Genomic DNA, 144,179 nt, shown 5'->3' on the forward strand with positions numbered 1-144,179 from the left:
ATACTTTTGTGCCTGGAGCTATTTGTTGTCATATCCTCATCACAGACACGACTCCGAAACCACTACATCATCAACCTCTCATTAGCTCCCCGAGTTACCAGTTTATGGTCACCATATCTGTCCTCATTCTCTGAGCTCTACTCTACAGCTCAGTAACTAAACTGTTGTGACACTAAATGCACCTAGTATAACTCTGGTGAAATGTGTTCATAAAACCTCTTTTACAATTATACTCTAACACTACACTTATATTTCAACAAAACATTTAATTTGTTCTTAACTCCTCTTTCCAGTTTCCCTCCACATGAACACTACATCTGCATACAAAAGGTTTATCGAGCCATAATTACTACATATTAATATGAGATTGAACTCATCTTCTGTCAGTTCCATGAACTTACAAACTAAAAATTAAAAGATACAAAATGTAATAACACCAATTAAAAGATACAAAACGTAATAACACTAATTAAAAGATACAAAACGTAATAACACCTTGTTGTACAACTGTATCATACCTGTGATCAACTTCATACATTCCTCTGCTTTTAATAAATTATTTGATGGATAGTAAATTGTTCACCCGAGTGAAGCAAATGATCAACTGTTTCACACCAATTTCTCTCAGTTGGAGAAATATATACAGACAAATTTGATAACACATCTAGCTGTGCCGATAAATAATTTTTTAGGTACTGAAATACTTCCACCTGTTAATAATTGGTGTATGTAATTCATTTACAGTATTACAAACGAAACAACAATTCTTATTTAAAACACAGCACAGCAAGTCTTCATAGGTGAGATCTCTCGTTTATTAAAACATTTTGAGAAACTAATGTTTACTAGGAAAACTGTACATACATTAAAACATTACAATAGTTATTCATAATTAAAAAAATAATACTTATGGTAAATAAAATCACAGAACAACACTAGTTACCCAAGAATACATTCATTACAAAGGAATTCAAACATCAATGTTTAATATGTAAGACATGTTTCAGGAATTACAGTAATTCTTCCAGAAAAGTTATCAAACAAACTAATCACAGATTCTAAAAACAACTAAAAATGTTTAATTCTAAAACCACTATGAAGATTTAAAAAATTTGTTGCATACACATAGATCTGAATGCTTCTATATTATTCAATTTTACAAAATAAATCTATAACACTAAACAGCAAAACTTAGTAACGGAAAACAATAATTTAATATCCACTTATTAAACTATAAAAAAATGTTAAAAATCATATAAATTTTTTGGTTTAAAAATGATAATTAATATTTTAATAATTGCTACAAACTAAAATTATTTTTATTAAATACAGGGTTTGTCGTGTAGTTATTATTTCTAAATTTTTATACAAAACTGGTGAAATACTAAATAATTATCTTAAACCAGTCAAAATATTTCACACCTCATACATCCATAAGCAATCCTATTAACTAACAATAGGTTTTGTAATTCCTGAAATGAAACTGTCTGTGTAACATCTTAAAACTTAAACAACAAATGATTTCTATGAAATTCCACTCTACATTATTAGATATCCATTCATTAGACAGGAAACACATAAACACTTACATGAAGGAACAAATCCCTACTGAACTGAAAACAAATATTTCTAAACTTCTAGGAATTCCGAGAGCTTACAAGTGACTAGATTAATTCAGTAAACCGTGTACGATTCAAGACTCCAAGGAAAATGATTAAACTTTGATGTCGTCAAGTAAGGAATACTTGGGAGGGAGTGGGGGAGCTTGTTCAGGATCAAAGAGAACCGGTGGAGAAGGCATTGTGGATTTGTCGTCACAGCTAAGACCAAACCAGAGAACAAGCAGAGTGAACAATACAAGCAAACTAGCTGCCAGACACCGGGGTACGCCGACACGCCGCACTGAGCAATCTGACCACCACTCTCCGCCCTGCACAGAAAAATGTAAATTTAACTCAACTTTTAATATTTTATTACTTTTCATCTACTCTTTAGCTAATTATCCATGTTTCATGTTAGTTGTAATAAAATAATTATAAAAAAACATTCAATAACCTTTTAAGAATAGATATTAATCAAATTTATTAACACGTTCACGACAACGGCTAAATTTCAGATTATTAAATATGCTGTTGAATTCTTCAATAATAATAGAAAAACCGTAACTTTCATTTTTATGTTAAATGTCTAAGTATAAAGAGAAAAGTATGTAGGCTTTGCAATTTTGTGCAAAATTTTTTTCCAATGTTTTTCCATGTACCCAAAGGGTACCTAAAAAATTAATTTGCCTTAACAATCAAGCAATTGTAGGCCCGAAGGGATACAGGTTAGTCTGAGGTAATTATTTAAATGCGGAATCGAGACAGGCAAACAATCAAAACACAATTAGGAAATGCATAGCAATGTGTACCTCCATTCCCCATTGGGCGCACAACGTGCTTTACAAAAGACCCATGTGTACCTGATGGGGTACACGTTGTCGTAAACGTGTTAAAAACTAGACACTGTGTTGAGTATATCGCAATTTAGTGAGGACTTTATAGGAATTCAAGAACACATAAAGTAAAAAAAACTAATATTTATAATATAAAAATTGTGCAGATCAACAAACATTGATTACACTATACTAAAAACTCATTAAAATTGTATTTAATATGATATAATAGCATAACAAAACTATATATCAGAAAATAACGTTAAGCTCAAGCAAAGTAAAGAATAATTGTAGAGTAAATCAGTAAAAATCGATAATATGCTTCATCATTATTTCTGCTGCTCCCTCCCCTTACCAATTGAATTACAAAGAAAATCAATTTGGTAGAATCTTGAAAATCTCACACAGGGCAACATTCTGTGTTGATTGTCAAAGTCAAAAGTATGAAAAAGAAATTATAGTACTTGAGGTTATGTTTGTATTAGATAGTGTTGATCATGATTTGATAAATTAAGTGTATGCTCGTACTTCACATATTAGGTGAGTGAACAGATTTTCTACTTCAAAAGTACATTTTGAGTGTTATTCCGTGGGGGCCAAGGTAATTTAATTAAATGAAAAGTCAGTTAATATGGAAAAATACACAAAATCGTCAAAGAGCCATTCTTCCCAAATTTGGACAACCCTAATTTCCATACATTTCACAAACTAAAAAAAAATCAGTAAAAAATATCTTTTTACTAAAAGCAAAAACACTTTTCTCTTAAAATTATCCACAACATCAATTTAAAACATTTTTTATATCATGGCGTAGTCGGTGAAGACAATACACACCAAGAATTGACATGTAAGCATAATCGGTTTACAGAAGGTCAAAGAATATGAAACGTTACAGTTATAACTACATATAGTAGTAATTTTCAGTTTGACAAAAGCTTTCATTAAAATTATTAAACATCTGCAATGCTACTGTAGATGAGCCTGGACGAAGATTTCTTACAAATACGGGGAGGGAGGAGCAGTAGCTTAACCATGCCTACCACCACCCCCCTTTCAATGCTCGATCTATTTCCTTTACAAGACACAAGTGGGAACCGAGTGTTTTGTTTCCCTGTGTTGGTGTTTTGGAGCATCACGCTATGTTTTATTATTCTCGTTGTTATGGAATAACAATTATTATTATTAAATATTATTATTTATGTTAAGAATGGTCCATTGCTTCTATTCAATATGTTAGTATAATTAAGAAGTATTTTAACAAATTAATGTTTATTGTTAACAGCTGTTCTTACTATTACTGGCTTTGTAAAACAGCTGTTATGTAAAACATGCATTACGAGTGGCAAAGTGTTGAATCTATAGTGAATATGACAATTTTTTTACAGCAGTAAATAAAATCTCACGTTTTCGTCAGGATTCACTGGGAGAGTCTTGACTCGCATCTCCGGCAATCGTGTGTCCACCAGGTCCAGGACCATTTGCCTCCGAAGTGCAGGGTCTGTCATCACCGCGGGGTCTAACAGGATATCATCAGATTCCATCTTGTCAGCTACTAAACACATGTTATTAAACTTGATGTAACGGTGAATAGATGCTACTGTATTCCATATAATAACTTTATACATTAATACAGACACATTAAATTTTAGCTACTTTATGTACAGTATATCATTAACACATTGTTGGCCACTAGACTTTATGAATCAATTAAAAGCAGGTTCTTACTTTCTGTCAAATATCACTCCAACAAGTGATGCAGAGAAATTGTACAAGTTTCACACAATTATGCTATTATCAGAAATGCAGATAAAACATTACACCAATTAGCTGGTGGCATCATCAAATAATTAAAAACTACACAAATACAGTTCATAAGCATTCACACAAAGAATACACGTATTTTCAAACCGGCTGAAGTTAAGATTATTACGGTAACCCGACTAACTGACACCACGGAATGAGCTAGAGCTGGACTGGACTGACATACAGTCCTTGCACCAAGTCAACGTAATTATTTCAACTTCAGCCAGTATAAAAATAAGTGTAGTTTATAAATGATGACTTACTACAGAATATTTATCAAATAAACTTCTATAACAAAATACATATTATAACGTAGCAATAAAGACATGCTGGAATAGAGTAAAGTAAACACTCCCGATTAATCGCGGGAATAGGGTGGCTTGGCGGCCGCGGATTAACGTGGATTCCGCGGATATAATCCGACATTTAATGTAGGTCAAGTAGGACATTAACTGACTTATAAGTTTTTATTACATTTAAAAATGCTGCTGAATAAGTTCAAAGTTAACATTACGTCTACGTAACGGTATTAATACAGTATAGAGTATCAAACAACTTTAAAGTTAGTAGTACTGTACTGTACCATCCTAGCTAACTAAAAATATACATTTTTTAAAAACAAAAAACGGGAATGAAAATACAGTACTGATCTGTAAATACCCTACTCTAAATTAAATAAAAACTATTTTTATATTACATTAACTGCAAATTAATTTGCTTTAAAAAAATCAAGTATGTTTTTTCTGTTTTTGTTTTGTTATGGCCACTTAACCCTAATTTGTGATCTAAGTTTAGTAATGTAACGATCGTCTGGCAACTGTCCCGCAGTCTTCGCCCTCTAAATATTCAATAAGTCGTTCAACGTGGTTTGTAGAGCTGGATTCAGTGAAACACGCAATTGGAGGACGGCATCTCTTCTTCTTCAATTGTTTGTAAAATTTTCTTCCTCGACTCCCTGCTAAGCTTTGTTAATGATGGTTTCATCATACATGGAGTTAGAGTACCCGGGGATCGTCAGCATCCACAGTTTCATCATTCAATAATTGATGTTTTTTTTTGTCATTAAACTTGCTCACCCCCTTCGACGGTTCTTGCCAATTGTGCTAAAGCTAATGCACAATCTACATCAGATTGATCTTGAAGGGCTTCTTCCTTCTTACATAATATTGCTGTATTTTCTTCACTCGCCATAGTTTTTTCCATGATTTTTTGCAAGGTTGACGGGATTTTTTTTTTTTTCTTTTTACTGACTTCCAAGCTGCCTGCAATGTAGTAAATGCTGTGTCAAAGAATAGGAAAAAATCTTTCCAGAACATGATTTTCAGGGTCATAACCTTTCATTTATTCTTCTTTCTAGTAAATGGGATCCTATTAATTCTTTTTTGTTGGCTGCAAATAAAACTCCTTGATTCCATTGGTTGGAATCAAAGGAGTGTTACATTTGGCGGTAATATAACAAAAACTTCTAAAACATGTTCCCATCAACAGATTTCAATCACATTTTCAGCGGGATGGATGGTGAAGGGGCGTTTATTACTAATTAAAAACTGCTTTCAGTGGCAAGTTTTTGGACTTAAGATGGTTTTCATACTTGTGGGACAAAGTTGTGATTTTTCAAAACCATTCTTTGCAGTTTCTTTTGGGTCCATCCATCCTTTTTTTTGAGGAAAAGTACTGAACAGAGAGGATTCCAGCTCTAGAACCTATAAAGGACCGTTGGTTTTTTTTGGAACTTACCAATAAAAACTAAATCTAATTTATGCTCCCCTGAAAGCATTGCCACAACAAAGAAATTGGTGTATCTTTCCTTACATAGATTTCTGGCCCTGAAAACTTGACGTTTCTCTTTCAAAAGCAAGTCGTGACGGCAAACATTTCCAGAACAAAACCAGATTAGTCTGCATTATAAATCTGGTCTGGAGTACAGATTTTCAGCCAGCAACATACTACTCCTTCAAAACTTTGCTTTATATAGCTTACAGCCAGCTTCCAGTGGTTACACTGTGAGTTTGTCACCTTGCAGTGAAATTTCCACCTGATCGCACATGGCGCTTGCTTAAACCTAGTTTAAACCAACCAGAAGAAGCATTTAAACATACCTTCTACCGAGGCCAAGCAGTTTGTGAAAAATGGTTTCAGCTTATGCTGCTAGGATCGGCACCTGAGATTGGCGTTACCTTCACTCCTTAACTGAGCCAATCCACTCAAGTAGGTGCAGAGCGTCTAGGTGTGTTCATATGTATAAAGCTTCATTGCCTTTCTCTTTTTCATTGCTGACGACGAGTTTCAGCACTAGCAGCAAACTACCAATAACTTATCTTTTTGTTTAAAGATGTCTAAGTATGGTCGTTTTCTCCAATGCCCATATTCTGCACACAAGGGTGTTTTTTCAAAAACAATGTTTTGTAGGTTTTTTTATTATTTCAAGTTTTTGGTTGGATTGTTAAAAAACAACTCTATTTCGTTTTTTTTTCTGACATAAGCGAAATTTTAATATAGGCCTACAGTATTACTGATAAAAACAATAGATAAAGGCACAGAACTAGATAAACAGTCAATAACACACAAGGAAAAAGCCAGTCCAATAAGGACAATGGCAGAATAGTCATAAACACACGAAAGACACTTACAAAAAGAAACAGCAGAAACTAGTTGGACTCACAGGAAAAGGCCAGTCACTAAGAAAAGGTTGAACAGTCAATACACTAAACTAATCAACAAAAATTACAGATGTTTAGAATTAACGCAACAAATGTTAAGTAAACAGTGTTGTGTAGGGACAATAGGCAGTGGACAGACTGATGAGTCATGGCACGATGAGTGGACAGTAATGGCTGATGCGCGTGCAACAGTGCTGCCAGTGGACACCAGGGAGTGGAGGGTTGGCAGTGGTGGAAATGCTTGGGAAGGATGAGACGGGAGGGCAAATTAAGTAGAGGGCGAGCAGACTGAAGCTGGGTGCCTGCCCGCCTGCCTTGACGAAGAGTCACACCGCCACTCTTTACCCCAAAACTGGCTACACTATCACGCTGTCACCAACAACAACTTACGTCTTCAAATAAACTGCTCTACTACAGTACATTATTCGTTAGTTAATTATTCCACCATATTACTTATTATTAGTTATTAATTCATTTATCACTTAATATGCATACAGTAAGTACAGTACATAGTGCTATCGTTCGCGGATCGCGGATAATGCGCAAAGCGGATACACGTCCCGCGGGATAATCGGGAGTTGACTGTATTATACAGGCATAACAACAAAAAAAGTAAATCACCTCTTATTCGCCACAGGAATTTAGTAACTGATTTTGGAAATGGCTTTCAAACAACCCCTTTTATAGTATTGAGGAATCTTTTCAATAAAAGAGTGCCAACTTTTAACAAAAATATGTTGTAGACTGCATGCTTTATCTGTTTAAATTTACAATAAGTCCTCATTAACTAGAGCTTAACCTGTATTTTACAAAACCGGTTTGATATGTACAAGCAAAGGACAAACAAGAGCATCACTGATGAATATTGAAGTTTTAAACAGTCATCTCTTGGAGAAACACATACCAATTTTCAGCCTTGTTATATTATTGGATGGAATAAACAAACTGGATCAGCGTTAGACAAAGTGTACGAGAATAAGAATTGAAAACTTTAATGTTCATCATGAAAAAGTAAGTGCCTGTTATATTTTCATGGATTTACAAAATCATCCTAATACACATTACTAACTGTTACTATTTTCATAGTTCACTTTTGTTTGTGACTTTTGTTGTAATAATTTTTCTTTGTTATTATTTATTTTAAAGCCATACATTGTAGTATTCTTCTTCTTCTCATCATTTTAATTATATGCCCCTAGTATATTTATTTACTATGGTTTTATTGTTTTATGACTTGGCTAGGAAGCACTTTAATTTTGGCATGGTCTATACTGTAAAAGTGAAATGACAATAAAAGATTATTATTATTATAGATTTTGAAAATACCACCCTTTTAAACATATATTACGTCTATATTTACTTCAGCAAGTTGCAACATGCAATGCCTAAATATTCTGTGATATAATTTCCACATAGTAAATCATAATTAGTCATTTTTTATAAATAAATAAGGATCACATTATCAAAACTAAAAACATTAAGTACGTATGGTTTTGTTCATTTTAGGTTGCAGGCTAATTTACTGCAATTTTGTCTGCAAAAATAATGTTTAAAATAGTTTTAATTCATCTACATTGCTTTGTTCAATCCCAGGTTTTTTCCCTTGGATATGGTGAGATATATCATGGACATAATAGTGAAACTAAAATAAATCCTTAGGCTTGCTAAAATAATGCCACTTACTTTGGAGATGGGCATACTGTTGTCCAAAGATGAAAACCAAAGAATCTTGAAAAGCGGAGACGAATGCAAATTTCTGAAACAAATTGTAATGTTCAAAAATGTATAAATTACTGCAGAGTTATAAAAGTATTTATAATACTTTCACACTTGAAATACAAATATTAACTACGATGAACAAGCTACCTCTTGTTGATATCTAGCCATTGTGTCACAACCTATATTGCACGCTGCTTGGTCCGTCTTTTCATTGTAGCTTTCAGAACAACCTGTAACAAATATGTCAGATATATTGGAACATATGAATGGTACAGCCAGTATAGATATGGTTTACAGTGCTTTTGAATCTGCAAAATGTTTTACATTTGGCACACATGCAAAAGCACAATTTTTCTGAGATACATGCAAAGAAATTTAGATGGACACCAAACATTTCTCTACCCAGTATCAATGATCTGTGAACTTTTGATTCTTCAACGAAAATGATTTGTTATTACAATTCAAACTGTGTGAAGGTATAATCTTGCTACTTGTCTAGTGCCTCTTCTCTATTTTACTGGATGGTAGATAAAGTTGTTTTAAATTGGAATCTCTTTGTCTGTCAAAATTATTTCTTCCTTCCCCTCCATACATTAGTTTTTATTCAAAGTGAGCACAAGAGAGAATTATTATACTCAAAATAAGTGTAACAGAGAATATATATTATATGTAATTATATATATATATATATATATATATATATATATATATACATATATATTTATATATATATATATATATATATATATTGTATTTATATATATATATATATATAATTTATTCACTTAGAACAAAAAGCTGAGTAACCTCTCATTGCACTTTGGATCTTTGCGCTTGCTTCCGGAGTGAGTGACAGGATATTCAGCATTAGACTAGACCTTTCAATCCACATTTCCACTTCAATATCTTGACATTTGCGGTTAGTGATGTGCCACTCCTGGACATCCATAGGGTTGCCCAGATATAAATGACTTACCGGTATTTTTACTATACCCACTGTGGGTTTAACTGAAAGAAATTAATTTTTTTTCTGGGAGTTCTTGCATTTACTCACGCCTATCTTCCTTATTGTATGTTTTAACTATTCTCTGACTGTGTTACAAATTTCCCACAAGTTTCTACTCCCTGAAAGTACATTTTACTTTATATTCAACACATTTTTTTATTAATGTTGAGTTTGTTCGGAAAATCATTACCAACAAACTGTTGCTTATTTTGTTTTGTTATATTATTTCTTTGCTATACTTAATTCTCTGAAACTCAGCATAGTACAGGAATATTTTCAACACTGCAGTTACTGTGATAGTAGGTTAATTTGCAGTTTTTTGAGGATAAGAAATTAAACTTTTGCCAACCTAGAGAAAAACGATAGGTTGTAGAGACATTTACCACAAGCCGAGCATTCTCCAAATTACAGATGAACACTTGGTAAGTTTAATAGTTTGTGAACTCTCTTGTCATGATTGTTTGTGGCAAGTTCTACAGACTAATTGGGCTTTTTAAACACTTTATCAGTGATTTTCTTCTGTTCCTTAGAGCATTAGAACATTCTTTCTTTCTTTCTTCCTCTTGTTTGCTGAATTTCAAGCAGGTTCTGCTTACTTTGAGCATGGAACCTCGATAAACATTCTTGTATGTATGACCAGTTTACACTTTTTACACACAGTAAGTTCACTATTGCACTCAGTATCCACGAGGGTTGTATGCTTGGAGACAAGGTTGTTCTTGGTGTTCTCGGTGTTGTGGGTGTTTTCTGTTTTGTTTTCTATTTTTTTTTTATTTATTTGTTAGTTTTAGTCACAACCTATTAAGTCACAACCTTAAGTCTATTGTTAATGCTTCCTATTGTTTGTTGTGTTACTTTGAAAGAAGTTGGGGGACATCTATCCACTGAGGAACAATGTTCCACTTTGGAGAACCAGATGATTTTGGAATACTGTCTTGAGCTAAATAATAGTGAAATTATTAAAATCAATAACTGTGCTAAAAATATTAAATGGAGTGTTTCTTACTGGTATTGTTAACTTTTCTTTAAATGTATTCCACTTGGCTTGTTTGATATTCTATTTTGGCCTGATATTTCTCTGTGTTTATATGTCCGGAAGGCTGATCTGGATTGAATAATGAAGAATCTACAGCTTGGTGCATGTAGATCAAATATCAGCTGCCAGTCTATTTGATAGGCGATACCTAATCTACACACTGATAGGTTAATGGCAGACCAAGATCCAGCCCATGGACACAAATATGTAGAGCAGCAATTATTTAGGACAGCCAAATTTGGCCACATCATAGACATTGAGAACTAAGTTGCTCCTATGGGAACTGGTATTGGAACCCCATAATTGGTGGTAATCAGGACACATGAAGACGGTTCACTTGCACAAAAGCCTATTTTAGATGCAGTTGTTTTATTTACCATACTTGTATTTATTTCTAAAAAGAATCTATTTACTCATGTACAGTATGATGTACTTACAATCGTGGCAAGCACTTTTGCTCATGTTGAATTCCGTCTGTTTGTTTCCACCGATCAAAATTGCAAGTCCATAAAATCGACATCCTCGGCTGCATTCTGATCTTGCAAACTGAAATTCAACAATATAATTAATTTATTATAAATTCAAGTGAAAATTTTGATTTATAATTTCATATGTAAGTTTCTTTTTGTAGGAAATTGCCTAATCTAATTTGTAACAAGGGGCATATTGAACAAAATAAGAGTTTTAATTACATTTTAATTTTAAAAACATAAAAAATTAACAACAGTGAAATATTATTCTTATGCTATTTATTTTTATTCTCATTTTTCAGCTGCCAGGTATTTCTAGATAAACTAAGTGTAGTGTGATGATGAATTAAAAAAATTATTTTCCTCCATTAGGAATACTTTTTTCAATGTGTGAAGGGGTTTACATAAAGTGCTTAATTAAACAGTTTAGTTTAAAAGGATCCAAATCCATCATTTCAACATTAAGGAGAAGGAATTGTTGGGAAAGTTTTAATCTTTTCTTCTTTATGGTAGAAGCTGTTTGGTAAATGTGGAGTCACCCTCATGACATCCCATTGGAACTAACCTTTCCGCTTCCCGAGGCTCATGTTGTCCCTCCTTGAGTGGAATAATGTAACAGCCTGTTCACGTCCAAGGAATGGAATAATAACCCATCTACCTAAGCTATTGGGGAATCAGCATTATACTGTAGAAGGAGAGAATGTTGTATGTATATTACCCCAGAGTGTATACTAAAAATGTATGGTTTACTAGATATTGTCACTCACTTATACACCTCAGGTTAAATTTTGCTAGCAAACTGGCTCTAACAACCTTTTAAGTGAACAATTGAATTGGGAATCTTGAGATGTCTTTTTAACAACCAGTAAATGAATAGCTGTGCAGGATCCTACACCATACTAATAATACTGATTAAAATCTATACATCCTACTGTATAATATGAGCCAATTTTGCAATAGAGAACTCAAAATATTCTGGCCAAAGTATTTCCTAAATTTTGATAGGCCTCTAAGATTGGCTGGCACAACCAAAAACTTGTCTTACTTTAGTAATAATAAATTGATTAGGATTACCACTGAGCTAATGTGTAGTAAAACTGACAATGAAGCACTGTGAATAATAAGATCACCCTCTTCTTTTCTTAATTTAAAATACACAAAACAAAAATTTAAAGCATAGCTTAGTCACTGGGTTTTCTAACATATATTGGCAAGATTGTCTGCCTGTTGAGGTACCATTTGTTACAATGTACCGCTATTGAACATTTTCTAATATGGGGTTGCATATCAAGTGAATGTCCTGAGTGCTTCAGTTTGTTGATGGAACAATGAACAATGTTAAATATTGCCAATCTTTCAACCACTGATGTTATCATTGGCTACAAATTACGTACTTGCTAAAAATTTCATTTTTCAGCAAGACAATGCCCCACGCTATAAGTCAAACCACACACAAAAATGGCTTCACTACTCTGATGCTGAGGTTCTGAAGTGGCCACCATAAGTCTTAATCCTATAGGCTATAAATTTTTATGAAACACCATGACCAGTCGTCTAACAAAGAAACTTATAAATAAACTTAAAATAAAGTAAATGTTGGCACAGCTTTGGCGAAGCTTCACGAAGGAAGACTGCATGACTCTTATTGACTTGATGCCAAAAGAATGAAAGCATGCTAAAAAGCCATAGGGGGCCCAATATATTACTATATACTAGGCCTGTGTACATACAGTAGCAATGTATAATCCATTTATTTTGTACCATTAATTTTTATAACTTATGTTTAAAAAAATGTGTTTTGTAAGTCTGACCCTAAACTTTTCAGCTACACTGTACATTATATAAATGTAATGATCATTCAAGTTAAATGTATCAAAATTATGTATAAAATAAAAACTCAAGTTCACGATTAACTCCACTAATATATACCTTTTAAGATTATAAATGTTTAAATGTCATAGATGGTATAGTTTTACTCACCTTGTTAAATGTCTGTATGTAGTATTGCACACATTCTGATGTACATGCCTCTAAAGTTGAAGACGTCGAACTTACAGTACCGACAAATATGTTGGAATTAACGCTATGAAGATAAAATAAAAATAAAAAGGAAGGTAAAGTTATTTTTGTAATCATTGTAGTTGTTTCCTATATAAGGCCGCCACAATGCCACATCCACGACAGTTGAACAATGTATCTAAAAGAAAACAGAAAAGTAAGTAGGGAGCAACAAACAACCAGCTAAAGCGAAGCAAAGCGTCGTCTGCCTTGATTGAACTCAATCCTTCTGCTCTCCAGGCAATTTTATCCACGGCTTTTTAAATCTTATCAGACTCTAACACTCCACAGCATGAAGGGTGTATTATGAGTAAAGGTAAGTATAATCTTTAATTATGTATCCGTTATCTGAAATTCAAACTATTGCTCGCTAAATAATACATAGTAGAAATAATTTTGAACAATTGTTTATAATTTTTAAAAGTTGCTATCCATGGTTTTGATGACTTCACACCACAGAGTAAAGATCAAATATATAGAATAGGAAGTCCATGTTGAATGTATGTTCAAAAATTGTATTTTCATGCATTCTCGTTTTGTGATACCCTCCTTAGCTTAATGGAAAAGGGTCATCTACTATATTACCGCCAATTTCAAATTCCTAAATATATATTATTGTTATACTAAAAACTTGTGTAGTTTCTGCGGACTGATTTATAGAAATCCAACCCCAAACGGTCTTTGGTGTTTCCCATTACACTTTTACCCATTATTGTCATACAATATAAATGGGCCTAGTGCCTGAAAGATAAGAGGACTGCAGAAAATTTATGTAATATAAAACGCTCATTATAACGTTGGTTAATTCCTATAGCATGATTTTATTTGTAATATTATGATACAAATAATGTGCATTTGTAATTTTGTAATTGCAATTAGCATTACTAATCCAGGTACCAGTTTTCCGGATCTATCTGCATTTTTTGAAGTGAAAACTTCTTTAGGCGCGTTGAGCGTTTTGGTAGAGGGTAAAATCCTCGGTTCGCGTCACCGACATGCTAATGATACTAACCTGCATGAAAAAGTCAGTCTCGCTGTGTTTTTGATTAACCGTAGACTTGGCCGCGGACTACTAACCTGCATGAAAAAGTCAGTCTCGCTGTGTTAAAACTGTCCCGGCGGAGTATGAAAACAGACTGCGAAAATCAGTGACCTTTACGGCTTCCTCTCGCGATTTAAAAGTGAAGCCAATGTCGTACAATTCTGTAAGATGCGTCAAATTAAAGCTCTTAATATTGGCAATCTATTGGTTACATTTTTAAGTATTAAAAAAATTTCGAAATAATTTTGATTATTGTTTACATTTTACATAGCGTTTACAATGACAAGAAAAAAGTAGTAAGCGAGGATTTTTTTTATTTTTTGGTCAGACAAAATTTGTCAGCGAGAAAGTTGTGTGAAAATAGATGAATATTTTTTTTTGTAATTTATCATTTTTTTTATTGGAAGTTTAGTTTAGCCTGTAGTAGCGTATGAAGTGATGAGTGAACGTTTCTGCCGGAATTGTAGTTGGCGCATTGGCTCACTGATACCGTATTAACTCAATAAATTAGTTTATTGTGCAATAAAAATACCTTTACGAAAGAACCAAGTTAATTTAACTAATTTATTAGTTTTAAAAATATTGTGGGTTTAATTGTTATTGCAATTATATACTTTATCCGTAGCAATAACTGTATTATTTACAACGGTGTTCAACTCACTGTTGTTCACTCGGTGTTTACTCACTTGTATTCTATGTTTAACTAACTATTAATATTGAGCAATTACAACATTTGTTATACAGATAAATGAATAATGAAAACAACAAATACATTTTTAAACATTTTTAATATTTGTACGAATATTTGTATTAAAATTTAGCATTATTCATTTTAATTATGTTTTTAATATTTAACCTCTTCATCATGAAATGAGTATTATTACGGTATAAGATTTATCTTACTAGCGTGGTAAAATAGATTTCTAGTTATTTGATAATATTTTTTTCGTGGATTTTAAAATTGGAAAATTAAAAATGCGTCACATTTACAATTACAGATGTACTGCTACTATAACGTATTGTTAATTACTCTCAACTTAATAGTTCCGTTTTCACTTCTATCGGCAGTCCCACGACTGCTACTGTTTTTTATTACCTTTTAATAAACATACTATATCTTAATAAATGTATTATAATTCATGCCACCAAAGACTAGGTATTAAATTTCATATTAATAAACACTTTGAAAAATGTGTTGATTTAATAAAAATGAAAATATTACTAATTTGAAGCAAAAATGCTGCTTCGCGTAAAATTGGCAATAATTTGTAAATATCAACAGACTTGGATAGTTTAACTTTACAAAAGTTTTTACGGGAAGAATCAGTAAACTCCTTATACAAAATGGGTAGAATGTGTCATATAAATAAAGGAGTCATATAAATAATGCAATATCATATATCGCAAACAAACACGAAGAAAACTGTCCAGCATTATCAACTGATCGAAGCGATCAAAAATTAATTACTGGTTTATAGAACCAATAATATTAATGAAAGATTCGAAGAAACTTATGTATTTATATATATAGTATATACTCAAAAATCGTTCCATATAAATATTGTTTTCTCTGTATATTTGTTACATTAATTTGTTGATGGAGGGATAGGTAGTTGTTGTAACTATTCAAATAAGAAATTCCGCTAATTTTACACATCAATGGTAGAAAACTTTAGTCCTTAGGAAAGGACTTACCTCTTGTCAGTTCAGTTTATTAATAAATAAACCATAAACAGGTAAAACCTACATGTACTAGCAAGATAAGAAAATATATAATGAATAAATCATAATATTGTAATGATTTGCTATATGGTGACGAAAAACGTATAAGTGTATTATTATTATTGTTATATTTATAGGCAAGGACATTTCTTTTATAATATGTTTTGTGTATGTGTGTATCTATATATGGATAAATATCTATGTATATGTATATTATAACAACTGACAGGATGTTAAATCCTCACCAAACCCTACTCACCACAACTCACCTTGGTAAGCCTGAGTGGGAGCAGAAGAAAATATTGATAATGGTGCGATTTTATAATTATACTGCTAGCCTAGTTTGTTTGCGTAACGATTATGGCATGCCTGCCTGACTTGTTTCGCGTTTGTATTACACTGATAATTTGAAATTTCTGTTTGTCATCTCATGAATTGTGCTTATTTGTTAGTATAATTGAGGCAATTTAGATATACTTTCAATTAATTATTAAAAACCATTTCCTTTTGATTATTAGTTTTGTACATTTATACTTTTTTATTATTCTTGATAGGTAATGTAAACAATGGCCCCTAACTTCAGTAAATATATTACTCCTTCATCTGTGGCTGGTGTAGCAAGTGTTTCATTTCTGATATGGCTGATATCTCAGAAAAATAACAAGAGGCCAACAAAAAACAAGTAAGTGTTCATTAGCTCACCTTAATTTTTAAAAAAATATTTCAAGGTTATGTAGGCTAGGCTATCTAAAGTTCAGATGGAATTTTTTTATTAGAACAAAGTAATCTACAATTATTTATTAGATACAGCCATATAGTAAGCTTTCTATTTTATGATTTAATCTCAAAATGATGAGTATGCATTTTGGGGTAAGACTCCAATAAACGGCCTACAGTCATTTGATTGTTATTATAGAACGAATCGAAATATCACCCAACTTCAATATTATGTAATAATCATACGCAACACGAATTATAATACATTAAAAACAAGAATAACACATTACGATAACAAAATTAAATGTACATAGGGTTGTTGCAATATGAGGCTAGTTCCGATATTTGTTATCGATATCAATATCAAGCTTGGATATCGATATACCGATATTATCAAATCCAAATATCGATATCCTTAATATCGGCCGATATCGATAAATAAGGGAAGTGGAATGATTAAATTGGTGTATACAACCTTTGATTGTATGAGTGTGTGTAACTAGTATAATAAAAAGATACATCTTACGAGTTCATTTCAAAAATAATGTTTTAATACAAGTACAACTTAATACATTAAAAATTAAACCATTAATTAAAGATAAAAAAGAAATTCCTTCAATTATTTTATTCAACATGTTTTAACTAAGAACCATTTGAAGCATAATTATTAAAAAACAATTGTCAAAGTAAGAATAAAAATTACAATTTTACATTTCAATATAAGTCTATAAGAATCTAAATTGAGTTTTAAGAACAACAATTACATTTTAAAAAGGAACTATATTATATATATGCTTAACTGAACCAAGCATCCATCGTTTGGTTACTGTTTACTTAATCTGCAAAGCTAATCTCTTTGCTGGCATTGCATTTAACAACTGAACAAAGCAAGTTGTTTGAGTTTGCTTCTGTAAAACTAATAAAGCCAAAATAATAAATAATTACAACTTTTCATTCAATATGATATCAAAACCCCGATATTCGTATATTTCTTCCGATATCACGATAATATCGGATAATTTATATCGATATCAATATAGGAAATATCGAAACGATAATATCGATATATATTGATATCGATAATATCGCAACATCCCTAAATGTACAGTAGTTTTTAAAATAAAAAAAAAAACCAAATTTAACCTAGACCTACAATCAGAGGTGCAGCTTGCACTTGCAGATTGCACTTGCAGCTTATCCTACTTGGATAGAGTATGCAACAGCTTTTTTGAAATGGAGGAAATGATTCTCCAGACACAGGGCCTCTTTGCTGTGGTAGAAAAATCACAGAGTGTGCTGATATTTCACTCAACCTCTCTGACCACTTACCAAAAACTTTCAATCGTTTTCAAAAATATAGTTTCTTTTTGTTGTTTATTGTTTACATTAAACGTTAGTATAGTTTATTAATAAGTTGAAGTGATATCTAAAGTTAAATAAATTATAATATTTCATTATTCATTTGATAAAAACAAATGAAACAACGATAAATACAACCAAGTAACAGTTGTAAGCCACTTATTAAAGTCTACTCTGTGGTTTAGTTCTTGAGAGTAATAAATGCTTAGCTGACACAGTTCTAGCAATCAGCCATTGCCATGTCTGAATGCAAGTTCATAATTTATTATCAAGTTTTGCTTAATGTATATATTGTTTGAGAGCTGTGTTCAAAGAAATTGGCTGTGAGAATGGGCAGAGTACGATGAGCGGACTCGGTTTTTATATTGCTTAGTATTATATTATATTAGATTAACTCTTTTCCTGTACTGGCTTTGAAAATATTTAATATACTGCCTCTTCAAGTAAGGCATTTATGGCTGGCGGTCTTCAAGTCTAGGGTCAGCTGCTGAGGAAAGCATTCTACTCACTGGAAGAGTTTTTTTAGTAGCGAGTTTGACACTATCTTGCCACCACAGCCTGTGTAAATAATGTAAATAGTTTGTAAATAGCCTAAATTTTAACAAAATGTCTTGTACATGGCTACATTTTTGACACCATCGATCCAGCTACCTGATCAGGGATGCAGATAACAAGTATCAAGTATTATCACCGATACTTCATATATAGAATTATCAATCGATATAAACAAATCCAAGAACTAAATAAAAATCATAGATTTGAAATTAAAAGGATTCATTTAATATAAATGACAATAGCCTATATCAAATAATAAAGAAACCAACTATCAGTTAGGATATTTATTTTATACCTAACCATTATAAACATTTAGGATAGTTAATAGGAATAATCTTATTTAAATAATAAAAAGAATCATAGCAGCAAAACAAACATATTGGAACTAAGAAATACAGATTATGCTATGTATTTCAATGCTATTTTGGTTAGTTTTCGAAAGTTAACTAACACTTTTATTTAAATTAAGTCACTTATCAAATACCATGTGTACAATTCTGAAACGTGTGTACGTTGGTACGTATGACTTAGTTAACTATTTATTAGTTATTCAGTATCAGTTGATTAGGCTATATCGATTGGTGTAATTATGCAATATCGTTTATTAATATAAATTTAAAAACCTGGGTCCGCTTAGATAAATAGTGTGTAATTTGCACTAATGCTGTTTTGAAATTGTTTCAGAAAACCTCCAGTACCTGATATACAGTACCTGATAGGTGAGGTATGTACCAACTTATCAAATTAATCCCATAATGTAATGGAGTTTGACATGATAAAGTTTAAGTTTATTAAAAAAAAAATAATTAGCGTATTGAGTGTCTTTTTAAATTTAGTTTAATTTACTCATGGAGGACAAAACCAGATATTTAAGTTGTATGTTTGGTTTTGTAGCTCTCAATTCAAAAGTTGGTTGTAACTTTAGAAACCTATGTTCCAAAAAGGAATTTCTAAACTAATTGGTACCTAAAGTAGTTTATATCATAAAATCAATTGGGTTATCGAACTCTTGGTTAAAAAAAAATATTAATTATATCTGAAATATACGTAGTGTCTTTTATGGTAGTTCTTTCTCATCACTATAATGTTAAAGTCACAAATCATTACATCCTGTACAATCATTCGGCATGAGATCTTATAGTAAGTAAGAAGTAAGTTCGGGTGTCACGTCTAAATTGCTGAAGAGACCCACAACTAGGGCTTTCCAAGGCAGCATTGTAAAATTTGGTAAGTGGAATAAGTTAGGCCAGTAGAACCGTGGGAACTGGGTGGGTGGAATAATCGATAAGTGTTATGGGTTTTCTAAATCGTTCTTTCCTTTTTTTTTCATTGGTGTTGCTCTCCACTCTCCAGGGCTGGTCTTAGCTTGTGTGGAGTCAAGTGCAAAATCTTGCTGTGGAGCTCCTCAGTTTGGTACCCATCTTGCACCCTCTCTCTTAACCACTATTATAAAACAAATTAGGTTATTAATACATGAAAACAAACTTACTATTGGGGAATTCTTCAGTTTAATATTCTTTTGTGATCATATAATTGAAAATCATTCCTTATTCGTTATATTCATCAATTATTCTTTTACAATGTGAAAATCATAACAAAATAAATGGTAAAGATGGTTTACCATTCTCTATTTGAAATTCACTTGAGATGGTATCATTGTTTGGAGTGGTATTACCAAAGAAAACCTTCCACGTGTACTTATCCTTCAGAAACGTACTTTGAACATTTAGGGTCAATTAGGTCCATGAGATACATGCCGGAATGTCTTGTTAAACGTACTCACAGCAATATCCCTCTATGCCGCTGAGGTCATCATGCATGCAGTATGACAGAATCTTCTCAGGAACGGACAGTTACATGGACACAAGACACGAAATTCCAATGTCTTTGGCTTACAACTGTCTTCCTCAACCTCTTCCTTGGAAAGAGATGATTCAAGACTACTCAAAAGAAGACTTCAAGATTGGTTGAAACATTGTTTTATAGTATAGAAGAGATTATAACAAGAAATGTATTAATTAAGTCCAAACTTATTTTAACTTTTGATTTATTATAGTGCACTCTATTTTGTTTTAACTTTACATGATACAATTTCTGTTCATGAAGACTGTGAAATAAAAATTATTTTATTCTATTCATAATTGTAAATGAATAACAGTAATTCATAGTCATAAGTTATGTTTATCATAAGCATTTTTGTAGCTCTCTGAAGGTACCACCAATTGGTACTAGAATGTAACTCTGTAGTAGGGGGTGTGGGCCGGGTGCCGCTTATCAGCTGTAATTCTAGTAGCAGTGTCTGTGCTGTGATAAGCTGTTCCCCTAGCCTCTCCACGCCACACAACAGTTATGCACTCCAACCTACACCACTTCATTCATTAGAACAGTAAAGTATATTAGTTCATTGTCTGTATGTTGACATTGAGATGGACACACACACTAGACTGACTGCTTATAAAAACTATGATTATTTTATAAATCTAGTAAACTTGAATACTCTTTTGGTATGGGGCCTGTTGCAACCGTATTGTTTGCACCTGCCTAAGACCAGTCTTGTTGCTGGCACTGTAATTTTTAAAACTATGTCTTCTTAAGCGAATGTCTTCACTCCATTGGAAACTATTCGTTAATAGGTACCATTTGAGGTTAGCAGAGCGAGTAGTCATGACCTGAGAGTATTAAAAGCCATTTATGCTGAAAGTTTTTTGGTACAACACTTTCCTTATAACTTAATAATTAATCTTTTGTTGATAATTATTCCTACTGGGAGACATTATAATGTCTGAAATTAAAAAAAATATTTAAGGGACATAAAGAAATTCTTGATATTTTTAGGAAGAAGAGGTAATTCCATTTTAATTAACCATAAATGCTTTATGTTTCAGAAATCTCCAACTACAACAAAAAAAGCCCAAGTTGATGCGATATTCTTTGGTCAACTTAGAAAAATTCTTTCAATATGTATAAAAGGAGTATTTACACCGGAAACTGGGTTTCTTGGTTTGGTTGCGATGTCACTGATTGCGAGGTCTCTCTGCGATATCTGGATGATACAGAACCACACAGCAGCAGAAAAGTATGTAACTCATAAGAATTAGTTTAGAATAGAATGTATTTATTGTTAATCAATGTACATTGCAATAGATAACACCAATAAAACTAATATTACATAAGATAATGCACCATTTACCAAGTCATTACAAATACACACTTGTCATTATAAAACTTTAAGATGGGTTTATTTATTATTATTACTACATAATGATTTTATTTTCATACATCAGTAAGTTTAAAAATGTAACAATATAAATAAAAATATAACAGTATAAATTAAGAACTCAAAATAAAAACACAACAGTGTAAATAATAACAAAGAATCAAACTATAAAATGGTAAACACTGCTTAGATAATGGTATCAACAAGGTTACTCTCTACCACATTTAGCTTTTTTAAAGTGAGTTGTTTCAGTCTTACTGTTATTGGACTGTAAGGTGATTGATTAGCTTTAAACCAAGAGTTGGCAACTTCCATCTTTCTGTCACTGTCTGCTTTCACATCTTTGAATTTACCAGCAACTACAAAGGAAGTGTCATCTGCATATAGACCGATCTTACAGGGAATGTTGCTAAGCAAATCATTAATATACATTATGAATAGAAGTGGGCACAAAACTGATCCCTGTGGAACCCCAGCAAGGACCTCCTGAAATATCGATTCCTAGCCGCTCACAGAAACTTTATGTAATCTGCCACAAAGATATGTTTTAAAGAATTTAATTTCAATTTACTTAAACGAGTGACATGTGATATACTAAAGACCTTGCTGAGGTCCACAAGAGCCATATTAACATATTCACTGTTTTCAAAGCCATTCAAGATATTAGTTACCACTTCATTAAAAGCTTTTGTTGTGGACAAACCAGGACGAAAACCAAATTGACATTACTTAAAATATTATGTAGAAATTCTAAAAGTTGGTACTTGACACATGATTCTATTATTTTAGAAAACACAGATACAATGTATATTGTTCTGTAATTGTCAATACAAGATCTATAACCCTTTTAAAAAAGAGGAATACTCCTTGACATTTTTAACCATTTTGGTAAAGTATAAAAATGAAATGAAAGATAAATCAGAAATGTTAGAGGCTTGAAAATACTAGTAGCAACAATTTTTATAACTATGTTGCTAAAACCAAAAACATCCTCACTTTTAGATATCTTCAGAGACTTTATTACCTTAAGCACATCAAGCTTACTAATACTCTTTAGATGAAAATTTTCTGGAGGCTGTTCAACATTACTTAAAAAAGGAAATTGATTTAAACCATTCTTATTGATTGCCTTAACACTATCAACCACACTTTTTCCAATAACTACGTAATAGTATTTCAGTCTTCAGCAGCAATAAGTGGTATTGGGTTTTCCCTTTTGTAATAATTTCCAGCCTCAGACTTAATAATCTTTTTCATGGTAATGAAAAAGCAAATACCCTTGCCAAAAAAGGAACAGAATCCCTTATGGTAGGGTTAGAGCCAGGCTGTGGAGTAGTTTTCTTCCTACACCAAAGCTCTTGTACAAGATTGGGAAAAGAGGATTAGATCCAATAAATGGAGTAGAGTCTCAGGGTTTAGACACTCAAAAATTTTATCTCTCCTTATGCTAAAGGGTGGGCATCTCTCCTAGATCAAAGTAAGGAGGATATAAGAATGATAGTAGGTATGTTGACAAGACATGTGACATAAAGAAAACACCTTAGAAATATTATCTTTTTGCAGTACTTTATTGTCGTCTTCTAAGCGTTTAATTGAGGACAACATTTTGGTCACTTCCTCTTTGTTAATTTTACACAATTTGCAATTATTTTTAGAGTTCTACAAGTCTTTTTTGATTTACTCCTTTTCTTATTACAAAGAAGGATAAGCTCGGCTTTTTGAGCTTGCTCGATCTTTAATCTATCCTTTAAACTGTTTATTTCACCAATTAATTGTTTTTCCATGATATTATGTTTTTCCTTATATTCTTTTGGAATGTTAGAAATATACTTATCCAAATCAAACTGTTGCAAGTTAGAGATTGTTGTGCTCTGTCTCAGAGTGATTCAGAGATCCAATTTCTATGCACAACGGCAAATATAACAAAAGTAAAAGTAAAATGCAGCAAAATATGCAAATATATGTTGTGCTGCTGGTTATTAAAAATAAATACAATTTTATTTCTCCAATATGTAATTTCATTACAGCTATCATCAGACACAGAAGTGCGAGTGGTTGAGCTCTTATTTCTGTTATCTCTGTTTTGATATATAGTAGTGTGCTGTGTATTTTTATTGTCTTGTACATTTCTTGAATTTAGTAGTACTGCACAGCCCATTATTTTCATGCTTTCCGACTTTTAGTTTTGACACTAGAACTGGCCATGTATTTTTTCTATACTGCATCAGGTCTATTTTTGCTGATTAAAAAAAGGCATGTTGTTTTTGTCCAAAAATATATTTATATATTATTTTTCAGCATAAAATGATTTTGGTTATGTAAAATAAGATGAAATTACCTGACAAAGAAAAAACTAACCATGGACCAATTATCATTATAACGTTTTGTTGTGAAACATTTTTAGTATAGAAGGGATTTAAAAAAAATGGTAAATATATCTATCAATACATTGGGAATTGTGAAACATTCTTTGGTAAAGGTTTTTTTCATACTACATTACGTTTAGTGTTCTTCAGTAGTTAGTTTTGCCGCTGCAATAAAGCTATTGAACTATCTGTATCTGATCTAATATAATTGTATTTTTGATCTAATATTTTTTGTTTGTAAATCTATGTATTGAATATTGCTCAGCGAGTTTGACAATTCGTAAATTTGTAATAAATCTTGTAGTTAATGCATTTTAGTTAAGGACATTTTATGTGTGTTTTAAATGTAACTAGCTGTTTCCCGCGGCTTCGCACGCGTCTCTTAAGCTTTGCCCGTATATTTCTTTGCCTTCAAATAGTGTTTGGATATTTTAATATACGTAACTACTGTGTTGTAATTGCAGTTTATAATGTGCAGGCGCTTTGATAACTTTTATATCTTGCAGTACAGCCTGGTGGTTAGTTACATCAATGGGCATTGCGTATAAACCTTCTACATAGAAAAATACAAATTTTCATAGTGATCGGTCCAATAGTTTCTGAGTCTATAAAGGACAAACACACAAACATTCATTTTTATATATTATGATTGCAGAAACAGTTTAAACAAAATTTGTCGTTTCTCTTAAGCTTACTCTATGCTTTTAAAACTATAAGTGTAAAGAAATTTATATATAAATATATTTTTTGTCGCATTATATATGTTTACAAAGAACAGCTGATTAAAAATTTGAAAAGACTCTTTCACTTAATAACATATGTTTGCTGCAATGCATTTCTTACGGGTATTTCTGTAACCAGTGGGGCGGAATCCTGAATCGGGAAAGGGATAAAAAGTATCCTATAACCTTCTACAGATCAAGACGAACAAATTTAAAAAAAAATTAGGCGAATCCGTCCAGCCGTTTGTGAGTGATGCTGTTACACACGAACAGTTTCATTTTTATATATATAGATTATTATCAACATACATGTTTTAGTTATGACGATGCACCAACCAATTAATATGTATGTGTGATAATGTAACAATTCTTATAATATGTAATATTGTAAATATTAAAAATTCAATCACATTTTATGCCATTAATAAATAATCTTTGCTTCGAAAAAACCTGGAAAATGGCAAAAAAATACTAACTTTTTTATTGATCAGTTAAAATAGTGTTTTACATATTACCCTAACACTTGTATAATAAAATTATTTCAAATGTATACCATATGTGTATTGTAACTTATATTAAAAATATTGTTGCAATTCTATAAATTTGCTTATAAAAAATGGGATTGTCATAAAATGGTAAATATATCTATCAATATGTTGGGATATTGACTGCTGTGAATTGGCAGTTTGATAGCAACCAATATCTTCTTAAAGTAGTGATTTTTAAAATTAAAAGAATTAATTGTAGTATAGTTGTGTGTATTGTTATTCTATACATTTGTAGATATTATGTGACCCCTATGTTGCTGGGAGTTGTATTATGAAATATTGTCTTTGTTTTAGTGCCATTGTTACTATGAACAAGCAGTTATTCAAGAAACACATTACAGAGTTCTTCATTGCAATGCCATTGGTGAGTATGTTCATATTTCTTGGCCTAAATTATTTATAGCTTAGTCAGTTTAAGAAAATGTATGTAATTATCTCAAGTTTGAAATACCAAAAGGCGCTTTCAGCATTTATAAATCAATGAACGTATAAATTATATCAGTCAAAATAAATTAGAGTAGTCATAATAGCCGTACTAGTTATAGTAAAATATGTTATAATAGATTTACTATTCAACATGTGTAATTTTTGAAAGTGTGAGACCGTTTAACTTATTAAAAGTTGCCAGAATTGAATATTTGAGTATTTTAGGAATACTTTTTATTCTTGTTGAGAAAAAGTTATAGGTTATTTAAATATTTTAGTGTTTTAATGCATAAGACATACACTTTGGTATGTGTTATTTTCAATTGAATTAATGGCTATGTGCTAAATTAATGACAAATAAATTCCAGTACGGGTCAAAAAGAAAGTAAAAATTAACTAATATAAAAGTGTGCATAAGAATGACTGAGCTAATACGTTTGTGTGGCCAAGTCTATAATTCCACAATTACCAGCTATCATCTGTTACAAATGATAGTTAATTTTGTGTTAGCTACTCTGAAAATAACTTCTGTTGAATATCTCGAGCATATATAATTCAGCATTTATAAACTTCACTGTTGGAATTGTTGTCGTTGGAAGTAACAAACCAATCATAAAATGTGTTTACCAAAAAAATGTTGGTCACAGTTTGAAAAGTGGGTCCAGAGTGCTTATTTTCAACTTGCTTTTTGTGTAGCTACAGTATCTAAAAGAATGCTCCGAGGAGAAAGCCCTTCTCACCACCCCTTATCCTCCTCCCTTGTAGCATATTCAGTTTCTTCACTCACCTCAGATTTAGTGATAGTTTTACATTTGATCTAATGTGATATTTTTTTACAGATTTCCTTGGTCAACAATGTTCTCAAGGTAATATTATATCCATTATATAATTTATTTACTTATCATGAGTTTTAAATTGAGTAGTGTTATTGTAAAATATTGAAATTGTTATAAAATACAGTAAAACTATTCTTCTATTATAATAGTAATAGTAAATGGAATACAAAGTAAATTACAAAGTTTTATTTTGGCATACAAAAATTGCTTTCGTATAAAATAAAGAATAACATTCTATATTTTATGGTTTTACTATAATAAAAGATACAATACCATTTTTATTCATAAAGTTATGAATGTTAAAATGTACAATAATTTAGACCTATGTAGCTACTAATATAGGATATAAAAAAAGAAAGACAGCGACTTTTTTCATACATTTATTATATAGATAAGTAAAGGGGAGTCTTTTCCAATTGATTTTTAGTGAGTAAATTTGTAAAGTAACCAATTCCTTTTTTTATATGCCAATTCAAGTAATTTTATAATATTACTATTATGAATCATGAATTCATCAGCATGGTATGATGCTCTTGGTACTAAACAAGCGTTAAGCTTTAATTTAACACTGCAGACTCACCAATCACTAGACTTACGGGCCAAAAATAACAGACTCATTTAAGACATTTTGTCTAGTTTTACCAATATGTTTATAACTCTGTATGCTTATAGCTAGAATGATAATTTTGCTATTAATTTATTCCTTACGAAGTACTCTTTCATTATATATAGGTACAAAATGTTTATAATCCTTTATATTCTTTTACTGTAGAAAAAAAAAATTTGAATAATTCAAAGAATGTTTATCGAATCCCAAAAATATGTCTTGTTAAAACATTTTTGTACTTTCCGTCTCAAAAATGTAGATAGATAACCAAAGTAACAAACTACTGTAAGTTAACAAATAATATTTTAGTTATAATTAGTATTTTTATTATTTATTTTTGGCACATCGTCAAAGGTCTGCACTGTCTATTCGTGGACAGAAACAATCAAATAACTGATTGGTGAAACATGTCTTTGTAGTTCTTTGTGTATAAAACTATTTAGAAATATATAGCAACAGAATAACGTGATTTATAAATAATATTTTAATTGAAATTAGTTTTTTCTGTCTATAATTTGTCAATGCTAGCGTGTCTGCTGGTTGTATGCGCAGACTTTACCTCCTCGATAGTAAACAGACGATCTCTAATTTGTATTTTATCCGTACAACGTAGTTTTGAGTAGTTGTAAATATATTTTCTATAAATATACATCCATATATTTTTACGTAAATGTAACATACTCTGGAAGCTCATTTTATAACCTACCATTTCTATTACTTAAAAGGAAAAATGGCTTGGAATTTTAAATACAGAGTGAGTTTTTATGTCCCTGGCACACCTGGATATAATTTAAACAGCCCGAGATATCTATGTGAAACCTTGACCCTACCTATTATAACATATTTTTTTAATTTTTCAAGTTGTTGAAAATTTTGCCCCCTTTTCTAAAGGGGGTAAAGTTAAGGGGCAACTAAACATTCTTAAAATACAAACCCCTATCATGTGACCCCATTTTAAAGAATAAAAAAATAGTTCAGATGAAACTGTTTGGTCTCTACTTTGTTGAACAGATTTTACTGACAAATTTACAATAATATCAAGTAACTATCTTGTCTCATACTGTAAAAGTTCATCCACCGCTAGACCTCTAAAAACAGTTACCTCAATGTAGCAGGCTGTTCAATCTGTTCACCTTTGGCTGTTTGACAGTGTGCTAGACTGTGTAAAAAACTTGAGACATGTAGGGGTTTGTATTTATGTTTTAGTTGCCCCCCTTTATCTTTGTGTTGTCCAAATTGGATAAACATTTAGTTTGCATTTTTAACATCCCTTTAGAAATGAGGAAGGTTATTAGGGGTTTGTATTTGAAAATGTTTATGTCTTTACACCCCCTTGTAGAAAAGGGGGGCAAAATTTTCAAACAGACTAAAAATTAAAATAGGTAATATGTTATAATAGATAGGGTCAAGGTTTCACATAGATTATCTCGGCCGTTTAAATTATATCCAGTGTGCCAGAACATAAAACTCACTCTGTATATTCATTTCCTGAATCTTCTAAATTCCTTTGAAGTAAAACTGGTATTCTTAGTTTCCACTTCCCCCACAAAGTATAGTTCAGATGAAAGTGTTTGGTTTAATTTTTGATTGTACTGAACTGACATTGTATACCAGTGAATCATGTCTCATACTGAAAGTTTCATCACGCTAGACCTCTGACCCTCAATACTAGGCTGCAATCTGCCCCACGGTAGCACTGTGTTGATATTATTTGTTATCTTTGGTGTTTCCAAATTGGATACATTTATTTTCTAAACATCACAGAAAGGAAGGTTATTAGGTATACACAGTGTTATGTCAACAACATTGTAAGACACAGACTAGGAGCTTAAAATAGGTAATAGTGATAAAAGTCACAGATTTAGCGACGTAATGCTAGAGCACTGCCTTGTGGCATTTCTTGCAATACTGCTAGTGACGATAAAACTCATGCACTTTAAATACAGTACCAACAGTTGGTCTATTTGGTTTGTTAATAGACTAGATAAATCGGAAATTTTTCGATCAGATAACCGGGAATTTGAAAAGAGATTTTTACTAATCTTTAATATAGATGCACTGAATCTTTTTAGTATTTTGCACTACTTTTAAATGAAGACGGTATTGAACCAAAAAGGATAATTTATTTATTGCTAATCTGAAAAATATATATACAGCAATTATAACAATTAATTATGAAACACTGTTTATTGTCTCCATGGTAATGTAAATTAAAATTGTATTCCAAATTCAAAACTTGAAGTGTCAACATCCTAAAACTTTTAGGTCAAATTTTATACTATTCATAATGCTAGCTGTGCCCCTATTATTTTAAATAATGCCCTCCACAAGGAATGATGTTGAGTTACAGAGCTGATATTAGAATGAATAAAGAAAGTTGCACCCCATGTTAATGAGCCAAGAAGACGTGCCACCTTTGGTTCAAGATGACCAGAGGTGATTGTATGGTACCAAGCTGAAGAATGCAGTAAACAGAAGGATGGAGGGTAATGAATCGTTCTCCAGTCTAACGCGCTGCTGGCCCTAAACTATCCTGGACAACAGCAGTGAAGAAATTAGTTGTTTGGAATTGTTCTCCAGTCTAACGCGCTGCTGGCCCTAAACTATTCTGGACAACAGCAGTGAAGAAATTAGTTGTTTGGAATTGTTCTCCAGTCTAACGTGCTGCTGGCCCTAAACTATCCTGGACAACAGCAGTGAAGAAATTAGTTGTTTGGAATTGTTCTCCAGTCTAACGCGCTGCTGGCCCTAAACTATTCTGGACAACAGCAGTGAAGAAATTAGTTGTTTGGAATTGTTCTCCAGTCTAACGCGGTGCTGGCCCTAAACTATCCTGGACAACAGCAGTGAAGAAATTAGTTGTTTGGAATTGTTCTCCAGTCTAACGCGCTGCTGGCCCTAAACTATCCTGGACAACAGCAGTGAAGAAATTAGTTGTTTGGAATTGTTCTCCAGTCTAACGCGCTGCTGGCCCTAAACTATCCTGGACAACAGCAGTGAAGAAATTAGTTGTTTGGAATTGTTCTCCAGTCTAACGCGGTGCTGGCCCTAAACTATCCTGGACAACAGCAGTGAAGAAATTAGTTGTTTGGAATTGTTCTCCAGTCTAACGCGCTGCTGGCCCTAAACTATCCTGGACAACAGCAGTGAAGAAATTAGTTGTTTGGAATTGTTCTCCAGTCTAACGCGCTGCTGGCCCTAAACTATCCTGGACAACAGCAGTGAAGAAATTAGTTGTTTGGAATTGTTCTCCAGTCTAACGCGCTGCTGGCCCTAAACTATCCTGGACAACAGCAGTGAAGAAATTAGTTGTTTGGAATTGTTCTCCAGTCTAACGCGCTGCTGGCCCTAAACTATCCTGGACAACAGCAGTGAAGAAATTAGTTGTTTGGAATTGTTCTCCAGTCTAACACGCTGCTGGCCCTAAACTATCCTGGACAACAGCAGTGAAGAAATTAGTTGTTTGGAATTGTTCTCCAGTCTAACACGCTGCTGGCCCTAAACTATCCTGGACAACAGCAGTGAAGAAATTAGTTGTTTGGAATTGTTCTCCAGTCTAACGCGCTGCTGGCCCTAAACTATCCTGGACAACAGCAGTGAAGAAATTAGTTGTTTGGAATTGTTCTCCAGTCTAACGTGCTGCTGGCCCTAAACTATCCTGGACAACAGCAGTGAAGAAATTAGTTGTTTGGAATGTTCTCCAGTCTAACACGCTGCTGGTCCCAAACTGTATGGATAACAACAGTTAAGAAATTCATTGCAAGTAAATCAACCTCGTTTATGCAGTGCTGCCCTCTAGGTGCCTGACATCTTCCCTGACAAATTTCACAGTTTTTGCAGTATTGTCCTACATATTCTACAGCTGGATCCTTCAAAATTCTGCGTTAAGGAGTTGTCTTAGTTTTGTAAGTTACACAAGACTGAAAGGTGGCGGAGGGCGGATGTACATGTAATTATGTTTCATTCATGCTGTAATTATAATTTGGAAAAGAAATCTTTTACTTTTTTAATGGGTAATTTTCTAGAAATAAAAAAATATATTGAATAAATAGAGGAATAACCAGCAAGATTCACACAATAATGTTTTGAGAATATAAGAGCAGCAATCTTGTCTATATCAGATTAGGAATTCAGTCCTCTTTATGATACAAACATGAGGTTGAATTTTCATTACCTCTGAGTTCTTCACTGCTTTGTTAATCACTATGAGGTTTGAAGGGGTAATGAGTTCGGACATTTGCCATTGTTATATGTTACAAAATGTATAACACAATAACAATGGTGTGTATAATATAATCCTATTAACCTTTCAAACCATCCATCGTCAATAACAAAATTAAACAATGAACAGCTAGGTCAATTAAATTAAATTTTTACGTATCATTAAAAATTCAGTATCTAAAAACTGCAGAAAAAAATATGTATGAGGCATGTTTTTTTAAATAGGTACACCGCTTTAGAATTGTGCCACAGCAGTGCTGTGGTTAGTATCCCACGATTTTACACTTCATCTTAGCAAGCCCCAGATGCAATTATTAGGGTAAAACTTGATTGTTTTTACATCTGTTAATGCATATTTTAAATGCCCTTGGTAAATGTGAAGCACTTATTGTTATTTGTTTACTTGGCGCAAAAAGCATGAAAGCAGTTGAAATTCACTGGCAGTATTGTGAATTGTATAGATAAAATTGAGTGATGTAATGCTATTAAATGGGTAAGAGCTTTAAAAGATGGTCAAAGGAATGTTCATGATGGGAAATGGATTGGACGATCCTCAATGATCACCAACGATTTGGTGCTTAATGTGAACAAAAAAGTTAAATTAACAGATTTTTTACAATTTCTTTGTTATCAGAAGTGTTTCCTCAAATTACAAAAATTTTTCTCTATGACATTGTTTTGAGAAACATGTTTTTCTGTATGACAATGTCCATTCCATGCAGCAAAACGAACTCAAATTCTCATTACAGGATTTTGCAAGGAATAATTTGATAATCTCCCCCAACAGCCCTAATTTAGCCCAGTGACAATCATTTGTTTTTACATCAGAAGAAGCATCTTGAAGGTCAGCACCACAATGATGAAAATACCATTAAAATGATGGTGTTGCAGATACTGTTAAATCAGGCGGCAAATATTCTGTGATGACAGTATACAAAAGGTTGTTTTTAGATATAAGTGCCTTAGTATTGATGTCAATTATGTACAGGGTGTAGTAGATAAGTAATGAGACTCAGTCTAAAAAAACAAATTTATTGATCTGATTTGTACAAAACGTTAATATTCTTCAATGTACTCGCCTTGGGCGTCGACACAACGTTGCCAGCGCGTTTTCCAAGTTTCATAGGCCCCACTATAGTCCGTTGGAGTTATCCCAGTTAGTGCCTTCGTGACAGCACGTTGGATGTTCGGAATATCGTCGAAACGATGACCCTTCAGGCCTTCGGAAATAGGAAGGAATCAGGAGGACTCATGTCAGGGCTGTATGGTGGCTGTGGCAGAACTTCAACTCCAATTCGGGTCAAATAAGAGGTCACGAGGCTTTTGTTCGCGGGGAGCACTCGGGGAACCAATTTTGCACAAACTTTCCTCATCATCAAATCTTGCATAACAATTTGGCGAACCGTAAATTTATTCACGGAGACCTCATCGGCGATCATTTTGAGGCTTAAACGACGGTTGGAGTCCAGGAGTTCTTTCACTTTGGCCACCGTTTCATCCACACGACTCGTTAAAGGGCGTCCAGATCGTTCCATGTCTTCAACGGATTCCCTCCCGTTTTTAAATTCATTAAACCACCAGAACACTTGAGCTCTTGATAGGGCGTGCTCTTTGTAGGCCTCCGTAATCATAGCGAAAGTTTCCGAAGCAGTTTTGCCCAAGTGAAAGCAAAATTTGATTGCATACCGCTGTTCTATTGACCGATCCATCTTCAGCGTTTTCACAAGTGTCACAGGCACACAAACAACGTAATACGCGAAGCTCGATCCTCACTGCGCCAGAGCTACAATGCGACTGCGAACCGGTTCTACTGTTAGCTCAGATCCCCCACCACGTGACCTGCAGGTGGAGACCGCACTGCGAGCGACTGGGGCGCCGCGCGGCGGCCAGTCTCATTACTTATCTACCACACCCTGTAGACAATAGCTACATAAGCAGCTTAAGCAGGTTGTATATAAGTAGCTTGTGTGGGCTTTCATTTAAAAATAAAATTGGTACAAAAAGTTTACTTCATTTTTGTATATATAAAAACTGCACTTGCTTAAAAAACATGCCTTGTACATTGAAATGTTCCTATATCTAAAGTGAGCATGAAAGGAAGGGAGATTATTAAACTTTAAAATTGAATATTCTAAGTGGCTCTCATATTGAGTAAAAATATAAATAAATCCAGATTATTACAATACAATTGAGTTAGAGTAAGATCAGCAATCTTATCTTAATAACTGTGTCTTGTCCAGTTTTACACAGAAACAAAGTTGAATATAAATTGAAAATGTTATGTCCAAGGCATTGTTAATCACAGGCAGGTTTACAAAGTATTTAATGTTGTCAAATTGTAGTAAGCTGTCACTTACAGCTAGCTTGAACACTATGTTATTAGCCAATAGCGCAAAGTAGTGTGTGCTGCGGTTATCACAAAATAAGTCAAGCAATGTAACGCATGGTGATGGTTCGAAAGTCACCATTAAGGTGTTGGTCATCAGATTAAGTGTCAGAGAGGGCTTTAAGAAGCTCTGGTGAAATAACATATTCTTTACTTTTACCTGTATATTGTAATTTGTGACATTGCATGCAATTTCCTATTTGACAACAGGAAAGTCATATGCATACACTTTTTAAATAGCATAATAAACATTCCTAAAGCTTGTATTACTCCAACTGATATTTTGTATCACTGAACAATGGTTAATGTCCAGAAAATCCTGTTTCGTTCATAATCCTTCCATCGTAAAAAACAAACTTCAAACACAGGAAAATATTCCAACCTCCTGATTGATTCATTTCTGAATAATTAGACTTAAAGTTTAAAGAACAGTGTTTTGACACCCAGAAGTTAAAGAGTGAAAGTTTTCATAAATACCTATAAAACAACCCAAACTTCTCTGTAAGTTTCCATAGTATTTTTATGAACAGCTCCAACAGTTTCAGTTATACATGAGTTATTTTAGGCCAACGGGAAGAAATCCAAAAGTCGAAATATGTAGTATTTTTAGTGAAAGTAATTTTGTTGTAATATGATTGAGCTCTATGCTAATTTTGAGTTGGAAGTAGTCAAATTTAAGTTACATATTACGAGGGTTATCTTAACAAGCTGGGAATTTAACGGACAAGGAATAAGCAGACAAATAATTTTTCTGTCTCCAAGAACTTATAAAATCAAGACATAATTTGACAGCTTCTCGAATCAAGAACTGATTAATCACGAAACATCGTATTTTACATAATGTGGCTCGTGAAATTGTGAATGAAGATCGACATATGTTTGTGAGCTACATCTGATGCCAGTTGATCTAAGGTTACCTCCACTAGTGTAGTGAGTTTATCTTGGTTAGTTCTACTATGTATCATGGCAAGCCTCCCCCTCCCCCAAATATGTAACAATGCATTGGGCTATTAAAATCGGCCGACCGGTTGTTTCTGACTTCGGCACTAAACGAGTGGTTACGTTTTGAATTCACAGTCACATCCAAATGTCAACTAAACTGCAAAAAATGACGCAAGTTTTGTGTTCGACTGTAAAAATCGCTAGTCTAAACGGGCACACGAGTTCTCGTGAGCGCTGCCGCAATTAGTGTTGGACAGTTGGTTACAAGAACTGGAGAACAGTGTCGGCTATTAACATTTCATAAACATTGCTGAAACATCTCTGCCGTGTGCAAACAGACCGTGATGTAATACCCTAAATGTAATATATTCTGGAAGCTCATTTTATAACCTACCATTTCTATTACTTAAAAAGGAAAAATGACTTGGAATTTTAAATATATTCATTTCCCTGTATCTCTGCAAATTCCTTTAAAGTAATGGTATTCTTAGGCATCTCCCTCCCCCACAAAAGATTAATTAATCAAGAAGAGTTCAGATGAAAGTATTTGATTTATTTGTTGATTGTACGGAACCGACCTTTTGTACTGGCGAAATCATTATCTTGTATCGAAAGTTTATCCACCACTAGACCTCTGACCCGCAATACTGGGCTGCAGTCTGCCCCATGGTAGCACTGTGTTGGTATTTATTTGTTATCTTTGTATTTCCGAATTGGATACATGTATTTTCTTAACATCACAGAAAGGAAAGTTATTAAGTTTACACAATGTTATGTCGACACATCGAAAGACACAGAGATAAAAACTAAGGAGCTTAAAATAGATAGCGATTTATCGTCACCGAATTTCTTGCATATTGCTAGCGACGAAATGCTAGAGCACCACAGCTTTGTAGCATTTCTTGCAAATACTGCTAGTGGCGATATAAAGTCATCTTTGCAATTGGCGCAAGGGTTGAATACAGTACTACAGTTGTCTATTTGGTTTGAAAATAGACTAGATAATCGGAAATTTTCTATGGGGAAAACGGGAAAAACCAGAAATTTGAAAAGATGTTTTGAGTGGCCACCCTGTTTATTTAACTTTACATGTGGTTTTGTCACCTGTTTAACTCCTACTTGGCTATATAATTTCCAATTCTCATAGTCTTTGAAAAATGTATACATGTTCACTAAAATTAACATTTGTTTCAGTGGGGTATAGGTGAATTGAAGCTGCGTTTGAGAACAAGACTAACTCAACACTTATACGATGAGTACCTCAAGTAAGTGATATGTACTGTAGAAGCTAATTTTCAATTGGAATTCGTAATTAATTTTAAAACAAACACTCCAATAATACAATTTTTGTTTTAATAATAATAGTAAAATATTGTATTATTTGAGTGTTTGTTTTAAAATTAAAGTGAAATGTACTTTAAATTTATCATTAAACCCACAAAAATATAAGCTACAATTTCCTGAAATGTATTAATACAGTTCGCTTTTTAAGTTCCAGTTGTGTTTGTAATTATTTCAAGTGTTTTGTTGTAAAAACAATGCTAAACTATAAAATGTATTTTCTCCATTATTTTAATTACACAGTTAACCAAATGGCTAATTGTAAAAGTACAGTTTAACCTGTTGGAGTACTGATAGCCACCTACCTAGGGTCTACTAGAGTAAGCAAAACTATCATTAATGGACTCTAGGGAGTAAATAATACTTTTAAGCTGTATTCATACAAAATTAAAAATTTAGTTATATTGAAACATTATGAAAGACCAAAATAAAGCATTATTTCCACCTTCCAGGTGTAACAAAACTGTCCTTTTTTAAAGAATTTTGGCACAGTATGATCAATTTTGAATCAAGGTTACAAACAACACAAAATGCTGTTGAAAATGACAGGGCAATTGGTGGTAAAGATTTGGTTATTATTCTGTTGCTAGTAGCACCGTACATCAATGATCAATGAATTTCAGGAACCGAGAATAACCTATTAGTAGACTTGGTGCGAGAAAATGACAAAACATTTTTGCGATAAAGCTGTGGTTATATATCCTATCGCTAGGGGCCAGCATCAATGATCAGTGAATTGCAAGAACTGAGAATAACCTATTAGTAGACTTGGTGCGAGAAAATGACAAAACATTTTGCGGTAAAGCTGTGGTTATATATCCTATCGCTAGGAGCCAGCACCATACGTCAATAATTACTTTGAACATTCCACAGTCGAAATAATACATAAGAACACCACTAGAGAATGTAAACAGCTGTAATATTGATTATTTAAACAAGCTCGTGATGGACGTTTAAAACCTCATTACTCTTTTCGTATCAACCAGCTACAATCATTAGTACTCTTTTGTAACCATTTTCAGATACACCTCACCAGGTTAAATGTCTTTTAGTTTTTATATTATTGCTAGTTACTACATAACAAAACATTCAACATTAAAAAAAAATTAAAAAGTTTAGTTATAAAAAGGTTAGCTATGTTCATTTTAGCAAACCAAGGTTTTTGATGTGAATAAGTCATAACTTTAAAATGACACTCTTCAAAAACTTTGCGTTGAAAGACATGGGAAGAAAAGTTTAATATTGTATTGTTTGATTATTGTGTATTGGAAAAGCTTTAATATTTGTTCAGTACAGCTGCATAATTGTCAGTTCTCTAAATTTGATATAGTTTTTTTATACTCTAGAGAGTATTCTATATTTATTTTATGCCTGTAGATACATCTATAGCATAACATTAATGGTGCTTCATTTGCAAACTAGTCTACATCTGTTTAGTCATTTATTTATTTACATAATTGTCACAGACGCCTTACAAACACAATGCTTTTTGTCAATTATCACAAGTTTTATACTAAACTAGCACTATTATGTATACCATTGTGACATTTTGGAATCTATTGGATGAACAAATATTTTTTTCTAAGAGATAAATATATGTAGAAGAGAAAAAATATGATATTTATAGAAGTTATACATTGTATAAGATATTTTTATATGGCAACAACCTTTTTTTTATATTTTTACAAAAGTCAAAATTGTGAAATAAATGCCTAACTTTTTTAGCTAACAATTTTCTTTTCATCCAAATATTATTTATAAAGATAGTGCGTTTATTAAAGTTTACAAAAATGTACAACAATGTATTTTTATCTCTATTATTCTTTTTGTTAAAAAAAATAGAACAAGCGATAGTCATGGAAATAAAAAGAAATAAAACGCTAATACCTTCAGAAGAAGTAAAAAAAAACTTTTTGACTTTTATTAAAATACCTTTGCATAAATTTAAATCAAAATGTAATTTTAATTAAAAATTAAATTGTCTACAAAATTAATAAAACACTGAACCTACGTGAACATAAGCTTATTTTCAGTTTCACAAAAATCCAACCTATTCGCTAAAACTTAACCTAACCTCTACATTTTTCACTTCACTAATTAAAAAAAAAACAATAAACAAACTTTTATTTATACATACTAAATAACAAAAAGTCTAAAATATCCAAATAAATAGCAGCAATACACTAATATTGGCAATGGCGTAATAAGAACAAAGAAATCAACACGGCAACCATGCGATGCGTTGTTCTTCTCTACTGGCTGAGTCGGTGAATTGCGCAACAGAACAAAAATAAAATACTAGTTCATAGTCTTCGTTGTCTATTATACTGTTGCTTAGAGCAATTCTTCTTCTTTGTTTTTGATATGATTTTCACTATTTCCAGACAACGATAAAGTAACAAAAATAAACAAAGTTTAATGAAGCTATTTTCGACGCATTAGGCATTTTGGGATTTCACAGAACACGAGCTTTTCAAACGCTTATTTTATAAACATTTATTTTTCCTACTGGCTACTGAAAAGATGTTTCTGAAAACCAAGAATACACTGTTTTCAATGACGACACTTACGATCGTGTAGAACGTAAACTCACAATAGGGAATTTTTACAAACATACGGTAATTTTAGCGTGTTCGGAAATTACGCAAAACAAATGGCAATCGGAAATGTAAACATCCAAGTTTTAGAATTTTATAATGAAAGATTTAACTTAACTATAGAGCGTTTTATGATATAATATGAAACCTTGAATCTTTATCTTTCGATTTACGTATGTTTTACTTCAAACTAAGTAAAAATAGACTTCCTGTGAGAGATCATATTACGACATAGTTAATGCATCGAAAATAGCTTAGTGCCATTTTGAAACTGTAGTTAATGCGTCGATAATTCGCTTAAAACCAGTTGCAGGGTTAAAGTGAGTTGTTTCAGTTTTACTGTTATTGACTGTAATGTGATTAGCTTTAAACCAAGAGTTGGCAACTTCCATCTTTCTGTCACTGTCTGTTTTCACATCTTTGAATTTACCAGCAAACTACAAAGGAAGTGTCATCTGCATGTAGACCGATCTTACAGGGAATGTTGCTAAGCAAATCATTAATATACATTATGAATAGAAGTGGGCACAAAACTGATCCCCGTGGAACCCCAGCAAGGACCTCCTGGAATATCGATCTCTAGCCACTCACAGAAACTTTATGTAATCTGCCACAAAGATATGTTTTAATGAATTTAATTTCAATTTACTTAAAAGAGTGACATGTGATATACTAAAGACCTTGCTGAGGTCCACAAGAGCCATATTAACGTATTCACTGTTTCCAAAGCCATTCAAGATATTAGTTACCACTTCATCAACCTGTTTGACGAGGTGCGCACGGCATTTGCCGTGCCACTATGACGGTCCATACTGAGTGCCTCATTGATCAGTGAACAGACTTTTAGGGAGTAAAATAAAAAAAAACTTTTAAATGTTAATAAACTGTTTTTTTATAGTTTAAATGTATATAAAAATACATAGTCGATTGTTAAAAGCAATAATCTCGTTTTAAAACTTTCCTAGTGTGTGTGATACTGCTCAAAACAAGGATATATACAAAGGGCGACCTCACATGTTGAACATTCATAGCTGGTTTCTTCTCTTCTTTGTCCAGTTCGAGTGGTGTGTTTGCACACATAGCACTGCCTGAGTAGTTTACGCTTCTTTGTGTCATTCTGGGGGGAGTGGCCTTATAAAATGGCGACCTTAGAGCTTTAGCGGGTCTTGTGTCCCGCCTCCGTAAAATAGTTTTTAAAAGTTATCACCAGGTGCCACCATGATACAGGACTAGCAACACTGTACAGCGACACTATTAGGAACAACTGAAAAGTTCCAAACATCTCCGCTAGACGTCACAGTAAGTCAGTGAGAACGAACTGACAGTCATTAGTCTTCAACGGAAAATGCCGTGCTCCCTCATATGGGACCAAACGGCAAATGCTGTGCGCACACATTTGGGTATGTTTTGCGGCACTCGTCAACAGGTTAAAGGTTTTTTTTTTTGTGGACAAACCAGGACAAAAACCAAATTGACATTACTTAAAATATTATGTAAGTCAAGAAATTCTAAAAGTTGGTACATGGACACATGATTCTATTATTTTAGAAAACACAGATACAATGTATATTGTTCTGTAATTGTCAATACAAGAATCTATAACCCTTTTCAAAAAGAAGAATACATTTTTAACCATTTTGGTAAAGTAGAAAAATGAAATGAAAGATTAATCAGAAATGTTAGAGGCTTGAAAATGCTAGTAGCAACAATTTTTATAACTATTTTGCTAAAACCAAAAAAAATCCTCACTTTTAGATATATTCAGACTTTTAGATGAAAATTTTCTGAGACTGTTCAACATTACTTAAAAAGGTAAATTGATTTAAACCATTCTTATTGATTGCCTTTAACACCATCAACTACACTTTTTCCAATAACTACGTAATAGTATTTCAGTCTTTCAGCAGCGATAGGTGGTATTGGGTTTTCCCTTTTGTAATAATTTCCAGCCTCAAACTTAATAATCTTTTTTCATGGGGTAATGAAAAAGCAAATACCCTTGCCAAAAAAGGAACAGAATCCCTTATAGCTGTGAAGTAGTTTTCTCCTACACCAAAGCTCTTGTACAAGATTGGGAAAAGAGGATTTGATCCAATAAATGGAGTAGAGTCTCAGGGTTAAGACACTCAAAAATTTTTTATCTCTCCTTATGCTAGAGGGTGGGCATCTCTCCTAGATCAGAGTAAGGAGGATATAAGAATGATAGTAGGTATGTTGACAAGACATGGCCCCCATAGAAAACACCTTAGAAATATTATCTTTTTGCAGTACTTTATTGTCGTCTTCTAAGTGTTTAATTGAGGACAACATTTTGGTCCACTTCCTCTTTGTTAATTTTACACAATTTGCAATTATTTTTAGAGTTCTACAAGTCTTTTTTGATTTACTTTTTTTTCTTATTACAAAGAAGGATAAGCTCGGCTTTTTGAGCTTGCTCGATCTTTAATCTATCCTTTAAACTGTTTATTTCACCAATTAATTGTTTTTCCATGATATTATGTTTTTCCTTATATTCGTTTGGAATGTTAGAAATGCACTTGTCCAAATTAGATTGTTGTTTAGTTAGAAAAATTGCTGTTCTCTGTCTCAGAGTGATTCAGAGATCCAATTTCTATGCACAATGGCAAATATAACAAATGTAAAAGTAAAATGCAGCAAAATATGCAAATATATGTTTTGCTGCTGGTTATTTAAAATAAATATAATTTATTTCTCCACCAATGTAACATTACAGCTATCATCAGACACAGAAGTGCAAGTGGTTGAGCTCTTATTTTCTGTTATCTCTGTTTTGATATATAGTAGTGTGCTCTGTATTTTTATTGTCTTGTACATTTTCTTGAACTAAGTATTGCACAGCCTATTATTTTCATGCTTTCCGACTTTTAGTTTTGACACTAGAACTGGCCATGTATTTTTTCTATACTGCATCAGGTCTATTTTTACTGATTAGAAAAAGACATGTTGTTTTGTCGAAAAATATATTTATATATTGTTTTTTCAGCATAAAATGATTTTTTGTTATGTAAAAACAAGATGAAATTACTTGACAAAGAAAAAATTAACCATGGACCAATTTATTGTTATAACATTTTGTTGTGAAACATTTTTTAGTTTAAAAGGGATTTTCAAAAAATGGTAAATATATCTATCAATACATTGGGACTTGTGAAACATTCTTTGGTAAAGATTTTTTCCATACTACATTATGTTTATTATTCTTCAGTAGTTAGTTATGGCACTGCAATAAAGTTAATGAACTATAAGTATCTGATCTGACATAATACTATTTGTGATCTAATATTTTTTGTTTACAAAACTATGTATTGGATATTGTACAGAGGTTTTGACAATTCCCTAAATTTGTATTTTTTATACAATTTAGCTATGGACATTTTATGTGTGTTTTAATTGTAATTATTATTAATATACACGTTTTAGTTCTGACGATGCACCAACCAATTAACATGTATGCGTGGTAATGTAACAATCTTATAAAATGTAATATTCAACTAAATAATTCAATCACATTGGTTTTGCCATTAATAAATAATCTTTGTTCGAAAAAAACCTGGAAAATGGCAAAAAAATACTACTTTGTTATTGATCAGTTAAAATAGTGTTTTACATATTACCCTAACACTATTATAATAAAATTATTTCAAATGTATATCTTGCTAAGTAATATGTGTATTTTTAACTTATATTAAAAATATTTTAATTCTATAAATTTGCTTATAAAAATGGGATTGTCAAAAAATGGTAAATATATCTATCACTATGTTAGGATATTGACTGCTGTGAATTGGCAGTTTGATAGTAACCAATATCTTCATTAAAATAGTGATTTTTAAAATTAAAAGAATTAATTTCTAGTATAGTTGTGTGTATTGTTATTCTATACACTTGTAGATATTATGTGAGCCGTATGTTGCTGGGAGTTGTATTATGAAATATTGTCTTTGTTTTAGTGCCATTGTTACTATGAACAAGCAGTTATTCAAGAAACACATTACAGAGTTCTTCATTGCAATGCCAATTGGTGAGTATGTTGATATTTCTTTGCTTACATTATTTATAGCTTTGCCAGTTTAAGAAAATGTGTGTAATTATCTCAAGTTTGAAATATCAAAAGGCGCTTTCAGCATTTATAAATCAATGAATGTATAAATTATATTAGTCATAATAGCCGTACTAGTTACAGTACATTATAATAGATTTACTATTCAACATGTGTAATTTTGAAAGTGAGAGACCGTTTAACTTATTAAAAATTGTCAGAACTGAATATTTTAGAATATTTGTTATTCTTGTTGAGAAAAAGTTATAGGTTATTTAAACGTTTTAGTGTTTTAATGTATAAGACATATGCTTTGGTATGTGTTAGTTTCAATTCAATTCATGGTTATGTGCTAAATTAATGACAAATAAATTCTAGAACAGGCCAAGAAGAAGTAAAAAAAAAAAAACTAATATAAAGAAGTGCATAATAATGACTGAGCTAATACGTTTGTGTGGCCAGGGCTATAATTCCACCATTCCCAGCTGTCATCTGTTACAAATGATAGTTAATTTTGTGTTAGCTACTCTGAAAATATTTCTGTTCTATATCTCGAGCATATATATAATTCAGCATTTATAAACTTCACTGTTGGAACTGTTGTTGTTGGAAGTAACAAACCAATCATAAAATGTGTCAACCAAAAAGAAGTTGGTCACAGTTTGAAAAGTGGGTCCAGAGTGCTTATTTTCAACTTGCTTTTTGTGTAGCTCCAGTATCTAAAAGAATGCTCAGAGGAGAAAGCCCTTCTCACCACCCTTTATCTCCTCCCTTGTAGCATATTCAGTTTCTTCACTCACTTCAGATTTAGTGCTAGTTTTACATTTGATCTAATGTGATATTTTTTTTACAGATTTCCTTGGTCAACAATGTTCTCAAGGTAATATTATATCCATTATATAATTTATTTACCCACCACGAGTTTTAAATTGAATAGTGTTATTGTAAAATATTGAAATTGTTATAAAATACAGTAAAACTATTCTTCTATTATAATAGTAATAATTAAATGGAATACAAAGTAAATTAAAAAGTTTTATTTTGGCATACAAAAATTGCTTTCATATAAAATCAAGAATAACATAGTGTTTTTTTATGGTCTTACTATAATATAAGATAAAATACCATCTTTATTCATAAAGAGAAGTGTTATGAATGTTAAAATGTACAATGATTTAGATCTATGTAGCTACTATCAGAATCAGAATCAGAATCAGTCTTTATTGTTACGTCAACGTTTATACATAGCATTGCTATAGAAACAGGTAACATTGTCATAAATTAATGTAATAATGATACATACACATATACATTCATACATATGCACATCACAATTCACATATACATATAAACTTAATAAAAATACATATACGAGGTCAAGACAGCGTAACAAATTTAATGTAATCTATGTTAAAACACAATTTTAAAATTCAGGATCCATCAAATACTCATCAACACTATAATAGTTTTTTTCCAACAAAAAATCTGTTAGTTTGCTTTTAAATGTTTTTGAATTGATTAAATGTTTATATTTTTGAGGTAACTTATTGTATAGTTTTTTTGCCGTGTATATTGGAGTTTTTTCTACCAGACGCAGTCGATGTATGGGATATTGAAAATTAGCTTTAAATCTTGTATTGTAATTATGATCAAAGTTATCACTTGATAAGCTTTCAAAATTTGATTGTACTGTTAGTAGGGTTTTCAGAATGTATAAATTTGGAAGTGATAAGATTTTTAATTCTTTAAACAGAGGTTTGCAAGAAGTTCTAAATGATGAAAAGGTCATTAATCTCATAATTTTTTTTTGGATCTTAAAAACTTTATCAAAGTCAGAAGATGATCCCCAAAATTCAATACCATATTGAATTATTGAAGAAAAGAAAGAGTAGTAAATTATTATTCTAGTTTCCAAATTAATTGAATTTCGTAACACTAGCATTTGATAACATGCCGAGTTTAATCTTCTAATAATATTTTCAATACATTTTTTCCAAGAAAAGTTTATATCCAGATCTATACCTAAAAATTTTGCACTATCACATAATTTTATTTGTTGGCCGTGGAAAATCACATCCTTATTATAGCCCTCCTTTAATTGTGCCGTTCGAAAATTTAATAGGATACTAATATAGGATATAAAAAAGAAGGATTTAACAACTTTTTTCATACATTTATTTTATAGATAAGTAAAGGGGGGGAGTCTTTTCCAATTGATTTTTAGTGAGTAAATTTGTAAAGTAACCAATTCCTTTTTTATATATGCCAATTCAAGTAATTTTATATTATTACTATTGTGAATCACGAATTCATCAGCATGGTACGATGCTCTTGGTACTAAACAAGCGTTAAGCTTTAATTTAACACTTTGCAGACTCACCAAACAGTAGACTTCGCAGCCAAAAATAACAGATTCATTTAAGACATTTCGTCTAGTTTTACCAATATGTTTATAACTCTGTATGCTTATAGCTAGAATGATAATTTTGCTATTAATTTGTTCCTTACAAAGTACTCTTTCATTATATATAGTTAAACAATTATTATAATCCTTTACATTCATTTACTGTAAAAAATAAAATAAAAATTAGAAAAATTCAATTTTTTTATTTATTATAATGAAAATTTTGTAACTTATACAGGGTGGCCATCCAACCTGGAAAACCGGAAATTTAAAGGACCGGGAATAGGCCGGGGAATTTTTCTGAGAAATTTTTCCTTCTCCAAGAACTTATAAAACGAAAAGATAATTTGACAGCTTCTTGAATCAAGAACTGATTAATCTCAAAACATCATATTTTACGTGACGGGGATCATGAAATTGTGAATAAAGATCGACATATGTTTGTGAGCAACGTCTGACGCCGGTTGATATAAGTTTACCTCCACTAGTGTAGTGAGTTTATCTTGGTTAGTTCTTCTACTCCTGTGCTGCTGCATGCCTCCATCCCCCCCTAAAATATGATGCATTGGACAATTAAAATCGCCCAACCAATTGTTTCGGACTTCGACACTAAATGAGTGGTACGCTTTAAGCGGTAAATCGGCAGAACCGCGATACAAACGGATTTTTTGTACTTAATTATTATTGCATTCACAGCATTAAACTGTATTATTTATAAGAAACTAGCTGAAAAATTTATAAACCGCAATTATAACAATTATGAAACACTGTTTATTGTCTCCATGGTAATATAATTAAAAATGTATTCCAAATTCAAACCTTGAAACGTCAACATGCTGTAACTTTTAGGTCAAATTTTATACTATTCATAATGCTAGTTTTGCCCCTATTATTTTAAATAATGCCCTCCACAAGGAATGATGTTGAGTTACAGAGCTGATATAATTAAGATTATCTTTTGTCTGCGATAAGAACAGTTGCACCCCATGTTAATGAGCCAAGAAGAAGTGCGACCTTTGGTTCAAGATGACCAGAGGTGATTGTATGGTACCAAGCTGAAGAATGCAGTAAACAGAAGGATGGAGGGTAATGAATCGTTCTCCAGTCTAACGCGCTGCTGGCCCTAAACTATTCTGGACAACAGCAGTGAAGAATTTAGTTGTTTGGAATTGTTCTCCAGTCTAACGCGGTGCTGGCCCTAAACTATTTTGGACAACAACAATAAAGAAATTAGTTGTTTGGAATTGTTCTCCAGTCTAACGCGGTGTTGGCCCTAAACTATTGTGGACAACAACAATGAAGAAATTAGTTGTTTGGAATTGTTCTCCAGTCTAACGCGGTGCTGGCCCTAAACTATTCTGGACAAGAACAATGAAGAAATTAGTTGTTTGGAATTGTTCTCCAGTCTAACGCGGTGCTGGCCCTAAACTATTCTGGACAACAGCAGTGAAGAATTTAGTTGTTTGGAATTGTTCTCCAGTCTAACGCGGTGCTGGCCCTAAAACTATTTTGGACAACAACAATGAAGAAATTAGTTGTTTGGAATTGTTCTCCAGTCTAACGCGGTGTTGGCCCTAAACTATTGTGGACAACAACAATGAAGAAATTAGTTGTTTGGAATTGTTCTCCAGTCTAACGCGGTGCTGGCCCTAAACTATTCTGGACAAGAACAATGAAGAAATTAGTTGTTTGGAATTGTTCTACAGTCTAACGCGGTGCTGGCCCTAAACTACCCTGGACAACAGCAGTGAAGAAATTAGTTGTTTGATATTGTTCTCCAGTCTAACGCGGTGCTGGCCCTAAACTATTCTGGACAATAGCAGTGAAGAAATTAGTTGTTTGGAATTGTTCTCCAGTCTAACGCGGTGCTGGCCCTAAACTATTCTGGACAACAGCAGTGAAGAAATTAGTTGTTTGGAATTGTTCTCCAGTCCAACGCGGTGCTGGCCCTAAACTATTCTGGACAACAGCAGTGAAGAAATTAGTTGTTTGGAATTGTTCTCCAGTCTAACGCGGTGCTGGCCCCAAAGTATCCTGGACAACAGCAGTGAAGAAATTAGTTGTTTGGAATTGTTCTCCAGTCTAACGCGGTGCTGGCCCTAAACTATTCTGGACAACAGCAGTGAAGAAATTAGTTGTTTGGAATTGTTCTCCAGTCTAACGCGGTGCTGGCCCTAAACTATCCTGGACAACAGCAGTGAAGAAATAGTTGTTTTTAATTGTTTTCCAGTGTAACGCGCTGGAAATTGCATTGCAAGTAAATCAACCTCGTTTATGCAGTGCTGCCCTCTAGGTGCCTGACATCTTCCCTGACAAATTTCTCAGTTTTTGCAGTATTGTCTTACATATTCTATAGCTGGATCCTTCAAAAATTCTACGTCAAGGAGTTGTCTTAGTTTTGTAAGTTACACATACTGAGGGGTGGCAGAGGGGGATGTACTTGTAACTATGTTTCATTCATGCTGTAATTATAATTTGGAAAAGAAATCTTTTACTTTATTAATAGGTAATTTTCTAGAAATAAAAAAATATATTGAATAAATAGAGGAATAGCCAGCCAGATTCACACTATAATGTCTTGAGAATGTAAGAGCAGCAGTCTTGTCTATCCTCTTTTTGATACAAACGAAGTTGAATTTTTATTACCTCTGAGTTTTTTACTGCTTTGTTAATCACTATGAGGTTTGAAGGGGGTAACATGAGTTCGGACATTTGCCATCGTTATATGTTACAAAAATGTTTAACACAATAACAATGGCATGTATAATATAATCCTATTATCCTTTCAAACCATCCATCATCAATAACAAAATTTAAATAAAGAACCGCTAGGTCAATGAAATTAAATTTTCAAGTATCATTAAATTCAGTAAAGAACTGCAGAAAAAAGTAGGTAAAACTGGTTTTTTAAGTAGGTACACCACTTTGGAATTGTGCGACAGCAGTGCTGTGGTTAGTATCCCACGATTTCACATTTCATCTTTTTTCTTGTGTGAAGCAAGCCCCAGATGCAATTACAGTAAAATTTAATTGTTTTTACATCTGTTAATGAATATTTCATATGCCCCGGTAACTGTACTTACTATTATTTGTTTTCTTGGATTAAAAAGCATAAAAGTAGTTGAAATTCACTGTCAGTATTGTGAATTGTATGTAACTTTGAGTGATGCAATGATATTAAATGGGTAAGAGCTTTATGAAAGGCCAAAGAAATGTTCATGATGGGAAATGGATTGGACGATCCTCAATGATCACCAACGATTTGGTGCTTAATGTGAACAAAAAAGTTAAATTAACAGATTTTTTACAATTTCTTTGTTATCAGAAGTGTTTCGTCAAATTACAAAAATTTTTCTCTATGACATTATTTTGAGAAACATGTTTTTCTGTATGACAATGTACATTCCATGCAGCAAAACGAACTCAAATTCTCATTACAGGATTTTGCAAGGAATAATTTGATAATCTCACAAACAGCCCCAATTTAGCTTAGTGACAATCATTTGTTTTTACATCAGAAGAAGCATCTTGAAGGTCAGCACTGCAATGATGACAATGCCATCAAAATGATGGTTTTGCAGATACTGTTAAATCAGGCGGCAAATATCCTGTGATGACAGTATACAAGAGGTTGTTTTTAGATATAAGTGCCTTAATATTGATGTGAATTATGTAGATAATAGCTACATAAGCAGCTTAAGCAGGTTGTATATAAGTAGCTTGTGTGGGCTTTCATTTAAAAATAAAATTGGTACAAAAAGTTTACTTCATTTTTGTATATATAAAAATGGCACTTGCTTAAAAAACATGCCTTGTACATTGAAATGTTCCTATATCTAAAGTGAGCATGAAAGGAAGGGAGATTATTAAACTTTAAAATAGAATATTCTAAGTGGCTCTCATATTGAGTAAAAATATAATAAATCCAGATTATTACAATAAAATTGAGTTAGAGTAAGATCAGCAATCTTATCTTAATAACTGTATGTCTAGTCCAGTTTTACACAGAAACAAAGTTGAATATAAATTGAAAATGTTATGTCCTAGGCATTGTTAATCACAGGCAGGTTTACAAAGTATTTAATGTTGTCAAATTGTAGTAAGCTGTCACTTACAGCTAGCTTGAACACTATGTTATTAGCCAATAGCGCAAAGTAGTGTGTGTTGCGGTTATCACAAAATAAGTCAAGCAATGTAACGCGTGGTGATGGTTCGAAAGTCACCATTAAGGTGTTGGTCATCAGATTAAGTGTCTGAGAGGGCTTTAAGAAGCTCTGATGAAATAACAACAGGAAAGTCATATGCATACAATTTTTAAATAGCATAATAAACACTCCTAAGCTTGTATCACTCCAACTGATATTTTGTATCACTGAACAATGGTTAATGTGCAGAAAATCCTGTTTCGTTCATAATCCTTCCATCATAGAAAACAAACTTCAAACACAGGATAATATTCCAACCTCCTGATTGATTCATTTCTGAATAATTAGACTTAAAGTTTAAAGAACAGTGTTTTGACACCCAGAAGTTGGAGAGTGAAAGTTTTATAAATACCTATAGAATAACTTAAACTTCTGTAAGTTTCCATAGTATTTTTATGAACAGCTCTAACAATTTCAGTTATACATGAATTATTTTAGGCCAATGGGAAGAAATCCAAAAGTCGAAATATGTAGTATTTTTAGTGAAAATAATTTTGTTGTAGTATGTTTGAGCTCTATGCTAATTTTGAGTTGGAAGTAGTCGTATTTAAGGTACATATTACGAGGGCTATCCAGAAAGTAACAGACGTTTTTAAATAAAAAATTAACCTACTGAAATAGGAACATTTTACTATATACATTTAAAAGCTATACTTTCAGCAATTTTTCAGCGTAATGCCTGTTGAAATTGAGACATTAATCATAACGTGAAACAAGTCTTTCAAGCTTTGTAGAAATCTGCCGCCTGAGATCTTAATCACTGATTAATGCCAGCGTGAAGTTCAGCATCACTATCGAAGGGCTGCATTGCGAGCCAGGTCTTCATCGCTGGAAAGAGATGGTAGTCGCTTGGTGCCAGATCTGGGCTATAAGGTGGATGATCAAACGCTTCCCAATCAAAATCATCCAAGACTTTCCGTGTACAATTGTATGGGGACGTGCATTGTCGTGGAAAAACAAAATTTTTTAGCTCAATTTTCCATTACACTTGTTTTGTATCGCTCATCATAGCTTCTGCAATGTTTCACAGTACCTCTCTGCGTCGATTGTTGATCCTCGTTCAAGGAAATCAACCAGAATCACATCCTTAGCATCTCAAAAAATAGTTGCCATAATTTTTTCTCATTGACAAAGTTTGGAGACATTTTCTTGGATTTTTTGAATATGTGTGCCCCCATTCCATAGACTACATTTTTGTTTCACAATTGACTATTCAACCATGTTTCATCAACAGTAACAATAATATTTCATTTTATATGTCGTTTTGTCACAAGTTTAACTCCTATTTGGCTAAATAATTTCAAATTTTCATAGCCTTTGAAAAATGTATACATGTTCACTAACTAATTAACATTTGTTTCAGTGGGGTATAGGTGAATTGAAGCTACGTTTGAGAACAAGACTAACTCAACACTTATACGATGAGTACCTCAAGTAAGTGATATGTACTGTAGAAGCTCATTTTCAATTGGAATTCGTAATTAATTTTAAAACAAACACTCCAATAATACAATTTTTGTTTTAATAATAATAGTAAAATATTGTATTATTTGAGTGTTTGTTTTAAAATTAAAGTGAAATGTAATTTAAATTTATCATTAAACCCACAAAAATATGAGCTACAATTTCCTGAAATGTATTAATACAGTTCGCTTTTTAAGTTCCAGTTGTGTTTGTAATTATTTCAAGTGTTTTGTTGTAAAAACAATGCTAAACTATAAAATGTATTTTCTCCATTATTTTAATTACACAGTTAACCAAATGGCTAATTGTAAAAGTACAGTTTAACCTGTTGGAGTACTGATAGCCACCTACCTAGGGTCTACTAGAGTAATCAAAACTATCATTAATGGACTCTAGGGCGTAAATAATACTTTTAAGCTGTATTCATACAAAATTAAAAATTTAGTTATATTGAAACATTATGAAAGACCAAAATAAAGCATTATTTCCACCTTCCAGGTGTAACAAAACTGTCCTTCTTTAAAGAATTTTGGCACAGTATGATCAATTTTGAATCAAGGTTACAAACAACACAAAATGCTGTTGAAAATGACAGGGCAATTGGTGGTAAAGATTTGGTTATTTTTCTGTTGCTAGTAGCACCGTACATCAATGATCAATGAATTTCAGGAACCGAGAATAACCTATTAGTAGACTTGGTGCGAGAAAATGACAAAACATTTTGCGATAAAGCTGTGGTTATATATCCTATCGCTAGGGGCCAGCATCAATGATCAGTGAATTGCAAGAACTGAGAATAACCTATTAGTAGACTTGGTGCGAGAAAATGACAAAACATTTTGCGGTAAAGCTGTGGTTATATATCCCATCGCTAGGAGCCAGCACCATACGTCAATAATTACTTTGAACATTCCACAGTCGAAATAATACATAAGAACACCACTAGAGAATGTAAACAGCTGTAATATTAATTATTTAAACAAGCTCGTGATGGACGTTTAAAACCTCATTACTCTTTTCGTATCAACCAGCTACAATCATTAGTACTCTTTTGTAACCATTTTCAGATACACCTCACCAGGTTAAATGTCTTTTAGTTTTTATATTATTGCTAGTCACTACATAACAAAAAAGTCAACATTAAAAAAAATTAAAAGTTTAGTTATAAAAAAGTTAGCTATGTTCATTTTAGCAAACCAAGGTTTTTGATGTGAATAAGTCATAACTTTAAAATGACACTCTTCAAAAACTTTTCGTTGGAAGACATGGGAAGAAAAGTTTAAAATTGTATTGTTTGATTATTGTGTATTGGAAAAACTTTAATATTTGTTCAGTACAGCTGCATAATTGTCAGTATTCTAAATTTGATATAACTTTATACTCTAGAAAGTATTGTATATCTATATTTATTTTATTCTAGAAAGTATTCTATATCAATATTTATTTTATTCCTGTAAATACATCTGTAGCATTACATTAATGATGTTTCATTTGCAAACTAGTCTACATCTGTTTAGTTATTTATTTATTTACATAATTGTCACAGACGCCTTACAAGCACAATGCTTTTTCGTCAATTATTACAAATTGTACACTAAACTAATTAAACTAAATTTCTAATACACCAATACACAAAAAATTGTACAATTTCTTTTCTTATAGCAAGTCAGATGCCTCAAAGTCCTGACGGAGAAGCCAATTACTCAGCTGCACAACAGTGAGGAAGTAGATAATCTTTTGAAAGTATTTTGAATCTTGGAAGGGTTTTTCCTTTCTTTATTGAAAGTGGCATATGATTGTAAATTTTTATACATGTATAAAGCGGTGACCTTTCCAGAAAGCTTGTATTGTGTTTAGGATACTGGAGCAATTGAGAGTTTCTTGTGAAGTGAGAGTGGAGGTGATTGTTATTAAAAACCTTTTATTGGTTAGCTTTGACGTAAAGAAAACTCTGAAGAATAAAAAGAAAAGGTAGTGGAAGTATTTGCAAATCTTTAAACTAGAGCAATACAAAAGTTCAAGGTTAAAAGGCTAATTCGTATTTCTCTTTTTTGTATAGTTTGAATACAGATAAACCCCAACTGCAAAAATAAAACTATTTTTTATTTTAGGGGCTTTACATACTACAAGATGGCCAACCTGGATTCACGTATAGCAAATGCTGACCAACTCCTGACGACAGACGTGCAGAAATTCTGTGATATGTTTGCCGACTTATACTCCAACATCTGCAAGCCGATGCTGGATATCGTGATATATGTGTACCAGCTGACATCACACCTAGGTGGTACCACCCCCAGTGTCATGATCGCATACTTGCTTGTAGCTGGCACCTTCCTCACATGGTTACGCCGGCCAGCCGGTCGCATGACCGTTACCGAGCAAAAACTGGAGGGCGAGTTCCGTTATATCAATTCACGACTGATAGCCAACTCTGAGGAGATCGCCTTCTACAATGGAAACAACCGGGAGAAGTTAACCGTGTTGGCTGCTTTCCAAAAACTTGTAAGTGTAATAGTATATTTCAATAAGATTAGTATTGTTTTGACAAAAGGTTTGTGCAGTTTCAAATTTGATGTAACTTATGTTATAATATTTACTTCAAATACAGATTGGTGTTTTAACTCAATAGTTTTAAAATCATGATCTTGAAAGAAAACAAGAAACCCCACAGAAAACCACACACAAACCACCAAACCAACCAACTTTGATGGAAAGATATAGATTAGAATGATATGTGAATAGATGGTATATTTATTAATAAAAGCTTGTATTTAAGAAAATCTCAGTATTAAGAACATTTTTTTCAATGTTAAATTTAAACTCCAGGCTTTATAAAACTGAATGAATATAATAATTAACAATAAATGTTTCTTCCTTGAAATATTTTTATTTAATAAACACTTTGCAGAAAATACGAAATGAATATAATTCCAACATATTTTTAAAGAACGTCATAAAATAATGTTCATCTTATAATACAGTAACAACAGTCTATAAGTTGTCATCCAATAAATTAATAGAACTAGTATTATAAAATTATATTTTATACAAATAGATTTATGTATTAAAGTGTAGATGTAGGAATTTGGTCTTAACTTCAATGATCAAAACACGGTTGGAAAACTAAAGTGCACTGAGATCTGAAATAACATGGATCTATTTATAAATAATAATTTAGATAGAAATCTTACACAGAACATTTAGTTTAATATAATTATCAGACTATGTTCATAACACAATGTAAATATAAGTTAATAATAAATCTGATACTGAAGAATGAAAGAAATCCTTTAAAATAATATTAATAAGTGTTCAAAAGGAATGTGAAGAATTTTTTGACTCCTCTTGAGTAAATGGCATCAAAAGTCTCGAACTTGTACGCCTTTCTAATGCCAAGCCAGTCTTTTCCAGCCCTTGGAACACACTCAAGCTTCCAGTTAATTATACTTCAGATATTCACATATCTTTTTCAGCTTAGTAGTATCATGTTTAATTGTACAAATAATTTATGTTTTTAATTATTGAACTGTGGTTTCCGATTTAACAGTGTTATTGTATTGTTTTCAGACAAATCATCTGAGGAAATTTCTTGAATTCAGGGCATTCATGGGCACTATTGACAACATAATTGCAAAGTGTAAGTTACTGTAGTAGCATAATATTAATCTTTTAATTCACATTCAGTGCCTAGTTTATCTCCTTGTTGTCATTGTAATATGTTTAATAATTCAAATGTTGTGTTCTGTGTTTCGATTTGTTTCTTTATGAAATTTGTATAAACAGGCGAACATGCCACCACTATATAACAAAGGGCCATTACTGTTTACGATTAATTATTTTGTATTTGACAGTTTCTGTCACATATGTGTTTAAAAACTAAACTAACTTATGATCGGAAGACCAAATATGCCTCTAAAACGATTTTTAACACCAGCTTTCTCTAAGGTGATTGAGAAGATAGTAAGCAATCAGGTCATGGAGTACTTGGACAAATATAAATTACTATCTGAGCAACAGTTTGGTTTTCAGAAGGGGAAAAATACTCAGATGGCAGTGTTTGAATTGGTCACACATGTCTTGAGGGCTTTGGATGGATCGTAGAGTGCTCTGGGAGCATTCTGTGATCTATCTAGGGCTTTTGACAGTGTGAATCATGAACTACTATTGGTTAAATTGTGCAAATTGGGTTTCAGTGGAAAATCTTTGAAATTTTTTGAATCGTACCTTAATGATAGGTTTCATAGAGTGAAAACCTCAAACCAAGAAGGGAAAATCTTTTTTTCAGATTGGAAACCAGTTACTGTTGGGGTGCCCCAAGGCTCAATATTGGGTCCTGTATTGTTCTTAGCGTTTGTGAATGATCTTCCTCAAAATATTATGTCAAAATTAATATTATTTGCAGATGACACAACATTAATAACAACTGAAAGAAATCCACAGTTTTTAAAGTCATCTGCAGAAGCAACAATTAAAGACATGTATGATTGGTTTAGCAAAAATGGCTTGAAATTCAATAGCTCGAAGACAAACTTAATTAATTTTCACACCTCCCATGCTAAAACCAATGGCATTATAAATAAGATCAATTTTCCTTGTGGAGAAGAGTGCCAACTTTCACAGAAAGCCACATTTTTGGGAATTATCATAGATGAGGCGATGAACTGGCAATCACATATTAATATGCTTCAAGAAAAACTAAGTAAAGCCATTTTTGCTATTAAAACCGTTGCAGAGGTAACTGACAAACAAACTGCCCTGATGTTATACCATGGTTACTTTGTTTCTTTGATCAGATATAGTATTTTGGGGAAGTAATTATTCAAAAATGAATTCAATTTTTGTTTTACAAAAAAAAGTGATTAGATACATGTTTAAATTAAAATATAGAGAATCATGTAAAGAAGTATTTAAAAAGAATAACATTTTGACAATTCCTGCTCTATATATTTTGGAACTTCTAAAATTTGTAAAAAAGAATCCACTAGTATTTACATCATCAATCATAAATCATAATTATAACACGAGATATAGAACTAATTATAAATTCCTAATACATAAACTTACTATGTTAGAAGAGAGTCCCTATTACATGGGAATTAAAATATTTAATATTATACCTGATGGGATGAAAAAAGAAAATAACTTATTACGTTTTGTTTCTTCTCTGACTGCAATATTAATAACAGCATGTCCATATAAGATTGAAGATTTTAATTTAGAACTGTTTAAAAAAGCATGATGAAAAGATTTTTTATTTTCTATTGCATGTAATTATATCATATATTTTATTAATAGTAGACTAAGTAGCTTTTAGAAAAATTGACATGTCATACATTACAGGAGCTATGCTCCAACATTATGTAATAATTATATGACAAATAAATGATTGATTGAACACTCATATGTGACATAAAGGGTCAAATAAAAATAATTTAATTATAAAAAAGTAAGGGCTCTGTAGTGTGGTGTTAGCATACTCGCCCTCAAATGAGAGGGGTTCTAGTTTCAGTAGAACAAGTACTTTTTGTGATTCAATCTTTATTAAAATTAAATATGTATTAATAATTATTACATTTGTGAACACAATAGATGTTTAAAGAATACGAGAATAACATCAAAGTGGTTATACGAGTCCTATTAAACAAGTGATCATACTAAATAAATTAATGATTTCTTTAAAAAGAATTATTATTAGCAAGAAGTTAGAGAAAAGTACTTGGATTTCGAAACAAACCCAAAATAAACTAAGAGCATCTGATTTAAACATAAGAGTATTACAAACGTACAACTATTTAAAAATAGTTAATAAATTTAATTTAACATGCCTTGATATGTGCATGCCTTTTGTATTTTATATGTTATTATTTATCTGTCTGTAAAGTGCAAATAAATGAATTTCATTTCATTAAAATGTTGGAATAATGTCATTGGTGTTCTTAGATCCTACACCGATCAATGTTATGTTGATAATTATTGCTTGTAACTAACAAAATGTTGCACACTTCTGTTGTAGATTTTGCTACTGTAGTGGGTTTCATTGCTGTCAGTTTACCTTTTCTGAGTTCCACGGGATGGCTCGCTGCTAGCAGTAAGGATCAACGTTTCAAGGTTAGTAATGAGCGAGAGAGTAATCGTACACTTAACCATACGCAGAAGTCATATTTGTAGGAGGAAACTATCGCCTGTTATAATTCTGAATTGAAATGCTACGTAAAGAGCATTGCTAGCTCATACATCTGTTACGTGTACTTACATGCTCGATGGTGTGTCTGTTGGCAGCAATATTATTCGTCTGGACGGATGCTGGTGAAGTTAGCAGAGGCTATTGGACGACTGGTTCTGGCAGGACGGGAGATGACAGGATTAGCAGGGTTCACGGCCAGAGTGACGGAACTGATGGTGGTGCTCAAGGACATCAATCAGGGACACTACCAGCGCACCATGATCAACGACAAGTCCAAGGAAAACAATTCTATTGGTAGTCTATTGATTTTATCACATTAACCATTCAATTCAAACATTATTTGTTAAGAAGTTTAATAAACGGAGTCATAATATACCATAACATTGCAGGGAGGGTGCGCTAATGTCCATTTCCAGATGTGTTTCGTCTTTCAGAAGAAAGCAATACGAATCATTGCAAAAATAGGAATCAGAGAATCCTGTAGGGATATTTTTAGAGAACTTGATTTTTTAACCTTACCAGCCCTCTACATATACGAGACCATCTTGTACTGTCGTTACAAATGTGAGGTGACACGGGGCGGGGACGTTCTTGAGTACAATACCAGAGGGCGGGATGCGTTTAGACCTGCGCAGCACAGGCTCCAGGCTTACAAAGCTCTACCATCTGAGGTTGGAGCTAAACTGTTCAACAAGCTGCCCTTAGACTTGCGTGTAGAAAATAGGAAACCACTGTTGAAGAGAAAGCTAAGGCGTCTACTGGTGCAAGGAGCCTACTACTCTTTTGGTGAGTTTGCGGATCATGAGGATGAACCCATTGTGGATCACTGACGAGCTGGGCTCGTCTCGCAGTGGCCGGGCCTAACAGTGTCGAGCTCAGGTCGCAAAAGCGATCTGCTTTTAAGTTTCCCTCTAAATAACTCTATTAATGTCTGATAGATCGTGCGATCGTCTTCAGTTTTATAAATATCCTACAGATCGCAGTTGTATGTCAAAGTTGAAAAATCATTCACATGAGTTTAGTCTCTGCTTTTTAGCGCTTCCGATTGGGTGTTTTCCTCAGTTGTTATTATAATACTTTTGAGATTAGTGACACAACTAAACGACACAGACGTACATGTTGGCGGGTTTAGTCTAGACAATGGCCCGGATGTTGTAATCACTTCGCCCGAGCCGCTTTATTTAGACTATGATTCAGACATCATCCCTGCCACCCCAGAACCTTGCTCGCATGTTATTGTTCCTACATCATGGATACCCCAGTAGGCCCATGTTCCATCTGAACAAATACCTTCACAGCTGAATTTTCTAGTATACAATAGCGAGCGATACGATGTGGTGCACCATTGCTGTTCGTGCGGCCGCTGACCGTAAATTAATTCGTGCTCGCTGGTGCCCGCACGCCAAAACAATTACGATCCTCAATGGGTTAATCAATTCTGTTGCGTTGGGGGTGTTGTTATGTGTAGCACTTTAGCTTTTTTCCTTGAAAACTCTTTATATTCTTTTTTTACAATTATAAATATTATACAACTGAATTTTATATTTTTAAGGGTACTTACTTGTTAATGTTGTTTTGTATTTATTTTTTTAACCATATTGTTTTGTTCATTTTACATATTATTATATATTTTAATCGATATGACGCATACCATACAATATTGTAATAATTGTCTACGGCAATAAAGCTATTATTATTATAATCAATAATACAAAACATGTAAGCTATACAAATTACTGAGTAAATAATTATAATTTTGCCTGATTTCCCAATAAATAAGACCTCATGTATTGTTCCAGAACCTGCCACTCTTAAGCCGAAAATTCCGTTGATCCCTGGAGCTGGAAGAATTATTTATCAAGATAACATAATCAGGTTCAACAGAGTTCCACTGGTTACTCCCAATGGTGACATTCTTGTTGATGATCTCACGTTTGAAGTCAAATCAGGCATGAATGTGCTCGTGTGTGGACCAAATGGTTGCGGCAAGTCTTCATTGTTTAGGATACTAGGCGAGGTAATTTTTAATGAAAACTGTTATATTATTTATTACTATTATAAATATTATTCCCTTGTTGTTTCACTGTCTTTCAAACAAATATTAATCAAAATACTAATTTTATTGAGACCACTTGTCTTATAGAGTTTTACCATATCATTGTAAACAGCAGCACATTACCTTCAGTAGAGCTTATTTCTAAGATGGAAGCAAAACTCCTTTCAGATGTCATTGCAAGGTTGTTCTGAGATCTTATCGGTTTGGTACATTTAATACACAAGTAAAACTTTCAAAGATTATTTGGCATGTTCCAGCTCTGGCCGCTGTTTGGTGGCACGGTGACCAAGCCACCGAGAGGCAAGCTATTCTACATTCCTCAACGTCCTTACATGACTCTGGGAACTTTAAGAGACCAGGTTTGTTTCACATGGCACACTATCTGACTCATCACAATAACAAAAGCTATACTCGCTTACTCATCATGATGAACTGTGGTTATGGATACTGCTCAATTAACAGTGTACAGTGTACACAATATTCTGTATATAAATAAAATCACTTTAACTTACGGTTATAATTTTTGTCTTGTCCAATAATAGATCTGAATAATCTGGAAATCTAGATAAACATATTTCTTCTGTATTCAAGTTATTTTTACATTTTATTAACTGGTTTTAGTATTACTTATGAAAAACACATGCAGAATCAGCTAAAACTCCCTTAGAGAGGGTACAACAGCTGCTCAAAAACGCTTTGATTAAGGGATTATGAGGGATTGCTCATAATAATGCTATCTTATGTAAAATATCAAGCAATTACACCATTCATTGAAATTTAAGGAAAAGAAATAGTATTTGCCAATGAAGTTAAATTTTTCGAGCTATTAAATGACAATAACTTATCATGGGATGCTCACACCAAAATTATTATAAATGGGATTAATTCTGCCTTGTATGTAATAAGGAGAATGTTTGATTTATGCTTTACTGTCACCTTAAAACATATCTATTTTTCTCACATTCAGTCTCATATTACATAATGGATTGTGGGTATACAGGGCTACTAAAAATTATATTGATGCAACACTAAAAGTTCAATAAAAAACTTGTCAGAACCATTTTAAGATTAAATTTGTTTGAATCTGTCTAAGAACGTGTGAAAGAATTAACTATATAAAAAAAATACATATATACGTAGAAAATAAATTGTTAAGGAAAATTCCTGATTATATAAAAAATGTGGGTAAATTTACTTGTTTTAAAAAAAAAGTTAGAAGAGTTTTTGGTAGGGTTATCTTTATATTCTTTAAAAGAATTTGAGCACTTCCCCTTGAGATCTTAATATTAATTTTTGTAATAGTAAGTGCATACTGTTCAATGCTTGTTAGGTATCTGTTAAAAATTAAATTATAAACTTTACATTATAATTATATATTGTAATTTGACTACTTTTTTCATTTAATTGACACTATTTGATGTACATAATGTGCAAATGAATGAATAAAGATTGATTTGATTTAATATAATAATATTTAGTTTTGAAAATTGTCAATATATCTGCTATGAATTACAACCATATGACGTGTATCAACAGGTAATATACCCTCACACACGTGAGGAAATGGTGAGGCGGGGCAAGTCTGATGTGGTGCTGGCCGAACACCTGGAGCGAGTACAACTCACGTATCTGCTGCAGCGAGAGCAGGGCTGGGACACAATCGCAGACTGGATAGATGTCCTCTCTGGGGGCGAGAAACAGAGGATAGCTGTAAGTCTCCCTGAGCTCAAATATTAAATCCAAATTTTTATTTAGTTATTGTGCTTTTAGTCGTTCTAAATAAACACTATTAAGATTCAAGTGCAAAGAAGATGTGTTAGAAAATTCTGCAACCTCCCACAGTTGGCCGATTATTACAAGATTGATCATCTCAGGTTGGTTATGGGACATGTAGAGGACTATTCCAAAACCCCACCACCAGGAATTGCACTTTGGTTAGTCAGTGTGTCACTGCAATGTATTTCAATATTACATGTGCTTGCATCACTCTTCACTATGACTGAAGTATTGATCAGAGATTGGAGTATCTGTCTAACCTGTACAGAGATAATTTTTGTGGTACACAAAGATTTTGATGTCATTTATATGGATGATACTCAAATAAAATAATGGTTTAGCTATTCAAGATGGCCACATTTTAGTGATCTGCGATTTGGCAGGCCTGAAACAGTCAGAAGTCCAGAAACAATTTTTAATCTCTTGTATAATAAATTGAAGGTTTCTGTAAATTACCACACTAACACGTTAATGTTTGCAAGATTTCTGGCCATTACAGGCCTGTAAGGTCACAGTCACTCTTCACTCTAATATAACCTCCTTTGATTCACCTAAACCACTCTTTTTTGTGATTATCGTCCATAAACTTGTTACTAAAAATGTTGAGTATCATAGATATTACAATATCTTTAAAGCAGAATGATCAAATTCATGATAAACCCCTCATGGAAACTCTTTGTTCAAAACGTTCAGTCATAATGAAATCTGATACATGCACATGTAATAATGTAGAAGCAGAAAGCAGTGACACTGATTGGGCAGACCACAGCGAATTTCTGTTGTCGGTCTTAGAAAGGGTTCCCCCTTCACTCCAATAACCAATTTAAGATGGATCAGTCATGTGATGATCAGCCATCAAAGGTAGTCAGGTACTCTTCTAACACATCTTGAATCACACTAATGTTGCATGATCTGCAGAAGTCTTCCTATAGTAGGGGCCATGAAAATGTGCAGTTGGCGGCGACCAATAGAATGGACAGGCCTGCGCAACGTTGCCACACTACACCTCAATTCCCACCTGTGGTGGCCAATACAGACTGTTGTCACGGTTGTACTGTACAAACCTCAAACTAATTCTGGTGTGCACTGAAATCTTGTCAGTGTAATAGTTAAAAAGACACTGAAAGCATTTAAAAAAAAGCATTTAATGTTATGACGGTTTGTTAATATATTTTGGTTATTTTTATAGTTTAATAATGTTATTACAAAGTAACCAATGAACATAAAAAACATAAATTGTCCTAATTAACATGGAACAGTTAGTCAGTGTGCTTGTTTGTTTACCACATGATACATACAACAATCTTTTCAGATGATATTTTTAGACCTTTATTATATAAAAATGTTTTTAAATGTATACTAAAAATTGAATTTTTTAAACCCTTTTACCGCCAGGCCGCAAGCCACACTTGGCGCGTCGACCGCCAACGATATCTGTATGAGTAGTTGCGATCGACCGCCAAGCCTCTGTCTGGGAGCGTGTCGCTACTCCGCCACGGCATTTTGCTCAGTTTTACACATGTTTACATTATCACTTATATTTTGTTAATTACAAAGATAAAACGATGTTGTTGGTATCGTTTTCTTTATTTTTTAAATGCGCTAACTTTCTATGTGTAGATGTTGGCTGTAATACATTTTTAAATACTTAATTTTTTAACTTAATTTTTATTTCTTTTTTTTAATACAAACAAATATTAACTTTGAAGTGTTATAAGTCCCAAAGTTTGTTCTTTTTACCACAAAATCTTTATGCAATACTATTTTAAAATTTAACTAAGAAGAACTTCAGGAAGTTTCAAAAAATAATTCAACCATTTGAAATATGTTTTAACCTTTTTATTGTACAAGTACAAAATGAAAATTTGGAAAAAATCGTGACAATGTGTTTTGTAAGTTATAAATTATATGACAACAGATAAACCTAATCAAAAATATTACCTTAAAATAAAATTACAATGATGATAAAAGTATAATGTATATAATAATACTACAAACACTTATATATAAAAGGTATAAAAGATATAAAAAGATACAAGAACTAAAAATGTAAATTTCACAAACGAGGAAAAACTTAAAAAATATTATGGTCTTTAAATTAACTATAGGTCTATTGAGAATTTAACTAAGATTACAATTATAAAATATACATTATAGATGATAATAGAACAGTTTAGAATAGAATAGTAATAAAAAGTAATACTAGCCTAAGAAAATATACTGTCTTTACACTTTGGTAAAATGTCCTACGTGATCCTTACACACAATTATGTTTGACCAGACACTCTGGGTGTACTCCAACCTACAATTTGTACACTGCAGTCTGGGATCTTTTTCTTTTACCTTCAGGATTGTTTTTTCCTGAACAAACAGAGCAGTCTTTCTGTTTTGTATCAGGCAGTTTTTCCAGGCCGAATTTTCCTCCAGGACCATCGCCGCCAGTGCCAGCGTCAGCTCTTCCAGTTATCTTATCAGCAGCCAGTTTCCTCGACAATGTCTACCATGAAGTCATACAACATTGGCTTTTGTGTGTTTATTTTGTACAACACGTAAGCGTTTAGTACCATTCGTCCGAGAACATTAAAAATTACTTTCTTCCAGGGTTTTAAGTTTTTTCTCTCGTCCAGATACGTATACAACATTTGATCGGTTCCATCAATACCACCCATCCCTTCTGTTGTACTGATGAACAATCTTCGGTTTTGTCTTTATAATTATATTCCTATTCCTACGAATAGTGTAACGAACTGATGTTGCCTCACTGTTGGTTGAGAGAATAATAAAACTGTGACTTGTTCGATTTCTTTTTCTCCTCCAAGCCATCTGCAGTATTGGTCCCTTTCGCACACTATACTTTCTGGCCTACCCTGTACTTTCCTTTTAGTTGTTTTAGGGACTCCTTTTCTGTTTAAACGAAGAGTTCCAGTCAGCCAAGTGAGTTTGCTGTACAAGTACCTAGCCAGAGGTATGCTAGTGAAAAAATTGTCCAGATACAAGTGAAATCCCTTGTTGAGGTAATTCCCCATTTCCATTAAATTCACTACAACTTTGTGGGCTAAGCCAATTCTGCTCTCTCTGCTCAATATCTTCCATGTTTCTGGCGCCCTTGTAGCACGAAAATGCAACACAATAGTGTGTTTATTGCATCACACAACACCCACAGTTTTATTCCCCATCTGTGGTGTTTCTTTTTTGGCATGTACTGGGTTTAGACCAATACGTTTTTTAGTGCCTACCAACGATTCATCAATAGACATTGACTGGTTTGGGGTGTAGAATTGACGAAATAATCTATTCGCAATGGTCAATCAGTGGTTTGAAACCGGCCCAATGGGTTGTAATCAGGTTGGCCATGTTGAGGTATATTAGAAACATCTGTAATATGGAAAAATTTCAAAATGATTTCAAACCTGTTTACGACTCATCAATTTTCTAAACCAGGTGGTTGATTGGAGGACTTTTGGCTCCAGTAACTCTCAATTGTTGGTTTACAAATAAGGCCCCATATTCAAAACAATGGCCAGAAACGCCTTCATTTCAGCGACTGTAACATTGGTCCAATCTTTTAGCGCCTACTATGTGGAGACAAACGGGTTTACATGAGCTGCCAGATAGTTTGTAGCATACCTATTAGTCTCTAGTACAAATGTCGAAATCAATGTAGATGTTAGAAACAGGTTCAAGTATGTAATAGGTTTTGAATCTTGAGGGGGGCAGTGTTTTGGGCCTGGCAGTTCCGCGTATTGGAACGAGTGTTGGAAGCCAGAGTCCTCGTTCTCTATTATTTCGTCCCAGCTGCTTTCTGGGTCATCTTGTCGGGCCCTTGCCTCACCGATATCAATTGCAGGTAAACGTCTTCTTGGTTGACGTCTTCTGATAGGCTGTGACATATTTCTCTCTGTGTGTTGACATTATTTATATCCTCTCAGATGAAGAAAAACTCGTCAATACATGAACCACGCCTAAGCGGAGTACTCGTCAAATTAGTTAGAGAGGGATTTGGAGTCCTATAGATACTCTCATCTTCACTATCATCTGATGTTGAAAAATTGCCTACATCTGGCCTAGGCGTAACAATTGGATTTGGAACTGTACACTTACCAGGACCTGCAGAAGTACTCGGTAGGTCTGGATTATACGTCGGATCTGCGTCAGAGTCATCCACAAAATCAGAGCTACTTGAATCGTTCAAACTATTGTCCGTATTACTATCCTCGTCTGAAAAGACGTTTATTCCCGATTCAACAACATTTTGGAACAGTGTCCCTTCACTTACCGGAGAACGTTGTCTCTTACTCATCCTGTTATTACCGAATGATTCAGAACGAACAAACTGCAGAAACGTACTGGAAACTAACACTAATGATCACTTCAAGTTCTGTAAATGGAAATCAAAACACCTTTACAAAGTATTACTGTTCCTTTCATACCCAAACAATAACCACTGTGCTCATAAACACGCCATGCACACAACTGACTCAGAGCGCCAGCTGCTACGGCCACGACGCAATAGCCACTGCCATCAAAATATCGCTGATTTAATGTAACCTATACTCTACATAAAAATAATATAAACATAACAAATCAATATTATTATGAAAGTTCATATTGTCCAGAATGCATTAAAATTGAACAAAATCAAAATCAGTGGAAACATCAATATCTAATAACCGAAAGTGTTAGAGAGCCTATATATAGGCTCATGGCGGTTTACCGCCGCCCATGGCAAAGCCTATATATAGGCTCTTGGCGGTTTAACACCACCCTATGACAAAGCCTTTATATAGGCTCTTGGCGGTTTACCACCACTCATGGCAAAGCCTATATATAGGCTCTTGGCGGTAAAAGGGTTAAACTAATCTGCCACATTCTGTTGCTTAAATTGCACCATAAATGTGTTACTTGACTGTAAGAAATGATTCAAAATTATAAATAGGTTATTTTACAGGGTATTTGAAAAAGAATTCCCTAGTATTAATAGTATAAATTTAATGGGGAAATTAATGAAAAATTTACATCAATGAGTACATGTCATGAAAGGGAATTCCAAGTTATGTTTAATGTTAGTAGATTTCAATGTGAGATCCATTTTATTGCGCTGCACATGTAGAGACAATATTCCACTTCTCACGGTATTATTATAATTTAAGAAAATTTGTGCTTTGTGATATTCTCAACTATTATCAGTTTTAATATTTAAATCACCGATGTGTGAAGATTATTCACAGCCAGGTACGAGACATGCTATTAAATGTATGTAAATTTATGAGAACCGAAGTGCTTAAAAAGACAATAACAAAATCGCTACGGCAACAAATTCTTGTTCTTTGTACTGAAGTATATGTTTGAAAATGAACAGAAATCTCAGATGTATCTGAAACATTCTTAACAAATTGAATGTTTATTGGAGAATATAACATCATAACACTATGTAAAATGTAGTGCTATTATTATATAACAAAGAAACTTGTATTTTCAAACTGTCAAATGCAGAAAATTGATGATTATGATATATTTGGTTTCTTTATAATATATATTACGGCTATGTTAATAACAATGTTTTTAATTCCACGTTCTTCGTAAAAGGCTAATATAATTCCCTTCAACCCATTTATCTTAATAAGTTAATAATGTATAGAGATGCACTTTTTATAAACGGACATAAAATTCTATTTTGTAATACATAATTAATTGATTTAGGACAGCTCTAATATTTCTTTCAAGTGTAATGGTAGAGTATTTTAAGTACTCAGCATCTGTGCAGCTTCTGGTTACTGCTAGCGTGGAACAAGTTTATTTTTAGCAGATAAAAGTAGCAGATAATGAAAATGGAATTCACCATATTAGATCTTTTACTGAGACCTTTATATAACTATTTTTTAATATATAACAGTTGGTTTTGTTGTGAGTCAAAATATGACATGTACACAAATTTATAATGTGGTATTTTTTAATTATTTTGCTACCTACTCTCCTATTTTGATATCTGACATAAACTAGTACACTGGTGATAGATTCTCTTTGTACGGAAAATTCTTCTACTGTTTTTACAGAAAAGTAAGTTGTGTTCCTATAAAATACAAATTGACTCTCTGCATCCAAACTATAAATCTTTTTTAATTTGTTCAAAATATTTCTTTATTTACTTTACAAAAAGTTGGAGAAGCATCTTGACTCATGGAATGGTTATAGTTTTGACAAATTGTAATGTCCAGATGGCCCGCTTGTTCTACCATCAGCCTAAATTCCCTATCCTGGACGAATGCATGAGTGTCGACATTTAGTATTCTGACATAATGTGATGTCCAGATGGCCCGCTTACTCTACCATCAGCCTAAGTTCACTATCCTGGACGAATGCATGAGCGTCGACATTTAGTATTCTGACATAATGTGATGTCCAGATGGCCCGCTTGTTCTACCATCAGCCTGTTTGCTATCCTGGACGAATGTATGAGTGCTGTGAGTGTCGACATTTAGTGTTCTGACATAATATGATGTCCAGATGGCCCGCTTGTTCTACCATCAGCCTGTTTGCTATCCTGGACGAATGTATGAGTGCTGTGAGTGTCGACATTTAGTGTTCTGACATAATATGATGTCCAGATGGCCCGCTTGTTCTACCATCAGCCTCAGTTTTGCTATCCTGGACGAATGTATGAGTGCTGTGAGTGTCGACATTTAGTGTTCTGACATAATATGATGTCCAGATGGCCCGCTTGTTCTACCATCAGCCTCAGTTTGCTATCCTGGACGAATGTACGAGTGCTGTGAGTGTCGACGTCGAAGGCTCCATGTACCAGTACTGCCGGGAGGTTGGTATCACGCTTTTCACCGTCAGCCATCGTCGCTCCCTGTGGAAGCATCACGAGGTATGTCCAATTGTTTATATAATTACAATGGTATCTCATATTTTTTACTTCCCCTTCCATAAATATAAAAACTAGTTTGGTTTTCAGTGAACAAATCGGTTTTTCAAAATGCTTGGCTGTTTGTTTACATCATTATTAGCTGACTTAATGTATAAACCACTTTTTGCAAAAATTTGCTCTGCAAGTGCAATTGGTGTATAGTTTTCAATTATTAGACATTTTTCATCGTCAATTTTAATGATTTTAAATGCACTCTTAAAAACTTCTTTACATTATTTTGGAAAAATACAATTGAAAAAAACAATAAAAATTATATAATTTTCTTTTTTTTTCATTAAAACTCAGCATGGAAATCTAAATTATAAACATCTCCCAATAATCATGCTATTTTTCATTTTCTTTTTATGGTTAAGGATCTGTGGGGCCAGGGTTTTGGCAATATTTTTACATAAATAGTATGTGCCTTTGGTTTAAAAAAATATTTTCTAATGACCATGTGTGTTTGTAGTATTATCTCCAAATGGACGGCCGAGGATCTTTCGAGTTCAAACGTATTGAAGAGGACACTGAAGAGTTTGGCTCGTGATGAATTGCTCAAACAGAAGAATAGTTTATTCCTCCCTTAGGCCTTTGTAACACAATATTACTAGAAGAAATTCATTTTGAGGTAGATAGAGGTGGTAGATGTGTTATAATTTATGGTGATAAGGTAAATATTTAAAAAGTTCCCTGGAAATGTATATAATGTTTCATATATACGTTAAAACTTTCTGTTGTCTTTCACTTATTGTTATTACGAGCTGTAAGTTTTAAACTTCATTTTTATTATTTATAAAACTATTGTTATTTTACCATAGTGAAATATTTCATTGAACTTTCTTAAGGATTTTATTCAGTTCGCATATATTTTCTCTATTATATACTTGTTTATATCAAAAAGTTAATTATGTATTATTTGATGGACCATGTAATTTGTAATTTTGCTAATTAAATTTTCATCAGTTTTATAATACAGGAATTATGGATAGTTAGTTGTTTGGCCCCTCTATTGAGAAAAGGAAAAATATAGTTATTAATATATTTTATGTTTATGAATGTTTATTTATGTTATTTAACTTATTTTTTATGTGCCCAATCAAAACAGTATGCCTATTTATTTTGTAACTGTGTAATGTGTAGATAGTTCACTGTTCATTTCTAGTCATTTAAAATAATCAGTCATTCATCAATCAAAATGTCATTTGATCACTTCGTTATGAGGAAAATAAACACATTCTTACTAAAAGGAAGCTTAATTAAGTTCTGTCATTATTTAAGATGGATTTTACATTAAATTCAGCTGTTACAAAAAGTTATCTCTTTTGTTTAAATCAAGTTATTTACAAACGGATATTAATTGAATAAAGCAATATGAGAAAGAAAAAATTTGCTTTGAATCTTTAAATGCATTAGAATCCTGTTTGTTAAGAGATTTGGTTAATCTGAACATTATCAGTAAATAAATCATAAAAATAATTAAGGATCTTAAGTTAAATAATGTTTTTAAAGCTAAAGTTGGTCAGCATCAAAGAAAAACAGTAAAAATAAATATTAAAAAAATTTAATCAAGTTTGAATGTTCAGAGCATGCAAATTAACCAAGTTGTACTATATTCTCGCGTAGTGCAAAGGCTAACAACTCAAATTTGACATTTCAAATTATGTTATTATTAAAAAATAAAACAGATCAGTTTGGTTCAGTGCATAGTCAGTTTTGTGGTTGAACTGAGGGTTTTTTTTTTTATTTTACGTTAACAATTTTTCTGTATGTCGGGACAAATTTTCATACAGATTTGAGAGCCATTAAAAAAAATTTCAAAAACTGTTAGTTTGCATTTTTTGCCTTCCAATTCTAAATTACAGATTTATAATTATATCCAGACCAAAAAATCTTGAACACAAACGGAATACAATCGGTCCAAAACGTTTTGCATTAGCAGGTCGATACACGAGATACAGGGATTTCTTACCTGCCTGGGATTTATTTGTTAAGTGACTGATAGCAATGGAATTGCAGATGCATTCACAATCACTGCTAACTCACTAGCTTCAGTGATTGTGTTATCTGTTATATCGGTCAGTTACTGATAGCAATGGAATTACAAATGCATTCACAATCACTGCTAACTCACTAGCTTCAGTGATTGTGTTATCTGTTATATCGGTCAGTTACTGATAGCGATGGAATTCAGTTGCAATTCACAATTACTTCTAACCTACTAGTTTCAGTGATGACTTACCTGCATTATCATTTTGTGTAATAAAACATATGTTTCCAATTTTTTGCTACATTTTCCAAAGATGCTTCTTATTTAATCTCAGATATTCTAATATTTAAAAAATGTGGTTGACATCCTTCTTTCCCCAAGAAATATGAGTTGTTCGGTTTGGGCCCCTGAACTGATACCTTGGCTATGCATCTGAATGTACTACATATGTTCCTCATAAGTCATTTAATAAACATTAGAACTGTGCACTAATATTTGGAAATAAGTGTGTAAAAAATTGTTCAAGTTACATTTTTACTTATTTTTTTATTTAAATTCTGTTAGTAAGTTTAATACTAACACATAACCATTCATTAGAAACTGCATTACAACCCTTCTGGTTGTATTTTATAAATGTTGCATGTGCTTTTTCTTCACATAGTATAGTGTGGTGGTGTTTCTCTCAATTTGTTTTTACATAAGCATGATTTAATTCTCTTTTAAGCTATTAAAATTAGTTTTATTCTTATATTGTGTGCATTCTTTTTTTAATCATTATATGTAATTTTTTCCAGTTGTGAAGTTAAATATATTATTCTGTACAAGTACTATTCCCACATGTTTCAGCCTATAAAGTATACAAAAAAAATTTACCAGCTTAATTAACAAAGATTGTACATTCCGTAATGTCCTTAAAAGCTTGCCAAGCTGTGTATTTACTAAATAATAGCAGTATCTATTACTGATGTTCAGGTTTTATGTTTGATGTTGTCTCAGTAGATGTTAACCGCTGTGCAATTAAAAGAGTATACGAGGGGGTACCCAAAAAAAAAAAACCGGAATTGTATTGCTGGCAGCCGGCAGCGTGTAGTACACGTTCCTGCCGCTAGGCGTGTGTCGCGCAACCCATTGCGAGCTCAGTGACCCCAGTTCCGTTGTCCTAGTGCATTCTGTTCGTTCGTAGTGACTGTTTTCGCTAACCCTGTTTTGTTCTTGTTTCGTTTTTTGTCATGGCAAGTTTAAGTGAACAACGTGCAGCTGTGAAATTTTGTTTTTTACTTGGTAAAAATGCTGCAGAAACTATTTTAATGTTGAATACAGCTTACAAAGATGATGCTATGGGGAAAACTCAGGTCTACGAGTGGTTCGCTCGATTTAAAAATGGCGACTTGTCGATTGAAGACAAACCTCGTTCTGGACATCCATCAACCTCTCGAACGGACGAAAATGTTGAGAAAATTCGTGAACTTGTGCTCACCGACCGTCGACAGACAATTGAGGAACTATCAGAGAGTAGTGGGTTAACTTGGAGCTCGGTTCAGCGAAAAGTTCGCCAGAAAAGACCCGATTTGTGGCAGACTGGAGACTGGTTCTTCCACCACGACAACGCACCGGCACACACAGCCATCTCAGTTAGGCAGTTTTTAGCCAAAAACGGCATGGTTCCGCTGCCCCACGCACCTTACTCGCCTGATCTCGCCCCATACGACTTTTTTTATTTCCACACATGAAAAGAGGCTTGAAAGGTCAACGATTTGACAGCGTTGAAGAGGTTAAGAAAAAAAAACGAAGCTCGAGCTTGCAGCCATTTCTAAAGATGACTACAAAAAATGTTTTGATCAATGGAAATACCATTGGGACAATTGTATTAGTTGTAATGGAGATTATTTTGAAGGAAATAAGGTCGTATTGTAAAAAATTTGATAATATATAATTTTTATAAAATAATTCCGGTTTTTTTTGGGTACCCCCTTGTACACAGATGGTGTAAATTAAATCTTTTGTGGTATACAAATTACTTTGAATGTGTAATAAATACTTTTTAGGTTCTTCAGATTTATCTTTAAACATGTGACCGGATTGATTATTTGCTATCAGGTTTGAGATTTCTATGCTTGCACCATTTCTCTTTGTTATGTAATCATGCATTGGTCCGGTTTCACCACTTAAAACACAAATATCAATCCCATTATTTTTAATACCAGAACATAGATTTGAAGATGTATTTCTTGTCTTGAAACAAAAGCTCTATGAGAATTACCATTAGATTACAAGTAAAAGTTTGGTTGCAGACATTATTGAAACAATGGAAATTTGTGCTTCATTATTGAATTAACATTTTCTTCAGGCCAATAAAATTTAATTATATCATGGCTAAGCAAAAAGAACTGTCGCTTCTTGGATGCGTACAGAGTCTCAAAATGATGGAATGCCAAGAATGCGGGCAGCATCTCTGACCCTTCACCTGTTACTGCAAAACATTGTACTGTGAGTGGTTTTGTGTTCAAACAAAATGTTTTGCTGAGTATGCAAAAAAATCATTTACGGTATAAAATGAAACAGAATTACTTTGTGACTTTTCTCATAAATATTTTGAATATTCTAGAGATAATTTTATAAATGCAAGAACCACAATTAAGAATGAAAAGATTTATAGTTTTAATAATTCTTAAATATATGTTTACATCAATTGGAGGTATATTACTCTATTATTGTTAATTATTTGTTTTTATTTTATTGATACTACAGCCTTCCGTATACTTTGTATTTATTTTAGCTACTGAACATTGCTTCTAGGTGTGAAAGTAAAACTAATTGTGCCTTTCCAGCAATATCGTTAGTACCTTAAACATAACCGTATTCACAGAAATAAAACACATAATGTTTATTAGTAACAAAAAATACTTTATTTTGTTTTGCCAATGAAACTCTACTTTGCAGTTGACTTGTGAACTATGGTTTCAGAAATCCACGTTATTGCTGGCAATTTTGTGATAGTGATGTACTGTACTGTTTTTAGTGTTACATATTTTAAAGACTTGCTTCCTATTTTATTACACTTTTTCCATCTAAAGAATATTTTGTTTTTCTTCCTTTATGCCTAGGTGTTTTTTTATAAATACAAGATTTTATGACAATGGTTGTAGGAAATACCAATAAATAATTTCTAAAATAAAATGGATGTGTTATTTTTTAACCCTTTAACTGCTGATTATTTTTTATGAAATGCACTTATGGTTAAAATTGTTTTTAAATCTTAAAAGCTATTATTATGGTTATGGTTTTATAATAAGTTCAATGCAAAACAAAATAATAACACAAATAGATTTTTTTTAATAGTAAAGACAAAAAAGTAGTGTTTTGGGTCTGGTTAATTTATACAAGAATACACTTGAAAAACTAGAATTGTGCGTTAGCTGATTTTTAAGAACACTGTTATAAGGTAATGAAAAACAATCACTTTATGAACTAACTTAAATATCAAAATAGCTTTTATTTGTGTGGTATATTAAAAATTAATTTGATCATCTGAACTGATTAATAGTTTTATTACTAAAGTAATTAGTGTCTCATTTGTGTTTAAACTGATAATGTAGGTGCCATATTATTGAGTGTGACTAATTTTATTTACAAATTGGCAAAACTTATCTTTTATCGTACTGCAAAAAGAACTGTTTTTAAGTTGGTCCATAAAATGATTGTTTTACGTTTTTGTGTAACAGAGAAAATGAAAAATCAGCAGGTGAACAATTCAAGCTTTTTCAATGCTCTAATTTCAAACTTTGTTATTGTTTCAGTAGAAGCAAATGCATAAATCAGCTGTATTCAATATGTAAACTTGACAGTATTACTATGTTGAGTTATTATGTAATAAAAATTAAATAAAACGTTAATTTTAATTTTGTTTCCAATATGATAAAAACCAATGTTCACCACATGGAGCAAAAGTGTCATTAGGTGCTTATTTGCATTTTCGACCTCGGCTTCGCCTTGTTCGTAAAACAAATTGCACACCGAAAACAACAAATTTGCTCCTAGTGATGAAAACTACTATTAAGTGGATCAATCACCAAGGTATTATAAGGGTTCGTTTATTGTTTGCCAGACCAAACATTTTTCTTCTTGCTGATCGAAGGTTGACTTTGATCGGTTTCAAGTCAAGGTATAGCTCGGCTACCAAGCAGCACTTGTATTTGAGGTTGAGTGGTGGAGAGGGCTAAATAGCCCTAACTCCGCCTCTTAAATAAAGGCATATTTCATTTCATTACTTGTCTAATGTTGATAACTTCACCAATCACTTCTTCTATATATACTACTTCTTCCCACTGCTACGGATATAATATCTACAGCTTTGTTTGCAATGTTTGAAGCTACTTAAGCCAGTGATAGATATAATAAAATGGTTCCAGCCTAAATATTAATATATAAAAAATAACATAAAGAGAGTTGGTTATCTTCTATCTTCTAGAAGAAGGAAAGTGTCTGAAAATGTCCTTGAATCCAATTTTAACATTGCAATTAGTTTATCATCCTGCTCCTAGCAACTTGAACCTGTTTGTCCTGCTTAAGTGCATAAGAACGAGATTTTCAATGGAATCCCAAAATCATCTATGAAAATTCAAATTAAAAAAAAATAGGGTCAAATTGAATTTAACTAAAAATAATTATGGCTTGGCAAATTAGCAAGATGAAGTGTAAATTTTTCTGGCACTTGTCATCTATAAGGTTCTTGAAATTCTCAAGGAGGCTTTAACCTTGTAACTGCAAGAGCCAAAATATATTGAAGTCTGTAGACAGTAAAGTAGAAAGTGTCAAATCTGGACAGGAAGCAAAATACATCACAACTACTCTGTAATCTACGAGTGTCTTGTAAATGGCTTGAATCATCTGCAGTGGTGGAGAAAGTTACTTACATTTCCACCAATTCCAACTTTTAGTTGTTGTTATTCTCCAGATGACCTTGAAGCAATGATACGTTTGGCAGTCATCATTGAGCTAAACTGTCTTTTGGGAAAAACACATCAGAAAGTCACCTATATAAACTTAACGTAAAGTGATTCTTTACTGATATTCAACAAACTTACTTCCATTTCAAAGGTCTCATGGGAGCTAGAAGCTATTTCTCCGTTTGCAAGGCAGAAGTTCTTTGGGATGATAGTGATGACTGGAGATTTCGTGGTTATATAATATTTTCACCTTCATGCCAGTTCTCCAGTATTCATTGGTGAACCAATTTTCTCCATTGTTGGACACTACTATCTCAGGATTGTTTCCACTATTACAGGTCTTGTTGACCTACATGCTGTCTGCAATATGCAAACGGTACGATTGTATTAACCCTTAGCGCTCAAAAGGACTAGCATGTAGATCATCAGCTGTTTTTTTCGTCAGCTCATATTTAATCGAACAACTCGCAGCTCGTGTATGGACCACCTGATGCCTATCATGCATCGGTTCCACACTTTTTTCTTGACACGCTCAGCAACTGACATTGCTTTTTCACTACTGGTTGGAATTAATTGACATTGATTTGGTTTGTATTTCAAAATTATGAAAATAAACCTACGTTTCCAACCATTTAAATAACTTTCTTATTTATTCTTTGTTACATATAAATAAAACTATTAAATTCTAAGTATTGCAAGGAACTGTATTTAATTTTATTGAATTATTAATATGACAACACTGTTAACTTCATTCTCTATAAATGACTAAATATCTTGATTACTTTCTAACATTTATTTTATTGATTACATTTGAAGATATAAATCTTTGTGTATATCATAGTTATGTATAACTAGGAAATATTTTATTTATTAATTGATATAACAGGACAATATGTTTGGGTATGTCCTAACCTTTTAGGATTTTACACCATTATGGTGTAAAAGCTTGTATAACATATGTTGCTCAGTTGGTTCATAATGTCCCAACAGGTGGTTAGATTCGAGTATTAACAAATTAAAAGAAAGAAAATCTGCAATGCAATAGGTCCAAGGCTGTATTCTTTCCAGCTGTTGCAGGGAGACTGGTGTGGACGTTGTGTGGAGAAAAGGATTTCAGTGACAAGTATAAACTAATTAATTTTGACCACAATCAGAAGTTAAACCAAATCCAGTTTTAGAAAACTAAAACATAAAAGCCTGTGGTGCAAACAAAAGAAGAGGATTCATCTGCCCAGCTTAGAGACACTTGGCACACTGGAGCAGCAGCAGGATAAAGGATATTTGTCACACAGGAGCAGTTGGAATACAAGAGTATTGTTACGGATATTTCCCACCGTTAGATGTAATACTTGATAACAATTATTCTCTTAACTATTAAATCCGGCATAATTAAAATGAAATTCAAAGCAAGAATAGTTTGACTGTAAATATTTTATTTTACCATTATTTATTGCTGATCTGTCATATGTGGGGTAACAGTTCCTCCTATCATAAACATAAATAGATAGAAAACCAAAACTATATCACAATGATTTATCAGATGGAGGCAGTACAAAATTAAGGTTATATAAATTTTTTTTTTCAAAATTCCTATATCAGTAGCATTGATTTTTTCAAATTAAGCCTCAATTTTTCAAATACCTCTCTTTAGTGTAGGGTAGGGATTTGTCAAATAAATCAAATTTATTAAAACCTTACAAAACATACTATATTTTAAACGTGTGGATTTATGAAGATGAATTATTAATTTGATAACAGCTATAAGTATAATAATTTTATAATCAATGCAATACAGATTTTTTGTTGATATCAAACATTAAAATGTCAATTTCAATTTTGCTCTTTTGGAAGATGGGTGGTTAATATTTCTATTGGTACATCATTTAATATGAATGAATGGGTAAAATCAAAATAAATATTAAATTTTTGCAAATAACTCATAATAAATTTTATTGACAAAAGCTCAGAACAAATAATTTATAAAAAATATATTTTTGGTCATTTTTTTGCTTTTAATTAATTGTGATGTTTGTTTGAAATATTCATGTCATTATACTGGCCAAGCAAACATAATTAAATAATTATATTTAACACATTCACGACGTTTACCTCATCGGGTACAAGCAATTTTTCACAACTACTGTTGTGTACCCAATGGAGTACATGCTGCTAAGTATTTCCTTATTACGTTTTTATTGTTTGCCTGTCTATACATTGGAATTTACAAATTCTGGATAATTATTGAAAATAAAGTTTTTAACCATGCTTTAAAGTAGAATAACAGTTGATATTGTATACAGGACTATTAGAAACTGGACTATTAGAAATCTATCAATTTAGAAACTGAATAACACTGTACTAAAAAAACATAGTGTAATTATTTTACAGTCGAGACTGGTTGTGGATTTTTCAAAACAAACAATTTAGTAAGAAATAATGCAGCTTTAATCCAAAAAAGTTTTTAAGATAACAATGATATCTATTTTACATGCTATGTTGATAAATATTATTTAAATAATAGCACATCACAATAATTTACATATCCGGTAAAATTAATTTATCTCTACATTATTGCTTATACACTAATAAACATTATACACAAGAAGTGAATTGTCTACTCTTAAAGAAACTACAGTATGTTACAATAAATTGAAAGGTATATCACATTGTCATTACAACAACTAAACAAAAACCGTGGATGTCACACTAAATAAACTGTAAGTTTTATATGTTTTTATTACTATTTTTATTAATTACAATAATAAAATAAGCATCCTATATAATACAGCTGTTCTTTGATCTGTATTTCATTGCTTTATAGTATAACATTGTAGGAGTAACATTATTACTTACACAATACTATTTTTGACACATACTTAATGAATACTTTAATCCTTTAATGAATTATTTACTGGTGATCATTGATTGTTTATGTACAAAATGCATAATACATGCTATTTTACAACTGATTAAATAAACCATAAGCATTTACATATTAAAATATCTTTATCAATAACAGAAAACATTTATGCTTAGTTTTCATTCCATGATATTTCTAAAAGAAACCTTTTATATAATAGGAAACATGTTTGTTATTTTGCTTGATGCATTTTGGATAAATATTAAAAATCACCTGCACAATATTTCTGTAGGTTAATAAAAAATTATGTATACTCAAAAATAATGTTATACAATAATTATTGGAATCAATTGTCAGTCTATGATTTGTTTTGTTAAAATTATACAAATTATTTACATCAAGTACCAAATAAAGTTTTTAAAACTATCATGTTTTTATTTCCGTTTCTTATATGAGAACTTATCTATTTACAATATCACCAATCTAAATTTAATTTATGTTTGCAATTGATTTCAGTGTATACACTGTTTTGGTTATCACTTAGTTTAAATAGATTCTTGTCATAATACAAGTGAGGCATTCATCATTTATATAGTAGGATTATAGGCATTATAGGCGTTCTCCATTGTTGTGGTATACAAAAGATATTTCAACTGGTATCAATACATGTCTGTCTTTTTTCTTCAGATGTAACATCTTAAATCATAAATTTAAGTATGCAAGGAAGAAACCTTACAAATTTGATTTGACAAACATAGGTTATGCCAAAGATGTGATAATCTTCATGTTTTTGTACTGTTTACTTTCTTGCATGCTTAAACTTACAATTTATCCCAGGACTGTTTACTTCTGGTTGGTTTCTTTCTTTTTGTATGTATCTAGTCTTACTTGTGGTTATTTTTGTGCATTTTCTAATTTTTATTTATTTTGATGATGCAAAAGTTATATATTTTTTGCATCAAAAGAATATTAAGATTAATCAAACTAATTACAATCTCAATACAATTGTATTGCATATTTAACAAGCTTAATTTATTTCTAATTGTGTGATAATCACACTCAGCTGTACGTAGGATGTATGTAAAGAATAAATTAGTACGGTACTCCATTTCAATTTTTTATCACAACTATGAAAGCTCTTAAAATAGTTTTAGCTATTAGTATTCTCTAATACACTAAAAGTATAAAAATACATAATATATACCTCCGTAAAAATGTATTCCAATTTGTCATAATGGTCTAAATACTTTAAAATTATAATGAGAATTTTATTTTTATCATTTCTCTGAATTATTTAAAGATTTAGGTTGAAATTTGAATTTATGATAATTAATTGATTTAAGCAGTGAATAGTCACCAAATACTAATACATTCTCACTACAAAGATACATTTTAAAATTATTAATAAATTAGTTTCCCAATTTATCTGTACAATTCCAGTAGTATTTCTGTTGATTTCTAGTCTGGCAAGCATGAATTGTTATTATTGTCTTATAAAAAATCACTATTAGTTCGAGTTAATGGCTCTACTAATACAGTAATTAAATCTGAAAATAGGACATTACAACCATTGTTCAGTCTTAATACAGTGTTTGATGTTAGCGTTTACTTCTTCCTTTCATTGTAAACCGCCTCCAAAAACTGACTTTCCGGCTATCGTCTTCTTCATCACAGTTCTGGTTGCGCTCCACAGACATTTCCCTTGTTGGTGAGCCATGGCCTGAATCGGCATCATCCATTCTTGTATTTGTCGGTGGAGCAGTGGAATTTTTGCTTTCACCACTTCCCGTTCTTAAGAAATCTAAAAAATTTGATTCACCACTCGACTTTTTTCCTTTCTTTTTGCCGGATGCTCCGAAGCTCAAACTTTGTAAATTCAGCTCCGCTTTCAACTGCTCATGGGAAATATCTTCAACCCTAAATTCATTAGGATCCTCTACGAAAGCCTGTTGCAAATCTCTCATAATCTTTTTCCGTATGGTTTTCTTCATCGACAAATGTCTCTCTAGATGTTTTACATCTTGTTCTGTTTTTTCTCGCCTGCTTGAGCGTTGCTGTTTTTTCTTCTTTGATGATGAAGTTACTGATAAATCTTCTTCGCTGGTCGAACCGACTGATATTGCACTGTCATTGCCACCATTTGTGGAAATCGAACTAGAGTCTGCACTTTTACCATTGCAGTCATCCCAGTTTGATCTGGAGTCTATATCACTTACTTCATTGACAATTTTTTCTGGAGAGTTCTTTGGTTGCTTCTTGTCATGAAATCCAAAAATGTCTCTTAGATGAGGAATGTTTCTTTCAGACTGATGGGCCATTGTTCCCCTGAAACAAAAGAATTCTTATTATGTACATATCTTTACTAGTAAGTAAGCAACTGTAGTTCTATGGAGGTCTATAATATTCAAATCATTTCACAATTCCCACTATAAACAGTTCTGAAATTGAAACAATTAATTATTACCATTAATAGGTAGGTAAACGCATAACTCTTTTACAATGTTTATTGACAATGCCCATTCCAAGGGCTAAGGGTGAAGCTATAACCTATTACTTAATTAGTGGTGTAAAAATAATCATCTTTTAAAATTATAACAATTTCAAACATTTCAATAGGATTCATTTTTTAGGTTTTATTTTGATAAGGGATTTTAATATTGCAGTTCAGATAATATTTTAATGTATTTGTGTGTTTTTTTAGTGATGAACAACACAATAAGAGTTGGTTACCTGTTGTACTTATAGACGATATCAATGAAAATTCTTTGAACTCCTATATCCTCATTAGAGAATATTAATTTATAGTCTCTTGCAATGGTAGGGGGAAGGGTAATTATTTGTGATGGGGTTTCCTCTTCTCTATAATGAAGAATGTAAAGGCCATGTACTTGTAGAAATACGTTATTTATTTACGAACTTTGTAAATATCTTTTGTGATATTGCCTTTTTGTACTAAACATATTTTTTGTAAACATTTTTATAATTTTTTATGTATACTTGCAGTGTAAATAAGTTTAGGTAGAAAAATTATTACTGATACAAAATTTGAATTTTATTGTAAGTATAATAATATGTAACACATACATTTTTATTATAACGTGTAATTTATAGTTTAAATCTTTCAATTTTGCAACAATATTTATAACACTTATTTTATTATAAACTTTTGTTCATTTTCTATAATAAAAGTTTTTACAAATAACACAAAACACGTTTTGTACTTTTTATAAATTTTGGCACTAAATTTAATATTTTTTAAATATATATACAAGAAATAATTTACTACTAAAATATAATGTTCAATGATTATAAACTAACATATTTAAAAATAAAACTAACAACGCTTGTTGTACAAAAATGAATATGCAATATTTTTTAATATTTTTATGTTTTGTAAAAAAGAAAACAACAATAATTGTAATATAATGATAAAGTTTATAACTTTTTTAGACAACATTGGAAATTAGCATTATTTCTATGGTCATTCTTGGAGAGTTATAACCAGAAAAGCCAAGCTTTGCAGATTCAACAAGTGAACAAGTCTGGTCTTCTTTAGGGTTAGACAATCTCCAATATTACAACCTGTTATTTGGGGAAGTTTAATTTAGAACGGTGAATGTCTCTCGATTTGTCCTCTGCTGTACCGGAAATCAACGGACAATGTAAGCAACTGTTGTGGTCTCCTCGTCCGTTACTTTCACTGAGATTGACCTCTGCCAATCATTATTCACTTTACTATCACTAAATGAGAGGCCACTCCTGTCCTAGACCTTTCCCTTTCGGCGAGACGTAATGTCTTCTCGCCCCTTGTTTTTCTTGCAAAAAATCAGGTACTCTTTGTTGAAAGTACGAAATTGTCTACACCATCGATCTCAAAATGTAATAAGCTGGTGAAACGTCGTGTGTTACACGGAAGAAGAAAGTAATACGTTTGTAAGACCTTCACACCAACTCTCCCTCCGTTCATGATAGCATATCGGCAGATATGTGTTTGAACAGCGGTAGCTGTTGATGCAAATTACACTATGGTCATGAGCGGACAACTTCAACAAATAAAGCAGCTGAACAGCTGTATATGTTGATGGAAATCACACTGTGATCTTGAGCGGACAACTTCAGCAGATATAGGAGATGCGCAGCGGTAGCTGTTGATGTAAATTACACCAAGGTCATGAGCGGACAACTTCAACAGATATAGGAGTTGAACAGCGGTAGCTGTTGATGTAAATTACACAAAGGTCTTGAGCGGACAACTTCAACAGATATAGGAGTTGAACAGCGGTAGCTGTTGATGTAAATTACACAAAGGTCATGAGCGGACAACTTCAACAGATATGGGAGTTGAACAGCGGTAGCTGTTGATGTAAATTACACAAAGGTCATGAGCGGACAACTTCAACAGATATAGGAGTTGAACATCGGTAGCTGTTGATGTAAATCATACAATGATCCCGAGCGGACGACTTCATCAGATATGGTAGCTGAACAGCGGTAGCTGTTGATGTAAATTACACAAAGGTCATGAGCGGACAACTTCAACAGATATAGGAGTTGAACAGCGGTAGCTGTTGATGTAAATCATACAATGATCCCGAGCGGACGACTTCATCAGATATGGTAGCTGAACAGCGGTAGCTGTTTATGTAAATTACACAAAGGTCATGAGCGGACAACTTCAACAGATAAAGTAGCTGAACAGCGGTAGCTGTTGATGTAAATTACACAAAGGTCATGAGCGGACAACTTCAACAGATATAGGAGTTGAACAGCGGTAGCTGTTGATGTAAATTACACAAAGGTCATGAGCGGACAACTTCAACAGATATAGGAGTTGAACAGCGGTAGCTGTTGATGTAAATTACACAAAGGTCATGAGCGGACAACTTCAACAGATATGGGAGTTGAACAGCGGTAGCTGTTGATGTAAATTACACAAAGGTCATGTGCGGACAACTTCAACAGATAAAGTAGCTGAACAGCGGTAGCTGTTGATGTAAATTACACAAAGGTCATGAGCGGACAACTTCAACAGATATAGGCGTTGAACAGCGGTAGCTGTTGATGCAAATTACACTATGGTCATGAGCGGACAACTTCAACAAATAAAGCAGCTGAACAGCTGTATATGTTGATGGAAATCACACTGTGATCTTGAGCGGACAACTTCAGCAGATATAGGAGATGCGCAGCGGTAGCTGTTGATGTAAATTACACCAAGGTCATGAGCGGACAACTTCAACAGATATAGGAGTTGAACAGCGGTAGCTGTTGATGTAAATTACACAAAGGTCTTGAGCGGACAACTTCAACAGATATAGGAGTTGAACAGCGGTAGCTGTTGATGTAAATTACACAAAGGTCATGAGCGGACAACTTCAACAGATATAGGAGTTGAACAGCGGTAGCTGTTGATGTAAATTACACAAAGGTCATGAGCGGACAACTTCAACAGATATAGGAGTTGAACAGCGGTAGCTGTTGATGTAAATCGTACAATGATCATGAGCGGACGACTTCATCAGATATGGTAGCTGAACAGCGGTAGCTGTTGATGTAAATTACACAAAGGTCATGAGCGGACAACTTCAACAGATATGGGAGTTGAACAGCGGTAGCTGTTGATGTAAATTACACAAAGGTCATGAGCGGACAACTTCAACAGATAAAGTAGCTGAACAGCAGTAGCTGTTGATGTAAATTACACAAAGGTCATGAGCGGACAACTTCAACAGATATAGGAGTTGAACAGCGGTAGCTGTTGATGTAAATTACACCAAGGTCATGAGCGGACAACTTCAACAGATATAGGAGTTGAACAGCGGTAGCTGTTGATGTAAATTACACAAAGGTCATGAGCGGACGACTTCATCAGATATGGTAGCTGAACAGCGGTAGCTGTTGATGTAAATTACACAAAGGTCATGAGCGGACAACTTCAACAGATAAAGTAGCTGAACAGCGGTAGCTGTTGATGTAAATTACACAAAGGTCATGAGCGGACAACTTCAACAGATATAGGAGTTGAACAGCGGTAGCTGTTGATGTAAATTACACAAAGGTCATGAGCGGACAACTTCAACAGATATAGGAGTTGAACAGCGGTAGCTGTTGATGTAAATTACACAAAGGTCATGAGCGGACAACTTCAACAGATATGGGAGTTGAACAGCGGTAGCTGTTGATGTAAATTACACAAAGGTCATGTGCGGACAACTTCAACAGATAAAGTAGCTGAACAGCGGTAGCTGTTGATGTAAATTACACAAAGGTCATGAGCGGACAACTTCAACAGATATAGGAGTTGAAACAGCGGTAGCTGTTGATGTAAATTACACAAAGGTCATGAGCGGACAACTTCAACAGATATAGGTAGCTGAACACAGCGGTAGCTGTTGATGTAAATTACACAAAGGTCATGAGCGGACAACTTCAACAGATAAAGTAGCTGAACAGCGGTAGCTGTTGATGTAAATTACACAAAGGTCATGAGCGGACAACTTCAACAGATATAGGAGTTGAACAGCGGTAGCTGTTGATGTAAATTACACAAAGGTCATGAGCGGACAACTTCAACAGATATAGGAGTTGAACAGCGGTAGCTGTTGATGTAAATTACACAAAGGTCATGAGCGGACAACTTCAACAGATATGGGAGTTGAACAGCGGTAGCTGTTGATGTAAATTACACAAAGGTCATGTGCGGACAACTTCAACAGATAAAGTAGCTGAACAGCGGTAGCTGTTGATGTAAATTACACCAAGGTCATGAGCGGACAACTTCAACAGATATAGGCGTTGAACAGCGGTAGCTGTTGATGTAAATTACACAAAGGTCATGAGCGGACAACTTCAACAGATATAGGAGTTGAACATCGGTAGCTGTTGATGTAAATCATACAATGATCCCGAGCGGACGACTTCATCAGATATGGTAGCTGAATAGCGGTAGCTGTTGATGTAAATTACACAAAGGTCATGAGCGGACAACTTCAACAGATATAGGAGTTGAACAGCGGTAGCTGTTGATGTAAATCATACAATGATCCCGAGCGGACGACTTCATCAGATATGGTAGCTGAACAGCGGTAGCTGTTTATGTAAATTACACAAAGGTCATGAGCGGACAACTTCAACAGATAAAGTAGCTGAACAGCGGTAGCTGTTGATGTAAATTACACAAAGGTCATGAGCGGACAACTTCAACAGATATAGGAGTTGAACAGCGGTAGCTGTTGATGTAAATTACACAAAGGTCATGAGCGGACAACTTCAACAGATATAGGAGTTGAACAGCGGTAGCTGTTGATGTAAATTACACAAAGGTCATGAGCGGACAACTTCAACAGATATGGGAGTTGAACAGCGGTAGCTGTTGATGTAAATTACACAAAGGTCATGTGCGGACAACTTCAACAGATAAAGTAGCTGAACAGCGGTAGCTGTTGATGTAAATTACACCAAGGTCATGAGCGGACAACTTCAACAGATATAGGCGTTGAACAGCGGTAGCTGTTGATGTAAATTACACAAAGGTCATGAGCGGACAACTTCAACAGATATAGGAGTTGAACATCGGTAGCTGTTGATGTAAATCATACAATGATCCCGAGCGGACGACTTCATCAGATATGGTAGCTGAACAGCGGTAGCTGTTGATGTAAATTACACAAAGGTCATGAGCGGACAACTTCAACAGATATAGGAGTTGAACAGCGGTAGCTGTTGATGTAAATCATACAATGATCCCGAGCGGACGACTTCATCAGATATGGTAGCTGAACAGCGGTAGCTGTTGATGTAAATTACACAATGATCCCGAGCGGACTTCTTCAGCAGATAAGGTAGCTAAACAGCTGTAGCTGTTGATCTAAATTACACCACGATCTTGAGTGGACGTCTTCAGCAAATATGGTAGCTGTTGAACAGTGTTGAGGCACCTGATTCATAGCTCATGTATTAAATGGAACCCGCGTGGGAGCACTATTTTCCCCCGCACATTACACGAAAATAAGTTATTTGACTACCTCTAAATAAGGGTTTATTGTTTCATAGTAGTGGAAATCATTACAGCTTACTGGTAAAACAATTATAACAGGACGAACAAAAACAAACATTCTTGTGTTTTTGAGGTTATCTTAGAAATCAGTGTTCTTCACAATGGATTGTAAATTTAGAATGTAGGCCTACGAGTGTCGTATTTATTAAAACTCTGGATCCACCCATGCGAGCAACATAAAAGGAAACGAAGATGAATAAAGATAAAAATAGAAAAGGGAATGGACGATAGGATGGAGTTTGTATTCACAATACTGGCCATTAATTCAACTGACTCCTACGCACTGGGAGGAGTAAACTGTGCAGCTCGTGGTGGTCATTTATTACACCTACTGAAGTTCAGGTGACTACCTTGTAGAATCCTGATTATGATAGCCTTTTTAGAATATCCAAATTCGCTTCTAACTCTGCCCTCCGGGACGGCCAGATCCTGCACAAAATAAATGTCCAAGAAAAGACGGTATTGTTGGCTATGGCATTGTACAATTCTGAGACAGAGGCAGTCTCAATAACGCTTTATTTTTATCATTGACCACTTTCCCAGCGTACGAGGCACTTAACAAAAGATCACCATTTACCAATTGAGACATACACGAGTCATCGCCTCCTTTACTCAATCTTAAGACTGAGTCCATCACAATGATGAGATTTCGTATACTCATTTTTAATAGTTAACAAATATAAATAAATTTATACTTCACACTTCAAACCATCTTTCTGCAACTTAATGAATCGACTGTAAATTTATATGGATGAATCAGCTTTTCTTGGTTTCAGGCCCAGCATTATGTTCGTACGCGATGAACTGCCTAACACATGGGTATTGACTGCTAGAGGAAAAAGACATTAACGGATATATATCCAGTGCTGTTTCATTTATTGGAGACTATTTCGCGTGGATAATCACATAATCGGTCAACAAAGCATTTCATTTGTCTGTGAGAACCCGTTTTTTATAAAATGTTCATTACTTGCGCCTAAATTCTATTAAGGTAATATTATGAGGGTTAGTTTTCATTACTGTTGCCTCAGTGTTTTCTAGTTTCAATTTAAAATTATCGATGTTAGATTTATCATTACAGAAAGTAAATGTTTAAGAGTATGCTTGAAAAATATTAATACATAATGAAAAGTAGTAGTTTGTATTTTAAAAGTGTGCTGGAGACGAGACTAGTGAAATGTGTGGTCTATGGCGCTGGTAAGGCGCGCTAGCCATTGGAAGATATAGATAAGTAGAAAGTGACGTCATGACGGATCAAGCGACCTGCAGACCCGAGTAGGTTAGGTTAGGTCAGCTGATCTGGTTCTCGAGGTCAAACCTTGTCCGTTTGAAACTGTGGAGCTCGACATTATCTTCCTCGATGTCCTTCCGATGACTAAACGTTATGGAGTCCTTGCATTAACATAAGTTATCAACAGATTATTAATCCTCAATAGTCAATCCTCACCGAGACTTTATTATGACGTAATTAGAAAGGAAAGGAATTAAACAAATAACGTACACTTGTTTATAGTTGTTAAATACGGATTACAGAGAAAAGAATAAACGGAAAACTTCTGTATCCTCTGGTAAAATAATTAAACAGATGAAAGAAATTGCAACCAATGTAAAATCAATTGCTACTATATAAAATGTTTTTTCATGACATTTTATTAAAAACCAAATTATCATATTTTAATGCAGCTAAGCTACATGTTATGCTGTGAAGTTGACCTACTTACATTCAGTTAGAGCTTTTAAATACCTAATATTGCTGAACTAATTAACTTCCCATAAGAAAAAAACAGGAACTAACGATGTATTTGGAAATAATATGATAAAGTTATAAGTTCACAAGACCTCTGGGGAACGATTACGCTCGGCCACAATTACACATGTTGTATACTGTCATTACTTTTGAATAATGATGAGTTAAAGTGAAGAAAACTACCCAAATTTTTAAACAGAAACCCGTGTTTTTCTTTATTTTTGGTTACCGTAATTCACAATAACACATAAAATATTTTTCTTTTACTCGAATACATAGGTGAATACTGCCTAAATAGTAACAAACATTTTCCAAGGTAATGTAGGTGTATATTTTAGTGTGGTAGATGTTCGAAGTGAGCTGTTTACCGTGTGAGAGAGGTCGGCGGGATCCGGGTTCGTCAGGGATCTTCTTTAGAAAAACAAACTATAAACGTTGTGGTTGTGTGCTACGTATCGGCAAACGACAGAAATAGTAATTATAAATATTGCAGAAAAGTTATTACTAATTCTTAAAAATAACGCAATCAGTAGAAAATTTAAATAGATTACAACACTCAAGTAAAGATTTAATGTTGTGACGCTATCTACGCGTCCCAAACAGAACTAGCTTTCCCGAACACAATTTATTACGCAATTTCCATACGGATGCAAGGTCTATTCCCTTTTAAAACCAAATGTACGAGATAACTTTTTGTCTTAGTAAATTGTCCCTATAAAAAATAAAATTACTAACGAAGTCGAGTTAATGTACTTGAATAATTTTCGGATCATGAAACTTCACATTTAAAGTTTGTTATTATATACCAGGTTGGATATTGAATTATTAAAACCTATATATATATATATATATATATATATATATATATATATATATATATATATATATATATAGAGAGAGAGAGAAATAAACTGTGGACCTTATAAATCAGGTCCATATTTAGGATGATGATCTGGAATACTCATACCAAGCTGGAAAGTTTGTTTTGTTTGAAGACAACATAACAAGGTAACAACACAAACTTTCAAATTTTAAAACTGGAAGAGATACTGTGAATAATTTATAGTCGCATTCTTGTTACAAGAGGATAGGGCTCGTATACTAAAGGCAAGTGGAGGAGAGGATCAAGAAAGAACCTAAATTGAAAGTAACCTTTGGGCCCTTAGAAAAGTCTTCGTGGTCTGGCAAAGTTACAGTCCATGTGGCCTGGGCGCGATTAGTCTAGTCTAGAGATTAGCTTGGCAGTTACGCTGAAGCTGTTTTGTCACAGAGTAGGCTAGTTACGTAGGCTGTCGCTGAAGGCTGAGCCAGGGCGGGGGCTAGCCAACATATCCCTCAAGGTCCTTTTTTTAGCCGGCCTATTATGAGAAAGAAAACAAATCTATTAGAACAGATAGTTCTGATTATCCCTGCCCACTTATAGGCTAGGAGCCTAGAGCTAATTTGGGCTGTATAAGTACACAACCTGGTTCTTCTTGAAATCCGCAGGGGAATCCTTCCTAAGAAGTAGATGACCGCGTTAGTTTTCGTGAAGGTCGAAATGAGAGTGTACCAAAAGGGTTAAAAATATAATATAATAATTTTTTCTCTAATTATTTTCCCTAACTTGGGTACAATTAACACCGACTTTTGGACACATAAATAACAGCTATATTATCATCAATCAGCTAAATAAAGAAACTTAAGTGGTCACTCTAAGGGTATGTGACGGTATGCTGGCGGTGACTTAACATTTATTTACGTATCTGACGATAACTTTTAAGTGTACCACAAGTATTATTTGAGAAAAAATAATCATCATTACACATTTTAACCCTTTTGATACCCCTCCATTTCGACCTCCACCAAAACTAGCGTGGATAACAATTAATATTTTCATAGGGGAAATTTCTCTATCAATTAGAAGAAACAATAGGTTGTGTGCCTATACAATGCAAATTGACTCTTAGCTCCTACACTATTAATTTAACTACCAGATGTAAACACAAAACCTTAACTTCTATGCCTCTATCAGCCAAGTCTCTTACTCAGTGTTTAATTCTTACGGAGTTTAGATTTTATTAAAACACGTCTTTTTACTTTATTTCCACATTACGGTGTTGGAGAAATTACTGAATTGTTAAATATACTTTCATTTGAAACGTCCAATTAGGGAATAAAGAGTAATTTTCATACGTTGTTTAGAGTGGAATATTCAAGATGAACATCTTGTTTAGTACGCAGATGAAACGACTCTCTATCTAAGACCTAAATGAAAAATTACTTGGAAATCAATACTGTAATGAAAATCAATACATACATTTTCAATTCTTTAACGAAAAGACCTTGCAACCAACATTATAACAAAACAAAGCACTAATTTTAATTCACGACATAAAGAAGACGAACTTTACCGGCAGTCATAGTAAACGATTCTACCATTCGTACATGCTTTGGGTAACTTGTCAAATATATTTTTCATAATATAAAAATGGATAGTTGTGGGCAAGAGTACTCACACTTTTTTTGAAATATGATTTTAAGGAGGATGCGCAAAAGCCAATTTTGTAAGAGCCTAGAATCCAAAATGTTAGAAATATAAATTTAGGTTTTTGCAGACATGCTTCTAGGGGTTTGATACATCGGTAAGTAATACAAATATGTCAGTAGTAGTAGTACTACGTTTCGAAATCCGCAATCTGATCTCTTCCTCCGGTGGATAACTAGCCTGCATGTTACAGTCTACGAGTATGTTAGGTTAATGATCCGCTTGAGGAAGAGTTCTAATTGCAGATAACGAAACGTAGTGTTACTGATGTCTTGTATCGCTTAACTTCTTTCCTTCACAAGACTTACTGCAGGTTGTATTTACTATAGGAAATTATACTCCGGGAAATGGCAATGGCCAAAGGAAATCATGGAAGGTTTCGTACCGTTAACTATAAATAAAAAAATAAAACGCGACGTTTCAAGACTCCCATCTGCTCCCGTCCTCAGGTGACATGCAGTACCACTGTTGTAACACCTGAGACCATACAGTAGTTTAGGAACGACATCAATAATAGTAGAGACAGCCATGTTTTACAAAACCGTATATAAAGAAGAAAGCGGGCTGTAAACAAGCGAAACCGTTAGCCTCACTGATAAAGCCAGCATAGAGTAATCAATTACAGCAGCGGATCCTAGATCCTTGCCAGGTGGAATACGGGAAGGCATTGTGAAATCTGTTCATACGCGATGGGACTTGTACGTGAAATACAGCATGTTTGTTCTTAACTATTGTGAAATATGTTAATTTACAACATATCTGAAACTCTATTTAATAATTGTTTAATCTGTTGCAAGTTAATAATTTATAAATTAACTATCAGTTACTCGTGACTTCGCAAGCAATTTCGCATTTGAATAAGCACTTGTGTTTCGAGTGAATTATATAATTCCGACGCTGTTGAGATTATCTTGTTGCCACGATCAAGAAAACACGCCCAAAAGTGGATATTTATGGTCATTGTAATTTATTCTTAGTATTTTTTTGTTCCATTGATAATTTTACCATTTTTCTTGATCAAGAAAATATATATCACAGATCAGAAAAGTCTACCTCTGTCAAAATATAACTATGATGGGTTTTATAACAATCTTTAAATTTATAACAAAAGTTAGATATTAACTTTGTCATACATATATTATAATATTTAACATTTGCTAAACATTTACAGTTAAATTTACCCTTAATGTTATGAACAATGGCACTGTTTACGTGTTTGTTTCTTTATAAACTGAAAAATATTGTTAATACTGTAGAACACTTAGAGCTGAAATTGGTAGATTTGGTTTGAAAGCACAGTCCAGCGAACTGTTATCTAGCATAGTTCTTGCCGACCGCTTCAAAGGGGGGGGGGGGAAGTCTTCGGAATCAAGTTCTGACCTCTTATGTTTTTGGACATTTTCTAAGGTAAATGAGTATTTACTTTATTGCTGAAATCTAAAAACGGCGTAAAAAGTAATTGCTACTTCTTAGGGAATGTACATATTATAAATGTAGACTAGCTAATTGAAAATAGTGGTTATATTAATTAAACATCTAATTCTATCTCGTGTAAAAGTGGTTGTGCTGTCATAGAATAGTGTTTACACAGAACAGTTGATTACATTTAACAGGCTTTTTCAAATAATAGTTCAAAACTTTAGAGAAAAAGATGATATTTATCGATACTTAAAGACCCGGAGGAATTTTTGAAATAAAAGTATGTCTCTATAGGTCTTCATAACAGGGACCGTAAGAATGTCCATGCTAAAATTTCGGTACAATAAGTTGAATAGTTTACGCGTGAAAGCAAAACAAACAAACAAAGGCACTTTCACATTTATAATATTACTAGCTGTTACCCGCTCCTTCGTGCGCGGATTTGCACTTGAATGAGCACTTCTGGTTCCAGTTAATTATATTTCCGACGCCAATGGCGAATTTGTCTTCTTCCCACGATTAAGAAAATGTGTTTAAAAGTGTTTATTTATGGTTATTTTAATTTACTACAACCTTAGTATTTTCTGTCAAGATCAAGAATATATATATATATAAAGTTCTGAGAAGCCTGCTTTTGTCAAACACATCTTACACATGTTTCATAATAGTCTTTAAATGTATAGTAAAAGCTATACAACATTGTTTCTTATATCTGCAATGCTAGCAGGGGACCCGATGCTTTGCACGCAATTTAGTAGGCGTTGCACGTTTATGACCAGTGTTGGTTCGAGTGAATTATATTTCCGATGCCAATCAATGTTGAATTCGCCTTGTTGTCACGATCAAGAAAATACGTCAAAAAGTTTATAATTATGGGAATTGTAATTTATCTTTCTTAGTATGTTTAGTTCCATAGTTGATTTTTTTTTGTTTCCCGATAAAGAAAATCAAAACAAATCAAATCAGAAAAGCCTTCGCCTGTCAAAAAAGAATTAAGATGGGCTTTATTTTCAAGCTTTAAATTTAAAGTAAAAGTTTTTTTTTATATTTTAGAACATTTCGAGCTGGATTGGTACATTAGTTCAAAAGAACAGTCCAGCGGAATTTCATTTAGCATAGTTCTTGTCGAATGCTTCAAAGGGAGTCTTCGGAGTAAAATTCTGACTTTCTTAATTTTTAGGACATTTTCTAAGGTAAATTAGTACTTACCTAATCTCTGAAATCGAAAAAAGCGTGAACAGTTATGGTTACTCTTAAGACAATTTACTCACTATAAATGTAAATAAATTGAAAATAATAAACAATGTCTACGCAGAACAGCTGATTACATTTGACAGGCTGATTCAATTAATATTACACAGCTTTAGAGACCAAGATGGGATTTTTCTTTACTTAAAAAAAACCAATGGGGCGAAGCCAGGAAGGATTTTCCAAATAATAATAGGCCTATATTCGTCCCAGGAACCGTAAGAATGTCCATGTAAATCTTAGTAGAAACGGTTTAGAGTAGTTTTTTCTCTGAAATGCCAAACAGGATTTCAGGTCATTAAAAAGATAATAAGGATTAACTAAAGATGTAAATGGCCCGAACATTCTCAAACAGAACTATTTTTCTCTATGATGATTAACATTTGAAGTGTTGTGTTATGAAGCGTTTTTACATAGTTTCGTGTTCTACATTAGACACACATCTTCGTCGTCAAATAGTTTGGATCTCTTCAGACGAACATGACTCACAGAACAGGTCTGTGACAGCGTCAGACTCTAGACGCTACAGGAAAGACGAAGGTGAACTGGTGCTAAACTCAACATTCGAATTGAATCAACTCTTCCCACAATAGCTACATTTTGTTCTGTATTGTGTAACAGTTGAGATACAAACTTAATTATTTCCATAGCGCGTATCTATTTAGCTACAAGAACCTGACTGCAATCACAGTAGTGTGAAGCACTATTAAGTTAAGAGTTAAACGACAGTCATATTGAAACTGATCCCCTAATGTGGAACTGGCTGATAAACGTACTGAAGAAATGTATAAGTACGAGCCTCGTATTGTCCTTAAGTGATGTTTGGTCTTAATCGGTCAGAAATTACAGTAGTTACCGTGTTCACAAGCCAACGATGACATAACCTATAAATTATCATGGTCTGGGAGGCCACAACCAATTTGTACTCTATAAGAACACAACAAAGGCTTCCCTTGTCAATTTAACTGTCTCTATCTCGTGGCTAGTCCTAGTTTTTATAACTATTATTTACGTGTCCACCGGGTCGTTTTTAGTCTGTCAAGATAAGAAAATATGAACTGTGGAAAATTTATCATGGGTATTTTCCTACGATTTCCTTACATTTTGACCCCATCAACGATAGCGCATTAAAAGTCTAACCTTTATTTCTATGGGAAAATGCCTGTATTGATTTCACGAAAAACTAAAACTTTAGGTATGTATGTGCTTAGTTGTGTGATTTGTTCGGATGTGCAAAAATGTGAGGTTTATGTATTACAATATGAAGAAGATAATATGTAGAAGTTGTTGCAAATCATCATAATGGACAGTTGTACGAAATCGACTTAATGCTAATTACTAAATATCCACAATTTCCAGCTCAAAGTATCCTAAAAGTCATAACACGAGTATAGGAGGATCTATATTATACAAAAAATATATATTTATATTTAAGTGCCGATGGCCGAGCGGTCTAAGACACTGGACTTTGAATCTAAGTTGGAGATAGCGCAAGTTCAAATCCTGTCTGTGACCGAAGCACTTTTTATCAGTACCATAGACCTTGTACTGTATCGACTCTCCCCTTTGTTCTGTTTGATAAGATCCTCGCACAGGCCAGTGGCCCATGAGGACGGACAGAAAATGGCTTAAAAGGGAATCGGCCTCTCCTAAAAAAAAAAAAAAAAAAACAGGGTAAATAGTAGTACTATTGTTAAAATTCAAACTGTAATTCTACAAATAGTTTCAAATTTTGAGTATGTAGGCTTAATAATTAGGCATTGTAATTATTACATAAGATCTTCACGGTAGCGTAGGGGGTAAGTCTGCAGCTCTCTAGCCGAGAGGTCACGGGTTCAACTCTCGAGGAGGACAATACATATTTGTAAATGGTTTGGACCGCTTTCAATAACGTTTAGTGCAACTGATTAAAATATTACAAGCGTAGAAAGAATTCCCTTAAATGATTTTTAACCTTCAAAGAGCACATTGGAGTCCACAGGACCCCACATAGCCTACTCGTAAATTTATTTTTCATATTTCTTAGTTAAGTTTGTCAAGGTATTTTGATACCTATGTAGTTATATTTGGCATCACTAGGCTTCAAGCCTCTCCACTGGCCGCCTTAGCTACCAGCTGTCAGCTGAGTAATAAACAACTTTTTTCTTCTTCTCTAATCGTTAACTTTAGGCTAATAGGCTTCGGGAAATAAACAACTTTATTTGGGGTTAGTGGACCCCTGTGTCGTTTAAGGTTGTGTTTTTCCTCATTAGCTATATTTTTATTATATTAGTTGTAATGTTATTTTTGTGGTTATTTGTGAAATATTTTATATCATTTTCTTATCGACCAAAGACAAATTTTAATCAATCCAATCAAAAAATTATACAATTTTATAAAACCAGTGATTTTTTTTATTATATACCCTTTATTTTGACGGGCAAATGTTGCCTATGTTTGCGATTTTGTGTAAGATGGGTCATAATTACGATCGAATAAATACATTCATACATTGTCTCTACATATAATAAAGTGTTAGCTACTATATAGTTTGGCATCTAAAACTTTTAAACAATACATAGCTATTTTTAAAGAGTTCACATGTTTTTCAAAATTACAAGCACACTGTAATTAACAAATTTGTGAGAACTAATTTATATTTATTATTTTTAACCAACAACAAAATAATAGCACACACTAATAATCTAAGATAACAAACAAAACTTATATTCATACAATTTATATTTATATTTTAAGCGTGTTTTAAGAATGGGTCCAGTAGATCCCTGTGTGTTTGTTGCAGGACAAAACTATATGTGCCTTGTGCCTATGTGGCTATGTGTGCCTTTTGAAGGTTAAGTCTGTTCCACCAGCTGCCTTGTTGCATTGTTATTTATATATTTCAGTGTACATTCACTATTTTAAAATGTGTAGTGTAGAGAATATTATTTGAACCTTTTACGGTTCTGACTATTGTAGTTGATAACATCGAAACCGTCCATACCCATCATTGTGACCAGATAGGAATTGTCACAAAATTCCGTTAGAGGCCTTCCTAGATTTTGTTGTCAATGTATTCTTTAAGAAAAAAAGCTCAAACTGAGGATGAACAAGATTGGAGTGTAGCTGAGTTTGACTACAAGTGTGATGTAGTGTACAGTGTGGACTGAGGACGGTCTGATGTAGTGTACAGCGTGGACTGAGGACGGTCTGATGTAGTGTACAGTGTGGACTGAGGACGGTCTGATGTAGTGTACAGCGTGGACTGAGGACGGTCTGATGTAGTGTACAGCGTGGACTGAGGACGGTCTGATGTAGTGTACAGCGTGGACTGAGGACGGTCTGATGTAGTGTACAGCGTGGACTGAGGACGGTCTGATGTAGTGTACAGTGTGGACTGAGGACGTTCGGGCATCCTCTTGGATGTTTCGATCTGCGCAAGTAATGGTTGTAAATAGATCACGGTTGCATAACTGGTTTCTGATTGGCCAGTTCTGGCGCGGTAAATAGAGCGGATCCTGGTTACGGTTACGGTTCGTACATCGAGTCCGACACAGGAGTCGTTTGACGTCCACTTCTTGCCCGTACCGGTACCACACCTCTCAGGCCAAGGAGTAAAAAATTCACATAGACGAATCCGTACATACACGGTATAACCCACATACCGATCACTCACACACTGTCTGCTATATCTGTACACAGTTCTATTTTTAAATCGCATTTTAAGTAATTTAAGAGCCGGCAGTGGCAGCCGTCTTGATTTTACCTCCGTAAGAACAATCTTAAAGGTCATGCACTTTTATGACCTTTATTTAGTCGTAGAATTATGAGATATGTCTTTTTATGTTTTTCGATATTTTTATAGGTTATTCAGAATAAATCTAAAAGTTTTTTGTATGTACTTGATAATTTAAGTATTAAAAAGTATAAACTGCACAACAAAACTAAACGTATTTGAATGCGTATTAATAAGGTCTTCAAAATCAAAAATAAGGGCGTGAAAGTGCACAAAATTGAGGAACATTCAAGGTCGTTTTACAGCACCTTCAAATGTGTTTATCTAAAAGATAGGGATTAATAATTATTTGTGTAGGTTTTTTTTTCTTCTTGTCGGGAAACTACATCACTGATGATTAAGAAACTTATCTTGATTCTTACATTTTGCAACTAATTGTTACAACGTCTTCGATTATCTCATGCGACGGTTTAACCAAAACCATTATTAGTCTGGTTAGAGATATTACCCGATTTCGACCAAACAAACAAATTGAAAGCCTTTCTTGATCAACCAGGGCAAGAATCTGATGAACCTCTGATGCACTTAGTCCTAAAAAAGACCTTTGCGCTTGTTTCCATAGTGATAGGATATTCTGGATGAGCTAGTTTGAGAATAGGGACCGCTCCTTGCTAGATCACATGAGGAGGGGTAGTTGGGGTCACCTTGGAAGAAGGGCAGGTAAATCAGAGCCTGTTGGATTCCTATGAAGAAGGGCAGGTAAATCAGAGCCTGTTGGATTCCTATTAAGAAGGGCAGGCAAATCAGAGCCTGATGGATTCATATTAAGAAGGGCAGCCAAATCAGAGCCTGTTGGATTCCTATTAAGAAGGGCAGGTAAATCAGAGCCTGTTGGATTCCTATGAAGAAGGGCAGGCAAATCAGAGCCTGTTGGATTCCTATGAAGAAGGGCAGGCAAATCAGAACCTGTTGGATTCATATGAAGAAGGGCAGGTAAATCTGAGCCTGATGGATTCCTATTAAGAAGGGCAGGTAATTCAGAACCTGTTGGATTCATATGAAGAAGGGCAGGTAAATCTGAGCCTGTTGGATTCCTATGAGAGTATGTGGGTACTTTAAGTGGGTAGGGTTTTATGGGTTCTTTGTAATGTAGACCCTTCGGAGAGCTTTTTGCTGTTTCCGTTATCTATAACTTTGAAACAAAATGGGAGTGGCTTATAGTCATCACAATAGATTATTTTGTAACATTGGTTGATTGAAAGATGTAAAAATACTTTTTATTGTTGAATCAATACATAGTATAAGTTGAGTCGCTTTTTGTGTTGCTCTGTTTGTGCCGATATTTTCTAAGCTACTCAACGTATTTTGATACGGTTTTTACTGTTGGCTTCGTTATGAACTAGGGTAGGTATAATACATCAATATTTTAATCACAGAAAGTAGGGAAAAGTTTGATAATGCAAACATTGATATTTTTGAGCGCTTTCATTGTTAATATTGACTAAAACTTACGAACGGCTGGACCGATTTGGCTAATTTCGGGTTTGGAACATTTGTAGTACTCCAAGAAAGGTTTAAAAGGTGGGAAAAAACTGAAAAGTTTCTCAGAATATTAAATATTTCATGAAATTAATTATACTATTTACGAAACTTAATCCAACGTTAACTGACCATAAACAGCAGTTGACACTTTAGCTGAAGTTCACTAAAGTGGCAGAAACATTGGCTTACTTTTTAAATTTTAGAAAACTGCACCAGTGACGAATAAACTACCCAATGCATTGAAAATAATATTTAGACGGTGTTCTTAAACTCACCTTGATGAAGGCTGTGAATGTTTTGCACATTATAGAAACTGGTTTGTCAAAAGCAAATGGAAGGGACACTCTTCCCCTGATAGCAGAAGCAGAATAAAAGCGACGGAAGTAGACGTACGAGTATTTTGACTAAAGTAGTCTTTTTAAGCTTACGTACGCACACATTTTCTTTGTCGGGTAAAAAGTCAATATTATCTATAGCAACAAAAATATCGCAGACAGCAAATAAACGCATTTAAATTTAGTTGGATATCAAAACCCACTTATGTGTTTATATTCTTAGTCAGTGCAACAACATAAATTCAGCTGTGGAACCGTAAATAAATTAGAGCAGAAGTGAATTTAATCAATCGTATCTAATTCGTTGGGAACGCAGTAATTCTTCAGTCATACGTAATAAGTTTTTTATCTGGATAAAAAAAAACAAAATATCACTATAGCACTTGAAAAGCTCGAATAATTAAGAAAATCATTACACGAAAAGCCAGAGATGGGTCATGGAAATAAACCGACTCAAAAATGAAGCAATGAATTAACTGAAAGCTAAAAGACCTGCAAGAGCTGAAGTAATACCGACTGGTGGTCCCGACTCTTGCAGGATGAAGATCATAGGGCGAGGGGTTTTAGTAGGTGAGATCCTCACATGCTTGTGATAACCGTTAAGGATAGGCGGTACCCTCTAGATATCTGGTGCAGATTTCCCCCTCCCCATAAAGTATAGAAAAAAACGCTTTTTAAACGAACTTGATTTTTGTTGTTATATATTTTCTTGATCGGGAACAAATCAAACTCAACTATGGCACTAGAAGTACCTTGTAAAATTAATCTAAAGAGACGGAAGTTGACACTTTTGACCAAATTGGGTTTTCCAGACTTATATGTATATATATTTATTTATAAAATAAAAAACCTTTTTTTACCTTTGAATCTATGAACCATGGATACTGAAATAATATATACCTGATTAGTCTACTTATGTTAAAAAAAAATAGTTTGAATCCATCATATTGTAGCCTATCATAAATGCTTTTACTAAAACAACTATGGCTTTCGATTTTGAAAATTGCGTGTGAAGCCGCGGATAACTGCTAGTTATTTACTAAAGGAAGAATTTAGCCCGTGTAATATTTTATTATTTTGGAAGTTTAAACTTACCCTTTAAACTACGTGGTTTTCAGTAATATTTACCCCATGATCCTGGTTTTACCTGAATATGGCATCTTTACCACATATGAGGTACATACGAATATTATGTACCGGTACTCGTATTAAGAACAATACATAAATGTTTATTGTGTTAAGCATGTATAATTGTAAATATTCTGTTTCCTTTTTACATTTTGGATAAAATTACTATTTCAGAAATTAAACAATGTGTAATAAATGTATTTGTATGAGTTAACAATTTTAATAAATGAAAATGTAATAAAAAACATTTATACTACCAGGGGTAAAGGCCTCAATAACGTGTGCGAGTGTTAAAAACCTCATTGATTGTAGGTTAAAATAATATAAATGTTACATATTGCATTGTTTGTGTCAGTTGTATTGATCTTTGAAAATGGTTAGACACGCCCGGTTCGGGTGTTGAGTGTATAAGTTCTGAATACATGTAAAATTCTGATGAACTATAGCTGAAGTAACTTTTTCCGTTTACAAAACTGCACTAAAATCCCAGCCAACATCTGGCACTGGCAGATTAGGCGAGAAGCGACTTCAGTTCAGTAATAGTCGGGATTATCTAATCGTTAATCCTTATCTACTTGTTGTGCTGGAGAAAAATAACGAAGATTACAAGGAAATAGTAAGAATAGAGATAAGCAATCCAATCGCCAACTGTACAAGTAAACACTGGAGAAATTCAAGTATCATCGTTTTACATCTGAAGTCTAATGGGAATTATTCAACGCATAACCTATCTTTTTAGATACGTAATGGTTGTTATTAGTTCATGCACAATGTCATCCTCGCTTAGGTAAATTTTTGCTACTGCAAGACACGTAAACACAATTTGCACACATTGGCATACATAACTATTAAAATAGTCATGTTCCTTGTTGGGAGTTCTATGTAGTGGTAACTTGATGGTGATTTTTGTTCTATTAGATTAGTTTGGGTGAAGCCGTTAACCCAGAGTAGTTGATAAAAAGCATGTCAGACTATCTGTCTGTCGTCTCTAAATCTCGTGAAATGTTAGAGGTAAATTATTTAAAACTGGTAAAGCCCCAACTGATTTACAGAATTCCTACAGCGGATTTGTCCGTGAAGACACGAAGGCAGAACAAATTACATGTATAAATCGATTTAAATTAGGCAAACTGGTTTATGTGAAAAAAATGTAAATTTGGACTACTCTACAACAAATTACAGCTAACAAAAATAGTTGTTCTTTGTATGTGTTTCAATTTTAGCACTTATAATCTGTTATCACAAGAAGGCTTGCCTTGCAATCTGTCTAGGTTATCAGCTAACACGAAACACACGGCAAAATTGTTAATAAAGTGTATTGCTACTGCCGATATTTTCATCGATGTCGTAACTTATCATTTTATCTAAAAAGTATCACGTACATCTAACACTTTTTGACTCCAATAAAACACATGATAACACCTTAATTTTGTATAATAATTGTAAATGTATTGATAACTGATGAAACACAATGATGATGCCATATATATGAAACTTGGATGACTTAATAAATTATGTGGTGGAAATTAACAACTGCTAATATTTTACATAACCGAAACAACATAAGCAGGCCCAACAAATTTATGCCATTTAAATACAAGGTAAGAATACGCCACACCACGTGTTGCATAACAGACTTCGCTTATGCTGTTGCACTTCATGTCTATAGCTCATTTCATTAGGCTACATGTTAACATGCCCTACGAGTGTACTCAAATTTGTGTTTACAAATTTATTTGTTTGCGGTATTCTCGTTGCCATAATGGTTACCCATATGACCAAAGTAAAAATGTTCGATGACGCTCAGCCAAATCCCATGGAGTGGTGTGCACCATCATCGAATGCTGCTTATATGGACATGAAGAATCATGTAAAATTTCAAGGCTGTAGGTCAATTCATTCTCGAAATATCGTGTGCATGGGCCGAAGTGAAATTTGTCCAATCTCTCGAGTGATAGGCTTCGCTGACGCTCAGCCAATTAGCCGATGACGTGGGTGATATGAAAACAAGACGCGAGTCCAAGCCCCCACACTCTTAGGTGAACGCCCCTGATGTGTGTTAGTATGACAGTTTATGAAATACGATGCAGGCTGTTATGAGCTTAGAACTACGCAACTTGTCACTCACATGTTTCCAGCAGGCGCCACTAACACCTACACAAGAAGTACAAAGGTAGACCACCGTCTGTATAAGGGGCTCAACAAATCCTCTGTTGAGTCCATGAAATCCTGGGTAAGATGAAGGGAATCGAGATGGTTTGATAAGATGGTAATTCCTCTTAATAAATGAATGCTCAGGGATTCTTTGCTACATGCCATTCAGAATATGATGGCTTTAGATAGATTTATTCATTGGAAATTGGAAGCTACCAGGTCTAATGCAGCGAGAATTGATGAAAAGTGGAGATTTTGTGTAGTTATTTCTGGTGTGTCTAAGAAAATTTCACCATCAAGATTAAGGAATCCAATGAGCACTAAGTTGCACCTATGATTGATCTATGGTGTCACACTGTCCAGTAACATCGATGTTGGCCATTGATAACTTGGTGGTGAGTTGACATACAACCTCTATGAACCTCCATTCTGGTGTATTAACTCCATATTTATTGATTTCCAAAACTTTCCATATATTTAGAGTTATTTTTGAGCCGTCATCTAAAGAGAACATTGATATCAGTTCTTGAAATGTGTTTCAATTATTTTTTGCCACACTCGAAAAAGACAAATGTCCACAACATGCAGGGTTATCTCTTAAAGCCTCCTTCAGCAATAGTAAACAATGAACCGGTATTCATAGCTTATCATACAAGAGGCCGTGAAGTCATATATCACTGACTCATCGATTTGTTGAGCTGTGTTGACTTAACCTGAGCTACTTAGTGCTTACTCATGCTAACCTGACGTGGTTCAGATCAGGCAAGTACTTGCAGTAATATAACTGCTTCCGCTTCTCTTGTATCTAATCCAACAAAATGCCAACGATGCACCAACTCGTACGTATTTATTGTTGAAGCTGACTTCATCCAGTAATCGCGGCTTACAAGAGCAGCTGTGATATCTGCACTGCAAGATCTCCGTGCAATGCCATGGAGAATTCAAATGAACTTTATACAATTTCTGTGGAAGGGATGATCCGAGAATTTCCTTCAGAAAACATGCTACAAAAGTAAAGGAACTTTTTAGCTTTCAGATTATTTATCACATATGTAAATTATTACAGAGGAGCAGATAACAAACGCTTCGTAAATATTCACTACCAAATATTCGTTAAAATGTTTAACTTGTGCAATAGATGTAGAATATGACATTTTCGATACAGCCAAGAATTATTAGAATACACACGTTTTTCTTTTGTACCTTTGTTTCGATACAGGGAGGATTAGATCACCCAAGCCACTTCCCACGTATAACGTATTATAAAGTACTCTATTCTTTATGGTATTATATTTACTTTATGCTCTATCCACGATTATCGATGAATGTAAAAAAGAAGAATCTCACAGATTGCCTACGATTGACTGGATTTCTGTAAGCAAATATATCACCCATACACCGATATTATTAAAATACAGTAGTTTTATAACAAATTTTAATCTGCTGTAAATGTACTTTAACGTAATCTTTTTAAAACTGTTCCCTTATTTCTACTTTGGTAACTTTCTAAATAAAACGTAAAAAATACAGGAAATAATTCACAGCATTTGTAAATCGGAAATTGTATCCAAAATGTAACACTTCCAACATTTCAAAATAATTTCGTTTGGACAACAAATCGCTATAACAACAAGGAAAAGTAAAAAGCAAATTTTTAAATCTCTAATAAAAGAATGTACGGGTGAAGAATTATAAAAGAGATGAATTAGTTTGTTTAAAGATTTGAATATTTCTTTTGTCAGTTAGAGTGGACTACTCCATGCTCTCAATCAATCATCGCCATCTGTTAGTACACCATCAATCCAAGAGCATGGTGCATAACAAAGCACAGACTGCGTGGTCGAAGAAGCTCCAGATTAAACAAAAGATGACGCAATTCGGCGACTTTCTCTCTGTTAGGCAAGCGCTGATCCCATCTTTCCTCCGTTCGTTACAGTACCGTTCTAGGCCGCTCCGCCGCACTGCACCACCGTGGTTCCGTTCTTGCTTCGACTTCCAGTGTACTTTCGGACATTGTCTACAAGAACAGTGTGTCTGTCTAGATTAGCAAATCACTGATAATAAGAGAAGATCGAATAAGCCTGCTTCTACAATTGGGTTGTGGTTATATAACACGAAAGTACGTGTATGCTTCTTTACTTTACATTCAGGTTCCTTGCGTTTAGTTGAGAATGGTATCGGCTATACCGTAATCTTTGGTGAAAACCTCTTATCTTATCGCGAGCTCGCAGGTATACATCCTGAAGATAATCTTTTAAAAGTGTTTCTTCTAAGACAGCTTTTAATATTAATTTATCGTAACACACTTGGCATTGCTTTGCTGATAAACTTGTAAAACAGCATTAAAATATGACAATTTACAGCCATATTTTCTAACATTCTATTAATGTATTCACTATTTTTTGAAATAAATTAATTTACCGGTCAATATTTTAATATTTCCATATTACTCGTATTTAATCTTGAATAACGTCGGCTGCATAGTTTTAGTTATTGAATTTTAGTTTCGGTATTGAAGAAAAATGTGGTTTCTAAACTACCTATGCAAATGTTGAGTTTAGCTTCAGTTCACCTTCCTCTTAAGTGCAGCATCTGAAATATGATGCTGCTGCAGACTTAACTAATGTGAAATCTGAAGTCATGTTCATCTGAAGGGATCCAAAAATAGTCGAGGACTAAGAACGAATGAGCGCAAAAATTCTGGAGTAAAGTCTGCAACAGCATCGGATTTCAGATGCTGCACTTAGAGAAAGGTGAACTGGAGCTAAACTCAACATTCGCATTGAATGACCCCTTTCCCACCATAGCTACGTTATGTGTAACCTACCTAGTTGTGAGTCATCGCTAGACGGGATAACTGATATGACGAACTGCACGAGATTGCGAGCTTGCTGCTGTGCCAAACTGTGCAAACTCCAAGTGAAAAGTAATGGCACGCGTACTGTAGGTACTGTAGATAGTAGCTACATCCACAGGACTGGGGCTTCCAAATAGATTATCTTAGACTCTCATCATCGATCAGACTCTATTGTATGACAGAGGAACGGTGACTGAAAATCCCCAGGAATCCAAATGTAGACGAAATTGCGCAGTTCGTAACAAGGGTGTTTTTTTACAATCCCGAGGCGTGGTGGTGACTGTGGCTGTGAGAGAAGCCTCATTTCCTTACTTCAACATTTTTGAATCGCTTCAGGATTTGGCCGTAACGCTTTTACACTCCAATTTGGCCGCTTTGAAAACTTTTAATAATTGAAGTGATTTCCTCGAGTGTGTTTCATTAGTCATCAGAGAAATCTTATCTGTCTGATGTTCCTATCTTTCAGTAAAACCTGGGACTATTGAGTAAAACAGAGGGGCTTCTAAAAAAGCTTTCTTTTTAAAGCGAGACTTCCATGGCATATCTAATGTCATTGTGAAGAATCCCTATCATCCTGAAAGGTCCCGCTAACGTTAACTCCTCCAGGCCTGGAGTCTAGGGACCTTCCTTGAGGCTAGTGAGCATTGTAATCCAGCATTACAAACTAGTATAAAATAGAACCACTTCCTATATCATTTCTCAAAGCTGTTCCTTCAGGCCGCCTCACACAGCACGCCCATCCATCCCCGGGACGTATGAGTTGGATGCTTAGTAAAAATCGCTCGCCTGCATTATTAAATATAACGCCGCACAACAGCTAGACGAAAATTTTTCCAGTCGACGAAAGACTTGGAATCGCTTGCCGAGCAATTTTTACAGACTTTCGTGGACGTCTTCAGTTGCGCATGCGCACGGCACCAATTCAAAAGACACCACCATGCTAGTTCCTCGCCGATTGGAGTCTTTATTGGTCACTGAACACTGTTATTCGTGTTATTTAGATGTTACAAATCAGGTTTTGATAACTAATTCCTTATTTTAATGCTCCTTGTCAGATTGTCGACTCTTTCCTAGGCATACTCATATTTCTTACTTCTACCTCTAGCATATAGCTAGCAGTTGTCTGCTTGTGATTGATTTCCTGTAATTCGTAACTTCCTCCTTTATATCATTCTCTATAAATGTCAAAATCTCTTGGAATTGTTGTTTACTTTGTAAAAAAACAGTCTGTATTTCTCTTTTTCTCTTTCTAGATCTGCGATCAAATTTTGGATCCACTACACTTTTTTTATTAATGGGTTGCGCCCAAGTTTTTGTTTACTAACTGAATACAGTATGCCTGTATTTTCCTTATCACTGTTGGAACTGTCATCAGCAATCCATGGTACTCCTCTCACAAAATCATTGTTACATCAAAGTATTCTAAACGCTATTATTTCAATCTTTCCCTGATGGAGGTTGCAACTCAACTGCAAGACATGATTCATCCAAGCTCGTCCGTCCAGCCATTTGGAAGGACGTTTGCAGTGTGAGGTAGAGTACGCCGTGGACGTCCAAGGCATAAAATCCGTCCAGTGGATGGATCGACGTTTGGTGTGAGGCAGCTTTAGGTTGAATTATATTGTGCACTTGAAATTGTAGCCCATACAATACCTACCGCTAGCATTACTAGAGTTGGTAAATATAACATAAAATACGTTATTCTATGTTCTAAAATTTGTCTTGGATCAGGAACGAATGGATTCAGCCTCGAATAAAGATTAAATCGGGGGAAAGGTATTATTCAAGGTGAGAATACCTAAAGGTCCCTGAGATAAGTGATTGCTATTATCAAAAGTAGCTATTATCGCAAACCATCCCCTTTCGCTGTGTCAGCGGTGGGTTATGACCTCCAACAGTAGGTACAGTCTATGTTATTCCCCAAGCATTTGGAAAGTCAGAAGTAATCATCAGGCAAACCCCGTATCTTGAGCTCCACTTCGTATTTTGATCTTGCCTCTGATGTCGTTTCTCCCAAAAGATGACAACTTCAACAATTAGTGCTCTTGTATCACTGACCCGACCAGTAGTGGCTATAACCTTACACACTCATCGTAGCAGTCCCTTCGTTTCGCAACACCAGTCCCGGAAGCCTCTGACCTCCAGCAGGGTTATGGCCGGGAACCAATTAGGGAACGCTAAGATGCCCCTAACTATCTTCACGGGAAATTGGAGTATTAGTGATGAATGAGCGAGTTGGTAAGTTAGAACTTTGCATTTTTATAGAGATCTAGCCGTAACGAACATTACTGACGATGGACCATTAGTGACGTAATTAAGGCTGACCGTAAGCCTCTCGTCACCCAACAGTGCCCCTGCAAGGTTGTCTGGTAGGCGCGTATTACTGACCAGTCCTGGCCTAACCCAACCTGGGGTTACTTTGTTTGGAAAATCAAAAGATTTCCATAGCATTTATAAAAAAACAATACATAGTATATGGACTTAACTAAAATTAAAATATTTACGTACGTTCGCAAGGAATCCATTAATTTATCCCGTTATGGAAATTAACAATATTCTTCCCCAATTCCAAGACTAGTTGTATTACACACGCTTGGTAGCTTTTAGAACATTTTTCAAAATTATTGGGTGAAATATTTGTAATTTTAGGATGGAGAGATGAAATAACGGGAAGGTCTCCTCTAATTTTCACTGAACTTTCGATATATGAAAGACAAATCGTGTAAAAACAAGTGTATACAACTGTGATAACAACGATGCACTACACCTAAAGGAGCTATAAAAATTGCAGTAAAAGCTGATTGAACAAACACTTTTTTTGTTCTCTTGGGACAAGAAGCTTATAAATTGCATTTAGTCCTGTACGAACCTTAGTGCTGCTTCCGGAGTGACAGGATATTCAGGATGGGTAAGGTTAGGGAGTAAGGACCGCCTCCTATCGAGATCCATGAGGAAGAATTAGGGCACTAATCTCAAAGTCATTTCTCCCCGGAAGAGGGGAGGCCAGCTCCGAATCAGTCTCTCCAGTCAAAGCAGGCAGGAGCAAAAACCTCTAATACCTAGGGAAAATACCCCACCAAACTCCAACAGTCATCTCCTGCAGTAGACTAGAACTATCAACCACCCTTGCACTTGCACCCCAGAATCTCGACATTTGCGGTTAGTGATGTGTCACTCCTGGACATCCATAAGGTTGCCCAGATTTAAGTGACACATTGGTTTTTGCTATGCCCAGTGGTAGGTTCAACTAGAAGCTATAAACCAGCCAGAAGTGATCCCAGCTGGGTTGAACAAACAGTTAGTGAGCTTCCAAAATGATATAACGGTGCACAAGCCAAATCAACATTCTCTCGACACCTCTAGTCGCTTCTCGACTCAGTGTGGCCAGCGAGAACTCCCATATTAATCAGCGCTTACTAAATACACCCGCGTGAAGGAAGTTATAATTGATGTGACCAACGCCGAATGGTGAATTGTCCCGGTCCCGCTGAGCGTCGGTGGGAATATTCCCTGAGTGAGCTGAGTCAGACGGGACCGGGACCGGTTTGACCAGTCCCGGAGTCTGCGCCTGCGCCGGCTGCAGTGACCTCCGCCAGCGTCTGTATCTGCTCCTGAGCTGGTCTCGTCGTGTGTTGTGAACTGTACTGTCCAGGAAGTCTGCGCTTGGGAAGTTCACTCTGGCGACCATATCAACACTTCCGAGAACATTTGGCTATTTTCCAGCAATTCTAGCTTTTAGTCACTGATTATGTCACCGTGTGGTCTCGTCATTACTGTTGCAGTTTTTGCCTGAGCGTAACCGAAGCCTACCACTCCTACTGTCCAGCAAGCCTACATTTTGGGAAGTTCACACTGGTGACCATACCAAAACTTCCGAGAACATTTGGCGATTTTCCCGCTATCCTAGCTTTGTGGTCTCATCATTATTGTTGCACGTTTTGGCTGAGCGTTAGCGAAGTCTACCACTCCTACTGTCCAGGAAGTCTACGCTTGGGAAGTTCATACTGGCGACCGTATCAACACTTCCGAGAACATTTGGCGATGCTCCACCTATTGTAGCTTTCTAACAGATTCGTCACAATATACTCCAAGTCGTGAACAGTCATTGATTACGTCACCGTGTGGTCTCGTCATTGTTTCGCACGTTTGGCTGAGCGTTAGCGAAGCCTATCACTCGAGGGGCTGGAGGAATTTCATTCCTGTCTACCTGCACTATATCTAGAAAACGAGCACACCTACAGTGATATGAAATTTGCACGAAGCTTCATTTCTTCATAGGCAACAGTGAGTTCGATGATGGTACATGGCTTTTCATAGAATTTGGCTGAGCGTTTGCGAATATGGTGACAAAAATAAAATGGCAGTAAAATAAACTGAGTACAACCATATGTGACACAAATAGCCTAACTACCCAACACATAATACAACACCATCTTTTAGTGACTTTGTGCATAGACTTCATTGCTAAAACACTGCAATGAAACACAATTTAAGAAGCAAAAATGTAAACCTGACATGTGGCAAGTTATCTCGAGAAAGACATTTCATCTGTAGACTTTGATTTTGCATGACACGTCATTTCGACATAGACAAGTTCTGTGATTATGCAATTTGGCTAAGCCAATCATTGAAACCTACTTTTTACTCACTAGGCTGATGCAATATCTCTTTTTGGGATATCATAAATTTTCCGGGATTGTAATTTTTTCTGTATGTTTGTTTATTTGTCCGCAGTAAATTTCAAGAATATAGACGACATTTTGGTCGTATCTTAGAGAATCCTGTAATACGATATCTGGTGAGAAGTATATAACGTGGTGTGAATCATATTGTAATAAGTGTTTGGCAACAATTTCTGCTTAGACATAAAACTTGTTACATCGTAATACCACATTGTCTCAAACTAAACTCAGAATAAGTAACTATTAGTGTAAAGAATATTTTAATCCTGGACTTATAAATGTTACAAGTAAAATTTGGACTCAACGTAGATAACCCAAAAAAACAGTTTAAAACTAATTGAAATTTTGAAAACACAACCACAAAACTGTACCATATTTGAAAGGCGTATTCAAGATGCGCTGCTTTCTAGGTTTCGTGAGTATTAGGAAGATGCTATACAAAAATCTACCTATGGCTACATCTTCAGGAGAGTAGGAGAAATAGTTTGAGTAAATCACCATTTTTCAGATTAGTATATCGCATAATATAGGTCTGGCTTTTCATATAAACTGTCTCAAAGCGATTGTAAAAAATAATAATCTCAAAATTAGGAAAACTTCTTTCCCCAGGAAAGAAATCCTGTACTACTGTTTAAACAATCTACTGTATATGTCATGCATTTTTAAGTAGAGTGTGCCAAAATCCGTATGTCTGAGGTTCGATTCTCGGGGATTTTTTTATATGATACGCAATTTTTAAATGTTTAAACCCATACACTTAGTGAAAACGCACTTTTCCGCACATTCAGTTTTAATATCTTCTTCTCCAAGTTTCGTTTCAATAACTTTATTAAAAACTGGATACGAAAAAAACTTGTAAAAAAGCTGACAATTTATTGCGACGCAATGTCCCCGTTACATTTGTCGCTCTCTCTGAAAAGACTGTAAAATTATTTCTGTATTCCGTGCAATAATTAATTAATTTAATTCTGACGTTTAACTTTACAAAGAATATACCTTGCATGCATATTGGGATTGTATGGCAAAAACTTTGTTCGGTTCTTTAAAGCATAGATAGTACAATGACTAATACAGATTGATTTACTACAGATAGATCTACTAAAGGGTTTGTTTATAATTTTAACCCATTTTCATCCTATATAAACTAATTCATTTTGATTATTTAAATTTAAAACGTTGAATACGTTTGACGTGACTACATCTACTAGCGGGCTATGGTTGTATGTTTTGGACGTGGCAAAAACCTTTGGTTTCGCGTCACATAACGGCACACTTGTTTGCTCTGTAGTCACTAGGGGCGGGACTATAGCGGCCATTTTGATGTCAGGCAGGGCGTTTCTCCGTTCAGTGGCTATCCAGGCGTGCTACTGAGAGATCACTGTCGCTCCTTGTTGGAGTGTCTGTTCCTTTTGGCGAGCTATGGATTGAATTGAATAAGTCTAAGAACTACTAATTTAATTATTAATAAATCCAACATAAAATTGATTAACTTTTGTATCATTTAAAGCTCATTAGATTATAAATTGAATTTCAGCACGGTAAATATTAATTCCTATTCCAGTTCACTACTAGTTTCGTACTGACGAGATTTAAAAAAATAATTCAAAATAAATTGATTAGATCTTTTCTAGCTAACAATGTAGTGTAATTTAATCCTCGAAGAAAATTATTCTTTGTGTTGATTATAATTATAACCTTTACTCAATTACCTTACATTCACTTAAATAAATTACATAAAACAGAGTTCAAAACTATTTTGAAGAAACATCAAAACCATTAATTGACTTTTGAAGAGATAAATTAAATTAAACAATAATTACTCATAATTTCATTTTTTTAATGTAATGCCAATATAAATGAAGTAATTATTTCGGAAATACGAGATTGTAGTGAAAATGATAGTGACCAAATTATAGAAACTAATACAAACAATAATAGAGAAAGTTTATAAATATTTATTACTTTAATATTTAGAAGTCAGTGACCATAGTAATATATTACACTTAACAAATTTGTATACAATAATAGAAAATATACAACTTTTTATGTTTTGTTTCTTTTTTGTGTCTTTGTTTTTGTACTTTGTTTAAATTTGAAAAGAATATTTTCAAGAAAACTGTTTTTGGTTTGACTGTCAAACAAGAAAAAAATATCAGATGCATATATTACTTTCTTTAAGAAATAAATTTCTTTCTTTAAAAAAAAATAACAATATAATAATAAGAGAACGCACTTTTTAAAGATAAGTATTCAAAGTGCGTTATAAGAAGAAATCACTTCTGTCGGTCAGTCTCGCGAATGCCTTTCCATTTTCTAATTATTGTCAGAGTTTACTCAATATAACATGCGTTTAATAGTTTTCTGTAACATATTTATAATCACTATTTCCTTAGTTTACCGTTGGACGCAACCACAAAGTTTCAAGTGAAGCAGGTTTAATGCACACATTATTACAGCTGAGAGTTCGCGGCAGACCTCCCTACGAGCACAAGGCCCCGAAGACACACAGACATGAGGCTACATATTCATGGACGGCCGTGCGAAAGCTGCGATGGGAGTCGACTTTTACTCGAACCTTTCGCCGGAGGAAAGCCTGTAATCATCAAGCCACACGTTCCAATTGGATCGATTACGCCGTGGCGTATCAGACACGTGTGCCGGCGGTAAGAACAATTTGTTCTTTCTTTCGGTAATGTCCCTTCCCATCAGGTTTATCGAGGTTTCCAAAATCTAATGGTGAGCGGAGAATTTTGATTTTCAGTTTCCAATTCCCGACAAGTCGATGAATGGTCGCATTACGTACAAACCGCACAGTGACAGAATTGGAAAACTATAGGGTATTCCCGTAATCCTTTCCTTGCGCACTTTCAGTTTCAAATTTATTCTTCGCATGGATCAACGTTATGAAGAACAAAGACACTTCGTCCAATTTTGAAGTAAAGTTGACGTTCGGGAAATTTTTAATCTTCTTATTCCAATATTTCTCCTGCAATAAATTACATTGTAAGTTGTTATAAGCCTTGCAAGGATGTGTTATAGTAATCCCTGGTAGCGAAAACCTTGAATAAATGATCGAAAAAACGTTTTTTGTTTCAAAATAAATAACCAAATACTACATTTTCGTGTTGACATTTAAAGAAAGAAAAACTATGAAGTTACATAAAAACTAGCTTATAAATAAAACTTTTACTATTTTATTACTTATGATCGAGTACGATACTTTGTTATTTTACTATTACTTACGCATTAGCATTATTTAAAGAATTTTGCTTTTATTTATAAAGTAGAATGCACTTTTCTTAGTAATTTCTCATTCGATCCTAATAATATGAGGTTTGTTCTGCATTTTTGTAAGATCATTACATTTCTAAGCCTTTTGGAATTTTTATTGTATCGAGTTTTGTAAACTTTGTACCATTTTTAAGTATTGAATTTTTTCAAATGCCGGTTATAGTCAAGCCAAATTGCAACACAAAACTCAAACCGTTTTAAAGTTATGTAGTTTTCATAGAAATCACAAACAGTCAGATGGAAAAAATAACTAGAGACCCATGTTTGTACTATAAAATCTGTTTGTGTTGTTGACACTACAAAAATCTACAAAGCGGGTCTAATGAATTACAAACTAATCTATATTTATGCCCATTTTTATTTAGACACTTCAAATACGATTTCATAGTTATGAATGTAAAATTTTCACAGGTTCATACATATTAAAGAGTTTGGTATGTCAAAATATTTTCAAATTTGAATAAAATCTTTAACCATTTGTTCAAAAAGGAGTTGATCACCGTGTTTTCCGGCACGACGCTATTTCTAGTACATCAAGTTCGATTCCCTTATGTGTTTTAATGGTAAATTTTGAGTATCAAAAGAGATTTTTAAAACTTTGCAGGTGGTCAAATAGCCATTCTTACTAATTACAGAAAATGCCCTATTAGTGATCTGAGAAATGTTTATTTATAATCTGGATTAAACTCGTACTATAAGAAATATTCTAGATTTATAAAGGTCAACTGAAAAACAAACAAAATACATTATATGTTGATTTATAAATGTACACAGTAGCTAGGAAGATAACAACTGGATCCACGGTTCTCGCCAGAGATAAAGTGACTCACACTTGTTCATTTGTGAGAAACTGATAACGAGAGATGCCTCTCATCCATGGACGGTAAAAAGCCTTGTGCTAAATTACATTCACACGTGTAGTAGTGGAAACGTCCACCTATTGTGTGGAGTAGATAGCGATCTTTCTTTCTACAGGCCGTTCGAGCAATTAAACCTCAAGAGAACAGAAATTATGACACGTTTGTTTTGAATACCCAAACTTCCTTCAGGAGGATAAGGTCAATGGCGGTTTTATAACGGTGCTTCACACAATATAACACTGTAAACTACTATGTTTTCGATAAAAACCCTAATATATATAATAATCTGATCTGATGATAAAATGTGTAAATATTAAATATCCTTTATAGGTTATGGTTGAGATAATTTAAATTATAAACACATGAATTTATAACAATATTCCCAGTCTAAGCAGTTAGAGTGATTAAAACACTCGTCTTAAACAAAATTTATGTATTTCAATAATAATATAAACGGTATGCTTTGTACAAAATAGCTAACCTATTGATCAGCGAAAGGTAATTGTACCTGTTGTGGTGGTACACCTGTGGACAGCACTATCTGTCTGCCTGCACAACTGTTGACTCGACAACTTCTACTGTTTACTCTGATTAAGTCTGATGTTGTACCTCTGCCTCACATATCTCCGATAAGGTGTCGCCTATATCGCTATCTATACTGTACATACCTTCGTGTCTTGCCCCACTTCCCACTGCTACCAACCTCTCAACAACAGTTTTCAACAATAGTTTTACGTCTCAGTGTTAGCTGAGTGACAGTAGCCAAATATGAATTATTGTTGGATTTCTTTTCAAGTTATTCATAAGTGTTGAAGAATTATTGTGATAAATCCCTATACAATATTGGACTAATTTTGTTTTTATTTAGCTTATTACCTTGTTCTGCTGAATAATAAACTGTCACAATTATTTTTTGAACAGCATGAATTATATTATTTATCTTACTCCGACCAATCGTCTATTGAATGTATAAAGAAAGGACATTATAGTGGTAAAATCGATTTTGTTGTTGTGTAGTTAACGTAAAGGTAATGGCCCTTTGAAATATCGTATTTTAATCCTTGAACAGACAGTAAAATGTCATATCCTTGTACTCAGGGGTGTTTATATGAGCCAGCCTGACTAAAATACTAATTTAAAGCTTATTACTACTCCTTGCTGAATAATGTCGTTAAATTTATATGCATAGTTTATTTTTTTGTAAAATTCATCTACTGCACATGTAAAATAAAACAATGTTTATTTTATTTTGAGTTTCCAACACTACTTTACTATAGGAATAGTAATACAATTTTTGCTTTTATAAATGTTGATATTTATATTAAAATATGTATTTTATAGTGTTATTTAAACGTCTATTAATTGTGTAGCTTTTACATTCTAGTATTTTATTTAAAAAATGAGAATTAACCTAAAGTATTGCATGAGCTTCCTTCATCGGTGTTTAAGTGTTATAAATAAAACTTATATAACAGCCTATGCATAACAAACTTGGCGATGCCTCTGGAGGAAAAACAAGCGCGCTAGGTGGGGGGGGGCGAGATTGGCGCGAGATGCGAGTAGGAGTGACTCCTAGTTTTCCTGGAAATGCTGACTGCACAAGGTGAGACTTGTTCATGATAGACAGGCACCTGAAGCCGGTTTACGCTCAATGCCGAATTATGAGAAGCGTTACATACAGTTACAGAGACATGACGTAAGTTATTCCTAGCAGTGTTGCATTGACGTTGAAGCAGATTTTCTGGAGTATACATATATCCTTAATGTAATATTGCAAGGGCTAAATCGCCATTTACCCAACACCAACCTCAAGACAACCAGTCATTGAGGTTATGCCAAAGAAATGCCCTTGCGCGCAGGGGCGTAACTAGGTCTTGATTTGTGGGGGAATTAATACGATTGCACAGCAAACCACACCGAGGATTACAGAATAAATGAGAACATACATAAATTATATACGCCTAATTCAAAGCAAAAAATTTAACTGCAGCATTTTAAACAAGTTGGACTTGCAGAGCAAACCACACCGAGGATTACAGAATAAATGAGAATATACACAAATTATATACGCCTAATTCAAAGCAAAACATTTAACTGCAGCATTTTAAACTAGTTTGAAATTTTTTGGGGAGGGGGCTATTCCCTTTATTCCCCAATTGGTTTCGCCACTGCTTTGCACGAACTCTTGCTATGGAAATTGTTTAGTTCGTCTCCGAGTTAATCGTGGAATTAATAAATAATACGTTTCGACATATTTCGTATATTAGGATGGCAGGACCAAGGCTTTCCAAGGTATCCATGTGCACTGCAGTGGGTGGCAAATAATGATCACCAGAGCTGCAGAGGCTGCAAGTTTCCTGGTTTTACGTCCTTTTCTGACACCTAGGACAGTCGGTTGTATTAAACAAGGACTAATTTTTTAGGTATCACCTCACTTACTATGAATTTTCTCCTACCTATTGCCTTTTAACCATCTTTTATTTTTGTGCTACTGTCAATGAAACATTTATAGCAAAGTAGACTTTGGACGTGATTTGGTTTTATAATTTATACGACCTGACGGCAATCTCAAACTTAATACGTGTGTTACTTAATTAGGCCCCTAAATTTCATGTTCCTTGATTCTTACTTAATTTTCTATTTGCTTAAGCAAGTGTTGTTTCGTCACGTCCTGTCTAATTGTCTGCAACCTATCGAGTTTTTCAACATTCACATTCTTAGACCTTTATTTTTAGATACATTTTATATACAAAAACAGTTTATTGCAATTTTCCCCCAAGCACTTGAGAAACGTTTGTACGTAACTTCAGTGAACATAACCTCCAGAACCCGGTGCACAATTGAGTGCACTACGATGTTTTAGACACGATCTCTAAGTACGGTGGAGTAACCGAGTTTTCTACACATGACGAAGCTATAAAATATAGTGTAGTGTCGATGAAGAGGTAATTGTGCACTTGATAAGACAATGATAATACCTCTTCACCTAGATTACAATATATTTTGCTGTCTAGCTGTGTCTCTTGTCGAAACGATGTAAAGGGTTTATTTGAGCTTCTTCATTATCGACTTTTTTGGATCTCTTCAGATGAACATGACTCCAGATTCCAGGAGTCAAGTCTGTGACAGCGTCAGATTCCAGACGCTGCACTACGTAAGAGGAAGGTGAACTGAAGGTAAAAGCAACATTGAACCAACATTTCCCACCATATAGCTACGTTATCTGTTTACAGCTGTACTTTTGTTATCGACATAGCCTAAACGGTAAACAGAGTCACGATATCTACCTGCTAACTAGGACAACGAGAGTGTTTATACGCACATCTGTGCTACTTGTATCAATGGTTATCATCGTGTAGTAATACATCGATATAAAATATTGTGTACTATAAGCAGTGAGATACGTAAAAAATATGACTACCGAAAGGATTCTCAAATTATCGGAATCCTCAAGTAGGACATATTACTAGATTTAAGTAAGGAGTATCTCTACTGTTCTGTTATTTACTTTTAGGTTATGCTGGATGTGACGAATCGTATTAAAATCAGATTTAAAGTGCTTACTTGGAAATACCTTTAAGTTGGAATTATTTGGTGGAACAATTTGCAAAAGCTAACATGAAAAGTGATCATTACCATACATAATGTAGTATATAAAGAGTTCAAAAAAGTGTGTCACAAACTCATTTGTCTGATAGTACTCATAATTACAAACAAAAAATGTTCTATAAACATATGTCGAGAAATGTGTCATTTTAGCCGCTAGCCGCCATTTTGTATTTTTTAAACAAATAATATCTCTAGAACTAGTAAAGCTACATATATATTAAAATTTTGCACATATTTTGTGACAAATAAAGGAAATACTTAAAGAAATAATTGTGTGATTTGATTTAATATTTACAAAATGGCGCCCGTTAAAATATGTAGAAAGTCAACTAACAAAAAACACAGTATAATTAATTATAAAAAATTTACAAGCTACCAATTATTTTGTAATTTTTACTACAATTCCAACGGTACTTTGTTCAATGAAATCCGTCAACGCATAAGCGAGTAAGACCACTTTAAAGGCACGGTGGCACAAGGTGGGAGCAAAGACATGTTACAGTTGTGAGGCATCAGCTGTTAGTTGATCCCGGCTTGTGCAAGCGTACCTTTAAAGTGATCGTGCTCGCTTATGCGTTGAATTTTGAGGTCCAGCGCTAGAGCTGCGCCACGTAACTTTGATTGTTACCTTTCAAATATTTGCTACCTGACCTCTCACTTCACAGTCCGGGCGCTCTCTTATTCCGGACCTCAATTTACAGCATTCGAGAGTTGTCTCTTGTGTCTTGTGATGTACAAAGATAGTAGGCCTATATCAATCAAAATGTTTAAACAGGCAAAACATTGCTGAGAACACATAGGAACAAGTTTCATACGAAGAAGTAGACTTTAGCTGTACCACCAAATCATGTATTATAATAGATGAAGAATTTTATATTCTATTACAGCGCAAGCCATAGTCAGGTACCCGAAGTACTGAGCATTACTACCTACTTATAAAGGGATTTGATTTTTTGCGTGTTCGATATAATCAGGTAAAACACGTTTGTGAAGACGCCAGTAATGATTTAGAGACATGCACAACTTGTCCAATTGCTCAAATAGTAACATGACCTAATACCCCTCCACCGCCCCCTCCACCACGAGTCGAGGTGAGCAGGTCGGCCTTAGAGAAGAATGACGTCATAATGAGGCAATGCAAGTGGGCGCACCTCTCCTATACCGCACTGCAATCATTGCATATCGGCCGCCAACCCTCCCATTGCAGATTAGCGCCTCTATATATAGAGGAGTTAAATTCATAAGGCACAAAATCGATTAGCGATGTTAATCGATTTTGAGATTTATCGACTTGCAAAGGATTTAATAAACGTTGATAGTTTATTACTTTTTAAACGTTTTATCCATCTATAGGTTTTTGATACTAAAAGGTAGGTTTTTAAATCCTTTTATATTGGAGGATAACATTCCGAAAAATGATAGGTTATTAAAGAAAATGGCATGTAAAATTGCGGTAGAATCTAATAATAATAATATAAATCTCAATATTAAAAAATATTAAACTGTTTATTTCCTTTTCATATCGATGAGGACATATATGTTTTAACCGATGCGATGTTCTTTTACTACATTCAAACCGAAACGAAAGAAACATGCAACTAACGTGCGTTAAAGGCTATCGACATTACATTATAAAGGCTAGTGTACTGTGGTTATATCATAATTTAAATCTGTAAGTATGCTAAATTGATAATCTTCAGAACTGTATTTTAAAATAACACACTGTTTAAAAACTCTGAGAGATCCTCAGAGCAACTGTATAAGCATTGTCCATGATCAGCACCTTGTTTACAGAATTTCAGTTCATCTGATTTGTTCAGATCTGTTCCCACATTATCCCAAAGTGGGGGATGCTGCTCTCTAATGTGTTGCGATTATAATATGTCAGTGAATATTTTAGAAACGGCAGCCTTTCTTCTAAATTAGGCGTATTTCGATAGAAAGTAGGAAGGGCCAATGCCGCAGGTACTCGCCATGTGGTAACCTCACTACCACAATATGAGACCAATGCCGCAGCTTGTGTTAATACGTGGACATATTTACATGTATAGAGAATTATTTGTAGAAACATATTTTCACGGGTCTTTTTCGTTTAAGGGCCAGCACCTTACAAACATACTATACCTGACTGACAGTGCATTTAATCGTTTTTTTGGTCTTATTAGTTCGTAGGGCAGTAGTCCAGGTACTACTTCTAGTATAAACTCGTCTTATTTATCAGTGATAAACGCGCGCCGCTTATCTTTTGCCTGTAATGAAACCTGCGTTAGTTCTGTCTGAGTTTTGTGTGTAAAGCGTGGTGAGTTGTTCTGGGCTTGGACTTTGCAAGCTCGAGTTATTTTTTTTTTAAAGAGCAAGCAGCGCAAAGCGCTGCGCAGCGGGCAAGCATCGCGTGATATGAGTTTTGAATAGGCAAGCTAGGGTCTTTTGTGCTGGCCCTTAAACGAAAAAGACCCATTTTCACTACTCCACATAGAGAGTTCACACTCAAACAGTAAGTTACAGACAACAATGTTGTGATCGACAATAATGTTGTGATCGACAATAATGTTGTGATCGACAATAATATAATCAACAACTACATCTTCATGATAAATTACGAAACTGAGGTGAACAAAGATATAATTAGCTGGACCATAAAAATTGATTGTCCTCGGCAGATAATTAATTTATTGAGCGATTAATTGAGTGTTGTATTACAATGGCCAATAAAAACTAACTTATTACTCTGCAATGTTAGAGAATGTGTAATGGGCTTATTAATTGAGTTAGTCTATATTATAACAGCACACGCTGTTATTTTTGTTCTAGAAAATTTAACCATTCTCGGTATTCCCTTATTTTGTTTACCTTTAGTATATTCACAGTCGACAGTTGCAAAACACTTCATTAAAATTAGACCTTCAATTTAATAATCCTTATTAATTAATTTAAGAAATTAAATGTACGCGTAGTTTTCATCTTTACAATAACCTCAATAGATCATTGAAGATAAACTGAACAGTAATGTTATCCTAGAAACATGTTCCGGGAACTTCTCAGTATTCCTTATCTGGCGTTTCTCGAGTTAAGATAAGGTGATAGAAACGTAATCAACTTCTAGAGGACAGGAAATGATTAACAGTCTAGCAATAAACATAAACAAAACTTGTATTTTCTGATTCTACTGCTATTACATCCTGGAATTATATTTACGAAAAAATACTTTTCAGTGTAAAGCTTAGATATAATATACAATTAACACTAAAAGTTTATAACTCCAAAATGCAAACGATTTTCTTTCTTGAACTTCAACTTTTAACGTATCTTCTATTTTTTATCATATTTATGATATCAAAACTAGATCAAACCACGGAGCAGGAAAGTTTTATGTATAATTCGTTCATACTCTTACTACCAGTATATTTTCTTTTAAGAATTTCACCAACGCAGAGAATGTTTTTGGTTTAATCAAGTTTTAGATTTATTTTTACACAACGATTTTACACAAATTTCTCAGACACTACTATAAAACTTTTATAGATAAGAAATATCTTATTCTCTCCAGCAATCTTTTACGTAAATACTGTAAAAAGTATAACCGTGTCCCATTGAACCTATTTGTAAGACGCCTTCTTCACATGTATACAGTTGAAGAAACATATTTATAATGTACTTTCTTTATAAAATGGGTCTTAAATTGCAGTAAAAATCTTTTTTTAAATAAACGTTTTTCACGCCAATAACCAATTGCCCGACCTTATAAATATATAAAGAATTGGGGGAACAAACAAATTTTAAATGACATCCTAGCCTACTATCTGATAAATTTGACGTATCCTGTGCAATTCCTGATTACATTGCGTGCAAGTTTCTATAGTTTGTCGTCTCAATGCGTACCGGTACAGTACTTTACTCATTAAAGTGGTTTTATATCTTCAATTAAAAAATAAACGCTGTTTAAGGTATTTAAAGAACATTAAAGTTGTAAAGCTACCTTTTAATAAATATTTAAATCATTTGTTGTGTTGATGTTAAGCTTTCTCACGGTTGACTGTCACTATTCACGAATAGCTAGAATATCCATACAAGGAACATCAAGAAATCAAACAAGGGAAGTGCGACGAATCTTCTTTGGCATTAATTAGATTTAATTCCCCACGACTATATGAGGTTACCTGGGCTGCTGTGACGTGCCGGGGTGAGACGAGCCATACAAACACGCAGAACAGAACCAATAAAACGTGTCAATGTGAGGTACAGCTACAGGTGTAAGTCGCGCATGCCTGTGTCACGTCTGTTGCCAGGTAACCGTTCTGCTCCAGGCTACAGTTGCCTCCCCGCGCTGGGCCAGGCTTTCCTTCCAATTACGTGTACAAGTGGTAACAGTCAATACCTCATCAGCGTATGCATCACGTTCCCCTTTGAAAGTACCTCAGTAAAGCTTCAAGTAAAAACAGAAAATGAACAGTAAAGTATTTTCAGCACTGTCCCAGTTTGGGATGAGTTTTAAGTTTTGTTATTATCATTAATATTAGCTACTAAAAAAGTATAAAAATTGAGTGGCTAGGACAAACAAGTAAACCAACGTATTTTAGACTTTCCCTCTTCAAATTTATTAATTTGTTACCGAGTCACAGTTAAAAACCATTAACCTTCGAACATGTAATAATGTAATGTACATGAAATGTTTCGATCGGTACGGAGTAGTTCATTGTAGGAGTAATAACTTTAACTTTACAAGAGAATAAACTCATTCATAAGACAGTGGCGTATCTAAGATTTGCTTTGGGGAGGGGGGGGCAAACTCGCCAACCCCTATTCATATCGGCGGGTGGAGTAGACACGTAGTTTTTTTGTAAATAATTCTATTAATGACACTGGATATTTTACAAATTTCTAGAATATTGTGAAAGGATTTTATTACACAGAAATTAACCGCTTAACGATAAATTAGCTCGATTTACCAATTTCACCAAACCAGACAATTAATTCGATCTACGGGTTTGGTGGAAGTAACTATTCAAATTAGTCTTTAAGTCAAAGCAATTTATAAGTTTTTTTGAGATCTTAGAACTTAAAGTTCATAGAATATACAAGTTGATTTACTGCTAGGGTTATAAATAGTGTTATGTTATAATTAGGTGTGGAAGCAGAACTTTATTTTTCTTACACGGTTTGCGATTATAATTATCAATTATGTTGCAAACATGTATAATCCTGTTGAGTAACGTGACTAAATACGAGTTCTCTTTTTTCTGCCAACATATTTTAGTATCGGTTAACGACTTCTCAGCGGATGTTATTACAAAATCAAAGGAAATGACGAACTATTCCGATTGTGGAACCATAATTGAACAGGTAGGCCTACAATAGAAATACGCCAGTGGCGTCGGTAATCCGATATGATCGGAGATGGTAACACGAGTATGATTACGACACCAAAGAGGGATATTTTTGTTTCAGGTTTTCCCACTGTGTCGCAGACATCGTAGAGCTGCGAGCTGACGAAGTGATCTTGTGGTGATTATTATACTCAAGGACGTGAATATCCAGGGTTGTTGTGGTTACCCTATAGCATTACATTTCACAACCAACGGATTAATTCAATATATATAAACTGGTTTAGAAATCAGGTAAAATTTTGGTAAAGACTGATTAAATTTAGCCATAGAATATTAATTGTACTCGCCTGTAATGTTTTTGTCATTAATTTAATTTGACGTAACAATGTAACCTTTTTTGTCCTGATAATACAGCATGCTATTGTTGCTTTGAAAATAATGGTTGTAAAAAGAGCGTGACCTATCTCTTTTTCAGTTTATTAGAGTACAACCATCTGTAACTCGTCACACAAAACGTATTAAGAATTATACCAACGGCTATAAACATTCATCAGCAATAAATCAAGGAAATTTGGCAAAATATATATGACCCATTATATAAATTGTATAGGCATAAATGTATTGGAATTAATCCTACGTATATAAAATAGGTCTTTTAAGCAGTATGACATAAGCTTGTGAACGCCGTTAATACCATAACTGGTTTTAGGAAACACACATAAGTTCAGTTTGTTATGGCGGATGTTCGTATTTCTGCAGTAATTTTATACCGGTTATTTATTGTACAGTATATATAAAAAATGAAATGTGTTATAGAAACTCAAGCAATACTAAACATTTCTGCAGAACGTGGTTCCCTCTTCTGAATTAATACGTGAGAAATTTTGTCCTGGTTATTCAACAATGCAGACTATTTCAAGTTATCTAAATTGTTGGCCTTTTATATATCCACATACAAGTTATCACGTCCCAAACAGAATGCTCAACCCTTCTAAAGTCTAGGAACCAAAACATAACTAGTACCTATTATATAACTTATATTAGTATTATTATAACTTGTATTATAACTAGTATTAAACAATCATGTATGATTTTTTAGCTATATATAAATATGTTAGCCAATAAAGAGATGTCATCGCAGCAGCTTTATACAAATAAACGGTTAAACTATTATTACTCTTCAACTTTGTTTGACAGCGTATCTACTTTCTTACGATTTTTGTCCAAAGGGATATTTTGATTACACTGTTACTACGAAGGGGTTTTATTCTCGCACAATATTACAAAATGGCAGTGGATTCAGTTGCCTTTCTCTCAGTCTAATGTACTATAAATGGATTCGCTTATGATACTGAGAATCTGTCCGTAGGCATGCGGACTTAACAGCTGGGGTGTGAGAGGTTATCACGTTGGATGATTTGAATTAAGTACACTGCTATATAAAGAATGGACGCCCCTTTTTGACAGTCAGTATCCCTAATTATAGAAGAAAAGCGTAGGAAGCGAAGCACAATAGTTGGAGCGCTGGCCAAGGCCGAGAGGAAATCCTTGACTGTTGTGCCAGGCGACACAAGCACTAAGGTTAGCCGAGGTGAACGTATACTTTACCTTGCAGCTGTACTGGGTGACGTGAGATGTGTTTGGTGCCACTGCCACCTGGATATCCTCCACTCTCAGCTGATCCGCTGTCGATGATATCAGCTGACTCTCCAGTCTGTCACGAGCTTAACCACCATCATTGGCCGCACGCTGATACGATTACAGGAAATCCTGTTCCTCTCCCTTTTGAGTGATTTTAGTGGAAACCGTTTTCGGAGCACTGAGAAAATAAATATATACTGCCGGAAGTTCACAGTAAGAAGTTAACACATACTAAATGAAAACCACACGCACACGAATGCAGTTATAGTCTTGTTAGTTTAAGAACACAGAGGTTTTAAAATAATGACCGGAGCGATTGAGCCTCCGTTCATTGTAGCGAAGCTAGTGCCGAAGCTGTAGAAACAAAGGATAAGGAGCGTCTAACGGGAATACTGCCGACTCGCAACTCGCTGGCAGGACCGCGACTGGTTCACTGGCAGCAGATCCCCCCCTCTCCATCTCTCCTTTCAGGCTCAGCCTCTCAGTGCGGTACTTCACTAGTCACTAGTCACGACAATTCGAGTACCGACTCTCCCAGGGGGTGACGATGTCCCAGGACAATAATTAAATGTTAATAATAATAATGGAGAACGAGTAAATGAGCTAGGCTTTAATCTGTTCAAATTCGAATTCACTTTGGCTAGATTTTACTGGCAGACAGATTAAAATTATGACTCATCTTAAATGACCTCACCTTGAGAATGACCTTGAAAATCGAGTAGAATGCTCAACTGACAAAAATAAATCTTGTAATTCTAAAAATTAATCAAAATTTTAAAAAGATACTCTAAAAATGTTCCTTGAACACGTACATATTGATACACAAAAGCAACATTACTACGTGCGTTATATAACCTGTGGCTTCCTATGTTCAGATTTCTTATTTCGAATCAATTTTTTAAGTCAGAAGACTTCGCAAACGTTTTAGATAAACAAAAAGCAAGAAAAGCTTGTTAATAATGAAGATGGACCTATTGAAAACTCAATTCTAATCTCATCACAATGCATAAGAAAATTAAAATGTTATTGTATTTAAATATTTTATACTGGCTAGCCATTTTTCCAAATAGTTTACTATTTGTTATTTTTGTAATTATTGTTGAGAAAAATGTAATTATTTATTCATTTGTGAAGTTGCCTGACGATGGATCCACGATTCTGAAAGGCCTTGCAAAATTAAATTAATATTGGAATATGTGTTATTATTCATTAGAGGTATTAAAAGAATACAAATGATCTATAGTAACTAAAAAATCAAATAAAAATCTTAATAAATTACAAAAAAATGTAAAATAGTGTAACAAACATGTTGATACCGTAAGCCAATACGCACTATACAAGCTCATAAACTTATTTTTCTTGAAAACTATAATGTTTGCTAAGAAATATATTGATCGTCCGCTGTGCTAATTTTGCTAGAGGCCGAAAGGCATTCCATTTGTTGTGGAAAAATGTGTGTAAATTAATAGAATCAACATGAAACTACTCGATACTTTTTCAGATAATATTTTTCTTTATAAGTAACAATTAATAACTTACAATCAACCGTCAATAAATGTTAAATCCGCGTTAATTAACCATATACGCTTAGAGTGGCGACTTTAAGTCCTCTGTCTAGTTATTTGACGATGACATAACTATTACTTATGTGTGTTACGGTCACTTTTACGTGGGTCAAGCTATGACTAATATAATGTAAGAAAAAGATATCATTTTATTTTTTCAAACTTTCCAATATGCTCTCATTTCGACATTCGCCAAAATTAGCGTGACTGACGATCTATTTCAGTCTTGGGAATAATTTCTCTATAGATTTCAAGGAAAACCGAGGTGTAGGCTACACAGTACTAATTGACTCTCGACGGATATATTATAAATTTATCATTATTTAAGATGTAATTTATTAACCGACTTGATATAAGTTGTGTGACCATGGGTTACAGCATGTTCCAGCTTGCAACAATACGAAAACTAATCAATTATGTTATCTCACTATAAATATATTCAATAGAGTACTGAAAATAACGCCCTAGTGACAATCAGAGCTTGTTTGAGTCCATGAAATTTCAAGACTACTTACTGCAAAGAGACACTAAGATGCAGACATTGAAGGTTTTTTCACACATATCTTATAATTTGCAGACCTTTTCTCATCCAATTAACTCAAAATTTGCTTTCGTACATTTTCCCCTCCACGACAACAATTTTATGAACACAAAACGTTTTATCCTTTTACATTATTTAATCTAAAGCAATTTACTTATCTTAAACTTACTTGAAATTGCCTATGCAATGTAACGCTCAATTCCATGTATTGTTGACTGTAATGAAAAAATCTATTCATTTATCTACCAAAAAATATTATATATAAAACATGTTGTATATCTTAGATGGGAAAATAGGCTGGGCCTAATTAGTCAAAAACAGTTTGTATCTTGCGTCTCTTTATATGAGCATGTTAATGATTATATGATTCTAAAAACGTTTACGAGCTATAAGAAGGATTACTTATTCATACTAATCTTCCGTTCTATGGGAACTTCCATAAGTTATATGGCCATTCTCTGGACCCTAGGGCAATAGTCTTATGACGTTAGATAGGGTCACTATATGGAGTGAGAGCTTATAGTCTCTAGCCCTGGGATCTCTAGGGTTCTGGGGATTCCAGATTTGTATGTCTTTGAGGTATGACATTTTCCCGACTAATCTCTCGACTTCTTGAAGCTTCATGCCCTTAGAAGTGTTTAGTTTCAGAAAACCTTTGGAATTCTCAGCCTCTAGAAATCCATCGCCTATTTATGCTTCTCTAAGCTTCAAGTCTCTACAACCTTTCACAAGCGGGGACACATTTTCTTAGCCCCTATGAATCCCTGACCTATGGTAACTTTGAATTTTATGATATCTCTGACTTCCGATTTAGGCGCTTCTTGGGAATTGCCTATCCGTCTATCAGTTGTATTTAATAAACACGTCTCGTTAACCTATATATAACAAGTTTCATTATTCAATAGGAATCAACACAAACGTTTTTCCTATATTGGTGACCCCGACTAGAAGTGCACTCATATAATTTTTATAACCTGAGAAGTGTATTTCCCCCTACGGTTATCAAGGTTCACCTCCTACCAACATGCTGAGAATGGTGAACAGATTTGGTTCAGTGTCATCCGCCAAGAGAACGAATAACTCCAACAGCAGATCGAAGAATTGCGTCTGCAAGCACAGCAACTACAGCAGCAGCAGACTCAAGGTGCAAATGCAGAGCAGCAGCAGCCGTTGCAGGTTCCCGTTGTCAACGCCAGTGATCATTGCTCTGTAGTAAATCGTGTCGGTACAATCGATTTTGGTTTGAGTAAAATATGTTTAATGTAATAGTAACAATCCTTCAATATACCCTTCCTGAAGACAGAGAAAGAAGAAATAATTTTGTTGAGTCACTTCATGAGAAATTATATACATTTGAAGTAGTCACGTGTAAAGTATCTGTATTGTAAAAGTAACCTGTGCCGGGTACTTTCGGTTTGCGATGACTTGTAGTCTTAAGACGACGAGTACCCGGTACAAAGTACCTTTTGGAGTAGTCCCGATATGATCATTTGTCACAGTAGTGAGTGTGTTGCCAAGCTCTGAGCAGTTCTGAACTGTGTTAGTTTGTTGTCATTTGTTTTTACTACGAGGCAACACCGCTCTGGGCAGTGTTACGATTTGCGCGTTAAAACGAGCAGTTGCCGGTTGCGGTAAATTAACAAAACGTGCTCAATTTAATCCGTGTTAAAAATTGTAACATTTTTAATATTGGTTTACAAAATTAAATGCTCAATGACCAAGAACTCCATTACGTGACCAATGACGAATTTTGAGGACCACCCAGTCAAGAATGTAAAAGTTAAGATGGTATTTTGATAACAACCTTATTCCCACACTATTCTAAGATTCTAAAACATTACATACTCGATTACAGTACTCTTGGATGTATCTTGTATAAACATTTAATCATTATCGAATCACAAGTTTCCGAGTCATGAATGTTCCAAGTTGCAGTTTGGTTGAAAAGTGCCGAAACCGGTGTTTTTCTCCTTGTCATTGATATATAATGAATTTATTGTTAGTAAACAGTTTCACACGTTAAAATGCATAAATAAACAAGCTAACTTTAATATAATTCCTGTTATTGGAGCTCTATTAGTTTGTGATCCAAGAGTAGATTTAGCTTTGGTCTTGATTTGTGATTTAAACTTAACTATTTCGTTTAATATTTTGTCAATGTTATGATTACATTTTGTTTTAGTTAAGGAGACTCTGACGTCATTAAAAAAATCATTTTATATTTTTGTCTATGAATAGTTTGATGTAAAAAACACGTATATTTAAATTTGCTGAGCCAATCAATTAAATTTTACAACGTTATATGGTACAAGGTTGGTTTTCAATGTTTATTCTTACACTAATACAACTTTTGAAATATTGAGTTTTTCTCCATATTTTATGGATTACTGCTCTTGACTCCCTTTGGCAGTTATGAATAAAATCTAGCCTACCTACAGAGATCTGCAGGATTCTATTAATAATTTAAAGTTCAGGTTACTTAGGTAGGGCAAATTTGTTGCAAGACCTCCTTGGTGAGGCTGGTGCAAACTGTGGGCTAAAAGCGTTTGATTAAATGCGGCAAATAAAAACCTATAAAAAAAGCTGATGAGATGATAAAAAAATGCCACAGTAGCAACAAGATCTAAGAAGAGGAAGCTGGAACACTAGAAGAATAATAAGGGCTTTATAGGCCTGGAATTGATGATGTTGTCTGAATAAACACAATATTTCCTCTTTTGGCTTGATTTCCCAAAAACTTTAAAACTTACTTCAAACTACAGTTTTTTTCCAAAAAGTGCTTAATTTTCACCACATATCTTTTTTAAATTGCCTTTGTATGATATACCTGAATTTACACAATAGTAACCACTAAAAAGTATAATTTCAAACATATTTAAGATATCATATATATTTATATATTCTAAAAGCATAAAGACTAACATTTGGGGTATAAGAGTTAATTAAAGAGATCATTACCAGTTAAGCTTTCCTGGCAACCGTAGTTTTAAAATAACTGGTACCGATATATGACAAAGTTAACACTAGGTTAAATGAGATTATAACAGATTGCCCTTAAGGGGGGTCAGGAAGCCGTATCTTAGCAATGTTAATTTGCTGATTTTTAAGGAACATTTATTTTTATAATATACAGATAACATGGTACAGTTCTTTTTTTATATTATTTTGTATACCATTTTACAACTTTTGACACAGGAATTTTTAAATTATTCAAAAAATAACATTTTTACAATTTAAAAAAATACCCTAAAATAATTTTTTTTAACATTAATCAAAACATAAAAATATTAAAATTAAAATATCTTCAAAAGCCTGTGTTAAGTCTTGAACATCATCACCACCTACAAAATAAAAAAAATATCATCAATTTATCTTTTACAAGTACTGAGAAAATGTTCCTTTAGTGGGAAAAAAACTAACTTTCGGGAAACCAAAGATAAAGGTTACACTTACAATCATCCTACCTTTTAGTGCATTCCAGCCCCATAAGATGGATTGTCAGGGTCTTCTGCAGCCTTATATTGGTCTTCTAATCTCCTTTTAGCCAGAGCTAGCTTCTTCCTGCACTTTTTCTCTATTTCATCAACAGCTTTATTACCTTTCTCGATCTGCATATTGTCTAAATTTTGAAGGGTTTTTACACAATTATCTCCAGGAACAATCCCTAGTTTGTCAAACACTTCACACCTTACAATATTACCCTCATTGAAGCATTCTACTGCTTCATGAACTCCAAGTTCCAAAGTAGAGAGCACGACATATGTACGTTTTGGTACCCGAGCCCATATCATATTGTTGAGAGACTCGCTTGGGTTTTGAGTACCCCCATGTAAGCATCGTCTCAACAGATCAGGGTTAGAGAGGTCCTTGAAAATAGGTTTGATTACCTCCATAATAACCTGAGGTAGATGAAAGTGGTCATTATGAGATTACCTTTTTCTCCTGTGCCATTTGGAATTTGCACCAGGTCTCCGGTCCTTTAGGGCATAGTCCATGCGCTGGATGTCCATCCGTTGAAACTAAATAATGGAAATACAACACCCACACTGCTTGTTTCATACTAACCAAACTACTGACATTTCGTCTAATAGCAAGCCCATAGTATGTAGTTATTTGTTGAATTCCTGAGTCACTGAGCCTTCCACGTCCTCCAATTGTTTTACCGTCAGAAAGCTTCTCCTTTCCTTTTTTTGATTTCATTGTTCCGAGGCGAGTTCCCATTCGTTTCTGGACATGACCCACACATTCTAGTTTTTCAATTTGGTAGTCTGGGTCATAAGGTTTCAGCTGTGCAATAGTGGCAAAAGCTGCTGTCTCGCCATCTCCAAGGTATTCATTGTAGCGTATGTTATGCATTTGTTCAGAGCGCAAGACAATATTTCGCACGCCAGCCACCTCCATGCCCCCACTCGAGCCTGAATAATTTGCAGTACAATTTTGGTCATGTTGATTTTCTAATCTTTTTTTGCATCTACAGGACTTGCTCAGAACTCCAACGTCAATAACTTTCCCTGTAGTGATGCTTATGCCTGTGATCACACCATTCTGCGAAGTGTGGCCACGCTTTTGCCAAGATCCATCAAACGCGACAGTCAGATTGCGCTCAACAGGTTCTGGAGATTCATTTTCTTGGTTTTTTAAATCTATAGCATCATTAGCAGCTTTTTTTCATGATAGCTAAACTTACCTCTTTGATTACATTACATAGCATTTTATTGAAGGGCTTGAATTCAGTAGGGCAAGGCAAGTTCATCATTCCGCAAAATAATTTTGCAGCTTGCTCTCCAAGGCCAATGCAGCGAAATGACTATGTCAATCTTACATTTATCTCAGCCTTACCTGTTTTAAGTATTTTACTGTTAGTTTCACATACACTTACACCACAAACATTACATGTAAGTTCAATGTTTACACTCAGGCCTAAGCGTTTCCCAGCGACAAGAGACATTGATCCACCGCACTGTGCACAAACAAAAACTTTATTGATTAAATTTTCAATTGTTTGCAACTGTACAATATTGAAACATTTAGAATCACACTTATAAAATGTGTATTCTGATAGGTTCTCACTTATTTTCTTACTCGATGTACTTTCCTTGGGAGTGTAACTAGTTCCAGGAGTAGGCCTAGGACCACTATCACCAGCTTCATCATGTTGAACTATAACTATTTTGGGTTTCCCCATATTTTTACGTTTCTTGAACACTCTATTCACAAATCTAGGCATACTTATAAACTATTATTATAGATTATAAGTATCAAAGTTACCAATTGTCAAAGTTTATACCGGTACCTACATAACCTGTTTTCACTTCAATATCAACACACTGTAAACAAGAGGAGAAAACAGTAACACATGTAAACAATAATGAGAAGCTGAAAGCAATAACACATGACAAACAGGTATACCAACCAATCAAACCAGAATATTAATTTTGTACTATTTAAAATGAGTACTATATAAAGGTGCAGCGTTGAAGAATGCAACTTAAAAAATGGTCTGGATTGTGGTTGCAGTACTTCACAAATTAATTAATAAAAAAAACTACTCTTCAGAATTGTATAAATTTGGTCTTAAATTAAAGGTCATGAAATTTATATTAATATGCAATCAAAATTTAAAAAAGTATTTTTTTTATTTTTCCCTCTCGACCCCCCTTAAACAAACTTCATATAAAGTGAAATTGTTGCAGAAAATTTTAATTGTCGATGTATAAGCTTACTGGTGATTGGTGGTAAAGTGGTTTTACTGCAAACTTTATACACTCTGGCCCTCCACTTTTCTCTCCTTTTATTAGTTCAAAAGTACTATAAAATAACCATTTAAGGTATTAAATTTCCCAGGGGAGTGCCCTCGGCCCCCCTACTGGTCTGGGGATGTTTCCATACCCCGACTCAACGTGAACCGCACACCCCCCACAGAAGACTTCTGGGTGCGCCACCCCTATGGTGGTTTTTTTTCAGCTATGTGGTTTTTCTTGCCACAATGATGACATACACATCCACAAAAACGACACTCTTTATTAACTTGGCCACTTGACCCACAACAATAACATTGAACTTTGTTGGTATCGCTGGGGAGTCTGCTGCTGAGCGTGCTGACTGCAACTGATGTGAAGTAGTAGTCGCTGTCGATGTGTAGCCACTGGACTCAGTCCTAGCGCCTGCAATCGGTCGCGCTGCCATCCGCTATACTCTCCCGCCCAGCTGGAAGTTTGCTGTACCCATCAGGCTCTGCCGTCTCAACTGCTGCAGACAAATTTTAATTGTCCGGTGATTGGTGGTAAAGTGATTTTAATGCAAACTTTATACACTCTGGCCCTCCACTTTTCTCTCCTTTTATTAGTTCAAAAGTACTATAAAATAACCATTTTACGTATTAAATTTCCCAGGGGAGTGCGGACTCGGTTTTTTATATAGAAGAATATAATCATCGATACCTAATATCTGCATCTCGAGCCCTACACTATCAATTGATAAAAAAGTATCTGTAGTCCTAAATAACAATCATATGTTTTAAATTAAAATATGAGTATATAGGAATATAGGAAAACTCATACATAATTAAGAAATTACATAAATAATAAACGAACCAGAACGAGATCGATCAAACAGGAAAACTCATAAATAGTTATGAGCCACAATTCATGTGGTTTATGTCATAATTATTGAATTGTTTATAATTACACACGTAATTATATATTATTTCGTGTATGTGTAATAATAATTATTATTGTTATATACGATTATTATATATATATATCTTATATATATAAAAATCTTGAGTCACGATGTATGTTGCCAATAAACTCCAAAACGACTGAACCAATTTCAATCAAATTTCACATATATCCGTAATTTAGTCTAACTTAGAAGATAGGATAGTTATTATCTGAATTATTCGCTTATGTCGTGAATATAAACGAATAAAATGAAGAAAAGTTTTCAAAGCGCCTGCACATTATAACCTGCAATTACGAGATAGATACGTATATTAAACAGTGAAACACTATTTGAAGGCGCTAAGTTATGATGTATAATTGTCTAAACTAAATTTTTGGTTGAACTTAAAGGTTGAGTGGTAGACCACTTTGTAATAAAATACATTATGCATGTACAATACATTTTTGACATATTTTCTTGATCGTGACATCAAGGTAAAATCTACATCGGGGTTGGAAATATAATTTACTTCAACCAGAAATGCTCATACGCGGGCAAAACTTACGAAAAGCGTGCGAAGCCGCGGGAAACAGCTAGTATATATATAAAATTATAATACGATTACATGTAATATTTGAAAGTGTGTCAACAGCTGTTGATATAAATTAAGTTAATTGTTAAAAATAATTAATTAGTATCGATGGTTATTATTACGTAATATCGTTTGCCAATTTTGATATAAAAAACCGGGTCCGCTTATCGTACCCTACCCGGTTAGCCTCCGACAATAACTTCCGTTTGGTATACTCACTTCCAATTCCACTAACTACATGATCACGGTGATAATCGTTCAAATTTGCTCCAAAATCACAATGGGTTGAAAGTTTTTAGGATTAGCTACGTAATCTTGCAACAGTCTAATGTTCAAATTAATTTTGGGTACTGAATTTATACCGTTCAACTATGAAATTAGGTAGTAACTGTGTATTTTATATATAATACTTAATAGTTGCTAAAGATTTACAGTCAAAAATACATTAAAAATGAGACTATTTACGTGTTTGTTTCTTTACAAACTGAAAAAATATTTGTAATATTTTAGAACAGTAAGAGTTGGAATTGGTACATTAAATAAAAAAAAAACAGTCCATCGAACTTTCTTCTTGCATAGCTCTTGCCGACTGTCTTCGCAGTCAAATTCTGACCTTCTTATGTTTAAGGACATTTCTAAGGTAGAGTACTTAACTTACCTAATCGCTGAAATATATAAACGGTATATGAAAACGAATGGTTGCTCCCTAGAGAATTTACACACTATAAAAGTAAACAAATTGAAAATAGTGGTTACATTATTTAAATATATAATTGTGCTGTCATATTACAGTTTTATATAAAACAGTTTATTACATTTGACAGGCTCTTTTAATTAAAATTCCACAACTTTAGAGACCAAGATGGGATTTTTCGCTAATTTAAAGAATAGTGAGGCGTATCCCAGAGGGATTTTCAAAATAAGAATATATTCATCCCAGGAACCGTAAGAATGTCCATTTAAAATTTCGGTATAATCGTTTTTTAAACAGTTTACACGTGAAAGCAAACCAAACAAACAAAGACACTTTCGCATTTACGACATCATAAGGATTAGGATAACTTCAATAATACCAACATGTTTAGTCTTGTTGTCTATAATGTTTTAAAATATACATAATATACAAAGATTAATAATATATTGCAGTTTCTAGCTTGCCTGATAATGTTTTACTAGATTTCATTATAATACTTTAGGCAAGAGTTAAAATCTTCTAAAACTATTTTATTCATCGACATAGTTTTACTACTATTTATATCGTCTAGTTCGCTTGTCTTCTGTTAATGTTCACCGTTAATCGATGTTGTAATTATCACAATCGAGCTCCTGGCCTAAACTTGCAGAATGGATGGTGGTGATCTAATCATCTGAAAGTAGAGGATTCTGTGTTAAAGATTTCACCAGCCTATATTTATCGACCCAGTTCGATCTAAATGATCTAAAATGGATCTAAATTATTCCGATTTTTTCTGTTGCGTTTTATTTGAGGCATCTCCAAGTAAATTTCAATATGTAAGTTCTGGCGAAAGTACTGTTTTCTAGATTCAACTGATTCCCCGAATAGCCGTTAGATCAGTAACAATGAGCGTTTTTGTTCCATGAGTACTTTATGCAAAGCGGAGATCTTCAGGCACAATCCAAAAAGATAGATAAATATAGTACAAGATATAGGATTTTGTATATCGACAGAGGGAATCCGCCGCCTCTGCCTACTGCTCTACTTCTCTCGGATCTAAAAGTATCAATAGATACCAGTTTGAACATACTACCAGTTTGAACCATTAACTAACTAGTACAGCTACAATAACTAGAGTTACATTAATATTTAGCTTGTTTATTTTTGGGTTTAGATATATAAAGCAACTAATATATGTACATAATTATTTCTACTTTCTATTTCAATTACAACGGGAAAGAGGTTTTGGCATTTTCAACCAAAATTCAATTTTTTTAATTTCTTATCTCGGAAACTTGTTATCCGATTAATTATACAAATCAAAGCTGTTATCAAACTACCATCTTAACTTTTAGTCTTGACTGGACAATTAAAAAAATGTGGCATTGGTCACGTTATGGGATTCTTAAAGTCATTAACTTTGGTGTGTAATTTTTTAAACCTTTTTCAATACTAAAAAAAAAAAAATAGCACTGGTTCCATTGAACAGATATTGTTAATTAATTCACTTCGTCAGCGTCTGTCTACTCGTCGAAATGTGCATGCCGCCAAATCTGTAATCGCCCAGGGTGGTATTGCAACGAAACCGCATTAACTGTTGTTTTTATATATTTGACCATTTCTCATGAGCGGTTTGGACCGGCAATGGCAGGTTTAAAAATTAATTGTTTACCAAGAAGCAGTCTTCAAATATTTACATTCATTACAATATTTACATTTTTCTGCTCTAGCGGCACTGCATTGTACTGAATCTGACATAACAAAAAGTCTTAAATTTTGTTGAAGTAATTGACAGTTTTACTCATATGCAAGCTAGGAGAAAACCATATTTAAGTAAGCCAAAGACCATTTTAAAACTCAATGAGATACTTTTTAAATTTAACCAGTTTTTTCACTGTAATTATTGTTATTGTTAACTATAATCTTATGGAATATAAATAGGCCTATTTAAAATAATAGTAATAGCGAGATTCATTCGGCAACTTAAGAAAGGAAAATATGCTGATAGGATTAGTGTTGGTTCTGGGGTGTACTTAGAGGCCGTGCTGGAATACCTTTCAGTAGAAATCCTGGAATTGGCTGGAAATGTTACTTGTGACAATAATAAGTCGAGGTAAAGTTTTGTTTCTTTTACTTTTAACTAAAGTTCTATATAACTTACTTAGTAAAATATTATGTCTTTTGCTGTGGGCAAATACCTAAACTAATTTATTTCAATGATAATTTTTTTATTTTTTGGGATTTAACCTTTAACCCCTTGTTTGGTAAAAAGTGTCAATGCTACATTTTTCTATTAACATGTGAGGTCATACCTTTGGCAGTTTTCCGCTACTTTTGAAATTCTGTGGTATTAAGCATGTCACTCCTACATGCTATTGTAGGACTAGTAAAACACTAAGCAATCACCAACACAATACTCCAGCGATAATTTGAAAAATATCTCCCTGAAGACATTGCTGTAGAAAGTGTTACTTATTTCACAGATGAGTCCACTAAATAATCTAAAATATAATTAAAATGTCTTAATATGTACCACCATAAGACAAGTAACAATTAGACAAAATGGGGGAGTGGAGTACCATCCACAGCCCATGGGCGAAGAATACATGCAACATGTAAGTAAAGAGAGAAGTTAATCAATTAGTTTTCAGTGCACATCAATCAATTAAATTTAGAATTCAACGATGTTATGTTTTACTTTTGTTTACAGAATTTAGGGATTTAGTACATTTAGGTTAAAGTGAAGAGATGAAATAAGTTTTGCAATTTAACTATATACTTTTAATACATGAGAAAGCGAAATGAACTGTAAGTCTACAAGATGGTTGGTGTTGGAGCACAACTGGACTAAATGCTTTAAACGCTATGTTGTATGTACTCTGTAAAGGATTTAGGACAAATTTCTCCCCAAAAATATTTCCAGTGTTAATTAAATCAACAGATAAGTCAATGCAAACGATCAAACAACAAGTAAGTCTGTGATCTTCAGGCACACATTTCATTGTTTTAATTGTTTTGTACACTGGCTAGAAGATAGGGAAACCTACCACTGTATTTAAACCTATATTAAGGTAACAGGTTGACAGAGATGGAGAATCAGAGCTACCTCCTATAGAGATCTCATGGTACAGACACCACCTCAGTCAGTGACACCTTAGAAAAAGGGAAGACAAAGCAGAGAGTGTTCTCTCTTATGTCCTGGTACTGCAAAAACCTTGACATTAATGGACTCCTACCACCCCAACAATAATTCTGTGAGATAAACTAAATCTGTCAATCAAGTTTACCTATAACAGACGCACAAGAGATGAACTTGCTCTGAAAGCTAACACACATTCACTGGGATAACACACACAATCTGAGTTACTCCAATAACTCACATATGCAATTAGTGATATATACGGCTCCTGGACAAGTGGCAACATTGGTAGGGACCCCACAAATTATAGGAAAAATAATAAAGACAAAATGAAGTATACAGAAACAATGCCACATCTTTGCCCTGTAAAATTATGAATTGTAGAATTAATGTCTAAATACAAAACTTGTTTCTCTTACAAAATTGTATGACATTTTTATTTTCATTTAAATATTATAGTGTAATACATAAAGTTTTACATTTTATAGGTTTTTGAGCCACTATTTAAAATGAAAGATTTGTTATAACCTTTTTTTTTGTTGCTTACAAAAAAGTCTTCAAAATGATGGTACATAATTATTAAGCATGGATGCATTTGAAAAAATCGAGAGTTGAACCCCAGACCTGTGTTAAGTACCCTGCACCGTACTTAAAAATTAATGAAAATATTTTAAACTGTTCTCAAGGGTTGGTTTTGTGGAGAACCGTTTAGTTCACTATTCTACAATAGTCCGTTCTCGCGTAATTGATTTGAGCCAGAAATTTACGATTTACAATTCTCAACCAGTAGAGAACATTCTAGTACTAGAACAATAGACCCTAGAAGATAGTTTTCAAGTTTAGTCTGCTGATCTTCCTATCAACTAGTAACTTGTACCTGATTTAGTTTGTGTGTCTTCTAGATTAGTAGATTAACCTGAATCTGTACAGCTATCTTCATTCAAAGATTAATTTTGTATAGTTTTTGACTAGAATAAATCCTTAAAAGTCCAATGAAGTAGTTTTGTATGTGCTGCCTTACTCTGAGTAATCCTCCTTGTTACTGTAATGTTTTTTTTTTCTAACATCAACCATTTTTTTGTTGTATTATTTTTTTTCTATATAAATTTGTGTGTACCACATTAGATAGTAATAATTAATGCCTTACTTGGTAGAAAATAATGCCTTTCTCAATTTAAAAATCACCATTATCACACAAGTCCACTAGTTGCTTTGTTATTAAAAACTTTTTCAATTTAGTCCTGTTACATCTACAGCTTAAGGTTACTAGTATTAATTATTATCAATCACAACAAACATTTTTTCCTACAATTTTATAACACATGGTTGTTCCTGAATTGGAGATTTATAAGTTATGAAAAGGCATATTAGTTAAAAGTACTGTAAGTTTAAGTAAAAATAAGTTTTTTTTTAATAAATTATTGTTTGTATTAATTTTCTTCAATACATCCAATCTTGTCCATAAAAAAACACTGTTCAGGTTATATACTTATTTTATTTTTATTTTTTTAGTTGAACATTGAGTAACAGACAAATTGTGTAGTAACGATGAGCACTTTTAATGTTTGTTTCGGGAGGGTTTTGAGTTTGCTGTATGGGGCAGTTGCATTTTGATGCAGTACTTGTTATCAGAGATTTTTGTTATAAATAATAAGGCAATTTGAGTTATTGGTAATCCCTGTATATTATGTGAAATTATAGTACTTATAAATGTTTATACATGTTAGACCTTAATGTGTACAAGAGCAAGGCTATGGGCAGCACAAAACACATGGCAAACAAATTATAAAACTTAGGAATTTAACTCAACACATTATTACATGCCGTGCTGTTTGTACATGAGTCACAACGGCAGTTTGCTCATATCTTGTATGAACAGTTATACTATAAACTATAAAAATTAGTAAATCTTACAAAATGTAAGAATATTTCTCTGTTAACTCATTGCATAAACTGATCTCTATTCTGACTTAGTAGCTGAATTTTTTATTTGTTTGAAATTGTTTGTTACAGACAAGTGTACCCATTCTGTCTTTAAATTAATTTTTACTTTCTTAACAGGGTTCATACAAACCTGGGACGTCAAGGCATTTGAAAAAGACCTCGAGATAGTTTAAAAAAATGTCGAACAAAAGTCAGGAGGGAAAATATATTAGAAAAATAAAAATGTAAGTAAATGTTTTAAATACTTGGATTATTTGCTCTTTTAAAGGTTGCTATAATAAAAATCAAAACTTGCATAGCTAAAAAAGTTGAGGAATAAATTACATTATTAGAAAAAGACGTGTAGTTTATCAAGATATTGAAGCCTAAGAATCCACAATCATATCAAAATGATTTCACTGTAGTTGATACAACACAAATTTAGGTATGTAATATATGTCTTTTCCATAAATAATTTGGTATATATAGGTAAGAAGTTTATTTTTACAAAAAACAAATAAAGTAAACATGTTCATCTAACCTTTCTATTACATATAATATGAAATATTATGTTGGGCATAAAATCACCTCTACTACACTGGCGTGCCAATATTTTTTCCCTGACATTCACTATGAAGATGGCAGGAAAAGCTGTGACAGTTAATGGAGAACATATTATCAATTACCTTAGCTTGTTTTAATGATAAAAAAAATGTTATTGAGAGCCAACCTGACCACTGAAAATGTTGCAAATAAAACCAAAGATGTTTTCATAAAATTTAAGTTTCTATTGAAATGGTTTGTAAATCTTTCTTGAGAAATGTCAGTCCTCGGATAATCCATGAAGAGATAGACTAGTTGTTAGTCTTATTATATCGTTATAGCCAGGAAAGTTTGACAGTCGAGTTTAGTCTCCTACTCTGGCTGGGATAGACTTGAAGAAAGTGCAAAATGCAATATTCTGCTGCACAATCTTCAACTGAGTACGCTGTAACACAGTGACAGCTGAAATATGCTGTCTATCTGAATCTGAAGAGATGAAACAACGTCAAAAACAACTTCACTAGGCAGAGCATCTACTCCTTTGCTCAAACTTGGTTTCCCAAGCAAGCCAGGTGCATAGAAAAGAGCTGGTGCCCCTACGTCTTAGCAGCTATAAATATGTGGCGGGCGGCATAGTTTTTTTATAAAGGGAACAATCCGTTTTAACTCTGAGGAGCTACCGAACTCAGATTATGGAAAAATCCCTCTTCTAGTGAGCAAGAGGACCACTTGGGGACAACCTGGTAAGGAAGATTTCCTTCTCCAGATAGCGTGAGCTACAGGTGCTGATGGAGGTGCATTGGCTATGCTGACAAGCTGATATACTTGTGTGAATCCGACATTGCTGTATTTCTTGATCAGAAGAAAAATCCCCAAAGCAGAACTTTGCGCATCAGCTCGAGTTCACAACACTCAGGGCGGATGAGCTCTGCTTCCTCTCCCTAAGTAAAGTTGAAAAAGACCCAGATTGTGAGGGCACAAGCTCATCGAATTCTTGATGTCTATATCTCGTCAGTCGCGCAAGACACTAGGATCATGGATGCATCATCCGAGGGTAGCCACTATCTTGAACTTTTTCCCAAAAGTCAATAGAAGAAAAATGATAACACTTTGATAATACAGAATTTTAAAGTAAAATAGAAAACTTTACGTGCCAAATTTAAACTAGAGAAAAAAAGACAATACAAAGGTTACAATTGGAAAATGCTTACCAAAAACTTATATGAAAAATTTTTTTATTACATTTTTTGTACATGCTGTTTAAAATATATTGTCCATTACACATTCTTTAACACTATTTAAATTCATACAATTTTTTGCTATAGGTAATTTTTTAAGATTTAAATTTAAAAAATTAATTCTTTAGTTAAGTATTTTTGTTCGGCAATAGATTGTTCTTGTATTATTTTCTATGAATAAGTTCGTAACATATCCTACACATAACATAGCTCTATGATGGGAAGATTTGATTCAATGTGAATGTTGATTTTAGCTCCATTTTACCTCTTGCTTATTGCAACCTATGAAATTGTCAACTGTCACAGGCTTAATGCCTGTCAACCATGTCTGTCTGAAGAAGTACAAAAAAAGTCAGTGATGAAGACGTTCAAAACAAACTCTTTAAATCATTTCAATATCAGAAACACCCAGACTACAAACGAGCTCTGTCTAGTTTACCCAGCAGCCACCCAGTGTAATCTAGATGAAGAGGTGACGTTATTGTCTCATCAGGTGTACAATTGAGTATGGTGTTGAGACACGATTCCAAAGCACAGCAGAACAACCTAGTTTTCTACATGATCATGCCAGTTTAGTTCTGCATGATACTTACATCTCTTCACAAAACAAAAATCTCTTTACAGTCAACATCACCTTCTTTTTCTTTCTTCTTTTCCTTTTTTCCCCTCTTATGACAATTCCTTGCTTTCTAATAATAAAACTTAATCAATCAATCATTGAACAACTTTCCTCATAGTTTGATCTTTTCTCTCTTTTGTTTTACTGATCATTAGCAGCTCGAAGTATTGAAGTATATTGTCCTTTTTGTCTATACAAAGCAGCCATTGCCACAAGTTGTTGATGGACGTATGAATTCCCAAGATTTGCTTAGCTGAAACACCGCGGCTGCTTTTTCTTAAATGTTCAATAAATGTAGAATTTCTATCATCTTTATTTTCAAAATCCATGCAACAGGAACAATACACTTCTTCAGTTGGATCAAATATGACATAATTTTCTAGTGATCTTTCCGCCATTTGGCAAAGATCATCATATAGTTGAAGGCTTGAACGGTAGTGTTTACCTTTATCATCGCTAATTTTTAAGGAATGCTTTGCCATAAAAGTGTTGTTCTGGCTTCTGGTATCTAATGAATAATTTCTAGATGAGATTCCCCTATTAGGGAGGTCAGAATTTTAATATTTTATTTTTATAACTTCTTTGGAAAGCAATATTACTTTTGCCCATATAAACTATTAAGATTATGATTAAAATTTAATAGGTCAGACAACTAAGACCTATTTATGTGGCTATGATTAGTAAAGTAAGCTAAGTTGGCGACATAACTGTGGAATGTTATGAGAAATCTTGCTTTATTTTTGAAACATATTATTCCAACTGTGTTCAGTTAAGTACAGTCTTACTAATAAGCCTTGCTATTGAGCAATTTAGCTACAGTCCAGTGTGGCTTTTATATTGACATTCTTTTTGTGTCTCTATGTTCATGAGAAATATAAATTTACACAAAAAATTTTTAAAAAAAAAAATAGTTGCAAGGCTGCCAATCCCGAGGTGCAGTGCATCACTATGAAATTACATTTTATACAAATTAAAAATCTATAATTAATACATGTAGTGGTTTGTCATACTCGTACTTTAATTGATTTAAGCATTCATCATAGATAAAGTACCACTAATATCTTTTTATAAAAATGATGTAAATTTTATTAAATAAATTGTGTTTGTAAGAATACAAATTTTGTTCCATATAGCTAGTATATTATATACTTCAGGACCACTCAATTTTTGTAGGAGGCTTCAGGGCCCCGATGTTGTTAACACAGCTCTAGACAATAGACAACAATCTTTATTCATGTTTGCACATTCTGTACATTGAAGGATTCACATTCTAGTATTGAATTTACGAATATGAATGATGTGGAACAAAGAGGTCTGGATAAAAACTCTTTATTCATTGCCGTTATTCCTCCTCAGTTGGTAATGTCATGTTCTAGAATGTTAACACGCATTCAGCTGTCCAGGATTTCTTTCGGTGCATGCATGTTCTCCAAATCCATTTTGAATAAACAGTTTTATTTATTTAAATGGGCCTCGAAACAATTTCGAATTTAGGAAAATATGAAAGATAAGGAATTAAAAAAAGTATGAGTTACAGTAGTAATTATTTTTTAGTTACTGTCAGCCATTTGGAGGAATTTGAGAGCTAAAATTACCCAGACATGGGTGGGAGAATTCAGCCTCTCTGGGACCCTTACCAAACCCTTTGAGCAATAATTAATTTGGAATTATTTAGGAATAAATTCTGAACACATAGAGTGATGTTGCAGAGTAGAATGCCGTACTAACAAGCACACACCAGTTGCGGAGCAGAAAAGATATATTGATAAATTACACTGTAAGAATACTATAACTGTGTTATAGATATTGCGTTATTTTGTGCGGATGTGGGACATACATTAATTTTATGGTGTAAGAAACTTACATGCAGCAGACAATAAACATTTTTATTGTATTAGTTATGAATTAACTATTAACGTTTGATCTATTTTCATTATTATAGTACCACTGTATTTATTTTATTAACCCTTTGAGTGCTGTAGCGAGGCCCGTACTCAGACCGTTTTTTTCAAGCAATTTTACCGGGCCACACTCTATTTGAAGGGGCCGTGTTGACAGATGAGCTAGCTTAATCTAATAACTGTAATGCTATTATAGGCTAATTTGTAATACCATTCATTACAATTTAGAAGAAACTGTGACTATTACTTTTAAAATAATAGTCTTACTTTTGAGTTAACAATCTCGATCGTGTTTATTTATATTGTGCATTCAATATAATGCTAATAAAAGCCAATAATAGTTCCTATGATCAAACAGCAAATACAACACTTGTGACCAGTCTGACCCGATAAATCATAACTGGAATGTTGATACGAAAGACAAATCATCTTCGATTGAGAGAAAAAAAAATATAACTTAAAAGGCTCGTCTTTTAAAGATTTTCTCACATACATTACTATCTAAATACAATTTCAATCAGACTACTAATAGACTAATTATTATACATCTTTAGAGTTCACTAAATCAATTAAAACAACACTTAAAATGGTCAGATTAATAAGATTTTTTCTGTACTTCTTTTTAGCAATATAAATTGTATCTTACTGTCATTAACAAAATAACAAGATGTCAATGAGATAACGAGAGGAGAGGATGAAGTGGTGTGACTAGGGTGCATTGGCGGACATGACGAGGCCTGCCAAAGCTGAAAACAGCCCTGACTTTAGCTCTTTACACCCTTAAATTGCCGGCCTGATTTGTGTATATTTGAAAGCTTTACAGAAAAAAATTGTTGCTCACTAACACCTTAGCAGTTTTTCATAGTTTTTGTTTTGTTTTTATGGAAATATAATTACGAATATGGTACATATTTTTTCTATTAAAAAGTACAATATTTCTTTCTTAAGTGTTAGTATGAAATTATGTTAATACTTTTTTTATAAAATTTTGAGTTTAAT

At 33.8% G+C, this 144,179-nt stretch overlaps 4 protein-coding genes and 1 long non-coding RNA gene across 9 annotated transcripts; 1 reads left to right on the forward strand and 4 right to left on the reverse strand.

The window, feature by feature from the left end:
* Nucleotides 1–737: 737 nt before the first annotated feature.
* On the reverse strand, nucleotides 738–13,413 carry LOC124357737 (transmembrane protein 59-like). 2 transcript variants are annotated; one of them, XM_046809766.1, is made up of 6 exons: nucleotides 13,109–13,413; nucleotides 11,096–11,204; nucleotides 8,764–8,846; nucleotides 8,581–8,653; nucleotides 3,838–3,983; nucleotides 738–1,930 (listed from the first exon to the last, which is right to left on the reverse strand). In XM_046809766.1, the coding sequence occupies exons 1-6, from the start codon at nucleotides 13,262–13,264 to the stop codon at nucleotides 1,715–1,717; spliced, it is 783 nt and encodes a 260-aa protein (XP_046665722.1). In that variant the 5' UTR covers nucleotides 13,265–13,413; the 3' UTR covers nucleotides 738–1,714. The 2 variants fall into 2 exon arrangements, with proteins under 2 accessions (XP_046665722.1, XP_046665713.1); XM_046809757.1 differs by having other exon boundaries at nucleotides 3,838–3,986; nucleotides 13,109–13,411.
* Nucleotides 13,414–16,270: 2,857 nt separating this feature from the next.
* On the forward strand, nucleotides 16,271–69,108 carry LOC124357747 (ATP-binding cassette sub-family D member 3). 2 transcript variants are annotated; one of them, XM_046809780.1, is made up of 15 exons: nucleotides 16,272–16,632; nucleotides 19,266–19,305; nucleotides 21,467–21,657; nucleotides 25,729–25,798; nucleotides 26,700–26,726; nucleotides 36,047–36,117; nucleotides 53,035–53,428; nucleotides 54,494–54,563; nucleotides 56,940–57,034; nucleotides 57,206–57,404; nucleotides 58,910–59,127; nucleotides 59,424–59,525; nucleotides 60,703–60,876; nucleotides 67,652–67,813; nucleotides 68,322–69,108. In XM_046809780.1, exons 1-15 carry the CDS (start codon nucleotides 16,517–16,519, stop codon nucleotides 68,397–68,399), a joined length of 2,007 nt encoding a protein of 668 aa, XP_046665736.1. In that variant the 5' UTR covers nucleotides 16,272–16,516; the 3' UTR covers nucleotides 68,400–69,108. The 2 variants fall into 2 exon arrangements, with proteins under 2 accessions (XP_046665744.1, XP_046665736.1); XM_046809788.1 differs by lacking the exons at nucleotides 67,652–67,813; nucleotides 68,322–69,108 and adding an exon at nucleotides 67,548–67,640 and having other exon boundaries at nucleotides 16,271–16,632.
* Nucleotides 69,109–77,212: 8,104 nt separating this feature from the next.
* LOC124357758 lies at nucleotides 77,213–124,222 on the reverse strand. 3 transcript variants are annotated; one of them, XM_046809814.1, is made up of 3 exons: nucleotides 123,748–124,222; nucleotides 120,973–121,216; nucleotides 77,213–79,970 (listed from the first exon to the last, which is right to left on the reverse strand). In XM_046809814.1, the coding sequence occupies exon 3, from the start codon at nucleotides 79,961–79,963 to the stop codon at nucleotides 79,244–79,246; it is 720 nt and encodes a 239-aa protein (XP_046665770.1). In that variant the 5' UTR covers nucleotides 79,964–79,970; nucleotides 120,973–121,216; nucleotides 123,748–124,222; the 3' UTR covers nucleotides 77,213–79,243. The 3 variants fall into 3 exon arrangements, with proteins under 3 accessions (XP_046665770.1, XP_046665755.1, XP_046665762.1); XM_046809799.1 differs by lacking the exon at nucleotides 120,973–121,216; XM_046809806.1 differs by lacking the exons at nucleotides 120,973–121,216; nucleotides 123,748–124,222 and adding an exon at nucleotides 113,715–113,851.
* On the reverse strand, nucleotides 95,758–98,204 carry LOC124354247 (salivary glue protein Sgs-3-like). Its single transcript, XM_046804602.1, has 2 exons — nucleotides 98,175–98,204; nucleotides 95,758–96,054 (listed from the first exon to the last, which is right to left on the reverse strand). Exons 1-2 carry the CDS (start codon nucleotides 98,202–98,204, stop codon nucleotides 95,758–95,760), a joined length of 327 nt encoding a protein of 108 aa, XP_046660558.1.
* Nucleotides 124,223–131,887: 7,665 nt separating the features above from the next.
* On the reverse strand, nucleotides 131,888–138,224 carry LOC124364622. Its single transcript, XR_006922672.1, has 2 exons — nucleotides 138,104–138,224; nucleotides 131,888–132,135 (listed from the first exon to the last, which is right to left on the reverse strand). It is a non-coding gene; the product is annotated as an uncharacterized LOC124364622 (long non-coding RNA).
* Between the last annotated feature and the right edge of the window lie 5,955 nt (nucleotides 138,225–144,179).

Source organism: Homalodisca vitripennis, chromosome 1 (assembly GCF_021130785.1).
Source record: "Homalodisca vitripennis isolate AUS2020 chromosome 1, UT_GWSS_2.1, whole genome shotgun sequence".
Classification (NCBI taxonomy): Eukaryota; Metazoa; Arthropoda; class Insecta; order Hemiptera; family Cicadellidae; genus Homalodisca; species Homalodisca vitripennis.

Bases quoted from the DNA above. Each gene is read 5' to 3' on its own strand.
- LOC124357737 (XM_046809757.1), bottom strand. From the start codon at position 13,264: ATGATTACAAAAATAACTTTACCTTCCTTTTTATTTTTATTTTATCTT. The intron at 11,205-13,108 runs GTGAGTAAAACT...GTTGAATTTCAG, and splicing joins ACATACAGACATTTAACAAG to TTTGCAAGATCAGAATGCAG. The intron at 3,987-8,580 runs GTAAGTGGCATT...ACATGTGTTTAG, and splicing joins ACAGTATGCCCATCTCCAAA to TAGCTGACAAGATGGAATCT.
- LOC124357747 (XM_046809780.1), top strand. From the start codon at position 16,517: ATGGCCCCTAACTTCAGTAAATATATTACTCCTTCATCTGTGGCTGGT. The intron at 21,658-25,728 runs GTATGTAACTCA...TCTTTGTTTTAG, and splicing joins AACCACACAGCAGCAGAAAA to TGCCATTGTTACTATGAACA. The intron at 53,429-54,493 runs GTAAGTGTAATA...TATTGTTTTCAG, and splicing joins TGGCTGCTTTCCAAAAACTT to ACAAATCATCTGAGGAAATT.
- LOC124354247 (XM_046804602.1), bottom strand. From the start codon at position 98,204: ATGTGCAAAACATTCACAGCCTTCATCAAG. The intron at 96,055-98,174 runs GTGAGTTTAAGA...TTACTTGCGCAG, and splicing joins CATTCACAGCCTTCATCAAG to ATCGAAACATCCAAGAGGAT.
- LOC124357758 (XM_046809799.1), bottom strand. From the start codon at position 79,963: ATGGCCCATCAGTCTGAAAGAAACATTCCTCATCTAAGAGACATTTTT.